This window comes from Mus musculus, chromosome 9 (assembly GCF_000001635.26).
Source record: "Mus musculus strain C57BL/6J chromosome 9, GRCm38.p6 C57BL/6J".
NCBI lineage: Eukaryota > Metazoa > Chordata > Mammalia > Rodentia > Muridae > Mus > Mus musculus.
In genome coordinates, this window is record NC_000075.6 from 96,063,741 (window position 1) to 96,185,636 (window position 121,896).

Sequence of the window (121,896 nt, forward strand, 5' to 3'; positions counted from 1 at the left end):
TTATGAAATGAGTTTTGTGCAACATTTGAGAGTGGTTCCTGGTCTCCTTTGGAAATGTATGACTAAGCAAGTATAGAATACATAAAACCTTATACTAGTAATACTAAGTAAAAAAAAAAAAAAAACCCTGGACCTCTTAGGAGAGTCACTGTGTGCAACATGCAGAAGCAGAAAGCTAGCGGAACTGCTGAGTTAAGGGTTAACCTGACTCTTCTGGCCACTGCCTGGCACCTTTGCCCATGTCATTTATCATTAGAGCTTCACAGGAAACTGCATGTAGCTGACCTTAGAGCCCTGAGCTCTGAAGTATAGTAAGTCAAAAGTTAAAATTTAAGTGTTGGTAAGTTCGCAATTATTAATTTGGCCATGAGCCTGGAAATAGGGAAATCTTGAAACTTTGGGGAACAATCATAATTCTTAATTCTCTGTGAGATGTGGTCATTCTGTTTTGGGGGGAGGGGAATTCGAGACAGGGTTTCTTTATATAGCCCTGGCTGCCCTGGAACTCACTCTGTAGACCAGGCTGACCTCGAATTTAGAAATCCACCTGCCTCTGCCTCCCAAGTGCTGGGATTAAAGGCATGTGCCACCACTGCCCGGCCAAGTTGTGGTCATTTTTTTTTTAATCTGGTAATGATTATACAATGTCTCTTTTTGTACCTACTTTTTGAGTAGTAGCAATAAAAGACTGGGGCAAGAAAAAAGTGGAGAAAGAACACACAGAGGAGTGTGTGAGTGCGAGAAAGGGGTGAAAGAGCGAGCACAAACTCCAGCCTCAAGAGTGCATACTCTCAAGCTTCAAGCAAGAGACAGAGACAGAGACAGAGACAGAGACAGAGACAGAGACACCTCAAGTCTAGAAATATGCCTGTCTGCTTGTACTGGAAAAGTTGTCTTGTGTTTTCTTACTCACCTTCCAGATATCCCAGCTTCCAGTTGAGAAACCCAGATCCTGTGTTGTGTGTCCTGTGTGTGTCAGGCTGGACCCCTGACACTCCAACAAGGCCATACCTCCTATCAGTGCCAGTCCCTAGGCCAAGCATATTCAAACCATCACAACTTCCTTAAGGCCATTAAAGTAAAGCAAGTTTTTTTTTTCTCTCTCTCTCTCTCCCTCCCTCCCTTTCTCCCTCCTTCCTGACCAGAAATGTCATTGTGTATTTCTACACTTATCTGTAGCAAATAATACACTTACAGGCCCACAAGTCATCTTTGATTCTGCCTTAGTCTATTCATTGGACCAGAAGTTGTGTCTTAATGAAGGCTTACTCTTATTTTTGAACCATTGGAGTAGTCCATGATTTTCCCTCCCTCCTGTCTTGAGCAACTCCAAGGAGTTCAGGAGGAGAGGACTGACTACCAAAATGTGTCTTCTGGCCTACACACAACATATATACAGGTGCACTCTCGAGCGTGCACACACACACACACACACACACACACACACACACACACACACACACAATTTTAAAAATTTAGACAGAGTCTCACTATATAGTCCTAGGTGGCCTAGAACTTACTATGTAGATCAAGGTGGCTGTCGACTCATAGACATGCACCTGTGTTTGTGTCCCAAGTGCTGAGATTAAAGGTGTGCACTACTATGACCAGCTAAAACATGTAGCCCATGCTGGCCTCCTGCCTCTGCCTTTTCTACTGGCATGCACTACCATGAAGCGATGGTTCTGATGCTAAGGTCCTGTTCCTCAATTGGTTCTTGATCTATCAGTAAAGAAGCCATGGGCCAATTGCTGGGTCGAAGGAATAGGTGGGACTTGTGTGTCCCTGGAGGAACAGAGACAAACATAAGGATGGGAAAGAGTTCTCCAGGCTTCTGATGGAGAAAAGTTGACCAGCAATGAGAAATCTAAAAGTGGAGTGGCCACACAGGTGGTCAGGGGAGTTTAGCAACTAAAGTTCAGGCAGGTGGGAGGTGCAGAGCTAAGAGTATTGATAAGGGCATGCTTTTCCAGGCAAGAGATAGTACTACCAAGCAATTGTGCCAAGAAGGCAAGTTGAAATTGAACAACTGTGTATCTATATCTTTTATCCATGAATTCAAGGGAAGCTGGGTAGGGGCTGGTAGGGTGCCCCAATCCTGGAGTTTAGTCAGGTAGTGACTACCACAACAGACAATATAATTTTAAAAATTATGGAAATAAAAATAGCAGTTAGAAATCCTGACTACAGAACAAGTATGTGTGTTTGGTTGTTTGATGGAGTCTTTTGAGACAGGATCTCTCTGTGTTGCCCTGGATGTCCTGGAACTCTTTGTAAACCAAGCTGGCCTCAAACTCATGGATATCTTCCTGCCTCTGCTTCCCAAATGCTGAGGTTAAAGGTGGGTGTGTACCACCACCACCATCTAGCCAAGTGGTTTTTATGAGCTGTCAGCTAACACTACTCAGGAAAGGTGCTTTTCTTACCATGTTTTATTGATAATACTCAGGACGGGGAAGTGATTTAGCCTAAGGATACACAGATGTTGCCTAAGGATACACAGATGTTGAGCAAGAAAGGCAGATTCCAAGTCGCCACAATTCCAAAGCCAACTGCCCTATCACCATATAGACTGTCTGTGCCCTAGTGTAGAGGACCAGAGGAATCTAAATCCCAGGCCTGGCCCTGCTGCTTCCTGGCTCAGAGCTCATCAGGAAGACTTCATTGCCAATCATAGTGTCTTTCAAATTTTTTAAGTGATAAAATATTTTTAAAGTATGACTGAAGGAATCACTCTATTAGATGAAGTAAATCGAAACCTAGCTGACTTGGAGGCAGAGCATCGACCCAGCTCTCATACTGGCTTGCACTGATATAACCTTGGGGAATGGACTCCATACAGTTTTCATAGCCATAGCTCTCCCCATTGTTATGTAAACACGGACGTTCTTTCTGTGTCCTACAAAATGTTTGTTAAATATTTTATTTCTGTCTTCCAGCCTAGACACCCCTACACTACATACTGGGTTGCAGCTCTCCATACTCACTGCAGTTTGCTGTTTTCCAATCCCTACTGAGGTTGGGATTCTCGGATCAGGACCTTCACCCCTTTCAGCCATAGCTTTCCATGTGTCTTTCTTTGATGGACAGGGAGATTCCATGTCTATGCCATATAAAAGATATTTTTTTAATAAAAGAATTTTTGCTTTCACTGCTTTTTCTGTCTTCAACAACCTACTTTTTTTGTTTTTATTTCCTTACTGATAGCTTTAAGCTGAATTTACTTTTCCTATAGAGACGAATGGTATTGGCATAAAAACGGACACGATAATCAATGGAATCAAATAGAAGACACAGACATAAATCCACACACCTTTAGACACCTGATTTTTGATAAAGGAGCCAGAAATACACACTGTAAAAAAAAAAAAAAAAGACAGCATTTTAAAGGGGGTTGATCTAACTGAATGTAGAAGAATTCACACCTATCCATATTGATCACCCCACACAAAACTCAAGTCCTATTTGATCAAAGACCTCAACATAAAACCAGATACACTGAATCTGCTAGAAAAGAAAGTGGGGAATGGCCTTGAACATGTTGGCACAAGAGACAACTTTCTGAACAGAACACAGCACAGGCACTAAAATCAACAATTAATAAATGTGACACCATGAAACTGAAAAGCTTCTACAAGGCAAAGGACACTGTCAGAAGGACAACACAGCAGCCTACAGATTGGGAAAACATTTTTACAAACTCCACTTCCAATATAGGACTAATATCCAAAATATATAATGAACTCAAGAAACTGGCTATCAAAACAAAACAAAAACAAAAACAAATAATCTAATTTTAAAGTGGGTTACAGATATAAACAGAATTCTCAATAGTTGAATCTGAAAAGGCCAAAATACTTAAAAGAAATGTTCAACATTCTTAGGGAAATGCCAATCAAAACTACTTTGAGATTGTAGTGGTCTGACCCGCCACCTCCCAGAACAGCTGTAGCCATTCTGTTCCATGCCTGCCAGCTGTTTCATATTGTTTCTGTAATATGCCTGGTAGTCACTGACACCGAGAAGTGACTTAGCTCAAGGGCATGATGACCATATTTCCTGTTTTGTTCTGTGTGCTCTGCTGAATGTTTCTCTCTCTCTCTCTCTCTCTCTCTCTCTCTCCTCTCCTCTCCTCTCTCTCTCTCTCTCTCTCTCTCTCTCTCTCTCTCTCTCTCTCTCTCTCTCTCCAGTCCAAAGGTTTATTTATTTATTATATGTAAGTACACTGTAGCTGTCTTCAGACACACCAGAAGAGAGCATCAGATCTCTTTACAGATGGTTGTGAACCACCATGTGGTTGCTTGGATTTGAACTCAGGACTTTAAAAAGAGCAGTCAGTGCTCTTAACCACTGAGCCCTCTCTCCAGCCCATTCTGAATGCTCTGATGAGGTTTGATAATCTTAAGAAATTCCACAAAGCTTTACATAGTACCCATCAAATCAAAGGTCAATATGAACTATTATGTCTAAAAGATCTTGAATCAGCGCTGACCACTGGAAAGCCCTTCCTGCACCTTCCTAGGAGCTCACTGTGGCTTTTGTGGCTGACACTGAAGAATGCTACTAATAAGCCCAAAAGTTATGATTATAATACTCATGCTCTGTTATCTCGATGTTCTGAAATTCCCTTGCTCACCATTCATCCACCCCACCCCTTACCTTACTCAGGACCAACTTAAAGGTTTGCTGATAAGACTTTGCCTAGTAAACCAGCTGCTCCCCTCCTTGCCCTTTAAAGTTTTGAACCTGATTTTTCCTATAAAAAGCCTACCCTGAGAGATGGCGAGTACCACAACTAGGCTTCCCGGTCCTTTTTGCAGTCCTGAAGAGTCAGTATCAGGGTGTACATTCAATAAATGATTCTTGCTTAACTGAGATCAGTGTTTGTTTGATTTGATTCCTGAACTCCAACACAGATTCCATCTTACACGGGTCAGATGGCTAATATCAATAACACAAGTGAAGCTCACACTGGCCAGAGTATGGAACAAGAGGAACACTCCTTCACTGCTGGTAGAAGGACAGTCACTGTGGAAATTAATGTGGTGGTTCCTAAGAGAACTGGGAATTGATCTACCTAAGACCCAACTATACTACTCTTGGGAAGAAGACTGCTTCATCCTATTACAAGGCTGCACACATGCTCAGCCATGTTCATTGTGACTTTAATCATAATAACCAGAAACCGGAAACAACCTAGATGGCCCTCAACAGAAGAATGGATAGACAAAATATGGTACTTTACACAATGGAGTGCTACTCTACTGTTTTAAAAATGTTGTTGCTGGGGTGGTGGTGGCCCACACTTTTAATCCCAGCACTCAGGAGCCAGAGGCAGACCAATCTCTATGATTCTGAGGCCAGCAGAGTCTACAGAGTGAGTGCCAGGACATACAAGACTACACAAAGAAACTTTGCCTCAAAAAACAAAACAACAACAACAAAGACATTATGAAATTTGTAGGCAAATGGATGAATCTAGAAAAAATCATCCTGAGTGAGGTAACCCAGACCCAGAAAAACAAAAATGCAATGTACTCATGAGTGGAGATTAGCCAGAAGTAAAGATAACCAAGTGACAGTCTGTACAGAGGTTGGATAAAGAGGAGGAGTCTAGGGGGTATGTATGGTTCTCCCTGGAAAGGCGAAATAGATTTGCTTTTTGTAGGTGGACTTGGGGTAGTGGGGTAGTAGGGACAGCAAGAGGAGGGTATATGAGAGTGAGATGGGACTGGGGGATGAAAGGGGAGAGTCCCAAGAGAGAAAGCTGGAATTGAGGTGGGGTTGCGCATTTGAGGAGTGGTGTGGAAACCTAGCTCAACACAAACGTCCTGGAATCTAGGAAGGCAGCTCTAATAAGGTGTCCTAATAAGGGTGGATACGAAGTCTCAACTGGCCATCTCTTGTAGCCAGGCAAAGCTTTCCAGTGGAGGGACTGGGTTGCATTCGATTGAGTTGTTGGACAAGGGGGTCCTGTGGAAATCCCCAAACAACCCAGAATGATGCGAGAACAAATAGTTGCTCTCTGCAAACTGACAGTGGGGCTCCCTTGCTGAGACAACACCCACGCACGCACTCATTGAGCATGGAGCAGCGGAGCTGTGGCCTACATGGAGCCTTCACCCCTATGTTCCTTGGTGTAGGAAGATACCCTGCAGGCTACTGAAGAGGGATACAGACACCAACCCAGCCACAGAACCTTCGAATACAACTGTCCTGCCTGCAGGGCATGTTGGGCAGTAGTGTCATAGAACTTGTGGGAGTAGCCAACCAATGTCTGATATGACTTAAGGCCCACTTCTTGAGAGGGAACCCTTGCCCAACATTGCTTGGGCAACCAAGAACCAGAGACTAGATAATCCAGAAACCTAGGGTAAACCTAAACATAATTGGTCTAAAAAAAAAAATCAGTACAATGATTCCTAATGATCTCCTGCTCTACCTGTAGATCAGTGCCTCATCCAGTCACCATCAGAGAGGCTTCCTCCAGCAGCCGATGGGAACAGGTGCAGAGATCCACAGCCAGACACTATTCAGGAAGAAAGTCTAAATTGATCCCTCCCCTCAGAGCTCAGAGAATCCCAAGAAAGGGGAGGCAAAAAGACTGTACAAGACAGAGAGGATGAAGGAATCAGAAGAACAAGTCCTCTGAATGAACTAAGGGAGACACACATGAGCGCACAGAGACCGAAGCACCAAGTACAAAGCCTTTGCACCAGGCCCTCTGCATGTATGTCATAGCATTAGCTTAGGATGCTTATGGGAGTCCTGACTGTGAGAATGAGTGAGTCTCTGGCTCTTGTGCTGCTCTTGGGACTCTCTTCTGTTGGGTTGCAGTGTCCAAGTTTAACAGAAAAGTTTTTGCTTTATCTTGCTATTTTATCTTGTTGTGTTTGGGTGTTATCTCTTAAAAGCCTGTTCTTTTCTAATGAGAGACAGCAACAGAATAGACTCGTGGGTGGGGAGGGGGTAGAGAGGGACTGAGGGGAGTAGAGGGTAGAGGGAGGGAAACAATTAGGATGTATTGTATGGGAAAAGAATCTATTTTCAGAGAGGGGAGTCCTGGATGTCCTGATTACAAGGCATCCTGAATACAAGCCATTAGGTTCAACTGAAATTTAAATCTTAAAATCCGATCATAAGAGCTTAGCTCTTTGTAATGAGAGATGTTAAATACAGTGAGGAAGTGGTGAGCCTCCTCAATTAAACCCATTCGTCTTTGAAAATAATTTGTTAAAAGTCAGTTAAACTACAAAGGACCTAATTGTAGTATCTCTTTTAAATTAATGGGTAAGGTCACCACAAGTCCTACCTCAACAGTTTTCTAGCTTCATCAGCAACTATATCAACACCTGTTGGATATCACAGTGAACCGAGAATGGGGGTTAATGTTTCAAGGGTATTCCACACTTGTAAAGGCCCAAGGAGCAGGAGATTATGGAAACTTGAGTTAGTGAACACTAATGCATTTGGCCCAGCCAGGACTTAGTTTAAGTGGAAATTTCCCAATAAGTAGAACTATAAATACATTTGTTGTGAGACAGGGTCCCATACTACATGGCTCTGGACTGGCCTCAAACTCGGAGAGTTCCTGAATGCTGAGTTTAAAGGTACACCCAACTGAAATTTATCTTTAGAAGGTACAAAATATGTCTAGGCTAAAATTCATTGAGTTTGTAATGGAATAGTAAGACTTTCCTGTGCAGTTTTTCTTTTTTGGACAGAGCCCTATATATCCCCAGGTCTGGCCCCAGGCTTGCTATGGCTAAGAATGACCCTGGGCTTCTGATGGTCTTCCCTCCATCTCTGCCACTCTGTGATTACAGGCATGTGCCATCTTTCTGGGCTTGTGGTCACATCCAGGGCCTTATGCACACTAGGCAACTCTGCATTCACAGCCTACTTACAACATTCACAGTGACCTATAGACTTGTTAACCTCATTGATTTATCTCATGTGTGTGCACACACACCAAGGTACATGTGGAGGTCAGAGAATAACATTCCGGAGTCCCCTCTTTCCTTCCACCATATAGAGTCCAGCAATTGAACTTGGGTTATCAGCCTTGGCAGCAAGTGCCTTTACCCTCTGAGCTATCTCACTGGTGCATAGGTTTGTTGGTGAGGTGTTGTTGTTGTTGTTGTTGTTGTTGTTAAGAGATCTTTTTAGAGATGCAAACTTGTACAACCACTCTAGAAGTCAATCTGGCTGTTTCTCAGTTAATTAGAAATAGTTCTACCTGAAGACCCAGCTATACCCAAAGGGTGCTCCACCATCCTACAAGGACACTTGCTCAACTATGTTCATAGTAGCTTTATTCATAATAGCCAGAAACTGGAAACAACCCAGAGATGCTTCTTAACCAAAGAATGGATATAGAAAATGTGGTTCATTTACACAATGGAATACTATTCAAGTATTTAAAACAAGGATATCGTGAATTTTGCAGGCAAATGAATGGAACTAGAAAATATCATTCTGAGTAACCCAGACCCAAGAGGACATGCTTGGTATGTACTCACTCATATTAACCATAAAGTGCAGGATACCCACACTACACGCCACAGACCCAAAGAAGCTAAACAAGAAGGAAGACCCAAGCAAGGATGCTCAAATCTCACTTAGGAGGAATAAAATAATCATAGGAAGCAGATGGGGGGAGGGAACTGGATGAGATAAGGGGGGGAGGGGAATGGGGTTTTGGGATTAGGTGTGGGGAGAGACAGGAGAGAGGGCTAAAGTGCCAGGAGAGTGGATAGAGATCTGAGGCAGGTAGGGGCAAGGGGTGGGGAGACATCTCAAGGATGTGCCAGAGACCTGGGGTGGAGGAGGCTTCCAAGAGCCTTTGGGGGTGACTTTAGCTGAGACTCATAGCAGTGGAACCTGAAAAGGCCAACTCCTGTGGCCAGGCAGAACCAACCGTGGAGAGATATAAACACCAACCTACCCACAAAACTTTCACCCAAAATATGTCCTGTCTACAAGAAATGCAGGGACAAAGATGGAGGAGAGACTGAGGGGATGGCTAACCAATAATCAGCCCAACTTGAGACCCATCCCATGGGCAAGCACCAAACCCTGACACAGTTAATGATACTCAGTTATGCTTGCAGACAGGAGTCTATTCTGGCTGTCCTGTGAAAGGCTTCACCCAGCATCTGACTAAAACAGATGCAGAGACTCACAGTCAAACACTGGATGGACTTAGGGAGTCTTATGGGAAAGCTGGGGCAAGGATTGAGGGCCCCGAGGGGGATAGGAAGACCAACAGAGTCAAGTAAGGTGCTCAGACTCATGAGGGCTCTTAGAGACTGAACCACCAACAAAAGAGCACACATGGCAGACTGGACCTAAGTCCCCAGCACATATGTATCAGATGTACAGCTCCTTCTTCATGTGGGTCCCCCAACAACTGGAGTGGGAGCTGTCCCTAAAGCTGTTGCCTGTCTGTGGTATCAGTTCCCTGGCTGGGCTGCCTTGTCTGGCCTCAGTGGGAGAGGATGCATCTAGTCTTGCATTGACTTGATGTGCCAGGGGGAGGGTATACTAGGGGGAGGGTTCTTCACCCACTCAGAGGAGAAGGGAGGGAAGATTGGGGAGGCACCATGTGAGAGGAGGACTGGGAAGGGATACAGCAATCGGGATGTAAAGTGAATGAACAAATAAATAGATGAAAAAATAAAAATAAATAAAAAGAGATCTTTTAAACAAACAAACAAACCCAGTGTCTCCTTTTGAGGCCAAGCTGGTGTCGACATCATAGCAACCATCCTGACTCAGTACTGGGATTGCAGGAATGAGCACAATGCCCAGCTTAAGGAAAATAAATGCACACAGTGACCAGTCTCTGAGATAAGAAACCAGGGAGTGTACCCACATGCATGAAAAAACATGAAAGAAATAAATAAAATTTAAAAAAGAAAAAATCTTTGGGAGCTGGTGAGATGGCTCAGTGGTTAAGAGCGCCGACTGCTCTTCCGAAGGTCCTGAGTTCAAATCCCAGCAACCACATGGTGGCTCACAACCATCCGTAACAGAATCTGATGCCCTCTTCTGGAGTGTCTGAAGACAGCTACAGTGTACTTACATATAATAAACAAACAAACAAACAAACAAACCTTTTTTTAAAAAAAGAAAGAAACTAGGGAAGCATAAGGGGACTTCTGTCTTATTGCAGCATGCATCTTTGGCAATCAGGATACATTGGCTTCATTTAACACTTGATAATTGGCCTGGGAGAAGTTTATGGTGACCAACTTAGGTTACCTGATGAAGCCAAACTTTGATTATAAACCTGGCATCGTCAACCTGGGCATCGGCTTCTGGGGGATGTCAGCTCCATTTTTTTTCTTTGTTGTTTATTTTTGGTGCTGAGGATTGAACACAGGGTTTTCCCAGTGCTGGGCAAGTGTGGTACCACTGAGCCAGGCCCCCAAACTCCAGGCCAATTAAGAGCTTGCTGTGTAGGTTTGAGAGATGGGGATGGTTGTAAAATGGTTTAAACTCAGATTATTACATCCTTTCTGGTCTAGTCTACAAACATTTCTTTCACCACAGCTGTGTGTCTGATGGTGGTGACACAATGATGGTTGGTCTGAGTCCCCAGCTTCAGGACAGCTCTCTGAGGAAAGTGTTGGCAGCATAAGGTTAATAGGGCTTAAGCTGACATAGCTACAGATGCATTTGAAAGGGCATGGGGGCGAAGCAAGATTAATCAAGTCTGTCAGGAAAGTCATCAAAATAAAGATGGAAGGGAGGGAGGAAATAGGAAAATGAATTTCACCCCCGTGTTCATTATCAACGTCTAATCCCAAGCAGGAAAGGTTTTGTGGTAGACATCTGTACCCTGGGCATGAGGGCTACTGGGAAAGCATGGATCGAAGTAAGACTTGAACCTGGATCATGCTGTGACTGATGTACGCTGCATCCTTAAACTTTATCAGTTCTTTAACTACACCCCCAAATCCAATGAGGAATTAGAATAAGGTCAAATGTCAAATGATGCTAATTACCATCTCTTTGTTCTCCTTGATTCCAAATTAGGTATATAATATTTCACCGATTTGTGTGTGTGTGTGTGTGTTTGATACACACAAAGGTGTGTGGGAAACACACATGGAGACCAGAGGAGGATGTGTTCTGAACTGCCTGCCATTCTTCAGCCTTATTCCTGCAGACAGTCTCTCACTGAACCTGGAGCTTAGTGCTGGGTTACAGGCACACATGGCTAAGCCCAGCTTTTCCCATGCATGCTGAGGACATGAACTCCAGTTCTCATACTTGTGAAGGAAGTCTTCTTACCACTTAGCCATTTCCTCAGCCCCGCCTCCTTAATGGATTAGTGTTCAGGTCAGTTACACGGACCATCACTCTGAATTTAACCAGTCACTTTCTTGGGATTGCAGTTGGGTTACATACTTAGGTAGTTACATAGAATCTGAGCTTGGGAATAAGCAGATATCACAAACAGTGGCAGGTAAGATATGGTAGAGATACATTCTTATAGCAGTTTAAGGAGGAAACACCAACACCCTTTAACATTTGACAAAGGAGGGGCTGAGCTGAATCCCAACTTCTACCCATGAGTGCTGCACTCTAGATGAAATAAATAGATATGGAGCAAGGTATAGCTCACCCACCATCTCAACACTCAAGAAATTTGGCAGGAGTGCTATGAGTTTGAGACCAGCCTGGGCTATATAGTGAGTCCTCGGCCAACCTAGCCTACAAAGAGAAATCATGTCTCAGAAGAAAGAGAAAAGGAAGGAGGGGAGAAGAAAGGAAGGAGAGAGAAGGAGAGGGAGGTTAATGTTTAACAACAGGGCCCAGTAGGATGGTTCGGGTAAAGGCTCTTGCCACCAAGCTTGATAACTTGAGTTTGATCCCTGTGATTCACAAGGTGGGAGGAGAGAACTGACTTCTGAAAGCCATGCACTGGCCTTCGCAAGTGTACCACAGTGATCTTTGGGCTGTACAGATAAGTACACACAGAGACAGATAAAATAAATATAAGTGTAATAAAAAAATTTAAGAGATGAAGGAAAATTACACACACACACAGGCACCTAGAAGACTAGTGCATAATATCAAGAAAGACACATTCTGAGCCCTGAGCATCCGGCAGCAGGTGTGAATGGAGAAAATCAACTCCTCACTGTGGACAGTTACCTGCAGAGCTCCCTCAGGCCTTCCAACAGATTTCTTTTCTTTTCCCTTCTTTTCTTTTCTCCCTTTCTTCCTTTCTTCCTCTCTCTCTCTCCCTCTCTTTCTTTCTTTCTTTCTTTCTTTCTTTCTTTCTTTCTTTCTTTCTTTTTAGTATAGAATAGAGTTTATTCAGGGCATGGGGAAGGGAGTTGAGAGGGTAGTAGAGACAGAGAAAGGCAGAGAGAGAGAGAAAATAGAGGAGTAGTGGAATAGAGGCTGGCCATGAGTACCTGGAGAGAGGGGGTGGGGAGGGGAGGAAGGGGGAGAGGACAGAATGGGAGCAAGAAGGCAAGAGCAAGAGCCCCAACAGATCATTCTCAGACTCTCCTTTTAAGTCTATGCATTTGTACAGGAGGTGGCCTTGGAAGCTAGACATAGCATTGCCATCTGGGTGAGAGAAGGTGAGTTTCTCAATAATTAGAAGAAAGATAAAGTCCTCCTCAGGGCAAAGATAAGACACTTTTGCCCTTAGCCTCTTTTTAAAATTTGGGTTTGGATGGCCATCCTCTGTAACCAGGCAAGGCCTCAAGTGGAGGGATTGGGACACCAACCCAACCACAATACTTCCTATGTACAGTTTGTCCTTCCCGAAGGGTGTGCTGGGACTGGAGCCTAGCGAAATTGTCATCAGAGAGACTTCATCCAGCAACTGACGGGAGGAGATGCAGAGTCCCACAGCCAAATGGTAGGTAGAGCTTGGAGAGTCCTGTGGAGGAGGGGGAGGAAGGTTAGGAGGAGACACAGGGATCCAGGACACACAAGCACAGCCACAGAATCAACAGCCTAGCACTCAGGTAGGCCCAACAGAGATCAGGGAGCCTGGATGGATCTGAGCTAGGTCCTGGTTGTGTAGCTTGGTGTGCTTGTGGGATTCCTAACAGTGGGAGCAGGGACTGTCTCTGGCTCTTTTGACCGCCTTGGGACCCTTCTCATCCTACTGGGTTGCATCATCCAACCTTGATTGAATGCTATGTGTCTGGTCTTACTGTAGCTTGTTATGTTGTATTTGGCTGATGTCCCTGAGGTGCCTGCTCTTTTCCGAGGGAAGAGCAGGAGGGCATAACTCTCAGGGTGGGAGGGGAAAGAGGTGGGGAGAGACTGGGGAAGGGGAAACTACAGTTGGGATATAATATATGAAAGAAGAATAATAAAAAGGACAAAAAAATTATCAGGGAACTTAGGAGTTAGTCCAAACTGACTTGATCAATCAATGGGACCACTGTCTTGGGCCCAGCCAATACTGGGATGAAGCAGTCAAGTCTCAGCTTTATCCAGAGCTCAGATAATGTGGCCAAGACATAAATTCTTTTCTCAATCTCTCAACTCTACTTTCTTGGGGAGGGGGGATTGTCCATTGTCAAGAGACATGGATGCTTTTCTCTATATCACACCTTTGCTTTTCTAGAGTGGGTTCCAATTTCAAGGTGTGTTCCCCCTTTAGAAGAATCAGGAGGGCGGGGCTGGAGAGACGGCTCAGCGGTTGAAAATACCAGTTTCTCTTCCAGAGCTCCTGAGTTCAATTCCCAGCAAGCACATGGTGGCTCACAACCATCTGTAATGGGATCTGATGCCCTCTTCTGGTGTGTGCTACAGTATACTCATCTCATATACAATAAATGAAGAAAAGAAGAAGAAGAAGAAGAAGAAGAAGAAGAAGAAGAAGAAGAAGAAGAAGAAGAAGAAGAAGAAAGAAGGAGGAGAAAGGAGGAGGAAGGAGGAGGAAGGAGGAGGAAGGAGGAGAAGGAGGAGAAGGAGAGAAGGAGGAGGAAGGAGGAGAAGGAGGAGAAGGAGGAAGAAGGAGGAGAAGGAAAATCGGCGGGAAGGAGGAGGAGAAGGAGGAGAAGGAGGAGAGAGAGGAGAAGGAGGAGAAGGAGGAGAAGGAGGAGAAGGAGGAGAAGGAGGAGAAGGAGGAGAAGGAGAAGAAGAAGGAGAAGGAGAAGAAGAAGAAGAAGAAGAAGAAGAAGAAGAAGAAGAAGAAGAAGAAGAAGAAGAAAGAAGAGCTGCTAACATCTCTATTCTATGTTCGGTTCAGATGTACCACTTATCCTGAGAAAAAAGAGATTTTTGCTCCTAAAAATTAACCCAAGGACTCCTTCTTCTTCTTCTTCTTCTTCTTCTTTTTGTTTTGTTTTGTTTTGTTTTGTTTTGTTTTGTTTTGTTTTTCGAGACAGGGTTTCTCTGTATAGTCCTGGCTGATCCTGGGACTCACTCAGTACTGCCTCCCGAGTGCTGGGATTAAAGGCGTGCACCACCACGCCCAGCTCCAAGGACTCCTTCTGTCGCTCTCTGTGGAGAGTTTTATCTGTCTATCCACAAGTTCCATTGCATGGCCATCTGTGGTGTTAGGTGCATAGTTTTCAAAGAACTGCTCTATAACTTGGCCTGGCGTCAATCCCAACAATACATACCTGACAATATTTTTTTTAATAATATACCTCCCCAGCCTCCCCCAAAATATTTGGGCTTGGAGCTGGAGAGATGGCTCAATGGCTAGGGTCACAGTCAAAAAATGCCAGATTTGGGCTCTGCCAGACACGTGTTTGTAGCTCTAGTTCTTAAAAGGCTGAGGTGAGGGGATGGCTCAGAGGTTAAGAGCATTGACTGCTCTTCTGAAGGTCCTGAGTTCAAATCCCAGCAACCACATGGTGGCTTACAACCATCCGTAATGAGATCTGGCGCCCTCTTCTGGTGTGTCTGAAGATAGCTACAGTGTACCTATATGTAGTAAATAAATTTAAAAAAAAAAAAAAAAAAGGCTGAGGCGAGGGGAATCATCTCAATGAAGAAGATGAGGCCAGACTTGGAAGACATAAATAAAATGAATGAGAGGATTTGGGGTTTCCCAGGCTCGTGTGTGTGTGTGTGTGTGTGTGTGTGTGTGTGTCCGCTGTGACACCAACCCCTGCGCTGAAGCTTGCCCGTCCTGCCGGGCCCAAGTGCACTTGGCCTTGTCTCCTTGGTGGCTAGCTAGACGAAAGTGCAGCAAGCTGATCCAGTAGCCACAGCTGTCACTGACACTCAGGGACCGATGGGAACTGGGTCACCCGCCAACTTGACTCCTCTCTGTGGTGAGGCCCTTGAGCTGAGAAGTCAATATAGAAACTCCCCTGAGGCAGGGGAGACCTTTGAGGAACAAACATGAACTTGTACAGGGATGTTGACACAATCCACAGCGTGAGCAATTTCTATGGAGAACCCCATGAAAGGTCATTTCACGGTGTGGAAAAAAGATAAAGCCTGGGCCAGTGAGAGGACTCGGTGAGCTACCAAGCACTTGCGATGGAATGAAGTGGCCGGAGTTTCTTCTCTGGAAACAACAAAGTGGAAGGAGAGAACCCAATCTCCACAGGCTCTTTTCTAAGTATTCTCCACATGCTCACACAAGTTCTGTTGTACATGCACACACACACACACACACACACACACACACACACACATGCTCACACAAGTTCTGTTGTACATGCACACACACACACACACACACACACACACATGCTCACACAAGTTCTGTTGTACATGCACACACACACACACACACACACACACATGCTCACACAAGTTCTGTTGTACATGCACACACACACACACACACACACACATGCTCACACAAGTTCTGTTGTACATGCACACACACACACACACACATGCTCACACAAGTTCTGTTGTACATGCACACACACACACACACACACATGCTCACACAAGTTCTGTTGTACATGCACACACCACACACACACACACACACACATGCTCACACAAGTTCTGTTGTACATGCACACACACACACACACACACACACACACATGCTCACACAAGTTCTGTTGTACATGCACACACACACACACACACACACACACACATGCTCACACAAGTTCTGTTGTACATGCACACACACACACACACACACACATGCTCACACAAGTTCTGTTGTACATGCACACACACACACACACACACACACATGCTCACACAAGTTCTGTTGTACATGCACACACACACACACACACACACACATGCTCACACAAGTTCTGTTGTACATGCACACACACACACACACACACATGCTCACACAAGTTCTGTTGTACATGCACACACACACACACACACACACACACACATGCTCACACAAGTTCTGTTGTACATGCACACACACACACACACACATGCTCACACAAGTTCTGTTGTACATGCACACACCACACACACACACACACACACACACACACACATGCTCACACAAGTTCTGTTGTACATGCACACACACACACACATGCTCACACAAGTTCTGTTGTACATGCACACACCACACACACACACACACACACACACACACACACACACATGCTCACACAAGTTCTGTTGTACATGCACACACACACACACACACACACACACACATGCTCACACAAGTTCTGTTGTACATGCACACACACACACACACACACACACACACACAAATAAAAATAGCAAAACAGGAGAAAACATACTGCAGAGGGTAAAAACCCTCACTGAAAGCCAGAGGCAAGCATAGAACATGAGAAATTATGCTATTATTATGCTCAAAAATAACCAAACACAAGAAGCAAAGGAAAAACAAAAAACCACTCAACAGAAGACTAATGCAGAGTCATCAGAATCAAGAACGGGCTGAATCTGAGCTGAGGACGTGTTTCCGTGGTAGAGTGTGTGTCTAGTCTGCTCAAAGCCTCGGTTGGGTTGAATCCTAGCCTGGGGTAGAAACCGGGCACTGAGCATGATCAGAGAGAGACAGCAGCAACTCCAGCAGTTAGAGATGGAAGCAAAGTGAATCAAGGCCAGCCTGAGCTACACCAGAACCTGTCTTAAAGGAAAGAAGAAGAGGAAGAAGGAAGAGGAGGAGGAATTAGAAGAGAAAACAGATACAGAGATACGGGTGATGGTAGCCCAGGGTTCAGTGCACAGTACTGCATCAAGATGTCTAAAGTATAGACATTGTAAGACTTACTTAGGTCAGAAACACAGCTTCAAAGAGAATAGATTGAAAATGAGTCGAAGAGGTTACCCACAATGCACCACAAAACAGTAAATACAATAAACATAGGGGATCTATGGGGAATATTTAGAGGACAGAAGAGAAGTCAGGTGTGATCCTGACCCTGAGTCAAATCCCATATACAGGAAGGAAAGAAGGAAGGAAGGAAGGAAGGAAGGAAGGAAGGAAGGAAGGAAGGAAGGAAGGAAGGAAGGAAAGAAGGAAGGAAAGAAGGAAGGAAGGAAGGAAGGAAGGAAGGAAGGAAGGAAGGAAGGAAGGAAGGAAGGAAGGAAGAAGGGGAGGGCAGAGGAAGAGAGGAGAGGGAAAGTACATTTACTCACTTATGCAAATGAAAGACAAACCAAAAATTGATTTGATGAATCAGCTGTGCTAGCTCTCACTTATTAGTCCAAGCATTTGGGAAAAGGTTCATTAAAATAAAATGGCCAATGAGAAAGCTCAACAGGTAAAGGGATCTGCTGCCAAGCCCGATGACCCATGCTCAAACTTTTACAGTCACATTATAGAATGGGCACACATGCTTGCACACAGAGAGAATAGGTAGGTAGGTAGGTAGGTAGATAGAGATTAGAGACACACAGAGAGATAGCACTTGGGAGGCAGGGAAGGCAGAGCAGGCAGAGCTCTGTGAGTTTGAGGCCAGCCTGGTCTACATAGTGAGTTCCAGGACAGCCAGAGCTATATAATGAGACCCTGCTTGGGGGAGCCTGGGTGTACTTTGTCTAAAGAAGATCTAACTCCAGTTCTGCACAAACTTTTTCACAAGATAGAAGTAGAAGGTATTCTACCCAACTCATTTTATGAAGCCACTATTACTCTGATACCTAAACCACAGAAAGATCCAACAAAGATAGAGAACTTCAGACCAATTTCTCTTATGAACATCGATGCAAAAATCCTTAATAAAATTCTCGCTAACCGAATCCAAGAACACATTAAAGCAATCATCCATCCTGACCAAGTAGGTTTTATTCCAGGGATGCAGGGATGGTTTAATATACGAAAATCCATCAATGTAATCCATTATATAAACAAACTCAAAGACAAAAACCACATGATCATCTCGTTAGATGCAGAAAAAGCATTTGACAAGATCCAACACCCATTCATGATAAAAGTTCTGGAAAGATCAGGAATTCAAGGCCAATACCTAAACATGATAAAAGCAATCTACAGCAAACCAGTAGCCAACATCAAAGTAAATGGAGAGAAGCTGGAAGCAATCCCACTAAAATCAGGGACTAGACAAGGCTGCCCACTTTCTCCCTACCTTTTCAACATAGTACTTGAAGTATTAGCCAGAGCAATTCGACAACAAAAGGAGATCAAGGGGATACAAATTGGAAAAGAGGAAGTCAAAATATCACTTTTTGCAGATGATATGATAGTATATATAAGTGACCCTAAAAATTCCAACAGAGAACTCCTAAACCTGATAAACAGCTTCGGTGAAGTAGCTGGATATAAAATTAACTCAAACAAGTCAATGGCCTTTCTCTACACAAAGAATAAACAGGCTGAGAAAGAAATTAGGGAAACAACACCCTTCTCAATAGCCACAAATAATATAAAATATCTCGGCGTGACTCTAACGAAGGAAGTGAAAGATCTGTATGATAAAAACTTCAAGTCCCTGAAGAAAGAAATTAAAGAAGATCTCAGAAGATGGAAAGATCTCCCATGCTCATGGATTGGCAGGACCAACATTGTAAAAATGGCTATCTTGCCAAAAGCAATCTACAGATTCAATGCAATCCCCATTAAAATTCCAACTCAATTCTTCAACGAATTAGAAGGAGCAATTTGCAAATTCATCTGGAATAACAAAAAACCGAGGATAGCAAAAACTCTTCTCAAGGATAAAAGAACCTCTGGTGGAATCACCATGCCTGACCTAAAGCTTTACTACAGAGCAATTGTGATAAAAACTGCATGGTACTGGTATAGAGACAGACAAGTGGACCAATGGAATAGAATTGAAGACCCAGAAATGAACCCACACACCTATGGTCACTTGATCTTCGACAAGGGAGCCAAAACCATCCAGTGGAAGAAAGACAGCATTTTCAACAATTGGTGCTGGCACAACTGGTTGTTATCATGTAGAAGAATGCGAATCGATCCATACTTATCTCCTTGTACTAAGGTCAAATCTAAGTGGATCAAGGAACTTCACATAAAACCAGAGACACTGAAACTTATAGAGGAGAAAGTGGGGAAAAGCCTTGAAGATATGGGCACAGGGGAAAAATTCCTGAACAGAACAGCAATGGCTTGTGCTGTAAGATCGAGAATTGACAAATGGGACCTAATGAAACTCCAAAGTTTCTGCAAGGCAAAAGACACTGTCTATAAGACAAAAAGACCACCAACAGACTGGGAAAGGATCTTTACCTATCCTAAATCAGATAGGGGACTAATATCCAACATATATAAAGAACTCAAGAAGGTGGACCTCAGAAAATCAAATAACCCCCTTAAAAAATGGGGCTCAGAACTGAACAAAGAATTCTCACCTGAGGAATACCGAATGGCAGAGAAGCACCTGAAAAAATGTTCAACATCCTTAATCATCAGGGAAATGCAAATCAAAACAACCCTGAGATTCCACCTCACACCAGTGAGAATGGCTAAGATCAAAAATTCAGGTGACAGCAGATGCTGGCGAGGATGTGGAGAAAGAGGAACACTCCTCCATTGTTGGTGGGATTGCAGGCTTGTACAACCACTCTGGAAATCAGTCTGGCGGTTCCTCAGAAAATTGGACATAGTACTACCGGAGGATCCAGCAATACCTCTCCTGGGCATATATCCAGAAGAAGCCCCAACTGGTAAGAAGGACACATGCTCCACTATGTTCATAGCAGCCTTATTTATAATAGCCAGAAACTGGAAAGAACCCAGATGCCCCTCAACAGAGGAATGGATACAGAAAATGTGGTACATCTACACAATGGAGTACTACTCAGCTATTAAAAAGAATGAATTTATGAAATTCCTAGCCAAATGGATGGACCTGGAGAGCATCATCCTGAGTGAGGTAACACAATCACAAAGGAACTCACACAATATGTACTCACTGATAAGTGGATACTAGCCCAAAACCTAGGATACCCACGATATAAGATACAATTTCCTAAACACATGAAACTCAAGAAAAATGAAGACTGAAGTGTGGACACTATGCCCCTCCTTAGAAGTGGGAACAAAACACCCATGGAAGGAGTTACAGAAACAAAGTTTGGAGCTGAGATGAAAGGATGGACCATGTAGAGACTGCCATATCCAGGGATCCACCCCATAATCAGCATCCAAACGCTGACACCATTGCATATACTAGCAAGATTTTATCGAAAGGACCCAGATGTAGCTGTCTCTTGTGAGACTATCCCGGGGCCTAGCAAACACAGAAGTGGATGCTCACAGTCAGCTAATGGATGGATCACAGGGCTCCCAATGGAGGAGCTAGAGAAAGTATCCAAGGAGCTAAAGGGATCTTCAACCCTATAGGTGGAACAACATTATGAACTAACCAGTACCCCTGAGCTCTTGACTCTAGCTGCATATGTATCAAAAGATGGCCTAGTCGGCCATCACTGGAAAGAGAGGCCCATTGGACACGCAGACTTTGTGTGCCCCGGTACAGGGGAACGCCAGGGCCAAAGGGGGGGAGTGGGTGGGTAGGGGAGTGGGGGTGGGTGGGTAAGGGGGACTTTTGGTATAGCATTGGAAATGTAAATGAGCTAAATACCTAATAAAAAATGGAAAAAAAAAAAAAAAAAAAAAAAAAAAAAAAAAGAAGAAGAGACCTGCCAGGTGTCGAGTGCACACATGCAATCCAAGCACTCGGCAGGCAGAGGGAGGCAAGAAGATTGTTGTAAACTCAAGGGCAGTCTGAGCTACCTAGTGGGTAAAACTTGTGGTGGGCAGTTTTAAAAAATAAGATAAACTAGCAAGGAGGGAGGAAGGGAGGGAAATAGTGGAAATGGGTAGGATAGGAGGGTCAGGGTCAGATGAAGAGGAAAGAACAAATGAAAACAAGATGAATTGTGCTTCCCGTGCACACCTTTGTTTATAATTATGCTTATCTAAAAGATATGATGTTTATGCATTCCAAAATATGCAAATGAATAAAACCTACAAGCCTAAGGGTAAGCCTAAAATGAAATTCAAACAAAAAGATTTTTCTTTATGTATTTTTGTTTTTACTTTATTATTTTATTTATTTTTGTTGTTTGTCTCTGGATAGGATCTCTTATGAAGCTCTGGCTGACCTGGACCTTGCTATGCAGACCAGCTGGTCTCATAGCTGCACTGAGCCTCCTGCCTCTGCCTCTCAAGTGCTAGCATGATTGCTAAGTACATGATTCCCCAAGTCCTATTTCAGCCCCATGCTCTAACCAACTGAGTAAGACACCTGGCAATCGATCCTAATTCAAATGAGTACGGCAAGCACATCCCTAGAGACAAAGAGTTACAGCAAAGAACATTTGACCCTCCGCCATCAGGTCAGACCAATATTGGCCTTCAGCTAGTAGACTTTGATTTCACACAAACACAGAGTAGAAGTTTTGGAACTAATTTATTTGCATTCTGAGATCAATTGAATGAGTAAATACACAAGTCTCAGCAGCGGGACTTCTCGCTGGCAAAGAAGGGAGTTACGGATATGGGAAAAGAAAAGGTGAGAGAGACTCTCATTCAAGGAATCAAAACTGGAAATCTCAGTATAAACCGGACCTTGAAAGCAGGCCAGGCTGGGGAGATGGCTTAGTGTTCTAAGTTCTTGCTATTCTTCTTGAAGATCCAAGGCTGGTTCCACACTCCCATGTCAGGTGGCTGACTACTGCCTGTGAGCCATCTTTGCCATCTTTGTGGGGGGGTTGGGGGGGGCTGACACACATATCCAAATACTGAGAACAAGAGAACACTCACACAAACACACTAATAAAAAGAAAATCTTTAAAAGACAGAAAAAGACAGGTGGGCCCAGAGGGATTGCTCAGTAAGACTCTGATGCCTGCTGACTTGAGTTGATCCCTTGAACCCACACAACCAACAGGGGACAACCAATCTCAGTTGTCCTTGGACCACTTGTACCAAGGCCTAGCTTGTCCATACACACCATACGCATTACACATGAGAGGCAGGGAAAGAGTTTTAATAAAAATATGGTTAGAGAGCTAAAGAGAGAGCTCATTTCTTGAAGAGGACCTTGGTTCAGTTCCAAGGATCCATATCAGGTAGCTCACAGCCGCCTGTCACTTCAGCTCCAGATCTGACACACCTGTCCCCTGTGGGCAGCACACTCATGTGCACGTGGCTTGAAAAAAATAATAAAAGCGAATCCTTTTAAAAATAGATGACTAGATAGATAAAAATGCAAGCAGGTCTGGAAATATCCATATATGTGAGTGACAGGACCTAGAAGAAGCTCTGCTCAGGAGGCCATATCATAGCTAGAGCATAGACGGCTTTCAACACCCAGCCACACTTAAAGGCCTCAGCTTCCTTCCTTTTTCCTTCCTTCCTCCTTCTTTCTCATACTTCCTACCTTCCTTCCTTCCTTCCTTCTCTGATTCCTTCCTTTCTTCATTTCTTTTCTTCTCAAAGGTTTCCTGAGTAAGTGGCTGCTTCCAGAACTTGGGTAGGGGATGAAGGTGCTTCCAGATTAGGAAATGCACATAGAATCAGAGTGTCATAGAAAAAACAAAAGGGTGGAAGAGGCTCTTGCATTACCATTAGGACACAGGCAGCTGGCAGCTGTGGTCCTCGGACTATCATAATCTGAGACAGATGAAAATTGGGGAACTACAGATTAGTCAGCAGGCAAGTCTGTGGGACATTTTCTGGATTAAGGATTGATGTGAGAGAGACTAGCTGGCTGTGGATTAGCACTCCTGGGCAGCTCTGGTCAGGTAGGCCAAGCCATGGGAGGGAGTCAGCAAGCAGCATCCCTCGATGGCCTTCAGTTCCTGCTTCTAGGCTTCTGCTCTGGTTTCCCTCCATGATGGACTGTGATATGGATGTGTGAGCCGAAAGCTGAATAAATGCAGCTCCCTTTCCTCCACAGGCTGCTTTGGTCAGGTGTCTTTATCACAGTGATGGAAAGTAATGGGACACTAAGACTGCTGAAAAGAACACAGTGTTACCCGGGGCATTATCCCAGCCCAAAGTGTGTGACTGGGGTATACGTATGCAGTAACACCAGACAAGCCCCTAAAAGAAGGACAGTTTACAAGGTACCTGCCTCCCATCCTTTAATGTCATTATCAAGAAAGAAAGAGAGAAAGAAAGGAAGAAGATGAAAGAAAGAAAGAAAGAAAGAAAGAAAGAAAGAAAGGAAGGAAGGAAGGAAGGAAGGAAGGAAGGAAGGAAGGAAGGAAGAAAGAAAGAAAGAAAGAAAGAAAGAAAGAAAGAAAGAAAGAGGGGGACAAGGAGGCAAGTGAGCTGAAAATAACACTCAGTGGTAGGATGGTAGGATGTTCCTTACGTGGAAGCTTTAGTCCCCAACACTGAAAAGAAAAACAAGAAATAGATGAAGGGGGGAGGGGAGGGAAGGTCTTCTCAGCAGGGCAACACACACCTAATACCTGCACTCCAGAATTATCATGGGTTTTGGGCCAACTTTAACTATTGATACCATGTATAAATAAATAAAGTCAATGTAGCCAAAGACAAAGATTAGTAAGTGGATGCAGGGCATGTGGACTGTGACCTGGAATTTTCTTTTCCTGTAAGGGAAACTCTACAGCTGGTTAAATATGAGTGCATTCTCTAGATCAGCTCACAGCATGGTGCACAACAATTACGTAAGAGAATAAGTTTGTTTTTAGAAAAATTCAAGTCAAGTAGTAACTAATTTTCAATGGCTCAGAGTAAAATACGGGCAGTTAGTGCTGGGAACACAACATTGGCAGGAGGAGTATTTGCACATCACATGGGACTCCCTGGCTTCCATCCCCAGCACTCATTAGTGGACTGGTTAGCACCTGCTTGAGATTTGGCAGGTGCAGGGAGAGGATCAGCAGTTCAAGATCATCCCTGGCTACATAGTGAGCCCCATATCAGGCTACATGAGACCCTGTCTCAAAAAGAAAAAATATGCACATATAAAATGAAAAGATCAAGTGTATGTGGCAATGTTAAGGTGCTACATCCACTCCAGTAGTGACTCGCGTGACAGGCCTAGAAGCCTGGAAGCAGTCCCAAGGCAAAGAGTTTCATGGAAACTTAGGCTCCTGGAACCTTGGCATTCTCATAGCACATATGCTCCAAACCTGTCCCCACGTTAGTCTGGTGTATGGATCCGTGTGCTCTCCCTCAATATTGTTTTATTATAAGTGCCTTTAAGGATTGATTTTGACATATAGCTAAGTTAGATTAGCCTCCACCAGTGTTCCAAGGTCCTAGGAAATCCTTGAGCCCGACCCTCAGCTTGGAATTCAGTAAGAATGTTACCTATTCAGTAACATTCAAATTTACCTCTAATAGAGATGGTGAAAATAATCAGGCATTACAATTTACTTGAATAGAGCTAGAAAGCTCAGAGCTAGTCTACATAGTAATTACTTAGAACAATAGCCGAGTCACGCCCATACACAGGAATACACACTGGCCTAGGAAATAGGTGGGTTGTGGTAGTGTTATTCAGGAAAGGGTTAGTAGACTGGGACTCCCCTGGTGCAGGTTTTTCACTAGTCACAAAGGAATAGCATTATCCGGTATTAACTAAAGGACCCCTAGTGGTAGGTTTAACAATAGACTAGCATTGCTTCAGACCACTCACCTGGCTCCTGTGTTTAGCTGATCTTAATTAAGGGTTGTTCCTATTCTCAGTTGTAAACACAGCCTGGCTCCCACCATCTTTTTATGTATGCATTTTCTTTGTTTTGTGTAAAGAACCATTATGGATGTACCTTGGCAGATGTATTCCCCTAGCCTTCTTGTTTTTCTTCTGTATGATAAGATCAGTGCTTGCTTTTGAGAAATTACATTCAGATACACACTCTCTCTGTGTTCATGTCTGTTTGGCATCCACTCCAACTCCTTGCTCGCCTGTAACTGGAATCCTGATTTCTCCCTCGGATTGAGGGGGTCCACCTGAGGCCAGTCCACGGCATTAAGGTCTGAGGGGTAGGGAGAGGTCATATGGAAGGTTTTCCTGTTATCCTGTAACTTTTCTGTAACCTTGAGATTATGCCAAAAGATTAAAAATTAAAATTAAAATAGCTAGAGCTGCTGAGATGGCTCATTTACTGCCTATCTTAATGTACTGGCTGGTTCTGTGACAACCTGATACAAGCCAGAGTCATCAGAGAGGAAGGAGCCTCTGTTGAGGAAATGCCTCCATGAGCTCCAGCTAAAGGCATTTTCTCACTTAGTGATTAGTGGGGGAGGGCACAGTCCATTGTGGTGGTGCTATCTCTGCGCTGGTGGATCTGGGTTCTATAAGAAAGCAGGTTGAGGCTCTCTCCCCCTCTCTTGTCCCTCCCCCCCTCCCTCTTTCCTCTTCTCTCCCTCCTCCTCTCCTCCTCTCCCCTTCCCTCCTCCTCTTCCTCTTCTCTTTTATTTTTGCTTGCATGCTGTCTTAATCATGGTTTCTATTCCTGCACAAACATCATGACCAAGAAGCAAGTTGGGGAGGAAAGGGTTTATTCGGCTTATACTTCCACATTGCTGTTCATCACCAAGGAAGTCAGGACTGGAACTCAAGCAGGTCAGGATGCAGGAGCTGATGCAGAAGCCATGGAGGGATCTTCCTTACTGGCTTGCTTCCCCTGGCTTGCTCAGCCTGCTCTCTTATAGAACCTAAGACTACCAGCCCAGAGATGGTCCCACCCACAAAGGGCCTTTGCCCTTGATCACTAATTGAGAAAATGCCTTACAGTTGGATCTCATGGAGGCATTTCCTCAATTGAAGCTCCTTTCTCTGTGATAACTCCAACTGTATCAAGTTGACACAAAACTAGCCAGTACACATGCCCTCCCCCCTCCCCCATGGTGACTACTCTATCCTCAATCCTTGGGGCCCATGAACTCACCCAAGAGCAGCTTCTCACTAAACCTGCCTTTAATATGTGTGTGTGTGTGTGTGTGTGTGTGTGTGTGTGTGTGTGTGTGTGTGAGAGAGAGAGAGAGAGAGAGAGAGAGAGAGAGAGAGAGAATGAGCACAGATTAAGCAAGCTATGCAAAACAAACCAACAAACATCCTCCTCCATGGTCTCAGCATCAGGTACTGGCTCTAGAATCCAGCCCCACTTGAGTTAGTTACTGTCCTGATGGTTTCCAATGATGAGCCTTGATCTGATAGGATAAGCCAAATAAACCCTTTTCTCCCCAACTTACTTTTTGGTCCTGGTGTTTTCATAGCAGCAATAGAAACCCTAAGACACCCGAGAACCAGAACTCCATCCAGGGACCATTCCAGGAGAAAATTGACTCCTCAAAGTTGTTCTCTGACCTCCACATGTGTGCAATGGTGCTCACCTGCACATGCGTGCACACATATTAATCAATTAGTTAATTAGTCAATTAAAAATATAGTTGGCTGTATTACCTAGGGTTCTCTAGAAGAACAGGACCAGTGGAATATATAATAAACCATTGAAGAGGGGAGTCAAGTACCATGACACATGCCTGTAACCGTAGCACTTGGGAGGGAGAAGCAAGAGGATCAGAAGTTCAAGGACATCTTTAGCTGGAGAGTAAGTTTGACCCGGAAGCTAGCCTGGGCTTCATGAGACATCCCAAAACATCAGAATTATAAAGGACTTTAATTGGCTTCACTTCATGATCAGGGACTGGAGAGCCCACACAGGGGTCACATGAACACTGGAGAGATAGTCCAGGAACTGCTCAATCCAGAAAGCCAGGGGCCTCACATCCCCGGGAGGTAGCCCTGGTCCAAAGCTGAGGACTCAGAGAGTCTCTGGAGACTCATGGCTACGAGTCTACTTTGGAGAGTGGAAGAAGCAAGATGGCTGCTGTTGGCAGCAACAGACACGGGAGGAAGATTCGTGTGCTTAGCCCTTCCTTTCTCATCTACTTTTGATCCCCCCTTCCCCTCCTCTTCCTCCTTCTCTTCTTCCTCATTCTTCTTCTTCTTCCTGATACTCACTACGTAGCCCTGGCTGGCCTGAAGCTTGATACGTAGACCAGGCTAGCTGCAAACAGGGAAATCTCCCTGCCTCTACCTAGTGCTTATAATTAGATTGTTAAAGGTGTGTACTCTCGGGTTTATATCTTCTTAATGAATTGATCCTTTTGCCTTACAAAATGTCCCTCTTTGTCGCTAACAAAATTTTCATTTCAAAAATTTTATTTCTAGGATAATGGGGCAGCCATTTGTGGTGATCGTTGGCATACTGTATCTTTTTCCAGCCTTTTACTTTCAGTCAGTCAGTGTACTTAAATTTAAATTGCATCTTTGAGCCACTGTGATGGCTCACAAATTACAATCCTGACACTAAACACTGATGCAGCAAGATCACTGTAAGTCCAAGGCTATCCTGGGGCTACACAGTGAGTTCCAGACTAGTCTGAGCTAGTGTAAGAACCCGTCTCATTAAAAATAAAAAACTGGGGGAAAAAAAAGGAGTTCTTCAATGACCCCCCCCCTTTTGGGATTTTTTTATCTAGCTTAAGCTGTCTTCAAACTCACAATCCTATCTCTTTCCCTCCCTTTCTTTTTCTTCCTTATTTCTTTGATGTTGTTATTGTTTGTTTGTTTGTTTGTTTGTTTGTTTGTTTGAGACAGGGTCTCCCTACATAGCCCTGGCTGGCCTGACACTAACTGTGTAGACAAAACTGACCTTAACAGATCCACCCGCTTCTGCTTGCTGTTACTGGACTAAAGGTATGCGCCACCACTCCCGGCTGCTATCAGTTTTTTGGCACAGGATTGAATATAGCCCAGGCCAGCCTCAAACTTGTTAGTAGCCTTAGATGTTTTTAAACCCCTACTGAGTTCATTATCCTGCCCCAGCCTCCCAGCCCCACCAAGGATTTTTTTTTTAATAAATGGAAAATAGGAAACGATTTGTGCCACTGCGTGTAACATCCTTATCTCGGGTTGTTTTGTGCTTCCAAGGATTCCTTGTCTTTGAAGTTGAACATGTTTATTCTGATGCGCCTGTTCATGGATCGTTGGGGTGACCTTTATTCACAATGTATTATGGCATGTCTCTGTATTTTCAATTGTTAATTCTGTGCTGGCAGAGAACTAAGTGCTTGCATGGTTTTGGTATTCTCATTTCTCTGGCCCGGGTTTTCTGTTTGTAAATGCTTGTCCTTCCACACCTGCCCAAAAGATAAAGGTCAGGCAACCCTCATTGCCTAAAGGCAATCCTAAGAGATTGGTTATAATAAAGATCTGACAGCCAATATCTGGGTGCAGGAAGTATGGGGGTGGGTAGAACTTCTGGACAGGCAAAGGCGAGGAGAGACTCATGCCAAGGCAGGAGAATTAAAGGAGAAAGGAGTGGGGGTGGGGACAAAAGGAGTAGAACAGAGCTGTAAGCAGGTAGTGAAAACCATGTCTTGTGTCTTTTTTTTTTTTTTTTTTTAACTGTGAGGGGTTGGCAAAAGCCCTACAATAATGGATTTCTTTGCAGTTTAACCTGTTGAGAGTCCATTGAGTTGCTGGTATTGAAAGACCCACAACATGAGGACTCCCCCACGTTCTGACTCAGGAGAGGCGACACCCCAAAATCACCCACAAGAAACGGTCTTGTTGCAAACTGCAAGAGGATTTTTATTCAAGAGTGCTCTTGGGCCCACGGCCATACACCACACAGGGGTAGAGGACCATGGCGCGCCGAGTAGCTGAGTAAGGGGGTATTTAAAGGAAGAAACCACAACTCAAGGAGGTGGGAGGTTGTTGGAAAATACCAAAAATACCAGTTAAGAGTCACAAGGAAGTGCAAAGTTACAAGAGTCACGAGGAATACCTGGTAATTGTGAGGGTTATTTCTCAAAACAGTTTCTAAGAGCCCCTAACAAAAGCACATTTGCATAGCGGGTTCCGGCAATGGTCAGGGTGACTTTCTTTGAATGAGCACTCTTTGAACCCAGGAAGCGGGTGGGTAGAGGAATGCCGCTATCTGTTTTATGATTAGCATACTTTTACAAAAGGCCACATTCCCAAGCCTGGGCCTAAAGGCCTAGAATTCTGTTTTTACTTTGTTATCCTTTTATTATATACAGGCTAATATTTTTCAGCAACCATGAGAAGTAAGCAGCCACTGCTCCTTTGAGTATCTGGTCTCTTCACTTCTCTGCTCTGTTTCCTAACATTGTTATTGGGTTTGAACAGAGGTCCTCGGCTGGGTCTTAAGATGCTAGGCAAGTGATCTCTACCATTAAGCTGTGTCCCCAGCCTCCTCTCTTACCTCTCTGCTCCTCTCTGCCTCCACTGGAGCAGAACTGGGTGGAAGGACCAGCTATCAGATAGTGGTTTACTGATTTACATAAAGCACTGTTTGTACTGCAGACTTGTCAAGCATGACTCCACTTGCTCTGAAGCAGAGTAACCTGCAAAATTATCTGTCTGCCTATCTATGTATGTATGTATCTATGTATGTATGTATGTATGTATGTATGTATGTATGTATCTATCTATCTATCTATCTATCTATCTATCTATCTATCTATCTATCTTTGCGACAGGGAGTTTTAAGACAGGGCTTCTCCATGTAGCCCTGGCTGGCCTGGAACTCTCTTTTTAGACCAGGCTGGCCTCAAACTCACAGAGATCCACCTGCCTCTGCCTCTAGTGCTGGGAATACAGGTGTGGTACTACCTACGGGTATAATGGGTCATTTTAACAACCTGCTGCCTGCAACATCATACACTTTTGTGCTGTGCTCGGTGGCATCCTGTGGGTATTTGGAGCTCTTCATTAGTTTTCATTTCTTTTCCTCCTTGGCCTTTGGGTTACACGATTGTCATTGATTTCTCTTTACATTCACTAATTGTTTTCATTTTCGAGTTCAAAATCTTTGAACTACTTAAAAAGGAAACAAACAAAAAACAATGAATAAATGAATATTAAAACAAAAACAAAAACAAAAAACAAAACAAGAAACCAAGAACTTAAAATTTGTAGCCCTGAATGGGCTGGAATTAAGTATATAGGTCAGGCTGACAGTCTCAAGACCTCAAGAGATCTTCCTGCCTCCACCTCCCAAGCACTGAGATTAAAGGCATGCACCACCACACCTGGCTTGATTTACTTTTTGAACTACATTGATTTAAACTACTGGTTTTACTCATGTCAGTGAATTTTTCATTTCAAAGTTTCAACTCCAGCCCCTTTGTATGGTTCTTTTTTATATTTTCTATTTTATTGAACTTCTTTACTTGGTGGGACATTTCACTCATGTTTATTAAGGCTGCTTTAAAGTCTTTTTCTTCTCAGTACAACCTCTGACAACTGTTTCTGTCACCTGATTTCTCACAATAGATACATCACAGTCTCTTCATGCCTTGAAGATGACAAACCAGACCAGTGCCAGGGGGCAGCAACTGCTGCAAAGCCCTGGTGGAGCTGTGGGAGTCAAGTTCAAGAGTCCAGCTTCGAGGTAAAAGACTGAACCTTGTCCTCAGAGGTTCAGCAAATGGGTCAGGTCAGGATGGGCAAGAAGGTGGACTGGAAAGCAGTAATGTGCACTGTCTCAGTAATGAGGACCAAGCTGAGTTGGGGAGTCCTTGGTCCCTGGTGCACACAGCAGGTGTGAAATGGTGAGTTGGTGTCCAGCCATGCCAACACTGTGTTAGGTGTCCATCACAGTTAGGGGTCCAAATGAGAGAGTTATTGCCTTTTCTTGTACTGGTGTTTTGGGAGCCTGATGTGATTTTAATATGCCATGTGCTCCTATAGTCTCAATTCACCCAATAAATGTATACAGTGGCTCCCTTCCTATTCCAAGGGATAAGTCATTGGTCAGTCTGTGATGGGTGCTGCCTGTCATCCAGTGAAGTTTATGATCCACCCAGGGGACTGCAGGTTATTCTGCTCAGAATAGAGTCTCCTTGGGCAGCGCACAATCAGAAAAGACATTAGAAACATTAGAGTAGGATGGAGCTTGCTCTCCACACAAAGTACCCGGGTGGCAGAAGTCTGAAGGACTATTCCTTAAGTGGGAAGTGGCACATGCCTGCAATCCCCCTACCTCAGGAAAAAAATTGACTTCTTCAAAGGGGGCATGAGCTTGGTTGAAATTATGGCCCCTAAAGCCTTTTGTTTTGTTTTGAGATCTCTGGTAACCCAGGCTAGCCTTGAACTCCTGATCTCCTGCTCCCTCCTACCAAGTGCTAGAGTTATCTGCATTCACCTCAGCCAAGCCTCCAAGGTAGACAAACCTAATGGTATATACTGTTATTGAAACTGCCAAACCTTGTAGATTTCTTGCTATTCAGGACATTCTGACGGCTGTGGCAAGACACATGGTTATCTGTTTCTGGCCTGGTGCCAACACACCACACTTTCAGAGGATCTTCCTTCTCTAATCTCCTGGAAACAAGGGGCCAATAGTTTAACTTGCACTTTGTTGCTATTGTGGTTGAGACATCACCAGGCTGGCCTCCAACTCATCACCATACAGCTACAGAGCACCCTAAATCTCTGATCTTCTTGCTTCTTTCTGCCTCCCCAAATGCTGGGACTACAGATGCTTTCAGGCATGCCCCTATTTACCATAAATAACTATGGAAATCACAGTAAACACTTGCATATAAATGGAATAAGACCTCTTTGTATTTAATCAGAAGTATCTTTAATCTCAGCACTTGGAGAGAGTGGGAAGAGGAATGATAAATCCTAGCTCAGCCAGATCTTGTGTCTCAAGAACCAGTCTGGTTCCATTTTATTCTTGGGAGCCATTTTGGGTCTGTAGCTTTGTTAAATTTCTGCTTACTATAAAATTTGAATTTCTGTTTCTTAGAGTTGAGCTGCACCCATCCCATAACCATGAAATGTTCTGTAACAAATGCTCCAGGAAGATTTCCTTAACTGCTTTGTAAAATCCTGTCTGTTTGTTCTTTAACTATGCTTGCTGGCAAAACCTTCCATCCTATGTTTTGTACTGTAAAAGGAGCCTGAGGAACTGGTTCAGTGTTGGTCTTATAAACCACACTAAAGGGGAAGACAGTCGACAGTTTGGGTCTGATGTGCACACAAATAAAGCTTGCTTTAATTTGGCCATAATTTGGATCAGTGGTATTTCTCCTCATGTCTGGGGGATTAACAGTATCCATCCTATAAATGTCTCTTTTATTTCCTCTGATGAAGGGATGAGATGAGAGCCATACCCAAGCTGTGTGAATATATCTCTGTTCTAACTATCCCTAGAACTAGGCCTGGAAGCTTCTAGCCTCTGCATAATCCAATCTTCTATACTGACTGATTCAATCTGCCTTCTCTCGGCTTCTGCCTGAATTGCTCTGGTTGGCCTCATACTAACTTGGCCATCTGTTCTAACCTTCCACCTTTTCTGGAGAAAGAGTGTTCACAAAATATGATACCAATGATGAACCATAAGAATAACAATACCAAATTTCTGATAGTACTCAGCTCTCTGTTGGTACAGAATTAACAATAGAATATACAGGGACACAGCCGGGAGGTGGTGGCACATGCCTTTAATCCCAGCACTTGGGAGGCAGAGGCAGGCGGATTTCTGAGTTCAAGGCCAGCCTGGTCTACAGAGTGAGTTCCAGAACAGCCAGGGCTATACAGAGAAACCCTTTCTCGAAAAACCAAAGGGGGAAAAAAAGAGAATACACAGAGACACAGTGTACCTCAACATCTCCCCTCCCAAAAGCAATGAAAAGGTGAAGGAGATAGTTCAGTCAAGTCTGAAGTTTGAACCAAGAACATCCTTTCTTCAAAAAGTCAAGCATGGTGGTACACACTTCACAGTCAGGTGCCTGAGGCTCACTTGTCCTGCTCCAGGTTTGTGTGGATGCCCCTGGTGCTGTTTGTATTTTTGTCAGAGACCATCCCAGGAGAAAGCAAGCCCTTCACAATCTCCCATCCTGACAAGCCAAATGGCCTGGTGCTAGGAGCTGGTTATCATTCCCTCCTCCCTGTTCCCTTCCTGGCACCTGAGGCTGTAAAAGCTGAATTATAGTCCCCTCTTCCCTATCTCTTCCTGAACTCCCATGCCATCCAAGGGCATGAGTTACACCTGAGCCCGGCCTGATATCCCAAGGCTGTTAAGAAGGATCTATGTTCCAGAGATAAGATGCAGAGTGCCCGCCACCTGGAGCCTGACTTCAGCCCTCATGTCAGCAGATGCCCACCTCTTTGTTCTTTGTTAAATTCCCCCTCGACCCCTCCCTATTCCCTGCGATGTATGCTTTAAAACAAGGCATCTCAGCATAATAAACGGAGACTTTGATAGACACCCTTCTTGGTTTTTGCTTCTCCTTCCCTTCCTCCCATTTTCTTCGAGGTTTGCAGTCCCCCTCGCACCCACGAATAACTGAATCCCGCGGGTCGGGATAAGTGGTGCCCTACGTGATGGCGAGATTCGGAGCATATTTCCTTCCAGTGGAGGTTCCAGAGAAGTTCGTCACAACCCCAAGAATTTAAAAGTAGTGAAGGACTGCTTCCACTGCTCACAGAAGAAAGAGAAGTCCTTGGTGAGTTAATTCATCTCCACTCCAGGAAATAGGATATAAGCTATCTAAAGAGGCAGCCTTTATTAAAGGCTTAAAGATAGCTCTCAGGGAAAGAGGAGTTAGTTAAATAGAAAGATTTGATAAACTTTTTTATTTTCATAGACCAGGTATGTCCATGGTTTATTATAGATGGAGTAAAGATACACTGTAAAAATGGCAAAAGGTAGGTAGAGATTTAAATGATAAACTAGCTAATGAGGGTCCCGATGTGGTCCCTGTAACCGTCTTTTCTTATTGAGGAGTAACTATCAGAAGCAGCCACTGTGCCTCCTCTCCCTTCTCTGGCAGAATTCCCAGAAGAAGGAGATAAAGAATTAGAGTCTGAACATGAGAGAGAAAAAATAAATTTCAGAAAAGCAGTTATCCCCTGTTTGGGACCTTTTAGCAAAAAAGAGGGAAAATGAAAATAAGCTATTTCAGAGCTCTCCTGGGGACAGAAGGAAAATGGGAGACGTCCTGCTTCCTCTCTGGCTCCTATGGAGATATTCTTAGTTCTGGTTAGGATGTCTGGGTCCCTTTGAGACATCAAGTTCTATTCCCTGTCTGTCTATTGTCTGTTTTTGGTGCACCAAATTGTCCATATGTCTGTCTATTTATGTTTGCTTTTGTTTTGTTGTTTGAATGACTGGTGTTCTGAGTTTCATGTTGAAAAATATAAATGGTTAAAACTTTATCTGCTGGCTGTCCATCCTTTGATTTAGTTTAACTTGTTTAAAAAGCAGTCTCAATTTGCACAGCAGAAACAGATAACTGTGGCTGGGAGTCAAGTATATCTGGAAGAGCCCTGCTGACAGCCGATTGCAAACGGGGCTCTTAAAGGGGCAGGCAGCCTTTTGCTTGTAACAGAAAGTTAGCTTAAAATTAGGAAATCAGGGTTGGAGTCATTCTAAACAATATGAACCCAGGAAAACAGGTCTTTAAAGATACTTCAAAATAGGGATAATCTTTGGTCCAGGACTCTGGCAGAATGTTCAGATTGAGAAAAGTTTGCATTTGGGTTGACGCTGAGCTCGAAGGGAAGCAGCCTGAGCGAGGCTTGTGTGGCACTTCTTTTGTCTCACAAACGGTGACTAGGGAAACCTGGGACTTCAGAGCTCCCTCCCTTCCTTTTAGCTAAAAGAGCCTTGTTGCAGACCTAGCCAGATGTTGTTCTAAATAAATTTTAAATTCAAAGTTTATAAAAGGTCAATCAGGCTGTGGAATTTATCAGGGCATTGCAATTTGACTTGCCTATTTTATATAAAGTTATAGTGTACAGAGTTTGCTTATATGTATAAGTGTCTGTTCCTTATTCCAAACAGCCATTAATTTGGTTATTACAGAATATTGATGTTTGATTTATTGCATACCATCATTTTAAATAAAATTGATAATCATTATCCTAAGATAAGTTAAAAATTGTTTTTATACATGCTTCTATATGTTCTATAAATTCATTCATGCATGCATGCATCCCATTTACTGTGTTTAAAAACAGCCCTTCTATGGGAGAAAAGTATATGTGAATTGGATCACACACTTATTCTTTTGAGTTCCCTCCTGTTTCAGCACAGATAATTACATTGTGTGCTGTAGATGGAGTTTTAAAATGTTGAACAATCAAAAAGAAGAATACACAAGGACACAATGTACCTCAACATCTCCCCTCCCAAAAGCAATGAAAAGGTGAAGGAGATAGCTCAGTCAAGTCTGAAGTTTAAACCAAAAACGTCCTTCCTTCAAAAAGTCAAGCATGGTGGTACATACTTCACAGTCAGGTGCCTGAGGCTCACTTGTCCTGCTCCAGGTTTGTGTGGATGGATATATGTTGATGCTAATTATGTTTCCCCAAGAGGGGCTGCCTGGGACAAGGAGTGGATCGCATACTCAGGTGACTTCTTGTGAACCTTTCCCTAATGGATAAAGATTTCAAGGAAGTGGGCGAGAAGGCAGAACTTCTGGGTCAGAAAAAGGGACAGTGGAAGAGGAGAGTTGGCTGTTGGATGGGAGATGATGAGGCCAAAATGTAGGCTCCTGGTTCAGTTGGCAGATCCATTGGCATCTGCCACCTGAGGATTTAACTTAGAATGGCTTACAAATTAGGATGCTAGTTGCTGGGCCCAATGATTGGGCTGCCTGTTGATTCTAAACTAAGTTTGTGTGGTGTTTTCCTTCACTGGGTGACTCAACTGAGTTTCAGAGAGAAAGGTACAGCAGCAAAGCATGGGTTTGCAAGAAGTGCACCCCCAAAAGGCTGTGAGAATTTGGAGCATGGGGCTGGCGTAGTAGCAACCTTCCAGTGGGAACTTAGAGAGCTGGGTGGAGAGATTTCAGAGTTCCGGATCAGAGAGTCTCCATGAAATGAGAACTGGCCAGCCTGCCCGCCAGTGAGTGCCTTGCTGACATACCGTGGACTGCTTTTTAATATTTCATGCTACACAGGTTAGAAAAAGACCTTGTCTCAAAAGAATAGTTGCTTTAGTTACTTTTCAATTGCTATGAAGAGATTCCTTGCCACAACTTCTAGAAGAATTTATTGGGGCTTAAAGTTTCAAAGGGTGAGTCCATAACCATCATGGCAGCTACCGTGGCAGGAAGCAGGCAGGCGTGGAACTAGTGCAATGGCTGAGAACTTACATCTGCTTCACAGACACTAGCTAGAGAGAGCATGATGTGGGCTTTTGAAGCCTCAAAGCCCTGTGCCTAAAACCCTCAGAGACACACCTTCTCCAACAAGGCCACTCCTTCCCAAACAGTTCCACTAGCTGAAACCAAGTATTCAAATATATGAGCCTATAAGAACGATTCTCATTCAAACCACCACAACAGCAGGTGATTCATGAGGAGCAAAACTTGATGAAAAAAAAGAGATAATGTATCTAAAGAAGGAATTTTTTTTTTTAAAGAAGGGATATTTTTAAGTGAGGATCACAGACTTTACAAAAATTAAAGAAAACATCATTTGGTAGGTATGATAGCTTCCAACCCATAACCACAGTTCACAGGGGGTAGGCAGACAGGCAGATCTCTATGAGTTCAAAGCCAGCCTGATCTACATAGTGATGGGCCAGGCTAGCCAGGGCTACATAGTGAGATCTGTCTCAGATAAATCAAAAGAGAAACATCAGACATAACTGAGCCTTGTTATTCTTGGAGTCCAGGTTTATAAACTATTCCACCAGCTTAGATATGTTGATAACCCTAAACAACACTTGCAGAGCACATTTTGGTCTTAAGCTACTTGGTGAGTTCTTGGGCCTCTGTGGCTCTGTGCAGAACGGTGAAGCCTTGGGCCACCCAAACATTCAACCTTCATCTGACTTTAGTTCTTATCCTATAAACATGTTTCCCCTTCTGTTGCAGTAAATCTCCAACCCAAATAAGCCCAGGCAATGAAAACACAACTCAATATGAATATATGTTGTGCGCCTCGATTGGGCAGATCTACCACTATACCATCATCTTACCCATATAAGAGGCTCCTTAGAACTTGTGGCTTCTCCAGGCCAGGTGCTTCTGCTCTGTTTTCCCTCCTCCTCCTCCTCCTCCTCCTCCTCCTCCTCCTCCTCCTCCTCCTCCTCCTCCTCCTCCTTCTCTTCCTCCTCCTCCTCTTCCTCCTCCTCTTCCTCCTCCTTCTCCTCCATTGTCCTCTCTCCCTCTCTCTCTTTCTCTCCCAAAACCTTCAGCTCCATCTTCCCCTCTTTCTCCACCCAATCACTGGCTCTAGCCTTTATTTTATACATTAACGTGGGAAGCAGGTTTATAGGAAATCGCCTGAGTGCTGACTCATTCCTTGTTCGAAGCCACTCACAGGAAAACGGAATTAACATTAAATATAATTAGCCCAGGGCTATCTGCAGCACCCTTCCGATATTAGTTATTGTTTTCATGATTTGTGTTGGTGGTTTTGATGTTTCCTAAACATAATCATGAATTTCTCACTATTATTCTTGGCTTAAGACTGTACTGGGCAGGAGAGATGGCTTACCAGGGAAAGGTTTGCTGCCAAGACTGATAACCAGGGTTTAATCCCTGAGACCCATGTAGTGGAAAGAACCAGTTCCCACAAGACACTCTTTGTCCTCCACACATGCAGTGACAGGTGCATGCCTCTCCCCCAGTAAATAAATAAATAAATAAATAAATAAATAATGTGAAGCAAAGGTTGCTGCTTCTAAGGCAGTTCTTGCCTATAATCCTGATACTTGAGTGGATTAGGAAGGCCAGGAGTCACTCTTGGATGCATAGCAAGTCCAAGCCAATGGGGGGGCTGTGTAAGATCCTGTCTTAAAACAACCAAAAAGCTGGACAGTGGTGGCTCATGCCTTTAATCCCAGCACTTGGGAGGCAGGGGCAGGTGGATTTCTGAGTTTGAGGCCAGCCTGGTCTACAGAGTGAGTTCCAGGACAGCCAGAGCTACACAGAGAAACTCTGTCTGGGAAAAAAAAAAACAAAAAACAAAAACAAAACAAACAAACAAAACCAAAGCAGGGAATGAGAAAGGGAATGTGTAAGAAAGGGAATGTGTTCACTAGACAAACCACAATGAAGGTGCTATAAGCTATCATTATGATTTGCCTTTAAACAGAAGCACACACAAATAAGGTGAGGAATTGTTTTCGAGATAAAAATGTGACCAAAGGCTTGCAGGAACCTCATCTCATTTCTTCTCAGAGGAACGATCCAGTACTTGCTAATACAGTCTTAGCAGCAACTGTTGTATTTATTTTATGGAGATGTGCTACCACATGTAGCTTTATGGTTGTAAGACCCCAACTTAATGTGTTTCTTAGACCCCTAAAGGAAGCCCAGCATGGAGTTATTTGTTCTTTCTGACCCACCCAGGTGCCTGACCCATCGTGTAAGGGACCAAGAAAGTTTACTCAACTTTCCCAGTCTTTGTGATCTAATCCTCCCCTCACTTTCCATGAGAGATGAGCTGTAATTCACCATCCCCATTTTTACGATAGTTACTCAACTTCCTCAGTCTTTGTGATCTATCCTTCCCTCACTTTATGGTTCATTCTTTAAAAACCCTCAACTGCAACTGCTGGGGATCGATATCCTCTGCCCCTGTGCTGAGCTCGGTCTCAGCATGCTGATTCCTGATTAAACCTCATGCAATATTGCATCAAGAACAGTTTCTCTCGAGTTATTGGGGCGTCAGCTCATCCAAGGACTTGAGTGAGGGTCTCCCCAAAACAGGGGTCTTTCAGGGACCGCAGCCCAGGGCTTCAGGCAAATGAAAAATGTTCTGCCTGTCCTTTCCCAGGCCCTTGGTTTTGTTCAGTGAGACAAAGTCTCACTCTTCCCCAGGTTGGCAACACAGTGATTGTGGCAATTGTTTTGCTTAGGCTTCCCACCTGCTGGGTCACTAACAGCCACACCTGGTTTAACAGACTTTACAAGTAACGATTTGCAGTAGTTTCTTTTGTTCTGGACCCTGTCTGCACGTGGGTGCAAGCAAGCATGTGTGTGTGTGTGTTTGTGTGTGTGTGTGTGTGTGTGTGTGTGTGCGCGCGCGCGTGTGTGTTTCACATGTGTTTGCCCTTGTGTGTGGAGACCAGAACTCAACTCAGCATCATTCTTCAGATGTATTTTCTTTACTGAGACTGGTGTCTTTGACTGGCCTGAAGCTAGCTAGCCAGCAAGTCCATGGCTTTACCTGCCCCTCAAGCACTGGTATTACACATTACAGCTCTTTTTAAACAGTAGCTCTAGGAATGAAACACAGGCTCTTGTGGTTGTAAGGCAAGCAGCACTTTACCAACTCAGCTACCTGCCCGGTCCCTCCACTTGTTTTTTGTTTTGTTTTTGTTTGTTTTATGTGCATTGGTATTCTGCCTTTATGTGTCTGTGTGAGAGTGTCAAAACCCCTGGAACTGGAGTAACAGATAGTTGTGAGCTGCCATGTGGGTGCTGGGAACTGAATCTGGGTCCTCTGGAAGAGCAGCCAGTGTGCTTAACCTTAGAGCCATCTCTCCAGCCCCACCTCCATTTGTTTTAAAGACCCTGGCTGGCCTGTACTTATTATGTACATAAGGCTAGCTTCAAATTTGCTGCCCTCTTTCCACCTCTGCCTCTTGACTACTACGATTACAGGTATACACCACCATACCTAGCATTTCCTTTCAGTTAAAGTCTATCCTCCTGTGTTTGTTTTGAAACGTAGTCTCTTGTAACTTACGCTTCCCTGCCTCTGCCTCCCAAGTGCTGGGCTTACAAGTGTGCACTTGGGCAGAGAGTTCCTTTTCCTGCACGTTCTCATCAGCAGGTTAACACCACATCAGACAGAGTCTCATTGTCCTTTGACATACATTTCCTTACATTGAATTAATACACTGTTAGAATTTTTATATGAAATGTTTCTCCAAGATTCATGTTTTGAACACTTTATCCTCAGCAAGGACCATGTGGGTTCTGGAAATTTTGGGAGGTGAAGCCTCATTAGAGGAAAGACTCACTGGAAGGAAGCAGGTCCCGGGTACCTTCTTTTTGCCTTTTCTCTGTTTCCTGGTACCCAGATGTGACCTTCTCTCCTTCACCAGGCTGTCTATATTAGGCAGGGTTCTCCTGAAAACCAGAACAGATGGATTGTATGTAAACTATAAAGGGATTTAATTAGAATGGATTACAACCCACAGGGCTGTATAGTCCAACATCATCCACGCACACGCTGTAGAGGCTGGGAAGCCAGTAGCTGTTCAGTCCGCAAAGCTCGGGGCCTCCACAGTCTCAGTCTGGCTGTGGAGGCCAGGAGGGGTCTTGGAGAATCATGTGTCCTCTCTCAGTTCCTGGTGGAAAGCTGAAGAAATTGCACTCTGCTGTCAAGGAAGGATTCACGAACTCACCAGCCACCAGCAAAGGCAGGATGAGCAACAGGCTTTTTCTTGGGACTTCTTTTTATGTCCATCAGAAGGTGCTGCCAACTCTGTGGGAGGGTCTTTCTTCACCCTTCATATAAGCTTCTGAGAATGCCCTCACAGACCTGCCCACAGGCACGCCTCTTGGTTGATTCTGAGTCCTGCCAAGCTGACAATCAGGACTAGCTATCACACTCTTGATTAGCTCCTACTTCTGAACCTATGAGACAAAATTAGTATTTCCTTTTTCTCCCAGGTATCCTATCAAAGCAGTGAGAAATGTTATTAACGTACCTGCTGCATCTCACAAATATGTAGCCGGCCAGGTGTGGTGGTCCACACCTACCAGCCCAGAACGTGGGAGGCAGAGGATTGCTGGGTTGCAGAGTGTATTAGTCAGGGTTCTCTAGAGTCACAGAACTTATGGATAGTCTCTAAATAGTAAAGGAATTTATTGATGACTTACAGTCGGCAGCCGAATTCCCAACAATTGTTCAGTCGCAGCTGTGAATGGAAGTCCAAGGATCTAGCAGTTACTCAGTCTCACGCAGCAAGCAGGCAAAGGAGCAAGAGCAAGAGCTAGACTCCCTTCTTCCAATGTCCTTATATTGTCTCCAGCAAAAGGTGTAGCCCAGATTAAAGGTGTGTTCCACCACACCTTTAATCCCAGATGAAAGGCATAGCCCAGATTAAAGGTGTGTTCCTTAACTCGGAGATTCAATCTTCTGGAATCCATAGCCACTATGGCTCAAGATCTTCAAACCAAGATCCAGATAAGGATCTCCAAGCCTCCAGATAAGGGTCACTGGTGAGCCTTCCAATTCCGGATTGTAGTTCATTCCAAATATTGTCAAGTTGACAACCAGGAATAGCCACTACAATCCACCCCTTGTCAACTTGACACAAATAATATCTCATGTTCACATGAAACAATAACAAGGTTGTAAATACGCCTAACATGATATAACTATCCCTCGTACAATCGCAAACGCATTAGTAAATTTACAATGGGCATTCATATTACTTTATAATCCTCGTTTCTGCAACTGGTTACGTGGCCTTAATTGGTATTTATAACTACCTTCCTCTACTACCCATTCTGTATTTCCTTCACCTTCAGCCAGCACCTCAGCAGGTCTTGGCTCTTTTCCTGGAGGATTAACCCATACCTTCATTCCTGATGGGTCTGCGTCCTTTGTCATCCTGCTTGGATTAGGCTGTTGTAGTTTCCCATTGACTTTAATCACAGGACATGGTAGTACTAAGAGACGCCCTAAGGGATCTCCTGCACTCCAGACATAATCTTGCTTACCACCATTGTGAAGAGGTAATCCAATTTCCCCATGGTAATCTGGATCTATCACCCCTCCTAACACTGTTATTCCTTTTTTAGCCTGTTGGTTTAAGGGCATTAGAAGCCCAAAATGACCAGGGGGAAGTCTGAGCTTCCAGTTCAATGAAATGTTTGTTGTAGCTCCTGGTAGGAGCACTCCCCTCTCTGGAGCCAAAACTTCTAAGCCAGCAGAACCTAGAGTTATGGGGACAGGAAGCAAAAATTTTCCTAGAGGGTCACTAGGAGTGATAGTAAGTGGAACTATTCCGTTTTCCACCCCTTGATTCCTGGACCCATGAATCCTGGCTATGGGTGAAACTGTACCATATATCGAGCGCTGATTCAAAGCATATACTGCCTTCTGAAGAACTCTGCCCCAGCCTTCCAAGCTGTTACCACCTAATTGGCGCTGTAACTGCGTCTTCAAAAGGCCATTCCATCTTTCTATCAGCCCAGCTGCTTCAGGATGATGGGGAATGTGGTAAGACCAGTGAATTCCATGATCGTGAGCCCACTGTCGTACTTCTCTGGCTGTGAAATGAGTTCCTTGGTCAGAAGCAATACTGTGTGGAATACCATGACGATAGATGAGGCATTCTGTCAGTCCGTGAATGGTGGTTTTAGCAGAGGCATTACGTGCAGGAAAGGCAAATCCATAACCAGAATAAGTATCTACTCCAGTAAGAACAAAACGCTGTCCTTTCCACGAAGGAAGTGGTCCAATGTAGTCAACCTGCCACCAGGTTGCTGGCTGGTCACCTCGAGGAATGGTGCCATATCTGGGGCTCAGTGTTGGTTTCTGCTGTTGGCAGATCTGGCAATCAGCAGCAGCTGTAGCCAGGTCAGCTTTGGTGAGTGGAAGCCCGTGTTGCTGAGCCCAAGCATAACCTCCATCTCGACCACCATGGCCACTTTGTTCATGTGCCCATTGAGCAATGACAGGGATGGCTGGGGAGAGAGGCTGACTGTCCACAGAACGGGTCATCTTATCCACTTGATTATTGAACTCCTCCTCGGCTGAAGTCACCTTTTGGTGAGCATTTACATGGGACACAAATATCTTCACATCCTTTGCCCATTTGGAGAGATCTATCCACATACTTCTTCCCCAGATGTCTTTCTCACCAATTTTCCAATTGTGATCTTTCCAAGTGCCTGACCATCCAGCCAATCCATTGGCTACAGCCCATGAGTCAGTGAATAATCGTACATCTGGCCATTTCTTCTTGCAAACAAACTGTAATACCATGTGTACTGCCCTAAGTTCTGCCCACTGTGAAGATTTCCCTTCACCTGTGTCTTTCAAGGTTGTCCCAGAAAGGGGTTGTAATGCTGCAGCTGTCCACTTCTGGGTGGTGCCTGCATAACGTGCAGAGCCATCAGTAAACCAGGCTCTAGTCTTCTCCTCTTCGGTCAGTTGATCATAGGGAACACCCCATGAGGCTATAGGCGCATGCTTGGCAGCAGATGGCATTGTAACAGGAGTAGAAACCATAGGCATTTGAGCAACTTCTTCATGTAACTTGCTTGTGCCTTCAGGACCTGCTCTGGCCCGATCACGTATATACCACTTCCATTTGATAATAGACTGCTGCTGTGCGCGTCCCACTTTATGACTTGCAGGGTCTGATAGTACCCAGCTCATGATGGGTAGTTCAGGTCGCATAGTAACTTGGTGTCCTATTGTCAAACGTTCAGTTTCCACTAAGGCCCAATAGCAGGCCAAGAGCTGTTTTTCAAAGGGAGAATAGTTGTCTGCAGATGATGGTAGAGCTTTGCTCCAAAATCCCAAAGGCCTTTTCTGTGATTCACCTACAGGGGCCTGCCAGAGGCTCCAAACAGCATCTCTATCAGCCACAGACACCTCAAGTACCATCGGATCTGCTGGGTCATATGGTCCAAGTGGTAGAGCAGCCTGCACAGCAGCCTGGACCTGTTGAAGGGCCTTCTCCTGTTCCAGGCCCCACACAAAGCTAGCAGCTTTCCGAGTCACTTGGTAAATAGGCCTAAGTAACACACCCAAGTGAGGGATGTGTTGTCTCCAGAATCCAAATAGACCCACTAAACGTTGTGCTTCTTTCTTGGTTGTAGGAGGGGCCAGGTGCAATAACTTATCTTTCACCTTAGAAGGAATATCTCTGCATGCCCCACACCACTGGACTCCTAAGAATTTCACTGAGGTAGATGGTCCTTGAATTTTGGTTGGATTTATTTCCCATCCTCTGATACGCATATGTGTTACCAATGAGTCCAAAGTGGTTGCTACTTCCTGCTCACTTGGTCCAATCAGCATAATGTCATCAATATAGTGCACCAATGTGATATTTTGTGGAAGATCCAAACGATCAAGATCCCTTCTAACTAAATTATGACACAGGGCAGGAGAGTTAATATATCCTTGAGGCAAAACTGTGAAGGTATACTGTTGGCCTTGCCAACTGAAAGCAAATTGCTTCTGGTGGTCCTTATGGACAGGTACTGAGAAGAAGGCATTTGCCAGATCAATAGCCGCATACCAGGTGCCAGGAGATGTGTTAATTTGCTCAAGTAAGGAAACTACATCTGGTACAGCAGCTGCAATTGGAGTTACTACCTGATTTAGTTTTCGGTAATCAACTGTCATTCTCCATGATCCATCTGTTTTCTGCACTGGCCAGATAGGAGAGTTAAATGGAGATGTGGTGGGAACCACCACCCCTGCATCTTTCAAGTCCTTGATAGTGGCAGTAATTTCTGCAATTCCTCCAGGAATACGATACTGTTTTTGATTCACTATTTTCTTTGGCAGAGGCAACTCTAAAGGCTTCCATTTGGCCTTTCCAACCATAATAGCCCTCACTCTACAGTTCAGGGAACCAATATGAGAATTCTGCCAATTTCTGAGTATATCTATCCCAATTATACATTCTGGAACTGGGGAAATCACCACAGGATGTGTCCGGGGACCTACTGGACCTACTGTGAGTCGGACATCAGTCAAAACTCCATTAATCACCTGCCCTCCATAAGCCCCTACTTTAACTGGAGGGCCACAATGTTTCTTGGGATCCCCTGGGATCAGTGTCAACTCAGAACCAGTATCCAGCAGACCCCGAAAAGTCTGATTATTTCCTTTTCCCCAGTGTACAGTTACCCTTGTAAAAGGCCGTAGGTCCCTCTGGGGAAGAACTGGAGAAAGGGTAACAGCAAAACCTTTGGGTGTCTTATCAAGATCCTTCCTCAGCGGAACCTGGCCACCCCTTCATTCAAGGGGTTCTGGATCTGCAAACTGTCTCAAGTCTGGAAATTGATTCACTGGCCGAGATTGCTGTTTACCACGATCTAATGTAGCCTTTCTTTCATTTGGCTGTTTACCACGATCTAATGTAGCCTTTTTTTCATTTGTTTGAAAATTTTTCTGCTTATACAGATCAAACAAATATGCAGTAGGCTTCCTATGTATTTCATTCCTGGAAACACCATGATTGGTTAGCCAGTACCAAAGGTCCAACCGAGTCATGCCATTATAAATTTCACCTCTCCTGTGCTGACCATTACTGGGTACGTTATTATAAACATTCTTTTGTCTATGCTGTCCATTATAATAACTAGAATCACCTTGTCTCCGGCGATTCAATGCTGCCACCTGGCCCTTGTTACCTCGGAATCCAACTAAACCCAGTGAATTTAATTCATCTAATTGAGCAGAAGCATCTCCAATGCTAAGATCTGGCACAAGGAAAAGGGAAAGAACAAAACCCTTCAAATGTGCTGGTGCCCCTCTCACCAATTTGCGTCTTATAGAGCTGGTGAAAGGCATATCTTCTGGACCTTCCCATTGTGGACAATTATGCTTTACACAATATATCCACTCTAGCATTGCAATTTCTCTAAGTCTTAAAATCCCTTCATCAACACTAAGCCACGGAATATCAGGCATCTCCAAGTCATTTCCAGTAGGCCATCTTTTGATAAACACCTCAGCCAACCATTCAAACAAACTTTTGACACCTTTTTTAACTATGCGAGCTTCCGTATTAAACCTAGAATCTCTACTCAGAGGACCCATGTCAATAAACTCAGCCTGCTCTAGTTTTATGTTCCTTCCACCCTTATCCCACACCCTTAAAATCCATTCCCACACATATTCACCAGGTTTCTGCTTGAATGAATTAGCAAACTCATTAAGCTCCTTAGTAGTGTAGCGAATTTCCTCATGGACTACACTTTCTACCTCCCCTCTAGGAGCCTGTTTTGCTTTGAGTCTGGTTACAGGTCTAGAAGAAACTATTGGTGGGCCGTGAGCAGACTCAGTAGTGAAAGTCATTGCTGGTTTATCAGACTCTGCAAAATTAATTTCCTCATGTGGGGAAGGCATTATTTCAAGGGGTGGGGCTGAGGGTACTACTTCCTCAGGTGGGGCAAACCCTTGAGAATCTGAAGATTCAAAATTCTCAGCTTCAACATGGTCTTCCCACACATCCCCGTCCCATGTTGTAGGATCCCATTCTTTGCCAATTAGAGCCCTTACTTTAACTGTCGACACACTCTGAGGCTGAGACTTGAATTTTCGCTGTAGTTCAGCCAACCTTACAATGAGAGTTTCTGTTTGATTTTCTGCAACTTGAGCTCTATTGCTACAAGAGAGAAGATTCTCCTCAAGGACACACTTAGCAACTTTTAGATCGTTTACTTGTGTCTGGAGCCTTTCGATTTTATCACACAACTCCTTCCTTTCATTCATCATTTTTTCCACAGATGCTAAGAGCAGCCAGCCAGTAAAATCATTTTCCGATTTTCTCCCCATCTTGTAGAAAGCTTTGTGCACTGAATCACCTAATTCATTAAGAAAATCAAGGTCATTAGCTTCTTTAAGTTCGGAATATAGTTTCAACCATGGGTCTTCAAAATTCTCTGAGCTCCCAGGAGGGAGAGAATCTGGAGAGGTTTCAATAGTTGAAAGTGCTGGTGGATCAACAAGCCAATTCCAGTATTTTAAAAGATTCATCCTTGTACTTCTGTTACTCTAGAACCACTCCTGGTACCAACTTCTGTATTAGTCAGGGTTCTCTAGAGTCACAGAACTTATGGATAGTCTCTAAATAGTAAAGGAATTTATTGATGACTTACAGTCGGCAGCCGAATTCCCAACAATTGTTCAGTCGCAGCTGTGAATGGAAGTCCAAGGATCTAGCAGTTACTCAGTCTCACGCAGCAAGCAGGCAAAGGAGCAAGAGCAAGAGCTAGACTCCCTTCTTCCAATGTCCTTATATTGTCTCCAGCAAAAGGTGTAGCCCAGATTAAAGGTGTGTTCCACCACACCTTTAATCCCAGATGAAAGGCATAGCCCAGATTAAAGGTGTGTTCCTTAACTCGGAGATTCAATCTTCTGGAATCCATAGCCACTATGGCTCAAGATCTTCAAACCAAGATCCAGATAAGGATCTCCAAGCCTCCAGATAAGGGTCACTGGTGAGCCTTCCAATTCCGGATTGTAGTTCATTCCAAATATTGTCAAGTTGACAACCAGGAATAGCCACTACACAGAGTGAGCCCCTGAATCAAAAACAAGAACAATCAACCAAAGCTGAACGGTCAAAATAACAATCATCTTGCCTGGCAGTTGGCAACACACACATTTAATCTCAGCACTCAGGAGTCAGAGTCAGGTGGATCTATCTCTGTGAGTTCGAGGCCAGCCTGGTCTCCAGAGTAAGCTCAAAGATAGCCAGGGCTACACAGAGAACCCCTGTCTTGAAAAGCCATAATAAACTGTCATCATCATCGTCAATATCATGTTTACAATAGCTTGAAAGTCATCTGGAAACTGCAGCATTTCCAGATGGGCTTGATCCACAACGATTGAGACCAGGGCTAAGTTAAATATGAGGAAGGAATCATCTTTTGTGCTCACTGTAAAGCACTGTGCAGGGGAGGCCCAGTGAGAGGGAAAGAAATCACAAGTGTGCCTGCTGAAATGACAAGGAAAGGTACTCAGAGCCAGGTCTCACAGAGATCACATTCCACCACGGTGGTCACCAATGTCACTGAAGCTCCATCTCAGACCCGAGGGCTCCGCTCAACTGACTTCTGCTTCAACTCCAGCATAAGCGTCTTATCTGGCCTAGTGGTCTAGACGTCAAATACCACTATTTTTATTGTTAGGGTTTTTAAAAATTATTTTAAAATGTTTCTTTTACTTTTGTGTGTATAAGTGTCTTGTCTGTGTACCATGTGTGTGCCTGAGGCCCAGTCCCAGCAGAGGTCTGGTGAGGGCACTGGACCCCTAGGAACTGAAGATATGGACAGTTGTGAGCCATCGCGTGGCTGCTGGGAACCCAGCCCAGGAACTGCCAGAGCAGCCAGTGCTCTTCTCTGCTGACCCTCTCTGCAGCACCCTCGTTACTTTACATCATTCGCTTCATTTCTCTCTCTTTTCATCTGATTTTCCCCAGGGGTTCCAAGTGTTTCAGTCCAAGGAAGGGCTCTCAACTTTGTGGCTGAGCAGAGAAGAGGAAAGGGCTTCTCTCAAGCGAAGACCCCCGAGTGTTCGTAAGCTTAAGAAGCTGGTTCATAGAGCTGTGTATTATGTGGCTTCTCTCCCACAACTTGATACAGGTAAGTCAGCGGATGAAGAGATTGCCTGTCATTTAATACACTTCAGGAGGGAAGGGTTTAAGAGCCGAGCTGCTCCTGTTTTTGACACTGGATGCGTCTCAGGAGCCTTGAGATGGATAGGTGTGCTGCTGTGACTTTAGTTTCCCTTAGATTAGAGGGTTCACTGTTGAAGTCTCCCCAAAGATCAATCCAGGAAAGACGACAATGTCTCCAGGGTTGTGGAGGTTCCTGATAGACTAAAAACTTGTAGCTATTCAAGTTTCTCTCAAGACTGAAAACCATTCCCAATGTTGGCTTCCACTTACTCTTATCTGGGTGACAGGTCAAGCTGGACTTCTTACCTCTGGAAATAGAGGAGGTTTTAGGGTTCCCAGAGAATTACTGAAGAGAGAGAAATCCTGTTTCCATCACTTATGGCCTGAGCATTCCTTGTTGCAGCAAGGCAGTGACCCACTGTTAGGTTCTGAAAGACTTAAACACAGGCCCCACTGCAGTGATTGGGATGGCTTCTGTCTGACCCAGTGTCAGGGACTCGGTCCAAATTCCTGGAGCATTGTGGGTGTTTGGTACACTGAGTTGTAACTGTGGGTATTCCGAAAGAGGATAGAGTATAAAAGGTGACCATGGTGAAGCAAGAGCCAGGAGAGCAGCCAAGCCCAGAAGCGGAGAAGGAGCAGCCAGGCTGGATGAAGGTTAAAGCCATCAGGTGGTGACAAATCAATGAAGCAGTTGTCTCTAGCTCAAGGTGAACACCTGTAATCCCTACTGAAAGGGCTGAGGCAAGTGGATCATGAGTCTGAGCCTAGGCTGGGATACACAGTAAGTCACTGTCACAGAACTGAGAGGAAAGGGAAAATCAACAACAGAAAATAGAGTAGGAGGAAGAGGAGGAAAGCAAGCAAGCTGACCTGCTATCCCACTAGCCAAGGGCATCCTAAGGTCTCCAAGGCCTTGGCCTATATGCTCTCTTTCCTAAGGGCAGGGCGGGGAGGGGAGGTCCCAGCTTGTTACTTCATCTTAAAATTTCCAATTCCCCTTTGAATTTTGATCCTTTTGTTTCCAGACAGGGTGAAGGACCCAGGCTGCAGGTTTGAAGTTCTTTGTTCTAATTTCTTCTGACTCCACTGCTCTCAGGAAAAAATGGGCTAGACTTCAGTGAACAGGTGTGAGGTCTGGGAAGGGGCCTACAGAGTCACCCTATCCAGAAGGCAGCAGGACTCAGCTCCATCCTGTTTCCATCACTTATGGCCTGAGCATTCCTTGTTGCAGCAAGGCAGTGACCCACTGTTAGGTTCTGAAAGACTTAAACACAGGCCCCACTGCAGTGATTGGGATGGCTTCTGTCTGAGAGAACAGCCTCGGCCTCAGTGGGCATCAGAGGAGCTTCCGATGGGTTCTGCAACTCCGGGAGGACTGTTGACTACCACTTGGGCATGCAGAGAGGGAGTTCAGGCTTCAGAGAAGGGATTTCAAAGCGCTAAATAAGGAAAAAGGTTGAAGATTTTGTGGAACCCTAAGCTTGTACAATTTGAAAAATCTACTTTCTAGAAAACAGCTTACCCAAGGACTTCAATTTTTAAATGCTGTAAAACAAGTTCTGGAGAACTTACTGGGCTCTTAACTAGGCCTCAGAAGAAGACTAGGGACCTATTGCCTGAGCTTCAAGCCAGTGGTTTGACACTCATGCACTTAGTCTGCACCTGCGTCAGGCTTCTCCTGCAAGTTGGCTAAGAGTGTGCCTGTGGTTGTATAACCCCATTAAGATGAAGACAGGGAAGGCTCAGCATCCTGTGTGTCTTGTGGCCAAGCCAAGCAGAAGGTGCGGTATGAGATGGACATGAACACACTAATTTGATGTTTCATTTCGTCACTGAATATTCTCTGTGCCTCAGAGGCCAATACACAAAGAAACAAACAAATAGACTGAGACCCAGGTCCTTCCCTCAAGGAGGTCATTGCTTAGAAGCAGTAATTATCCCTAAACAATGTGTAGCTAAAACATTCAACAGAGATCACTAGAAGGACATGCATCTTCTTTAGACAAGTGTACCGAGAAAGCTAAAACCCCAGCACATGTGCAGGAGCAGACTTGGAAGACGGGAATGCATGAGAGCCTTGGAACTCTGGGAGGAGTTGGGCATCAACTGGCCCAGCTTGTTTTAGACCATGTTCCAAGAAATCCCTCTGTCCTGGGAAAGCAGGGGTCAATAAAGAAGAGACAATAACAGATCCCTTGAAGGAAGAAGACCATCAAGACCTCTTGGCTCAGATCTGAAGCATCGCCCATTTCTCTGTGGAATATGAAGGAATGGTGACCTTCTGACTTAGCTCTGGGATGTGTGTCCCAAGTTCCTTTGGAGTGTGGGAGGCAGGTACATGAGTTCTAACTCTGGGCCTGTGGTAAGAGGATAAAGTGTAAGGAGTGATACTGGTGGGGAAAGAGCCTGGGAGAACAGCCAAGCCTGGGATCTGAGAAGGGGCAGCTGGGCCAGATGCAAGGTCACGGCAGAGGTTATTTGGAAGTCACTGAGCCCCATGTGCTGCAGGGATTTTCCACTATGGGCATAGCAGGGTGAGAAGTGCTGGCTGAGAATGATGCACCTGGGAGACACACAGGATCTTTCATGTCTCCACGCCTCTTCAGGCAGCAGTCTGCCCTCTGAAGGTAGTGGTTGCTTTTAAAATGAGTCCTCTATGTTTAAGTTCCCTGACAATCAATATCTGAACTTGGGGGGGGGGGCAAAATGTTAATTGTAGCTGTGCACAGAGGTGCCTGCCAATAACACCAGCACTTGGGAGGTACAAGTAGGAGGAACAAGAGTGCAAAGTGGCCGGGTGTGGTGGTGCATGCCTTTAATCCCAGCACTTGGGAGGCAGAGATAGACGGATTTCTGAGTTCGAGGCCAGCCTGGTCTACAGAGTGAGTTCCAGGACACCCAGGGCTATACAGAGAAACCCTGTCTCGAAAAAACAACAAAACAAAACAAAACAAAACAAAACAAAAACAAGAGTGCAAAGTGATCCCTGGCAAGGTGGTCACTTCAAGGCTAGCCTGAGTTACATGAGACCCTCTAACCCTGTTTCTTAGTGTCTATTGCTATGAAGAGACACCATGACCAAGGATAAACTCATAAAATGATACATTTAATGGGGACTGGCTTACAGTTTCAGAGGTTTAGTCCATTGTCAGTATGGTTGGCATGCAGGCAGACATGGTGCCGGAGAAGTCGCTGAGAGTTCTATATCAGGATCCATAGGGAACAGGAAGAAACGCTTGGCCTGGCATGAGCTTTTGAAACTCCACAGCCCACTCCCAGTGACACACTTCCTCCAACAAGGCCAAGCCCCCTAACCCTTCTCAAGTAGTGCCACCCCAATTACTAAGCCTTCTGAGCCTATGGGGTTTTTATGTTTGTTTTTTATATTTTTTAGACAAGGTGACAGATCCCTGGCTGACCTGGACTTGCTTTGTAGACCAGAATGGCCTCAAAGTCAAGAGATTAGACTGCCTCTGTCTGCACAGTGCTGGGATTAATTAATAATGCTCAGAAATGAGGGCCATACTTATTCAAACCACGACACCCCGACTCAGAAAACCAAACCAAACCAACCAAAACAAACTGTTCTCCTATAAGAATCTACAGGCTCTTTCTGTTGCTCTTGGTTACCCACTATAACTAGATGGAAAGACTCTTGATGAAAAAAAAATGTATACTGTAGTGTAGGTTTCAAGCTAGACTGATCTGAGAACTTCCTCCCTGCCAGTTAGCTCTCATAGTGATGGGAGGAAGGAGCTTTTCAGACTGCTGGAGGAGAAAAAAAATCATCAATGGTATAACCTCACAGTGAACTCTGAATGCTACAGCACCAAGATGCTAGGCAAGACCAAATGGTAAAAGTGTGGCATGAAGGTTATGGAGGTAGCCACCTGCTGATTGGATTTGTGGCCTGCATCACAGGAAGGCATTCATGTGTGACATTATAAATCTGGGCCAAAAAGCTCATGGCTGTGGAAATCATACAGCCTAGAGGGGAACCTATGACTGTTGTTTTGCTAAATGCTCATGTTCTCAGACTGCCCTCCAAGTGTTTATATTTATACACAGAGACTAATGTTGCTTTCAGTTTTGGCCAGGCAAGCTTCTTTATGTAGTGGGCAGCAGTCAAAGCAGGATCATAAACTAGTTTTTTTGTTTTTTTTTGTGTGTTGTTTTTTGTTGTTGTTTGTTTTGTTTTTGGAGACAGGGTTTCTCTGTATAGCTCTGGCTGTCCTGGAACTCACTCTGTAGACCAGGCTGGCCTTGAATTCAGAAATCTGCCTGCCTCTTCCTCCCCAGTCCTGGGATTAAAGGCGTGCTCCACCACGCCCGGCTGTTTTTTTGTTTTTTTTTTTAAACTGAAAAGTGACTGTTGTGCTCAGCCCTTTCTCCCCAGGCTCAGGTACTCCATGAAAAAGAGCAGCAGAAACAATGCAGGAGTGTGAGGATTGGGAGAACAGGTAGGCGTGCTGTGAAATGCTGCCTCTTGGACCTGGCATGGCTTTTGCCCCTATGACCTCACTGCGGCTGGCGATTGACTTGCACAACATCAAGTTAATAGTCCAGCGGCAGCACTAATTGGATTGGACCCACTGGGTTGGGGAGGGCAGTGGGGACATGTTTCAAGGTGTCCAGGGGAAGTAGGAAGGGAAGATTGAGGGTGAATACGACCAAGATAAATTGTTGGAGGTGGAGAGTTGGCTCAGAGGCTAAGAGTCCTTATTGCCTGTGCAGAGGTCCTGGGTTCTATTCCCAGCACTCCCATGGCAGTTGACAACCATCTATAACTCCAGTCCCAGAGGCTTTGATGCCCTCGTCTGACCTCCCAGAGCACCAGGCACACATGTGATGTACATATATACATACAGGCAAAACATTCATACACTTAAGAATGTTTTAAAAGATACATTGTATGTATTTATGAGGTTAACAAAGAATAAATGATATTCTAAAAAACAAACAAACAAGCAAAAAAACAAGTTTTCTTCAGGTGACAGCATTTGTCAAGGTTTCAAATTTGTTTGAAATTGGAAAACTGTGCTTGACCTGTTGGCGCATTGCTATAATTCCAATGTGAGGCGAAGTCAGGAGGAGTGGCTTGAGTTCTAGGCCAGCCTCTGGTACACTCAGACTCTGTCTCAAGAGAAATAAAACAAAAATGAGAAACTTTTTAAAAACTCTAGACTAAGTATTTTTTAAGATCTGCTCTTTCACACTTTAGAAACTGCTGATGTTTGACCTTACGAAAATGATCACAAAGTCGCAGAGTATAAAACCCCCAAGAAATACCTCTGTGAGAAGTACACCAACTGTTAACACTGCCTACACTGAACTTTTCTTAGTTGTAAGCAGGGAAACTAATGGCTAACTGTATGAATAAGCTTGACTAGGTTACTTGTACATTGCTGTGGGAGGTGTAGTTTAGATGTGATTGACATTTAAATCTGTATCCCCAGTAAAGATATCACACACACACACACACACACACACACACACACACACACATGACTGAGCTTCCCCCGATTAGTTGAACACCAGGCAAGCTTTGGAAAAGGGCAAAGGCAAGCTTCGGGAAGGAGGAAATCAAAACTGTAAGCATGGAAGTGTGCCTTCTTTTCCAGGCTGCCAGCAGGCCCTACAAGTTTCTAAGCTTGCCTGGACCTACAACCAATTCTTTAAAGTTTCTTTCCCTCAGGAACTGGGAGAGATAGCTCCGTAGGTAATGTGCTTGCCAGTCAAACATGAGGACCAGAGTTTGGTGCCTATTCACGACAAGAGCATATAGAATCCTAGGGAGCCTTTGGTCCTAGTAAGAGATTGCCTTGAGGAACAAGGTCAAACTTCAGTTGTGGCTCTCAGGTTCTGGCTCTGCCTTCCCTCTGGTATTTGTACAGTTTCAGTTTCTCAAGAGAATCGGACAGCATAGGACTATTAGTCATGCATACAACGCTGGAAAGTCTCTCTCTCTCTCTCTTTCTCTCTCTCTCACACACACACACATTCATGCATGACCAATTGGTCACCAACGATATAGGGCAGACCTGTGCCAGATGGTGCAAATAGGCATTGCTGTGTAGAGACAGACTATTAAGAGAAGCCACAAACAAACAAAAATAAATATGGTGTTCACAGTCAAGCTTCAAGTGACAACCCAAATCCAACTTGGCAAATCTCTGGGAAGCAAGTAGGCTAACAGAGTAATATAAACAAGAAAATATTCCTTTAAGCTGATAAGCTACCCACAAAACATTCTCACGAAATTTAAACTTTGTGTCGCGGCAAAGGCCCTTTAGTGCCATACAAAACTTGGACATCTATTCATCGTTGTGTAATACATGCAAGCTTTTCTGGGAAGACTTCATGAGGAACCTCCTATACTTTTGAATGTCTTCCCACGGACTGGAAAGATGGCTCACTGGTTAAGAGCACTAGTTGCTCTTGCTGAAGACCGGGGTTTGGTTATCATTGCCTACATGGAAGCTTGCAATCGTCGGAGGTCCTCTTCTGACTTCTACATGCATCAGGCACATGTGGCTCACACACATAAATACAGGCAAAAAACTAAGTGAACATGAAAAAAAGTTTAAAATTTTTTCATCTCACTTGATTTTTCCTAACAGATATTCGTAAAAAAGTAATCTGGGCTAGAAGGGAACTAAAAAGTTTCAAAGTAACGGTCGCTGAACGGTGACATCCAGTACAGCGCTGCGGTAAACGCCATCTTTGCCAAATTCCCACGAGCTGCTCGGCGCGCTGCCCTGACGTCACGGTGCTAGGGGCGGAGCGTGGGGTAGCAAGGCTTCCCGAAGGGGCTGAACGAGGCGGGGCGGGGTCTTGTGAAGGGGCGGAGCCTAACTCGTCGAGGGGCGGGACAGGGCGCGGTGTAGGAGGGGCGGGGCCGCGAGCTCTCCGCCCGGGGTCTGGCGTTTATAGCTCCGCGCTGGCCGGCCCGTGGCGACTGCAGTGTTCGGGGTCGCGATGTCAGGGCAGCAGGAGCGTGCAGAGCGGCAGCGAGAGGAACTGAGCGCGTCGGCCTCGCCGCCCTCCCGCTTCGTGCTGGGGCTGGACGTGGGCAGCACGGTGATCCGCTGCCACGTCTATGACCAGACGGCGCGAGTGCGAGGCTCCAGCGCGCAGAAGGTGACTAGGCGCGGCGGGAGGGTCTCGGGATCTGACTGCACCCTAGCTCTTCCTGCACCTCTGGGGGGCTCGGGCCGGCGTGGCCCGGTGTCTGTCTCTCGCTTCCTGTCCCGCGGGACTCAGCGCTCTAGCTTTACCTGGGTGGAACCGAGGTGACTCTCGGGGCAGCGCGGGCAGATTGTGTATATGTGGACAGAAGGTGGTTAGTGATTTGCGTGGTTTTTCTGCACTTCCTCGTCGACCTTTTATGCCTTTTAGCTCTTCAGATTTTGATGGAATATAAAACTGTGGGTTTTTTTTTTTCGGTTGTGTTATTTAAACAATTCGTTGCATTTATTATTTGTGTATCTGTGTGTGCTCGCGTGCTATATGGCACACATTTAGGAGTCAGAGGACAACTTTCTTGGGCATCGGTTTTCTCCTTCCACCATGTTGGCCCGGTCCCTAGGATTGAACTCAGGTCTTCAGGCTTGGCAGAAGTACTTTTACCGCCAAGCCACCTTACTGGTTGCGTTCGTAAAAGTGCTAGGTCCTCACATTAACATTTAACTTCCATGGATATTGGAGACACTGAGCACATTTTGAAAGCTTTGTTATCCTTATTTCTTTCCATCTTTGAGAATTCATTAAAAAGTATCTTCTGGCTTGAGAAGCCTGCCAAAGCATTGGTTGGTCTTTGTTAGCAAAGCCTTAAACCTCAGATGATACTAGTTAACAGCCAACCCCCATTTTAATAAAGCGCTAATTTCTATACAGTGGTCAATGCAGTTGATTGAGTGTAGTGTTCTTATTTACTCCTTTAAATACTAGCATTTTCTAATGTTTAAAATATTAGCGAAGGGATATGAGAGCCATTTAACTTCTTCCTTACAGCACTGGGCTCCCCCCTTTTTTCCCTGTGCTATCCTACATCGACTAGGGTAAAAGTTAAGTAGTGACTGCCTTAAGAATTTACTTTGAGGAAATAGACTAGACGTTCCCTTCAGGGATCTGAGCTAGGAGGTGAGTTGCAGCAACTGCGCTGCTCGCTCTCTCTCTGGCCAGCTGTGTCGGAACACTGCCCACCCACTCAGTCCATCCCTGTCCCAACCTTTAAGGACAGGTCTAAGGCACATACTGAGCTCTTGTCGTATTGCAAGTCTTTATCACAAACACAACGATACTTCTTAGTTTTTCTTACAATTCTAGTCACAAAGTACTTTTGCTGAAACGGTGCATTTTAAATTTTTTTTTTTTAATTAAGGAATGAGAGTTTGGTTCAGGAAGGAGATGGCTCAGCAGGTAAAGAGGACTTCCCAGTCCTCCCTCCTAAGCTTGGATCCCTGAGATGGACAGGGAGAAAGGAGAGCATAGGTTGCCCTCTGTCCTCGGCACTTTAAACTGGCACAAGTGTGCTCCCTACCCTGAAGTAAATATGAAATTTGATAAATTTTTAAGAAGTTGGTAGGCAATACAGCTGCATAGTTGTTGCACAATTTAAGGAAATTTGATTTTTAGAAAGTATTGGGGTTTGGTGGTACATACCTTTAATTCCAGGGCCTGGGAGATAGAGGCAGATGGGTCTCTGAGTTCAAGGCCAGCCTGCCTGGTCTACCGATGGAGCTCTGGCTATGTAAAGAACTGTGGAGACGATGCCTGGGAACTGATGGGAAGAACACTGTCTTTGGGATGCTAAGCATGGTCTTAAACCGTGATAGCTGATGTCAGAACTTAAGGGTGTGCTTCTGGGCAGATAACTACATACAAAAATAAGTTATAGTGGTTTTTGTTTGTGTTTGTGTATTTGTGGTCTTAAGATCTCTCTCTGTATCCAAGGCTGGTCTGGAACTCTCTCTGTAGCATAGGCTAGGTTGGAAATAGGTATCTGCCCACCCCATCCCATCCCTGCTGAGACACCACTAGTCTTTGCTTATGTGGCCATTTAAAAAAATAATTTTATGTCTGTTGTCTCTAGTGATAAAACATGGGGTCTTTCTTTGGCCAACTTTCTAGAAACTTAATCGTGCATCAGATTGTTAGTCCAAGCACACTGGCCTGGCATGTGCAGTGCCCTGGGCGTTACTTCCAACCAACAAAAAGATAAGGAGGCGCCTTCTGAGGCTGTGCTGCAGAGAGCTGAATTCATTAAGAATAAGGTCTTGCTAGTCTACACTGTCGTTTAGCACTTTAGGACTTCATGGGTGGAGAGTAAATGATGAGAGTAAATGCCGGCCTAGTGGTGCACATCTTTACTCCTCGCGCTTGGAGGGCAGAGGCAGTCAGATCTCTGTGAGTTTGAGGCTAGCCTGTTCTTCATAGCAGATTCCAGGGCAAACCAGGGCTGCACAATGAGACTCTGTCTCAGAATCAAAATAATTAAAATGCTAGGAATTCAGTTTACTTCATGGGTTCTGGATGTAGCCTTCTCAGTGGAAGTTACACCCCTTCTTGTATAATGGAAAGATTGTTCATAAAAACCTAAAATCTTAGTGTAGGAGGATTTGATTCATATAGCCAAACAAGGCACATGGAAAGGAAATAAAAAGGGAAAAAGAGACCGTCCTTTGGGTATGTGAGCAGGACGGGCTTCCATTATCTTTAAGTTAAAATTTAAATCCAAACGTGAAACTTTGCATTCGGTTTGTAGGAAGCTGCTCAAGACTCCAGTTATTTTTTTTCCCATTTTTTGTGGTGATGCTGGTTCTATCACAAACACACACACACACACACACACACACACACACACACTCTCACACACACACACACACACATGATTCTGCACATCCTCAACCTTTGTAACTTTAATCCCTCCACCCCCATGGTGCCATTGAGATGTAAGGGTACTTTGCCACCAAGCCTGGTGACCTGAGATCAATTCCTGGGACCCAGGTGCTTGAAGGAGGGAACTGACTCATCCAGGTTGACCTCTGACCTTCTCACGTGCTCTGTGCCAGGTATCTGCACACACAAAATACTAAGACAGTCTTTATAGTGGACAGTTAAATGTTATTGTTAAGTGTTAGAATGCGTGGCCCATATCTGAAGCCCTCACAATGTGTATTGATGTGATTGTTTTGGAAACTGGAGAAAACTCATCGTGTTCTTTCCCAGAAGGACGTCGTGCTACTATGAAAACCATAAAATGTGATGGTGGGAAGAACAGGATAGAAAGGCTCAGCACAGAGGCATCAAGGCCTCCAGCATTGGCAAGCTGTGTTCACTCTTGAAAAAACAGGCTCTGGCTTTTAATCAACTGAAGATGCTTTCTTCTTGACTTTCACTGTTTTCTTCTGTTTTGGCTTAGTCCTCTTCTGTTGGGGGCACATTTCTCACGTTACATGGTTAGGGTTTCCAGTGGTTTGAGCTTGTTCCCAGGGATTAACTGTTAGAATCTTAGACAGCCAGGGTGGTGTTTCCTGGAGCTATAGAATCTGTAAGAGGTGGGTTCTAGGGAGAGATCGTAGGGGATTAGGTGCTTCCTTGTTTTGCACCCAAGAGATGTGGTAACTGCAGGAACACTGCCTTCCTGCTCTCTGCTCCTGTCTCTTCCTCCTACTTCCTCATTCCTCCTCCCTCTCCTCTCTCCTTCCTTCTTCCTCCTCTTCCCCCCTCCTGTCCCTGTCTGTTCATCCTCTCTCCACCCCCCTCCCCACTCCCCCAATTCTTGTGACTTCAAACTCTTGGCAATACTTGTCCAAGACTCCCAAGTGTTCGAATCATAGAGGTGTGCCACCATGCATGGTGGCTATTTCTTGTGTGTGTTTGGGGCACATAATGTTTCCTTCCACCATGATATGATGCAGCCAAGGGAGGCCTTGCTGAACTAAGGGCCCGGGGTGTGTGTGTGTGTGTGTGTGCGTGCGTGTGCGTGTGTGCGTGTGTGCGCGTGCGTGCTGTGATTCTGAACTATCAACCTCCAAAACTGAACTATAAAAACCTCTGCTGTGGGCTGGAGAGATGGCACAGTGGTTAAGAGCACTGGCTGCTCCTCCAAAGGTCCTGAGTTCAAGTCCCAGAAACCACATGGTGGCTCACAACCATCTGTAATGGCATCTGATGCCCTCTTCTGGTATGCAGGTGTACATGCAGATAGAGCACTCACATACATAAAATAAATAAAGATCTTAAAAAACAAACAAAAAACAAAACTGGCCAGGCATGGTGGCGCATGCCTTTAATCCCAGCACTTGGGAGGCAGAGGCAGGCGGATTTCTGAGTTCGAGGCCAGCCTGGTCTACAAAGTGAGTTCCAGGACAGCCGGGGCTATACAGAGAAACACTGTCTCAAAAAAACAAAAAAATAAAAAAAATAAAAAAAATAAAAAAAAATAAAAAAACCAAAACTGGTGAAAATGGACATGGCATGCGCTGTCCAGCAGTGTAGGCGACATAATCTGAAGTCCACCATTAGGTCTAAGGGCTTGGAGGTTTGAAGCAAGGATACCTACATGAAGTTGTTTTGAGAGAGAGAATTTGTTGCAGTTGAAACATTCTAGCATAATTAGAAAAGCCTGGCAAAGTTGATGGAAGGGAAGTAGATGTTGTTAAACTTGCTTCCTAGGGGCACAGGGGAGACTAGCAGACGTCAAACCCATCACCTTGTAACACACCAGGCTTTTCAGGTCTCATCTTGACCACTTCCTCCATGTTGGACAGTTTCTTCAAATGGTACTTCTGGTGGGCTTCCTGCTCATCTTTCAGTATCTAAAGCACTGATCTCTGGCTGTTATTTGTAAGATCAGCCTCTCCAGAGAGTGAACCTAGCACCTGCTGCCGGTTAAGGAGAAGCAGCAGTGTGGTAAGGGGCTTCGGGGAGCCTCACATAGACTTTACCCCTTTCCAGGGCCCAGCCAGCCTAGAACCTCTGCTCTCTGCTATGGGCTCTTCTCAGAGTCTGAGTGACTAGCACACACCCCCTTCATCTCTGCAGTGCCTGTAAAGTCGGAGGCACTCACAGAGGCTGAGGGAAAGAAATCGGGGAGACACCTTCAGTGGGCGCTCCTTTCTGAGGAGAGGTAATCTGACTCAGGTCTCATTCTAAGGAAGTGAAGTGGGGTGAAGGGGGTGAACTAATCCACGCGGGGCGTTGTCTTCTGTGTAAAGCTTTCCCACCTGCCCATTCTTAGCTCACATTAACAACATTTGTTAAATCCACTCTGATCCTCTTTGCTCCTTCTCTTTGTTCTCATTCTGATGCCTTTGGAAATAGGGTCTGTTTGTAATCCAAGCTGCCCTGGAACTCAAAACAGACCTCCCGAGTGCCCGGATGACAGACAGGTGTGTGGCCCATACCTGCTTATCTTTATTTTTGTCGATTTTCTTTTATCGGAGTCTTGAAAAATATCGGGGATAAATATATTTGTTTAAGCCATCAGTTAAATTTTAATCTGTAGGCTCTTAAAAACATTTTCAAAGTTAATTTTAAGATTTTCATTTATGTGTCTGTATCCTTGTGTGTGAGAATGCACGGCCCATGCACGCCAGTGCCCGAAGAGTCTAGAAGAGGGCCTCAGATTCTCAGGAGTTGGACTTGAACATGGCTGTGAGCTGCCTGACGTGGGTTCTGGGAACATCTATAGGAGATTAACCCCAAAACTCCTTCACACACTGTGACCTTATTGGCTTCCCACCAGTACCTCACTGAGTGTAACCACCTGTCTCTTCTCCGTATATAGTTTTGTCTTCTGAAGACATCATATAAAAGCTGAGTGAGGGACTGGGGGTATAGCTCAGAGGATATTGTGCTTGCCGTACAAGCGTGAGAACTGGAGTTTGGACCACCAGCACCCGTGTTTATATTAGGTGGGCATGACAGCCCACCCATGATCCCAGTGCTTGGGTGGGGGAGACGGAGGGTCCTGCCACTAACTGCCTAGCTAGACTAGTCGAGTAGACAAACCCCAGATCCAAGTAGGAGACTCTCCCTCGATGTCCTTCTTGCATAATTAGTGTTAACCGCCTACCTCACAGGATCTAGGACCGTCCAAGAATATGCCACTGGCCCTGGTCCTGAGGGGTATCTCGATTAGGTTAAAGGTTGCGGAAGCACCGTCTTAACTGTAGATGGGACCGGTCCCTGGTCAGGGGACCCTGGCCTGTACACAATGGGGAGTGTAAGCAGAACACTGATCTCTGTTCCTGAGTGTGGGTGCAGTGTGACCAGCTGCTTGAAGCTCCAGCCACCTTGGCTCGTCCAGCATCATGGACCGTGCCCTTGAACTGGAGGCCAGAAGAAAGCCTTTGTCTTTTAAGTTGCCTTAAATTTAGAGAAGGGAAGCAGCTCCTGTGTAGCTGGGACAGGTCCCCAGAAAGGGTGACCCTTCTGTTAGTTTTTTATCAGGGCATTTTACAATGGCGAGAGGCAAAGGAGGAAGGATCTACATGTGCACACATGTGCAAATACACATGTGCACACGTGTGCACCTGCACACAAGTTGGATATGACAGTGCATGCTTTAACCATGGGGGCTGAGGCAGGAGGGGCAACACGAGGTGTCACTCTGCAGCCTGCCACCCTCGCAATGTGCCACGGTAAACATTTCTTTCTATTGGGATTAAAAGGAAAGAGAACAACGGAGAAAGACATGTCCTATCTATACAGTAAGACCTGTCAGGGCCGAGTTATTCAGCTGATAGCCTTTTGAGATTTGCTCAGGCTGTGTGTATCCACAGCTCATTCCTGGTTTGATGGTTTGTTTTCTGTCTGTTCTCTGGGGTGGGTGTGTTGGCGTATGTGGCAGATGAGTGTTTATCTTTTTTTTTTTTTAAAGACATAAACTCATCATGTAGCCCTGACTGGCCTAGAACTCACTATGTAGACCAGGCTGCCCTCACAGAGGTCCTCCTGACACTGCTTTCTGAGTGCTAGGATTAAAGGTGCCATTATGCCTGGAAAGGGATGTGTATTTTAGTAAGAATTTGCTGAGCAAGGGCTGTGGGCACACACCTGTAGTCCTACACTTGGATAGCTGAGGCAGGAGAATTACTAGTTCAACGTCATCTTAGGTTAAGCAGAGAGTTTGGGCCCAGCCTGAACTACGTGTGAGACCCTGTCTCAAAACAGGTCAAAGCACATCACAGCACCAGCAGCGCCCACCCCACGCCCCAAACCCAGGCCTTTTCTTGATCGGCTGTACCAATTTGCGTTCTTACTAGCAGTTCATGGAGACCCAGTTGTTCTGCCTATCCGTCAGTATCCGTAATTGTTTGGCTTATGTGTTTATTCATATTTACTACTTTCTTTTTTTCTTTCTTTCTTTCTTTCTTTCTTTCTTTCTTTCTTTCTTTCTTTCTTTCTTTCTTTCTGTGTGTGTGTTGGCTCAGTGCCGTAGCGCTCATGTAGATGCCAGAGGGGCAGCTTCATGACTGTAGTTCTCTTTATACTTTTATATGAGGCCTGGGAATGGGGCTTAGGCACCTTCTGCTCAGCCACCTGGCCAGTGACCAGCTTATTACTATTATTATTATTATTAATCTGTATTTATCTACAATTAGTGGTAACACATAGGTCTTGTTTTTTAAAATACTGTTTTAGAGTTTTAAATTTTTAACTCATGTGTATGGGTCTTTTACCTGCATGTATATCTGTGTACCATGTGTGTGCAGTGCCCATGGGGACCAGAAGGGTGGATGTCAGATCCCCTGGAACTGGAAGATGGATGTGGGCTACCATGTGGCTGCTGGGAATTGAGTCCCGGTCAACTGTGTAGCTAGTGCTCTTTACTGCTGAGCACCTTCCAGTCCCAACTGGTTTCTTTCTTTTTCTTTATTTTGTTTGTTCGTTTGTATTTATTTATTTAAAAATTTGGGGCAGGGCCTTCTTAAGGAGCCCTGGCTGTCCCATAACTCCCAGATGTAAACCAAGTTGGCTTTGAACTCACAGAGATCCTCCTGCCTCTGTCTTCCCAGTGCTGGGATTGAAGACATGCACCACCACGAGTTTATTTACCATCCATCTCCTTTTCTTGGCAAGTGCTTGTTTTGCTGCTTTGCGCGTCTTTTTAATTTATTTTTGGTCTTGTTTTGTGCGTTTTTAATTGGGTTGTTTATTTGCTTGTTGTGCCTTCTTTCTATATTTGGAATCCAGGTCTTGTGCTGGTAGTCATCCGCGGCTATTTTCTACTAATGTGCCCTTTATAATTTAATTCTCTTTTCTTTCTTCCCTCTCCCTGCCCTTCCCTCTCTCCCCTTTCCTGTCCTCTCCTTCCCTCCCCCTCCCCTTCCCTCTTCTTTCCTCCCCCTTCTTTCTCCTCTCTCTCTCCTCTTTTTCTTTCCCTTCCCTCCTCTGATTTTATGACACGGGATGGTCTTGAACTATCCTTGCCTTTGGGAGTCTTCCTGCTTTTGCCTCCCAATTACTAAGATTATGGCCTGTGCACCTCCCACGCCGGGAACACTCATTTTCTTAAGAGCCCTCTTGCCTTTTGTTCGTCTGTTTGTTTGTTCATTTGTTTACTTAGTTTTTTTAAGGAAAGATCTCCCTGTGTGGTCCAGGCTCATCTACAGCTCTTGATCCTTTTGCCTCTGCCTCCCACCTGCTGGGATCACAAGTGTGTGGCACTGCTTGGCTCTAGTTCTAAATTTCACATATGTGCTTGTGTGTGCACCATCAAGTGGCCAGGCAGGGAACTGGGCAGTGATCTGTCCCTTTGTGCTCCTAGGCTTTTAGTTTGCTTTTCAGGAACACATCCCGACCAGTGCAGCTTCTGTGTGAACCCAGGATCAATCCACAACCTCCTGGGCGATAGGCCTCCCTAGTCATCTTTTTTTTCTTTCTTTTCTTTCTTTCTTTTTTTTTTTTTTTTTTCAATTGCTGTTGATTTTGAGACAGGGTTTTGCTGTATAGCCTAGGGTGGCCTGGAACTCACAATGTAGCTGAGACAGTTGCTACTCTCCTGCTGTTTCGGCTTCTGGGGTACACTGGCATAGCTGTGTGCTATTTTGTTTGTTTCTTTGTTTGTTTGTTTTACACAATTATGTTTTTGTTTTTTGTGGGTGTTTTGTTTTGTTTTTTTGAGACAGGGTTTCTCTGTGTAGCCCCTAGCTGTCTTGGAACTTTCTCTGAAGATCAGGGTGGCCTCACAGAGGTCTGCCTACCTCTGCCCCCAAGTGCTGGGATTAAAGGCAGGTGCCACCAATTACAAAACATCTCCATTGTAGAAATAAATGTAAAGCTAAAATAAAATGTAAGCCCTCTATAGACACCTGAATGCTGCTGTGTTGGTGGATAGCTTTTATTTCAGGGTTGGGTGGGGAACAAACCCACGGTTTTGTACACACCCGGCTCTCTTTTCAAACAGTAAGGATTAATTACATGCAACCATGTTACTTATTTTAACCAGTATTTTAAGATGCCAGTATTATCAGCTTTGTCTAATGCCATTCTCACTAAATTTTGTTTTCATGAATAGGTAGAAAATGTTTACCCTCAACCTGGCTGGGTTGAAATCGATCCTGATTCTCTCTGGGCTCAGTTTGTTGCCGTAATAAAAGATGCTGTCAAAGGTAATGGTTTACAAAGAGACTGTCGTCCACAGTGGACTTCTTCCTGATGAATTTTCCACGGATTTTGAGGATTACTAAATTTATAATACATACACTAAATGTATATAATATATATGACCTTTTATATATCATATATATCACTTATATATGATATATAGAAATATATATTTATAAATATGAATAAATAATAGACATACAAACATATTTTTAAATGTCACACACCAATTGTATTTGAGATCAGTTTAAGCTGCTTAGGAGACTCTGCCTTAAAAAAAGAAAAATAAGAGGGTCAAGTTATTAAGAGCACTTGCTGTGACTTTAGAGGAACCAGTCTGGCTTCTGAGCACCAACATCTACTGGTTTACCACAGCTTGTACCTCCAGCTTCAGGAATCCAATGCCTCCTTCTAGCCTCTGCAGGTGACACATATATACATGTTCTGTTTGTTTGTTTGTTTGTTTTGTTTTTGTTTTTTGAGACAGGGTCTCAGTATGTTAACTCTGTTGTCATGGAACTCACTCTGTAGACCAGACTAGCTTAGAACTAAGAGATCAACCTGCCTCTGTCTCACGAGTGCTGAGATTAAAGATGTCAGCCACCACTGACAGCCTCATAGTTTTTAAGTAGAAAAAAAAAAAGCTGGGTTTAGTGTAATAAGAAAATTGCAAATTTAGGGGCGGGGACTGGGTTGCTTTTCCCTTTTGTCTTTTGAGGTTTTACCATTTCAGAATTTCTTTTATGAATTGTAAGAATAAAGAGTTGGTGGATAGTTCAGAGATAGAACATATGCTTAGCACAGTGCCCTGCTTGTAGTCTTCAGGTTTTGTTTGTTTGTTTGCTGGTTTGTTTTGTTTTTTTAAAGCCAAAGACTGTACTGTGAACATGTGTCTATTCCTCATAGTTAGGGTTGTCAGTGATGTTACCAACTCTGACCAAAAAAGCAACTTGGGAAGAAAGAGTTATTTCATCTTACAGCTTAGACGTCGATCAGTCATCACTCATGGATGCCAGGGCAGGAACTCCAGGCAGGAACTGGAGCAGAGGCCTTGGAGCGAGCAGTACCGCTTACTGGCTTGCTTCTGTTGGCTTGTTCATCTTGCCTTAAACACCCAGCACACTTGGCCAGGCATAGCACTACCACAGAGGACTGGATCCTTCCACATGAGTCATTAGTCAAGGAAATATCCCACAGGCTTGTCTACCGACAAATCTGATGGAGGCATTTTCTCAGTTGAGAGTCTTTCTTCTTAGGTGACGCTAACTTGAGTTAAATCAACAGACTAACCAGTGCAATAGAGAAGCATAGGTTTGCTTTGTTTGTGATTCTCAGCAAACGTCCCCGGCTGGGTTCTTTGGCCAATTGTGCCTAAATACTACAAGATGATCTCACAGGACAGGGACACTTGCTGTGTGACTAAGAAGAGTCCTTATACCACTCAGGAAATATACAGTAAAGCCACTTCCAGAAAGGCAGTGGTGGCGCACGCCTTTAATCCCAGCTACCCCGGAGGCAGAGGCAGGCAGATACCTAAGAGTTTGAGGCCAGCCTGGTCTACAGAGGGAGTTTCAGGACAGCCAGGGCTATACAGAGAAATCCTGTCTTTAAAAAACAAAAAAGAGACCAAACCCTACTTCCCAGGATTCTCTTACCTTTATTTTAAAGAACTTTATTTTCGGTCTAGAATATGAGCTCATGTGACATTTATATAGCTGCCAGTCTGTCTGTCCATCTAGAGCTTGCTCTTTTTTTAATATTTATTTATTTATTTATTTATTTATTTATTTATTTATTTATTATATGTAAGTACACTGTAGCTGTCTTCAGACACTCCAGAAGAGAGCATCAGATTTCGTTACAGATGGCTGTGAGTTACTGGGACTTGAACTCAGGACCTTTGGAAGAGCAGTCAGCGCTCTTAACCACTGAGCCATCTCACCAGCCCCCGAGCTTGCTCTTTTTGAGATTGATAGTTAAATTTAAAAAAAAATTAAAAATATTTATTTATTTTATGTATATGAGAATACTGTCACTGTTTTCAGACACACCAGAAGAGGGCGTCAGATCCCATTACAGGTGTCAGCCACCATGTGGTTGCTGGGAATTGAACTCAGGACCTCTGGAAGAACAGTCAGTGCTCTTAACCACTGAGCCATTTCTCCAGTACCCTTAAGATTTCTTTTTTAAAGATTTCTTTTTCTTTTCTTTGCATACCTTCCTGTATATCTGTCCACCCTGGCTGTGCCTGGTGCTTGTGGAAGCCAGAAGAGGACAGCGTTCTCTGTGGAACTGAAGCTAGAGATTCCAGTTGTAAGCCTCTGTGTGGGTGCTGGGAATTGAACTCTGGTCCTCTGAAGAACAGCTGTGTTGCTAACCGCTGAGCCAGCTCTCCAGCTCTTTTTTTATTGACCCTTTTCAACAGTCCAGCTCAGTAGACTGTTTCTTATTTTGGGTTGTCTTATTCTTCCTGATTAGAGTTAGGTTAAACATTTTTTGGAAGAAATATCAATCTGGGAGGTGACACATTTTTCTCTGTCCTCACATGAATTGATTTTAAAAGAATATTACAGGCTGAGTGTGGTGATATGCCATGGGATGCCAACACGTAGGAGGCTAAGGCAAGAGAATTGAGGCCAGCTAGCACTGCATTAATGAAACCTAGTTGCAAAGAAAGAAAGTGGTTTATATGGAAGTGGTTTATAATGTTCGTTATAAAAACAACACATTTTGCCGGGTGTGGTAGCACACGCCTTTAATCCCAGCACTTGGGAGGCAGAGACAGGTGGATTTCTGAGTTCAAGGCCAGCCTGGACTACAGAGTGAGTTCCAGAACAACCAGGGCTACACAGAGAAACCCTGTCTCTAAAAAACCAAAAAAAAAAAAAAAATCCCACCACATTTCTAACTCAGGAGGCCGATAGATCTCTGTGAGTTCAAGGCCATCCTGGTCTACATCATGTATTCCAGGTCAGCCGGTGCTACATAGTGAGATCTAGTCTAAAAACAAAACAAGACCAAAAAAACCCACATTTTTTTATTTTAGGAAATTTGGTTGAAAAAGCTCATGCTTTGGTCTTACCCTATACTTATTGATTGTTTACCCAGCATGCTCGAGGCCCTGGGTCCTATTCCCAGTAGCACGAAAGCAAAACAGAAATTGAAAAACTGCTCTGAGCATAAAAGCACATGTCACGTGGAAGCCTGTGACCTGAGTTTGATCTCTGGAACCCCTGAGAAGGCTGAAGGAGAGAACTGAATGCACATGTGTACCATGTGTCGTCCCCCCCCCCCCCCCCCCCCGTCATATAGCACAGTGACAACAGCTTAGTGGGTAAGGGTGCTTCCTACCTACTCTTCCAGAGGACCCGAGTTCGGTTCATAGCACCCATGTTCGATGGCTTAAGACGGCCTGTAACTCAAGCCCTGTGGGTGCCGGATCCCTCTCCTTCTCTGGCCTCCTCAGGCACCTGCTCACATGTGGTGTACACACACACACACACACACACAGAGGAATAAAAATAAATCTTTACAAAGTAACAAGAACCAAACTCCTTAATGTCAGCTTAGTGGAGGGCCCATGCCTGTCCTTCCAACAGTCAGACTGGTGGAGCAAGAGGATTGCTGCAGGGCTAAATAATGAGATTGGGGCCAGCCTGGGCTACAGAGTGAGCTTTATCTCAGAAAAGCAAAACAAACAAAAACAAGCTCATGTTTTTATTTCTATACTTGACATCTGTTTGAGTTGAAAAATATGTTCTCAAATTCAGTCATTATACTAATTTCCGTGGAGATTTTAATTCACCATCACCAGGCAGCTTCTATTATAATTGGTTATTGGCTAAATTAAGATCTAGGTTTTTAGTATTATTAGGAAAAAAATTAGTGTGATTGATATTTGGGTTTTTTATTTTTTGTTTTTTATATTTATTTATTTTTATCTTATTTTATTGGCATTGGTGATTTGCCTGCATGTGTGGAGGCTGTTGGATCCCCTGCAAACTGGAGTTACAGATGTAAGCTGCCTTGTGGGTACTAGAAACTGTACCCAGGTCCTCTGGGAGAACACCCAGTGCTTTTAACCGTTGAGCCGTCTCTCCAGCCCCACCCCATTTTAAGTTTTAAAAGGGCAGTTTTTGTTATTACTAGAGTATCTTTTTTTCTTTTAAATATACATAATGCAAAATTATCTTAGTTCTGATAACAGGACTCAGACATTGTTGTCAGAGGTTCTATGCTATGTTTACACAGTTAAACGTCACTGGGTTTTAAACATGCCTTATCTGTCTTTACCTTCAGCTGCAGGGGTGCAGATGAATCAAATTGTCGGTCTTGGCATATCAACACAGAGAGCCACTTTCATTACATGGAACAAGTAAGTGTTTTGTGTGGCCTACACTGCCTCAGGGATTGGCTGCTGGGGGAACCTGTCTGGGGAGTTTTCATTTGTGAAGAAAGACAGTTGTGTTTGGCTAAGAGATTTAAATGGGTCTCCTTTTAGCTCATAGATACACTTTGCTCATCATTTGTGCTTAAAATAATGAGAAAGAAGCCAGGCATAGCTCCTACTTCAGTACTATGCATAGTGCAATTAAAACCACGCTGTAGGGATGGAGAAATGGCTCAGAGGTTTAAGAGCACTGTCTGCTCTTCCAGAGGTCCTGAGTTCAATTCCCAGCAACCACATGGTGGCTCACAAGCCATCTCTCCAGCCCAAGAGATTTATCCTTAAAAAAACAAAAACCAACCAAACAAACAAAACCACAGGAATGGAGACAGCAGAGTGGTGTACAGCTATAGTTCCAGCACTTGGGAAGCTGAGGCAGGAGGATTGTTTGAGCAGAGTCTGAGGGCAGCCTGGTCAACACTGTGAGTTCCCATTTCAAAAGAAAACTTGAAATAAGAGATGGCTGTTTTCTTCAAAGTTCCCTATCTTGTCTTGTGGTAGCACAAAGGTCTCAGAAACTTGCCCTATACTTAGAGTCAGGGGTCCTAACAAAGCATGAGAGTAGAATTTATGTTCTTATTGCTCGTATTAGTGTGTATCTTCACAGCATCTGAGTATGTGTGTGCTGTAGACAGTCGCAGCAGCACCAGCTGCAGCTGCCAAGCTGATCGCCTTTGCTCTTCCAACTTTCATTATCTGGGCAAGAGACCAGGGAGGAAACCGAAGCTTAGAGAATAGGTTGGGGGACTGGAGAGATGGCTTAGAGGTTAAGAGCACTAGAACTTATCCTGAAGTTCTGAGTTCAATTCCTAGTAACCACGTGGTGGCTTACAAGCCATCTACAGTGAGATCTGATGCCCTCTTCTGGTGTACAGGCACACATATAGGCAGAACACTGTATACATGCTACAGAAATAAATTGAACTCTTGGGAAAAAAAAGAAAATAGTAGGTTGTTTAAGGTCGCTCAGGGACTAGAGCTGGGATTACAAACTATCTTTTTGTTATTTGTACCCCAACCCCACTCCCCTGTTTGTGGCTTTGTACCCACTGGCCAGCTCCCTGGTGGGGTAGTTTTGTTTGAGATAAGCGTTCACTAACTAGCTCAGATTGCCCTCAGGTAATCCTCTTGCCTCCTGGACTGTGAGATTGCAGGTATTAGCCAGTGCGTTCGGTTTTGCTTTTTCTGACCATGGTGAAGCCCTGTCTTCACAGCCATAGAAACTGATTTTCCTCACGGTACTAACATCAAGAAGTTTAAAAGTTTGAACTTCGTGCTTTCTCCTTGACTTCCCAAAGGCCCCCTCAAAGCCAGGAAGCTCGGTGTTGATGGTTTTCAGTCCTTCATGTTTTTTACCTATTCTTTTGAGCTAAACCCTCTTTTTTTCTTCATGTTTCATCCACGGCACACTTAGCTTGCTTTCTGCAGTGATTATTCATGGTATTTCCTCCATTTTTGCTGCTTTTGAAAACTCACCACTTGTTTGTTTCTTCAGTCGCTGAGTCTCCCGGGGAGATTTCGCCAGCCAACTCCAGATCAGGGTGTGTGCCAATTAGCAGTGTAGATATGAGTCATAAACCGGGAGGGATCACTCAGTAACGTTGAACTTCTCAGGCACTGGGCTCTCTCTGCTGCTTTAGGAACTGAATGCGAAGCTGATGTCACAGCGGCCCTGGGGGATTTATATTCTCCATTGCAGGATGTGTAAACTGCCCTCTTCCTAGCAAAGCAGCTCTTTCACTGGAATATGTTTTGTGTTAATGGTTATTACTGATTGCTTTTGACACCAAGTATGTTAAGAGCCACAGAATAAAGTGTCACTAGGATTGAAGGCAGTTTGTTTATGATACTGCCAGTCATGTTCCTCTATGTTCTCTGCTTTTAAAGAGCTCAAACTGACCTACTTCAATGCTAGATGAGTTTTGGAGTACATGCCTCTACGTAGGATCGACTTCTTGATTGTTGAGTTAGCCTCATTTTCATCTTGTGGTTTTTATCCCCCCCTCCCCTCTTTAGCTGTTCAACCCTTCAGCTGCTGTGCTGTGCCTGCCTTAGAGCCTTTGAACACATAAGAGTCATTCTGTCAGAGCGCCTGTGCTTCCTCAGAGCCAATCCTATTGTCATTTCTCACCACAGCCTTTCTTTCCTCCCCACAGGCAGGCTGTCCCTAATCGACCCCTGTATTTCTCCTTCATGAGCCTTGTGCCTGTTGTCTGTAAGCCACGGAGTGATTATTTCTTTGAGTGCCATGGTAAAAGTATACTCACCAGAGCAATGATGCCTGTATTCTGTTCGCTGCTCTGGCTCCGGCTTCTAGAACAATCCTTCATAAATGTTTGCTGGAGTCCATGGAGGACTGAGCAGGGGTCCAGGCTACTCAGGGGCACTAGTACGGTGATAGCATTAGCAATTAAAGATAGTTACACTGACAGAGAAAAAGAACTGCTCAGAAAGAAGTTCTGGAGCGTGCAATTAATTCACAGTTCAGGTTCAATCCTCTGCATTGTAAAATAGAAAGGAGGAGGGGGATCAAGGAGGGAGGAGAAGAGGGGAGGGGGGAGGGGAGGGGAGGGGAGGGGAGAAGAGAAGAGAAGAGAAGAGAAGAGAAGAGAAGAGAAGAGAAGAGAAGAGAAGAGAAGAGAAAAATATTAGTATATATATGGAGGTGACTTGCAGGAGCCTCAAAAGAAAAGGGTTGTCATCTCTTCTTCCTCCTCCTTCTCTTCCTCATCCTTCTCCTCCTCTTCTTCTTCCTCCCCCTCTTCCTCCTCCTCTTCCTCTCCATTTCTTTTTTTTTTTTTTAATTTATTTATTTATATGTAAGTACACTGTTGCTGTCTTCAGACACTCCAGAAGAGGGAGTCAGATCTCGTTACGGATGGTTGTGAGCCACCATGTGGTTGCTGGGATTTGAACTCCGGACCTTCGGAAGAGCAGTCGGGTGCTCTTACCCACTGAGCCATCTCACCAGCCCCTCCTCTCCATTTCTTATGTTTGTACTGTTATTGTAGTATTGACCCAGAGTTTGATAGATTATTCTTTGCTTTGTCTTGTTCTTTTGATGAAAAAGGTGTAGTCTAGGTGAGCCATTAACTGATCTTCTTGCCTACTCAGTGTTCCTACTTGATTTTGCCACCACGGCTGGGAGATTGAGTAATTGATTAATTAGTTAATTAGAGATAAGGTCTCACTTTCTCCCAGGTAGACCAGGTTCGTGTTGCACTCATTGCAAGCTTCCTGCTTTAAGCTTCTAAATGCTGAGATTATAGGCAGGTACCACCTGCTGTGCCATCTCCCTGGCCCTGGGGTTTTCTTTATTGGATACATCTTGGTAATCATATTAGATAGCCAATTCTAAGGTTTCCAGAAGTGGCGAGGTGGAGGACACTGTAGAGCTGCTGGGGTCAGAGGTTTGTTTATGATTAGATCAGGCTGACCATGTAGAAAGGGGAACCATTGGCTTTGTTTGCTTATTTTTGAGACAGAATCTTACTATATATCCCTAGATGGCCTGGAGTTCACTGTGTAGACCAGGCTGGGCTGGAACTCAGGGAAATTCATCTGCCTCTGCCTCTGCCTCTGCCTCTGCCTCTGCCTCTGCAGTGCTGGGATAAAAGCATGTGCTACCAGGTCAGGCCCATTGGCTTTTCAAAACATAGAGCATGTCTCAAGGGCCTCGGCAGTAATTTTGTTACTGCACGCGTACATGTTACATTGTTTCAAAGGGATAGTGGTTTCGTGTACATGTTACATTGTTTCAAAGGGATAGTCGGTTTGGGGTAGGATCTATTCAAAATCTGATTCTACATGCTACAAAATATTTCTAAGGGTTTTGTTTTGTTTTGTTTTGGGGGGTGGGGGGGGGAGTGCCACTCTCTGTTCCAGGCTGGCCTGAAACTCATGGCAGTCCTCCTGCATCAGCCTCTCAAGTGCTGAATAAGCCACGGCCCAGTTAATGTTACATAATTGGTATGTGCTGTGTTATGAGAACCAAAGAGAATGCAAGAATAAGTTCCATTTAGTTGATTGTAGTTTGAAATTTCTTTTTTTATTTGTTTTCTCTTCTGGTAGATCTTTTTTTTTCCCCCTGTGCTAGGACTGAGCCTGGACCTTACACATTCTAAGTGTCCCATCAATGCCTCTAACCCTCTGTGGCTGGCCTTCGATGTAGTGTCTGATTTGTACTTTCCTATTCCCATCTTTCTTAGGAAAACAGGCCATCATTTTCACAACTTCATTAGCTGGCAAGACCTAAGGGCAGCTGAACTTGTAAAGTCCTGGAATAATTCTCTCATAATGAAGGTAATTTTTTTAATCAAATGGGTTTTTTTCTTTTTCTTTTTTTAAGATTTATTTTATTTATGAGTACACTGTAGCGATTTTCAGACACACCAGAAGAGGATGTTGGATCCCATTACAGATGGTTGTGAGCCACCATGTGGTTGCTGGGAATTGAACTCAGGAACTCTGGAAGAGCAGTCAGTGCTCTTAACTGCTGAGCCATCTCTCTAGCCCAATTGTTTGTTTGTTTATTTGTTTTTCTATAAATGTCTCTTAACTTCAGATTTAATTGTAGAGTCTCCTACCCTTTAAGTTTTAGGACATTAAGACAAAGAGCCAGTCAGTGAAATGTAGGAGTAGCCTACCCAAAGCATTGGTGGTAGATTTAAATGCTTTTCTACTTACTGACCCTTGGGGAGGCTGGAGGGAATTTGGGGTAGACCTGTGCTTCACGTGCTCAAGAGATCTCTTACTTCTGCCTGGGGAAAGGAAAAGGATGTAGCCGGCATGGTTTGAGGTGCCCAAACTGCGTCATCCTTTCTTAGAAAGCGTGTGGCTACTGGCATAGCTAGCTAGCTGACTTCTGCAGCTCTTCACACTACCTGGTGCATTGTAGGCTACCGGAAAGGATAGTGAGAATGCGAACCAACCATGAGGACAGCAGTAACAGCGCATTAGCTGTAAGTGAGCCCAGGCTACCAAGGGCATGCACGCAGTTACTGGGGAAAAGGCGAAGCTCCTCAGATAGGGCGCAGCCTGGGGCGTTTGCTGTCACTGGTACTCAGTGTTCTAAGTGTTGCTGATGGTGACTTTTTTGTTTTTGTTTTTGTTTTTTTGTTTTTTTATCTGTAATGACTGTAGTAATCAGTTTATTACACAGATGAATCATTCATGAATGTACAAGCTCCAGAGGAGCAACAGGGTCTTAAATATACACACGGATTTCCATCAAATACATCTCCACCCTTACATCGAAATAGGCCTAAAGCAGTTAAAAACATAAGAAAAATAAGAGCTATTAGCTATGTACTAACTGAGAAACCACATACAAACCAAAGATTATGGAAAGGGGCTAAAAGGAGGAAGGCTGAAAGGGCAGGGAGATGTTTTTGTTTTTTTGAGACGGTGTTACGCACTGTGTAACCCTGGCTGTCCAGGAGCTGGCTCTGTAGATCTGGCTGGCCTCAAGCTCTGAGATCTGCCTGCCTCTGCCTCCTGAGTGCTGGGGTTAAAGGTGTGTGCCAAAAACTGATCAGATGTTGATTTCTAATGCCTTGTGACTGAATGCCTTCTCGGCTACTGTAGGGCTCTGAACTGGCGCAAGGGGTGCATCTGGGGAATGACAGACAGATGGCTCTTCACGCCCACGTGACGTTGTGTTGGTACTGGGGAATCGGAACTTCAGCCCTCGGGTGTGCACAGGCACCTTCATCTCTGAGCCATTTCCTGTTTGTTTGCTTTCACACAGGGTCTCCACGATAGCGCCTGACCTAGAGCTCAGTATGGAGCCCAGGCTGACTTTGAACTTGTGGTCCTGCCTGTCTCCTGAGTGCTGAGGTTGGCCTGTGTACCACTATACCTGACTTCATGTCGTGTTTTTACTTGTTTCTATTTGATGTCTATGAGTATCTTGTCTGCATGTGTACATGTGTATCACATGTGTGCCCAATGCCCACAGATTGTTGCAGGAAATTTTTTAAAAAAAGAACTGGCACCGTCCTGCCCTTGTGCCTCTGCCCCAGTGGCCGGGTGGCCACACACTAGCAAGTAATGGCCGACCTGTTTTTATCTCATGGAGACTCTGACTCTGAACTCCAAAATCTCTTCACCTAGCTGGCTAAGTTCCCACTGGCGAGTCTCTACCATGCCAGCCCTGTGCTTCAAATCCTCCACGGCCTTTGTGGTGCACATCAGGCAAACTCACACTTTGCTGCCATACCTTTCTCTCTGGAACCCAGAAGAGCAGCCGTGTGAGAGAAAACACAACACAAACTCAGTTCAGAGACAATGGTGACTCAATCTCTGGGCGCAACAACTAAAACTTAATCCTGTAAACCTTACTAAAATCTGATTCCTCCAGTGGTGAATCCTTGCAGATCTGCCATGATACCAGGAAACTCTAGCAGCTATATCTTACCCACATGCCGTCCCCATTCCAAAAAAGCCTAACTCTCTCCTGCTCCCTCTCTTCCTCTGCCCAACCCCGAAGTCCCACCTACTTCTCCCAGTGGGTGGCTCCTTTGTACATAAGGGGATTGGTTCACAAGAAGTCACCTGAGTACTTTTGACTCCTTCCTTGTCGGAAGCCCCGCCCAAGAGAGTGGAATTAGCATACAAACAGCACCAGGCCCATCCACAACAGATGTCAGAAGAGGGTGTTGGATCCCCTAGAGCTGGAGTTTCAGAAGGTTGAGAGCCACCACGTGGGTGCTTTAACTGAACCCAGGGGCTCTGCAAGAGCAGCAAGTGTTCTTAATCACTGAGATGCCTCTCTAACCTCTGTTTTTGTTCTGTAAGAAACGGATTAAGCTGGACATAGTGGTGCACATCATTAATCCTAGTGTGGGGGAAGCAGAAACAGGTGGACCTGAACTCCATAAGTTCAATGCCAGCCAGGACTACATAGTTATACCCTGTCTTGAAAAGGGGAGGGGGTCGAGAAAGAAAACCCAAGTGCCCTTAAATGTATTTCCTTAAAGATCTCTTTTGTTTTTAAAACAGCTATTGCATGGGGCCACCCGAGTCCTTCATTTCTTCAGTAGAAGTAAAGTAATGCTAACGGTCAGCCGCTTCAATTTCAGCACCCAGCATGCCACCTTAAGATTGACCTGGATTTTACAAAACCTATCTGAGGTAAGAGAAGATTGTGTGTGTGGAGAGGGGATCATGACTGTGGGGAAGAAAAATTTAAAGAGTAAGAACAATAATCCAGCCTTTTGGGGAAGTGACCAGTACTCCTGGGCTAGAAGACAGAGTTTTCAATTGGTTCCTGTGTTTAAAGTCTTTGTGTTATGTCATAACACAAAAAAGATTGACAGTAAGTTTGAAGCTAACCTGGGCTACATCCAGGAGCTCTAACGATGTCTAACGATGAGATGACATTCTTATGTATGCTAGATAGGTACCCAACATTTTGGGTGACTCAGGCATGCTGGGGGCGGGGTGGGGTGGGGGGGCGGTGCTGAACTTGAGTTAGGCTCAGGTAAAAGCAAAGGTGACAGGCTCTGCAAAGCCGGCGCCTCTTTTTGATTGCAGGCCAGTTTTAGGGAGTGTGGCACAACCGTGGCTTGCTTCATGGGGATTACTTTAGTTCCCTGCCAAAAGCCACGCCTCCAAGATTTGGAGCCTGAGCACTCTTAACTTGGAGCAGTCCGGGCTCCTGCTCCAGCAGCTTATCTCTGTCATCCTCCCTGGCTCCTGAGAAGCTGTTCTCTTAAAGGTCTTACCTGTGCTTCTAGTTGTCAGGACAGATAGCTGCCCTGTGATAACAACCCTGATGGATCAGTGAAGACCTCAATACCTGATCCTCCTGCTTCCACCTCCAAGCTGCTGGGGTTATAGGTATGCACCACTGTACCCTGATCATTTTTCTGATGTACGCCCCATGATTTAAATCATCTTTGGCATATGAAAAACCTTGTGTGCTGTTGCTGTATGCTCACTCTGGCAGCACGCTTACTAACGCTGGAACGGTCGGAGAAGATCAGGGAGCCCCGGCATAAATTCCACAGTGAATTTAGGAAGCACCCCAGTTTTCCTTTCAAACTGTATGTTGAACAAATTTTAGAATTAAAAAAAAATTGACTCAAGAATGCTAAATAAGCCGGGCATGGTGGCGCACGCCTTTACTCCCAGCACTTGGGAGGCAGAGACAGGTGGATTTCTGAGTTTGAGGCCAGCCTGGCCTACAAAGTGAGTTCCAGGACAGCCAGGGCTACACAGAGAAACCCTGTCTCGAAAAACAAAAACAAAAACAAAACAAAACAAAAAAGAATGCTAAATAAGATATTACTGAAAGCCAGGTGTGATAGTGCATACCTTTAGTCCCAGCACTTGAGAGGCAGAGGCATCTCTGTGAGTTCAAGGCCGGCCTGGTCTACAAAGGGAGTTCCAAGATAGCCAAGGCTATTACATAGAGAAACTCTGTCTTGGAAAAATAAATAAATAAATAAATAAATAAGCAAACAAATATTTAGCTTCTAGCCTCTGTGTACAATGTGCAGGTGACTGACTGGGTGTGTACCAATGCATATACCACACGGAGTAAATATAAATAATAAGTGTGAATGCCTATGAGTGTGTGGATGTCCAGGAGAGATGCAGTGACTGAGATAATAGCCATGTGGGAGATACCCTTAGTGCCCCGTGGCATGAGGTCGAGCCGGGGTGGAAAGACAGGCTGAGCAGATAAGGACAAATGAGGCAAGCCATGTCTCAGGAAATTATTATTTTCTGTCTCTCTAGAATTCCAACTTTTGTATTATCAGATTTAAAGAAGCTTTGGCCTTTCCCTCCCTTGGGCATGCTTTTGGTTTGGTGTTGGTGCTGTGTTGAGTAGCTACTCTGTGGTCTTCCGACTGTGTGGTCTGTGCCACAACTGCTCAGCTGCTATAGCTGGAGCAAATAAACCTAGCTGAGTCCACTCAAACTGTATTATAGATTCTAATATTTGATTTTTAGAGAGTTTTTGTTATAAAAATATCTGAGGGTTTTCCTTTCGATATCACAATATAAATTCTTCACTAATTTTAAACCAACAATCTTGAGGTTCTAGAGACTGTCAGGGTTGCCATGGCAACTGTCCGAGGTTTTGTTCAGCTGCTGAGATAAAACACCCTGACAAATACAAGTGAAGGGTTTATTGCAGCTACGGTGCCAGGTTCCAGTCCACTGAAGCAGAGAAGTCACAGTGGCAGGAGTTTGACAGAGCTGGCCACACGGCATCCTTAGTCAGGCACAGAGAACGGGATATATGGTGCTCACCAGTACTTAGCCCGCTTTCTCTCTAGCTTTGATTGATTGATTGATTGATGAGACAGGGTTTCTCTATGTAACCCTGGCTGTCTTGGAGTTCTTTATAAAGACCAGGATGTCCTAGAAATCACAAGAGATCCACCTGCCCCCACCCCAAGTGCTGGGATTAAAGGTATGTGCCACCATGCCTGGCACTTTCTCTGTGTTTGTAGATGGAACCAAAGGCAGGGAATGGCAGAGCCCTCTCTAAGGTTCAGTCTTTCTACATCAATGAGGATAAGCAAGACATTTCCCCCACAGATGATTCTGGATCGTGTCAAGTAGACTATTAAAACTATCACACCAACTATTAGCTGTTAGAATATTTGGGTAAACTTTTCAAATTATAACAACCGTACCTTAGATAAACGTGCCTCATTGTCTGTGATACTGCCATTTTTCGAAGCTTCATTTAAATTTTTAGCCATTAAAAAAAGTGGAGGAATCGGAGAGCTGGCTCAGTGATCAAATGGACTTCCTGCTCTTGCAGAGGGCCTGGGTTCAGTTCCCATCGCCCACGCCACACACCACACACCACAACAGCACCGCACAACCCACGGTAATCTCTCATCCTGGTAATCCAACACTCTCTTCTGGCCTCCACAGGTAGATAGCAGGCACATAAGTGGTGCACATACACACATTCAAGCAACTAAGCATCCGTCTACATAAAATAAAAATAGAACTTTAAAAATAGAATAGAGCTGGAGATGGAACTCAGATTGTTAAATGTTTGCTTAGCTTGACCAAGCACTGGGTTCAGTCACCAGCTGCACACAAAAGGGAGTTGGGAAGAGTCGGGGAACAGGGATGTAATCTTGTGTGGAACACCACAAAAACAAAACAAATGGTAATTACCATTTTGATCAAAGAACTAATACTCAGGTTTGGGCCCTCCGCCCACCTAGAGTCAGGCAAGCATACAGAGTTTATATAGAGAGGATCTGTATCGCTCTCCACATTGCCTGGAAGTTACACATCCCCTGTATGCTGCAATCATCAGGAAAGGGGAAGAAGGTGAATGCCCTATAAAAAACTGCCTTAGCAAAATGATGATGCAAACACAAGCTAACAGGATTAGTCTTCTTTCTGTTGCTTTCCTGAGAACCTATTTAGTGCCCGAGCAAGTCCATTTGAACGGGTGCATGGAAACCTTTTGTATTGGGAACTTTACCACTGCCCAAACAGCTGTGTATGTGACTGTGTGTGTGTGTGTGTGTGTGTGTGTGTGTGTGTGTGTGTGTATGTGCGCGTGCGCGCCTGCCTATGTGTGTGTCTGTGTGTGTATCTGTGTATTGTGTATGTATGAGTGTGTGTGTGTCTCCACATGTGGGTACCTGTGGAGGCCAGAAAAGCAAGTTAGATTCCATAGGAGTTTCAGGTGGTTGTGAGGGACTACCTCAGAAATGCCTGATGCAGCTGCTTCAGGAAGTTCTTGCTTTTCTTTTCTTTCTTTCTTCTTTTTTTGTTTTTTCAAGACAGGGTTTCTCTGTATAGCCCTGGCTGTCCTGGAACTCACTTTGTAGACCAGGCTGGCCTCAAACTTAGAAATCCTGTCTCTGCCTCCCAAGTGCTGAGATTAAAGGCGTGTGCCACCACGCCCAGCTCTTTTTTTTTTTTTTTTTAAGATTTATTTATTTTATATATGTAAGTGCATTGTTGTTGTCTTCAGACACACCAGAAGAGGGCATCAGATCCCGTTACAGATGGTTGTAAGCCACCATGTGGTTGCTGGAAATTGAACTCAGGACATCTGGTAGTGCTCTTAACCACTGAGCCATCTCTCCAGCCCCCAAGAAGTTCTTTTAACCATGGAATAATCTCTCTCCCCTTCTCCCCTCCTCAGTTTTTAAGGTTAAAAACTGTTTCTGTGAGAATTTCAGACATGAGTACTAACTACATTTAAATTATTTCTACCCCTCCCTCTCCACCCTCTGACTCCTCTCTTGTCTTTTTCACTCCCTTTCAAATTCATGACCTGTTCTTTAATCATGATTAATAAATACATAGGTATATATATGTATATAAATAAAACAGGCTAAATCCACATATACACACACTGTGGGATTGGATAACCTATTAGGAGCTCATGCCCAGAGAATTCAGATTTTTCTTCTCTCAACAGCCAGCACCTATAGGGCTTCATCAGGCATGTGGTACTGTGAGATTTCCCCCATCCCTGTTGGCTTATAATGGTGCAGATATGATCATGCTGCTCTTCCTTTGGCCACCATGTTGTTGTGGTTTCATGGGTGCAGCTGCCCTGACATAGATAGAAGATACTATTGTGCAATAGATGGCTCAGTCCCCTGGCTCCTTAAGTCTCCCCATCCCCTCTTCCACAACACAGGTAGGGGTTGTGTTGTGTGTCAGAGGGGGTTTCACACCCACAGTCAGGGTTGTATTGTAAGTGTATCAAATGGTGTTTTACATTCCTCAGTCCATTGTTCTCTGTATATTTTGACTAGGTAAGGGGGCATAACACTTTTAAAAAATAGGCAGTCTTTGGATTTAACTCTTAAGCCATAGTATGATATTAATTCTTTAGCTTGTATGGTATATTTGCATATTTAAACTAAAATATATACATATATATGCTTTGCTTTTTTAAATTAAAAATGTAAAGTTTTTAAACTAAAGTTTTCAGTGAAGCACAGAGTGAATAGGAAGAACTCCTTCCTAAGTCCCATTCACTAAGAATTAAGATCTTTTGGAATGTATTCTACAAATGATCTTTCTAGGTATATTTCTCAGTATTGCAGTGTATCTGTATTTTTGTGTGTGTGTGTTCCTGATATTGAAGTCAGTTGTAGTTGACTAAAACGTTCTTCTGATTTCAAGGTGAAAAGGGCAGTTGAAGAAGACAATTGTTGCTTTGGGACGATTGATACCTGGCTGTTATACAAGCTCACGAAAGGTAAAGTCGACATCACAGACCTGTTCCAATGAATCCAAGTAAGACTGAGGGCCCAGTGTTGCTTAAGAGAGAATCGTAGTTACGTCCACCCCGGTTTTTTTCTTTCCATGTTCCAAACACTGCTGTTTGCCACACCGGTGAGACTACATGTCGCAATAAAGCTAGAAACAGCACCCCCATGTATGACGGTGAAAGAGGCAGAATAAGAAGACACAGACTTAATTCCAAAGAGCTTAAGAAACCTACAAAGGAAATGAGAGGAAAGTCAGAAAGGGGTGGGGACAAACATGGGGCGCACAGAGGCCGAGCACAGCTTGGGCCCCACCGCTCCCTGTGGGGTAGGGGAGCAGCACTGTGTACCCCCCTTCACTGAGTCATACTGGGGACTGGGCCTTCGATAGCTGGCTGCTTAAGAAAACCCCCAGATAAACTGAAGGAGCTAGGCAAGCTAACACAGGAACACAGCACCATGCTAACATAGCGTGACTCCTTCAGAAGACCAGACACAGGGTAAAGTGAGATTTCAGGCTGATTGGTAAAACATCATGGGTGACACAAGGGGAATACAAACAAGCAGATTAGTTAAATTCAGGGCCCGAAGGGAAGGTCAGCATTGTAAAAGAAAACATCAGCCATCTGATGACCGCAACTGTCCGGGAGAGTTCAGCAAGAAGATTGATATTCGGAACAACAGGTAGAAATGTTGGAAATGGAAAACAGTGAATCAAATGAAAAACACAGTGGAGAATTTCACCAATACGCTTGACCTGCTAAAAGGAGAAATAAAAGGGCAGGAGAGCCATACCCATGAAGTGCTGCATCCAGACACCAAGAAGAGAGAAAAGGGACAGGTGTGACCACAGTGTCCAAAAGACGCTAACATGTGTTTGAATTATAATGCTGTGTTTTAGCATCGTGTAAGCATCCAAGTGATACAAGAGACAAGCAAACACCAAAGAGAATGATGGGTCAGTGACATTATAGCAGAGAGTTTCCCAAAGCAAGAATAATGGATAGCCAATAGAAGGGGCACTTAGAATCTCAAATAGATATTACCACAGAGGAACCTTTGATGAAAGTCAAAATGCCAAGGCAAAGAGCAGAGGACACTGAGAGCTGCAAGGAGAACATGCCAACTCATGTACAGAAGCAGAAACATCGGAAAGACATCAAATCACCTGCCAACAACCAACGTGGAACCATACTTCCAAGCCCTGGGAGTAATGGCTGCCAACTGAGAGCAAACCGCCCAGCAAAGCCGTCTTTTACATTTGAGAGAGAAACAAGGGTGTTCGTTGCCAGGCGCAGGCAGTTCTTGACTCTCAAGCCAGCGATGCAGAGGATGCATCAAGGAGTACTGTACACAGAAAAGGAAGGAAGTCTCAATCATAAGAATACAGGAAGTGGGGGCTGGAGAGATGGCTCAGTGGGTAAAAGCACCGACTGTTCTTCCAAAGGTCCTGAGTTCAAATCCCAGCAACCACATGGTGGCTCACAACCATCTGTAACGAGATCTAATGCCCTTTTCTGGAGTGTCTGAAGACAGCTACAATGTACTTACATATAATAAATAAATAAATCTTTAAAAAAAAAAAGAATACAGGAACGGATAAATTTTGTGAGCTGAGGAGAGCAGGAGGGGATCTATCATGGAGTAGTAAACCAGCAAGGCCTAATCCTAATAGGGCAGAAAGAAGAGAAGGAGAGTGTGGCCAACTAGAAAATGACCAGGAATGTTGTAGTCAGCGCCGTGTCGGCAAAGGACAAGCTGCTGGAGAAGTTCCCTCTCCTTCCACTGCGTGGGACTGGGGGTCGGGGTGGGGGTTGTTGGGACACAGATTGCAAGGAGTGGTGGTGGGCACCTTTACGAGCCATCTCAGCCCGCAGTGACATTCTTCATAGGACTAGAAGACAACGAGCAATCCTAGCTGGATTTGGTGCTGCACTTCTGAAGCAGAGGCCAGGTGGATCTTTGTGAGTTCATCACCAGCCTGGTCTACAGGGCGAGTTCTAACCCAGCTAGAGCTACACAGTGAGAGGCTGTCGCAAAACAAAAATAAAAAGAATGCCTTTAACTGGAAGGCAGGGACAGGCGGTTTACATAGCAAGCTCTGGGACACCCAGGACTACATAAAGAAACCTTGTCTCCAAAGAACAAAACGGATTGTTTGGGTCTGGAGAGATGGCTGGGTAGCTAAGAATATTCGTTCTTGCTTTTCCAGAGCACCTGTGTTTGGTTCTCAGCACCTATACCAGGTGACTCACAGTCTGGAAACCCAGCTCCAGGGCTCCCACGCCCTCTTCTGGCTTTTATGGGCACCTGCATACATGTGCACAGACACATACAGATAAAAAGAAATCTTTTTTGGAAAAAATGGATCTTAGCATAAGATGAAACTAAAACTTCTAGAAAATGACATAGGCAAAATGCATCAGGTTATGTTATTGGCAGAGACTTTCTGGAAAGTCTATTAGCACTGGACTTATCTCAATAATCGGTAGACAGGATTGCTTGAAATTAAAAACTTCTGCACAGCAAAGGAAACAGTTGCTTACATGAAGAAACAACCTATAGAGCAGGGAAAATAATCTAACACAGCCGCCCCCACGGCACCCTAAAAATGGCTAATAATTACTTTTTAAAGTTTTAAGTATGTTAATCCTGAGGGAAATACAAATTGAAACTACTTTGAATTCCATCTCACCCAGATCAGAATGGCTGTCATCAAGAAAATAAAGGAAGCCAGGTATGGTGGCTCAGGCTTTCAATCCCTCATTTGGGGGGCAGAGGCAGGTGAATCTCTGTGAGTTCCAGGCTAGCCTTATCTACATAGCAACAGGGCAACAGAGAGAGACCTGGTCTTAAAGCACATTAGAGAGAAGACAAATGACAGCTGGTGCTAGGGATGCCTAGGAAGAGGAGCCCGATTCACCGCTGTCGCTGGGAGCGGAAGCTTGTGTGGTCATGATGGAAATCAGTATGGAGGCTTCTCAACAAGTGAAAAGAGAATTCCCATGTGACCTGGCTCTACCACTCCAGCGTATAACTAGGGGATTATAAGCATGCCACAGAGATACCTACACATCCATGTTTACTGCTGTACTATTTATGCAGCCAAGAGGAGAAACCAGCCTAGAAGTTCACCAATGCATGAATCAATAACAAGAAAATGTGGCACATTCACAAAGTGCAGTTCTATTCAGCTCTAAAAGCAATGAATGGAGAGTCATGACAGGAGAATGAATGGAACTGGAAATCACGTGAAGTGAGACAACCAAGACTTCGAAGAAAAGATACCACATTATATCTCATTTGCAGAACCTATGTTTGAGTCTGTCTGTCTATCTGTCTGTGTCTGTGTCTGTGTTGCTGAGTCTGTGGCATTAAACCAGAGGATCATGAGAGAGAATTTAGAGATTTTAAGGGATGGGAACAGGGTGCTGGAATACATGTACCATGAAGTCAAATGTGCAGTGTGTCTGGGGGAAGGAGAGAAGTTAGACCAGACATGAGGAAAAAGGGGAGAGGCAACTCAGAACAAAGTATAATAACATAGGAAAATGCCATAACGAAATGCATTGCTGTGTGTGCTGACTTTAAAAAGGGGAGGGGGACTGGAGAAGTGGATCAGCTGTTAATTGCTAAACACCCTCATGTTAGTTCACAAGCATGTCTGACTCCAGTTCCAGGGAATCCACTGCCCTCTTCTGACTCCCAGGGGCGCCAGGCACATATGTGGTACACAGACATACATGCAGACCAAACACTAATACACATAAAATGAAGTGAATAAATGTAACTTTAAAATTTGAAAGAATAAAATAATGATAACACTGTGCTTGGATATACTTCAGGGTGTGTGTGTGTGAGGATGCCACCTAGCATTTGGACACACCTCTTCCTTTAAAACTCATGATCTAAGGTTTTATCTGTAAAGTTGCTTTTGTAAGGTTCAAGGACTTGTAAGATAGCTTAGCCGATCACGGTGTCTACTGCCAAGCATGATGGCCTGACTTTAGTCCCGAGAACCCACATGGTCATGAGAGCTGACTATTGAAAATTGTCCTCTGGCCCCCACATGCAGACAGTGGTATGTAAGGGGCGGGATCAGAGGGCTCAACAGGTAGAGGCACCTGCTGCCAAGCCTGCCCACCAGACCTGATCCCTGGGACCCACGAGGTGGAAAGAGAGCACAGACCCTCTAATTGGCATGTGTGTGCTGTGATAAAACACACGCACACAAACACATACAGAATTGTAGTTTTGAAATTTTTAAATAAAATTCCAATCAAAATAAAACACTATAAAGGTTTATAAAGATTAGATGGGTTTTTTCCTGGAAACTTGACTGTTGCAAACATCCATTTTAGGGTGAATTTGAAGATAGACACAGGTCTAGATTATAAACCGAGGTTGGGAGATTTATATTTCCTGATAATAAATGTGTTATTTCTCCTGCAAATCCAGGTTCTTCCTACGCCACGGATTATTCAAATGCCAGCACCACTGGATTTTTTGATCCCTATGCGGTAAAGACTTTTCTCTTTTTTTGAATCACCCACTTTTCTGTATTGCGGGCTAGATTCTTCTTTAACTGACTGTAGTTGAGAGCCCTTGTCTTGAAATGTGGGTAGAGGTGTGAGGCCGGTGAGCTTGCATATCCTGACGCTGTATTCTCATGCATAGATGCGCTGGAGCAGGCTCATAACCACCATGGTCTCCATCCCACTGTCTATCCTGCCTCCTGTGAAGGATACCAGGTAACTAACTGAGCATCGGAAGCACGCTGCACAGCTGCCTTCCAAGTCCTTTTGCTTTGCTGGGAAAGGGAGTTTTGTTTTTGTTTTTGTTTTTTTTTGTTTTTTTTTTTTTACATGCTTCTGCATCTATTCTATAACTTTATGGGCTACGCGAAAAGCAGTTTGCCGGATTTTAGGGTGAGTGCGTCCAGAGCTACAACTAACTCTTTCATCGATCTCATTTGAAGCTATAATTTTGGATCAGTGGATGAGAAGATATTTGGCGTGCCTATACCAGTTGTTGCCTTGGTAAGTAGAAGGCATTGGGGTGGGGGTGTAAGAGCTAAATAATTGGATAGTTGGGGCGAGCTTTCAGAGAAACAGAAGGTCTTTAGTAGAATAATGCCTGAGCCAGGGGTGGTGGCTCCCAGCTTTACTCCCAGTAGTCACTCAAGGGCACAGGCAGGCAGGTTTTGTGAGTTTGAGGCCAGCCTGATCTACACAGCAAGTTCCAAGGCTGCCAGAGCCACACAGGTAGGCCCTACTGTTCTTAGTGTTAGTGTTAAAGCATTTGCCACCAGGTACAAGGCCCTGGGCTCAATATCAGCACTAAAGAAGAAACACACATTCTGCCTGGTATCTCTTTTACTTTCTTTTAAGTTAAAAGGGTCGTGTATATAATGAGAAGCATTTCCTATATAAGGAAACTGTGGCATTTTCTAAAGATGCTGTGTTCTGAGTAAAAGAACACATCTGTAGATGCTTGATTTGAAAAACAGCAAGGGGTCACTGCTGCTTATATTTCATCAGAAATAGTTTATATTTCACCAGAAAATCAGTAACTGGGCAGTTGATACTGGAGGATAAAGTTGTAGCTAGATGTTATAAAATCCTTAGCTTGCTGGTGTGAATAGAATAATTGCTAGGGTCTGCTTCCTTTTAGATTTATGTTTACTTTATGTGTTTGGATGCTTTGCCTGCATGTATATACATCACCATGTGTGAGCAGAACCCAGAAGAGAACGTTTGATCTCCCGACACTAGAGTAACAGATGGTTGTGAGCTGCTGCGTGGGTGCTGGGAATCGAACCTGGGTCCTTCGCAGGAGCAGCAAATGCTTCTAACTCTGAGCCACTCCACAACTCCCGGGTTTGGTTTCTAAGGTTTCTCTTACTGCTGGACTTTAGCTCTCTGGCCAGAGGAGAGAGTACAGAGTGAGAAACCCTCAGGATGCCAGCCGTGCTGGAAACCCTCACCACCTGTCCCCAGATGAACTCTCCACATTAGCCAGGGAGTCAGAATGGGAGGGGGTATATTTACTTATAAATAACAGGTACATCTTATTATGTAGCTTAAGTTGGCCTTGAATCTCTGTGTAGGCCAGGCTGGCCTCAACCTCAAAGCAGTCCTTCTGCCTTGGTCTCTAAAGTGCTTCCATGCCCAGGCGGTATCATCATCACCACCATCATCAGCATCAGCATCATCACCATCATCACCATCATTTAAAGCAGGCTCCTGTTATTAGTCCAGGCTTGCCTCTGACTTAAGATCCTCCTGTCAGGGTCTCTGATGCTGAGGTTATGTGTTCAGCTATGTAGTAACATGAGTTTTATCTTTTATTTTACCTTTTAAATATTTATCACTGTGTGTGTGTGTGTGTGTGTGTGTGTGTGTGTGTGTGTGTGTGTGTGTTTGGGTGTGCGCATGCACCATGTGTACCATGGCATGCATGCGGAGGTCAGAGGACAACTTCCGGGAGTTGCTTCTCTCTTTCTACCATCTGGAGGTCCAAAGATCAGACTCAGGGTGTCATGTCCAGCAGCAGCTCTGTTTATCTGCTGAGACATTTTGCCAGCCCTAGCTTCATTTTATTTCTTTGTTTAATATACTGCTGGTGACCATGACCACATATAGATAAGGCAAATGCTCTATAGTGTGTGCTTAATGGTCCTCACCACTCAGGAGGCTGAGGCGAGAGAGGAGGTCTAGGCTACCCTGGGAAACATGGCAACCCATCTCTAAAAAGAATTGAAATGGAGTTGGGGTGTAACTCAGTGTGGAGTGCTCACCAGTGGACCTGAGGCTTTAGGGTTGATTTCCAGCATGTAGAACATTAAGTATCATTATGTGTGTTTATATATAGCCATGGTAACAAAATTATAATCTTCTAAAGCAATAAACACGTTTAAGACTTTTAATTTTATTTGTTCTACCTCTGTCACTCTTAGTAAAAGAAATTTGTGACTTCAGGTCCTGACAAAGGATGATGAGACCTCTAAGGTGAAACGAAAAAGCCCACTGTTTCAGTGCCGTTCTTCTACTGACACTTCTAAAACTGTTCACGTTTATAAAAGCCATGAACTAGAGTGGTATCAGAAGCCCTTGGACAAGTCACTTGCCTGCAGTGCTGGCCCTGAGAGACCCTTGGACTGTGCAACTGTTGTCTTTGGGGTTCATTTTTAACTTAAGGAAATGGCAAAAGAGCAAGTGAACTATGTAATCACGAGAATCGTGCAAATGGGGGATGGACTGTGTGTAATGAAGCAAGCCAGGGTACAGTGTGTTTCTGACAGTCTGACTGACACCTCGGCAGGTTGGTGACCAGCAGTCGGCCATGTTTGGAGAGTGCTGCTTCGAGACGGGAGATGTGAAGCTAACCATGGGAACTGGAACATTTTTGGATATCAATACTGGAAAAAACCTTCAGCATGTTAATGGAGGTAAATAATCTTGTTAGTTAGATAAAATTACATTCATGTTTGTTTGCGATGTATATCAATACCAAGCCCCCATTTCATGGTGAGGGTATTCTTTCATATGTTTTATTATTAGAGAAAATTAATCCCCATTGCCTTTAATTAATTAATTAAAGGAATTATATTAGCAGCATTAAAAATAAAGATGTTGCCAGATGGTGGTGGTGCACATCTTTAATCCTAGTACTCAGGAGGAGGCAGAGGCAGGCAGGTCCCCTTGAGCTGAAAGTCAGCCTGTTCTACAGAGCAAGTTCCGAGACTATACAGAAATATGTCTTTGGAAAAATCCAACCCAAAAAAACAAAACCCAAATATATTAATACAGCAAATTAACAGATGGATTTGGCTATTTTGGCCAGCTTTCCATATATTTATTTGTATTACATATTATATTTGTTTAACATTTACTATTAGAGTCTAAATCTCTCTTTTTCCCTCATATATATTTATTTATTTTGGTGTGCTGCTGCTGGGACTCAAACCCAGGGCCTTAGCATGTTAGGCAAGCAAGTATTATACGCCTTGAAGTACAACCATGATTTATTTTTTCTGTGCATTAGAAACTTTGGGGGAGTAGTAATTGCCAACCAATGATCGATACATATTTAGGACCTTTTTAGTTTTTTGAGAGCGAGTCTCATGTAGCGCCATCTGGCCTTGAACTTGCTATATAGACAAAGATGGCCTGGAGCTGCTGGTTCCCCGGGGCTAGGGTTATAGGTTTTGCCACCATGCCTGGTTTATATGGTGCTGGCAATAGAACCAGGGATTCATGTGAGCGGGACAGGCACTCTTCCAACTGAGCTTTGTCTCTGTAGCCCTGGCTATCCTGGAACTTGCTCCAATAGACCAGGCTACCCTTGAACTCACAGAGATCCACCTGCATTTGCCTCCTGAGTACTGGGATCAGAGGCGTGTAGCACCACTGCCCGGCATCCTCAGCATTTTCAAAGATGCATTTAAAATCCGTTTTCCTGCCTTTGCTCTGCAGCCTTATCCCTTTCTCCGGGCTGGAGAGTCAGACCTAGAAAAGGGGATGCCTGTATTCCACTGTCCTGACTTAGGGCTCTGCATAGAGGCCACAAATAAACACAACAGTGCTTATTTAGTGCTCTGGCTACGTAATCTCTAGTAGCCTTTACTTTGCAATTAAAATACTTATTGCCATGTGTCTAGAGACATGGATGTACCTGTGGCTACTAAAACCTAATAGCTCAGTGGTAGCTATCTCCCTGGCATGCACCAGGCCTTCAGTTCAATTCCTACTTCCCCAAACCAAGACCAGCCATCCAACAGCAAAACCAACAAGAACAACAATGCCCTTCTTATGTGTTCCCATAGATGTGAAATCTTATATTGTCTTTGAAAAAATTAAATTGAGAACTCTGTTAACATTTTATGGATTGGCGCATTGTATTACCGCAAGAAACATTCGGTTTTCCACACAGTACAAAAGTTCTTTAGAATGCATGCATATTTCTTTTCTTTTATTAATTATTTTCATTATTTACATTTCAAATGTTGTCCTTCTTCCCAGTCTGTCTGTCTGTCTGTCTGTCTTTCTTTTTTTTTTTTTTTTTTTTTTTTTTTTTTTGGTTTTTGGTTTTTCGAGACAGGGTTTCTCTGTGTAGCCCTGTCTGTCCTGGAACTCACTTTGTAGACCAGGCTGGCCTCGAACTCAGAAATCAGCCTGCCTCTGCCTCCCGAGTGCTGGGATTAAAGGCATGCGCCACCTCCGCCTGGCTCAGTCTTTCTTTTTTAATTCCATTTTGTTTAAAGTACATTTTAAATGTAGTTTTCTCATTTAGTACAAGTTGTCTAATTAAAAAAAAAAGGAACAACAAAAACAGAGACCTGCCCTTTACTCGCCTTGTACACACTGGATGCTGGGCTCTGTGGAGTTTCCTTTATGAGTGAATTCGGTTACACACAGCTGCTCTCTAAGGTGGGCCTCTTTTCACTTGCAGAAGTGCAGGCTGAAGGTCCGGAAACGGTAAGATCTCACCTAGTTCAAGCTGGGATTTGAATTCCCACAGTCTTATTAGTGCTTAAGCAATTTGTGGTTATTTATATGCATGGTGGTTGCTGCACTGAGTTGTGTATTTTGTTATATGACTTCAATTATTCATTTGTATATTTACTTTCTAAGGCTTTTATCCACTAATTGGATGGAAGATTGGGCAAGAACTTGTATGTTTAGCTGAAGGCAATGCAGGAGACACGGGCACCGCCATAATGTGGGCTCAAAAATTAGGTAAGTCGCCTTTAAACAAAATCCACAGGCCGGGCTTGAATTCAAATTTGCTACATGGTTTTAGATCAATAGTCAATGAATGGACCATTCATCTTGAGACATTAAGGTAAAATGATATGTACTAGGAGAAATGTAGAATATTCTTTTAAAAAAATATTGGGTTGGTAAAGGTTAAGTGTTAGGACTACTGGGCAGGGGTGGCACAAGCCTTTAATCCCAGCACTTGGGAGGCAGAGGCAGGTGGATTTCTGAGTTCAAGGCCAGCTTGGTCTACAGAGTGAGTTCCAGGACAGACAGGGCTACACAGAGAAACCCTGTCTCGGAAAACAAAAACAAAAACTCTTACATGCGTTCTCGCGACCGGCCAGGAAGAACGCAACAAACCGGAATCTTCTGCGGCAAAAGCTTTATTGCTTACATCTTCAGGAGCAAGAGAGCAAGAGCTTTATTGCTTACATCTTCAGGAGCCAGAGAGCAAGAGCGCAAGAGAGCAAGAGCTCTATTGCTTACATCTTTAGGAGCCAGAGCGCAAGAGCGCAAGAGCGCAACAGCGAGGGCAAGAGCGCAAGAGCTTTATTGCTTACATCTTCAGGAGCAAGAAGCAAGAGCCAGAGCAAGAGCTCTACTGCTTACATCTTTAGGAGCCAGAGCACAAGAGCGCAAGAGAGCAAGAGTGCAAGAGCAAGAGAGAGAATGGCAAAACCCCGTCCCTTTTAACGAGAATTATTCTCCGCCTAGGACGTGTCACTCCCTGATTGGCTGCAGCCCATCGGCCGAGTTGTCGTCACGGGGAAGGCAGAGCACATGGGGTGGAGAACTACCCTTGGCACATGCGCAGATTATTTGTTTACCACTTAGAACACAGGATGTCAGCGCCATCTTGCAACCGTGAATGTGAGGGCGGCTTCCCACAAAAAACAAAAAAGTATTAGCTCTAGGGATCACAAAAAAGGAAAGAAAAGAAAGAGAGAGAGAAAGAGAGGGAGAGAGAGAGGGAGGGAGGGAGGGAGGGAGGGAGGGAGGGAGGGAGGGAATAAGCTATAGACATACACACTTTTAATCCTAGCACTTGGGAAGTAGAGTTTGAATTCTCCTGAGTTGCAAAACAGGTTCAAGACCAGCATGACCTATATAGTAAGATCTAGTCTTCAAAGGAAGAAGGGTAGAAAGGTAAATTTGAATATATAGAAAACCAGAATGTATAGGAATAGCTAGGCTACAAGCAAAATACAGAGACAAAGGGATAAGAACTGTTAGTAGCAGCCAGGCGTAGTGGTCCATACCTTTAAATCCAGCACTTGGAAGACAGAGGTAGGTGGATCTCTCTGAGTTCAAGGCCATCCTGGTCTATCTACATAGTGAATTCCAGAACAGCCAGGGCTACATAGTGAGCCCATGTCTTGAAAAACAAACAAGGGCTGGTGAGATGGCTCAGTTGGTAAGAGCACCTGACTGCTCTTCCGAAGGTCCGGAGTTCAAATCCCAGCAACCACATGGTGGCTCAAAACCATCTGTAACGAGATCTGACTCCCTCTTCTGGAGTGTCTGAAGACAGCTACAGTGTACTTACATATAATAAATAAATAAATCTTTAAAAAAACAAACAAACAAACAAATAAACAAACAAAAGGAGCCATTTGTAGCAGATAGCAAGAAGATTAGTAAATGGACAAGAAACAAGCCAGCTTGCTTATTTTATTTATATGTTTTTAAGACAGGGTTTCTCTGTGTAGCCCTGGTTGTCCTGGAACTAACTTTGTAGATCAGGCTGCCCCTGACCTCAGCTGATCACCTGCCTCTGCCTCCCAAGTGCTGGCAGATTAAAGATGCGTGCTTGCTGCCACCGCCCGGCTCCTGGGCATGTTTTTAAAATCACATTTTCTCTATTTTGTGTGTATATGTAGGAAAGAAGTGGAGGTCAGAGGACAATTCAAGGAATTCAAGGGAGCTGGGGCTCAATTGCACTCTCTGTCTCTGTCTGTCTGTCTCCCCCACCCCACCCCACCCCCCCAACACCACCCTGGGGAATCAAGCTGAGATTGTTAGGCTCAGCAGCAGCCTAACCCCGCTGAGGTTCTCCCACCCCTGGGGAATCAGATCTCACTAATAGCATAATGGTCCTGAGGATTGAACTCATGTCATCAAAAGCTTGGTGACAGGTGAGCCATTATGCCAGTCTCTGTTTTTGCCTTTTGGCCATTACGAATAACAAACAACAATATTATAACTCATATTTCTTACACAAAATGTGAAGTCTATAGCTGTCTTAGTCTGCTTTTTCTCGCTGTAACAACACGCTGTGGGAAGGAAAGAGTATCAGTTAGCTTGTCCATCCCAGGTCACAGTCCATTGAGGGGACCCAAGGCAGGAACTGAGGCAGAGACCACGGAGGAATGCTGGTTTCTAGCTTGCTCCTCACCACGTATTCAGCCTGAGTTCTTATACAACTCAGGACAATCTCTGCCTCGGGGTGGCACCATCACAGTGTGAGCTGGGCCTTCCCACATCCATCATTAATGTAGAAAATGCCCTGAGCCTTGCCTCTAAGCAATATGATAGAGAGATTTGCTCAGTAAGGTTCCTCCTCCCAGATAACTCTAACTTGTATCAGATGATTGACAAAAGAGCAACCAGCACAGTACCAGGCTATTTAAGATGGCCGTGATTATCATTCGTAAAAGTATGGTGTGGGGTGTGACTTTAAATTTTACTGATTTGAATTAAGCTGATTTATTTAATGGAAAAAAAAAGTTCTGTTGGCAGAAAACACCACCTCTCAGAGGGTGATGCCGGAGGGTGATGTCGAGTGATTTGTTTTCCCGTTATTCCTCTTCCCTGGGACTAAACTCTCTCGGCTTTGCACAGGCTGGGCAGTCACTCTACTGGAAGCATATTCCTGCCTGCCCACCTCTGTGAGCCTGCACCCTGCGTGGTGAGCATATTGTTTGGGCCTTGGTTGAGGCAATGGGAAGAGAAAGGAAAGGGAGAGAGACCCCAGCTGAAGCACATTGTCGTTTTAGAGCAGAGGAGAGACTGTTCGAGGAGAGGAGCAGGGTGCAGGGCCCTAAGAATTTTATAGCTCAGAAAAGGGGACTTTTGTGGTGGAAAATTACATCAGCAAATCTGTTCTTTGTAGACTCGGGGCCAAGGCAGAAATGTTCTTTTTTTTCTGATGTTCTTATCTTTGTCCTTGTCAGAGTCTCCCAGCTCCTAACTTCCTGCAGATGTTTTCACTGTGCTGTTGGTTGGCTTTTCTTTTTTTTTTTTTTTTTTTGGTCAGGCAAGCGTTTCTCATCTGCTCTGAGGCCCTTTGTTTTTAGATCATTAACCCTTACTTACAGTTATTTATCAAGGAAAAAAAAATTTATTTCAGCACTCTGTATCACTAAAGTGTCCCTTCTTAAGTGCGGGTCCTTTAACACCCTTGCCTTGTATCGTGTAGCATTAAGACCCTAGAAGGGCCGGGCGGTGGTGGTGCACACCTTTAATCCCCGCACTTGGGAGGCAGAGGCAGGCGGATTTCTGAGTTCATTGCCGGCCTGGTCTACAAAGTGAGTTCCAGGACAGCCAGGGCTATACAGAGAAACCCTGTCTCGGGGAAAAAAAAAAAAAAGAACAAAAACAAAAAACCCTAGAAGGGCCAGTGAGATGGCTCAGGGGCAAAGGCCCCATTGCCAAGCCTGATGATATCCTGACACCCTGGACCCTGTGTGATGGAAGGACAGAGCTGAGTCATGCACAATGTCCTTTGACCCCCACAACGAGCACTGTAGCCACCATGCCCCTACTCCCAATAAATACAATTAAAAAGTTGTCAGACCCACAGGAAACTCCATTTCCTCAAATACCAAAAGGCAGAAGGGGCAGATGGCTGCCTGTGATGCGGGTTAGCATCCCAAAGCTCAGCTGGACTCCAGGCTCCCTCAGTGTACCCAGTACCCATTTCTTTTCTTTGTTTTTTCAAAAATAATTTTTATTAGATATTTTCATTTACATTTCAAATGCTATCCCGAAAGTTCACTATACCCTCCCCCCCCCCCACCCTGCTCCCCAACCCACCCACTCCTGCTTCCTAGCCCTGGCATTTCCCTGTACTGGGGCATATAAGCTTCACAAGACCAAGGGCCTCTCCTCCCATTGATGGCTGACTCGGCCATCTTCTGCTACATATGCAGCTAGAGACACGAGCTCTGGAGGTACTGGTTAGTTCATATTGTTGTTCCTCCTATAGGGTTGCAGACCCCTTTAGCTCCTTGGGTACTTTCTCTAGCTCCTCCATTAGGGGCCCTGTGTTCCATCCAATAGATGACTGTGAGCACCCACTTCTGTATTTGCCAGGCACTGGCATAGCCTCACATGAGAGAGCTGACTGTCAGGGTCCTCTCAGCAAAATCTTGCTGGCATATGCAGTAATGTCTGGGTTTGGTGGCTGATTATGGGATGGATTCCCGGGCAGTCTCTTGATGGTCTTTCCTTCAGTCTCAGCTCCAAGCTTTGTCTCTGTAACTCCTTCCATGGGTATTTTGTTCCCCATTCTAAGAAGGAATGAAGTATCCCCACTTTGGTCTTCCTTCTTCTTGAGTTTCATGTGTTTTGCATTTCAAAGTCCATGCTAGCATCCTAGCCCTCTCACCTTCTCCCCTGGGTTAAAGCCCCCAGCTTATGGGGCTTCTGTCCCCTCAGCGACTCATTCTCCTAGCCCTGATATTTCAGCTCTGCTCTCTCTGTCCTCCCCCTGCTCCCCCCCCCCCCCTGGTCGCTTCCCCCCCCTTCTCTCTCCCCTCCCCCTGCTCTCCCTGGTGTCGCTCCATTCCTGCTTCCCTCACCACAGGTCCAGACTGCTGATGTCTTTATCTCCCTGCTCTAGACAATTCCCAATGCTTCTGGCTGTTCTACATCTACATTAAAAACCTTCCCCTTAGCCATACAAAAAGAAAGTCTGGGAACTGGAGACAGGGCTCAGTGGCTAAGAACACTAGCTGCAAGGTTAAAAAAAATATTTTTGAAGTTTTAGAAAGCTTGGTGGTGCACCCTGTTAATTCCAGCACTTGGGAGGCATAGGCAGGCAGATCTCTCTGACAGTTCCAGGCCAGCCTGGTCTACAGTGCTGAATTCCAGGATAGCCAGGGATATGTGGAAAAATTCTGTGTAAAAATAAAAACCAAAAAAAAAACAGTCAACCAAAAAACCCACCACCACCAACAAAACCCTTCCAGATGATCAGAAATAAAAATAATATAGTTTACATATTTCTTCTCTTTTTAGTTAATGCTTTTCAGTTTTACCCCCATAGAGATAAGAAGAAAAACCCAGAATCCTGAATTTCACATTCATTGAATCCCAAGTTCCATGTGACACCACATTGCCTGTTCCAGAATATTTGCTGGTCAGCTGGGCTGGGGCTGTTCCTGTTCAGAGAGAAACTTCTCACAGAGAGCTGACCTTGAAAGGCCCCAAAGACTCCTAGCTCAGATTGGAGACAGGCCCTGCCTGAGGCCAGAACCGCCCCTGCGCAGAAAATGCAACAATTGTTTCAACTAGAGAAGGAGGGGGTCAGTTGAAGATTTACCTTTCAGTTTCAGCCCCGCTGTGGCTAATTCTTGCTCCCTTTGCCTGAAATGTGCATAAAAGTAAACATTTATTTGAATGTATCCCTCTCTGAGAACTTATGAGTAAGTTGAAAAAAAAATCCTAAACTGTATTCTGGAAACAGACTTGTCCGACTGAGCAGCCCTACCCTTCTCCCAGGCTCTAACCAGGCCATAGATCTTCACTGCCTCCTCCCACCTTCTCTAAACAGGAGGGAAAACTCAGAGCAGGTGATGAAGTCTCACAAGCACACACACACACACGCACACGAGCATGCATGCATGCATGCACACACGCCCCCACTCAGACATGCACAAACACACACACACATGCACTCAGACATGCATACACCTGTGCAGCCTTGGCAGGGTGATCCCCACAGGTTCTGGGATAGCCAGGGCTACATAGAGACCCTGTTATCTATCTTTATTTCAAGTTTCTGTCTTCCTTTTCGCAGTTCTCCGCAAGCCTTTCTGTACTTTCTGCTTTGCTCCCCTGCCACCCCTTCTTCAATGTCTTTATTATCTCAGTCTTAGGAACATTTCACATCTGTAAACCTCATTCTTCAGTTCTAAGTGAGTGGCCAGGGTGTGCCTGGAGCTGCATGTTGGTTGGCACAGGTGACACTCCTGCCCTCTTGGAAGTCCCAGGCTCCAAGAAAGACTTGCATTAATTGTCTGGAATACTATCGAGGGTGCAGTGGTGTGTGTCTTTAGGCATAGCTACCGGAGACAGGAGACTTGCTTTACCTTAGAGGTTCTTTGAGGCTAGCCTAGGTAACATAGCAGTACCTCGTCCTAAGAAAGTCTAAGTCCATCAGGTGAGATGGTACCCACCATCAGATCGGCTCCCTGGAGGGAGGACTCACTATCCTGGGCTACATAATGAGCACCAGACTTGACAGCAGGAAGACCCTGTCTATGACAACAATAGGTAAACTGATGGGCTGGGGATATTATTGTACCACGTTAGAGTGTCCCAAGCATGTTTAAGGCTCGGAGGTTAACCTTCTGCAATAGTTACCTTCCTTCCTAAGTATTTACAAATATTTATTTTATACACATGTCGGAGCTAACTGTTAAGTAGACACAGCAGCAGAAGCGAAGGTTTTCTACAGGAGGGTCAGAAGGCTTCTTTAAAAGTGGTTAGGCTAGCCTGCTCTCAGGAGGCAGAGGCAGGTACATCTCTTGAGTTCAAGGCCAGCCTGGTCTACAGAGAGAGTTCTAGGAAAGCCACACAGAAAAACTCTTGTCTCAGAAACAACGTGGTTGAACTGGATGCTGAATAAAGGATTATGATGCTCCGTCAGGTGAGGAAGGCCTTTGGCTGAGGAGTGGTCCACACACTGAGGACCAGTGTGCAAGGACAGCAGGGGAAAGCATGCCCGAATACACTGGTGGCAGTTCTCGGCTCCACCGCCCTCAGCTGACAAAGGTCAGGGGACATTTTCCTTAGTAGGATCACTCTTAATTGCTTGTCGTGGTTGTGCCTGCCTGCCCCAAGCAATCCCCAGTAGACTGCTTTGTAAGGACACATTCCAGACTGTTTACTTGAAGTAAATGGCTCTGGCTTCTTCCCAGGAGAGATGCAGCGTGCCTCATTAGAGGAGTTGATTTTGTATATGCCTGTGATCTCAGCACATGAGAAGGTGAGGAAAGGTTGCTGTGAGTTCCAGGTCAGCCTGGGTCTCAGTCACACTGTCCTCTAGCTGGGTTTCTGTGGCTGTGATAAAACATGGACCAATACCAGCCTGCAGGGTTAACCTGGCTCACACATCAGGTTGCAGTCAGTCATTGAGGGCAGGTGGGAAGGAACCATGGAGGAAACTGGCCTGTGCCCCATGGCTCCCTCGGCTTACCTGCTTATACAACCCAGGATCCCGCCCACATGTTACATAAAGAAAATGCCCCACAGGCAAGCGCACAGACCAGTCTGATGGAGGCTGACCTTAAACTGAGGTTCCCCTCCCAGATGAGTCTCCTTGTTTCTGTAAGACTATGGCGGGCCCTAGCTTACTGCTGACCCCCTGAGTAAACCATGAAGATCTGAGAATCGATGCAAAAAGCAAGAGGAATTTATTGTCCCAGTGCACTGGGGTCATCCCAGACCCAAAGGAGAGGCGGTGACCCCCAGTGGCCTGTTCTGCGTGGTTTTATATGGCTTCCAGGGGTGGAATAGAGCATCAGCAACTAGGCACAATATGATTGGTGGAACAGTGCGCCCTTTAAACTGATTGGTCTTTAGGGAATGAGGTAGCAGGAGCTTACTCAGCCTCTCTCTTCTGGCCTATGTGCTCTCTGACCTGTCTCTTTTAGGAGAGGAGGGGTCCAGTGGAACTTTTCAAAGGCTGAGCTGACCTCTTCATGTCAAGTTGACAAAAACTAACTAGCAGAGAGATACCCTGACTAAAAATAGATAAGTAAATAAACATTTGTTTAGCTTTTTATTTATTTACTTTTTATGTAAATAAATTGTGTGGCTTTTGCTGGCTTGAAATTCACATTCCTCTTACCTCAACCTCTTGATTCCTGAGAGATTAGTCATGCACCACCATGCCTAGATTATTTTACTGTTTAAATGTGAAGCCTTATCATGGTTCCTCCTCAACAGAGTTATGTAAGCAGGTCATTCACTCTGTCTCCCCTTGCCTTGTGATAATGACCTTACAACTATTGCGTCCCGCTCGACCGGCAAGAAAGACGCAACAAACCAGAATCTTCCGCGGCAAGAGCTTTATTGCTTGCTTCTCAGGAAGATCCCGAACCGGGAAAATGGCGCTGCTTTTATAACCCGCAGCGTGACGTTTCAGCACCTGATATGGCGTGACAGCTTCCGATTCGTTGCTTGCCCATCACCCCACTATTACACCCCGAGAATAGGAGTGACTAGGAGTGAATTCACTCTCGCACCTGCGTACAAGGCTTGTTTACTAGTTAGGCACAGTGGAGGCCCGCGCCATCTTATAATGGCGATTGCTCGCCGCACACACGGCTCTCCTCAGAGATTACTGGCGGCACGCACGCGATTGCTCGAAGCACGTACCGGCTCTCCACATACAACCACACCCACCACACCCCCCCCACAATATCAGACTTGGACCCAAACAGCCCTACTCCCAGTGGAACTTTGCTGGGCTCTCTATTTTATAAACTTACATGTCAGTTGGTAACAAATGTTCTTAATGCTCTCCCATTGGAGATTGTGGGGGGTTGGTTTTCTTCTGCAGTTTAGTGGTACTAGCTTTAGAGTTCTGGAACAATAGTCTCTTTTCTTTCATAATTTAAATGATGTGGTTCAGCCGGGCGTGGTGGCGCACATCTTTAATCCCAGCACTGGGGAGGCAGAGGCAGGCGGATTTCTGAGTTCGAGGCCAGCCTGGTCTACAAAGTGAGTTCCAGGACAGCCAGGACTACACAGAGAAACCCTGTCTCGAAAAACCAAAATAAATAAATGAATGAATGAATGATGTGGTTCTGGGCTGCAGTGTAGCTTCGAGGCAGAGCAGTTGCCTGGCACCAGACCCTGGGCTTAACTCCCAGTGCTGCATAGATAGATAGATAGATAGATAGATAGATAGATAGATAGATAGTGCAAAGATGGATGGATGGGTGGATAGATGGGTAGATAGATAGATGGATGGATGGATAGGTGAATGGTTGGATGGATGAAACTGTGCCATTGTTCAGAGTTTCTTGTGAGAAATGCCCAGGCCACCATCACTGAAGTGTTTGTTCCTCAATAGTAATTTGGCTGTGGTTTGTTTTTTTTTCTGTTGATGCAGGATCCCTTGTATACAGGCTGTCCTGGAACTACCTAGGTAGTGGAGGATGGCCTTGAACTTCTGGTCCTCTGTTTCCATCTCCCAAGTGCTGGGATTACAAGCCTGCACCACCGTGCCTGGGTTATGTGGCGCTGGGGATAGAGTCCAGGGTTTCAGGAGTGTTGGCAAGCTTCCTACCAGCTGAGCCACATTCGTGGGCCCCCAATTTTGTTTTTCCTTTGTTTTTAGTTTTTGGCTTTTAGCTCTGTTGCAGTGTGTCTAAGCATGTATTTCTCTTTGGAATATGTTGAGATTTTTTTATTTGTTTGGAGGGCCTCCGCATCCCTCTCTTCCATCCTTCCTTTCTTTCTCCTTTGCTCCCCTCCATTTTCCTCTCCACCACCACCCCCTTCCTTCTTCTCTCCTTCCTGAGGTAGGTCTCAATCTGTAGCTCAGCTTCCGGCATTCTTTCTGTCTCAGCCTCTCTGCTGCCAAGATCGCATGCATGCACCATTATACTCGAGCGGTGTTATTTGTTGATCATTTTTAACTAGCATATCAGTTATAGAAGCTTGGGATGTAGTTGGACAATAGAGTGTCTTCCTAGTAGTAAGGCTCTGGGTTAGACCCACAACTCCTCAAAAACATCATAAAGATCATATGTATTAGCAGGGCCTGGTGACATATATCAGTAATCCTGATTCTTGGGAGTTCAAGGCCATCCCTGAGTATAGAGGGCTAGAGACCAGCTTAGGCTACGTGAGACCCCATCTATAAATATAAAGAAGCCTTCTGTCTTAAAACGGTGCTGTGTGTGTTTCAGTTCATGTGCTGAGGCCTGTAACATTTGCTCCAGGGACACATATCTGTCACCTCAAACACTTGACACTTATTTATGGTCCAGCTTCTGCACTATGGCCCTGGTACAGTTTTCTGCACTTATCCTACTGAGCAATAGCTTTTGATTTGGGGTGCTAGGGGTTCAATCCAGGGCCTTGTACATGAACCCCTGAATGTATAGGGGTTTTTTCTTTCTTTTACTGTTGGAGTTTAAAGTAACTTATTTTTCAAGGAGTGGTTTCTCTGACCTTTACTCTACTTCTGTGGCTCAAACAAGAGGACCCCGCCGTCGTATTTTCCCATAGACCCGGGAACTCTGTTTCTTGTCTGCTTCTTCAGTTCTTTTCCTCGTGCTCAGGGTAACTTCTGTCATGCTGTCTCCAGTTTTTCCAGTTTCTCCTGTTGTTTCCATTTCTTTTGAGTCAATCCAAATGAGTTCATATTTTTATTATACTTTTTGTTTCTAAAGTCCTCAGTCAGCTGTCTTCATATATTCTATTTTCTTTTTTTTTTAATTGAGAAAGGATTTTTTTAAGATTTATTTATTTATGTATATGAGTAAACATTGCTCTCTTTAGACACACCAGAAGAGGGCATCAGACCTCCCATCACAGATGGTTTTGAGCCACCATGTGGTTGCTGGGAATTAAACTCAGGACCTCTGGAAGAACAGTCAGTACTCTTAAGCACTGAGCCATCTCTGCAGCCCCAAAGGATTTTTGTTAAATATTTATTTTTATTTTATGTGTATGCTTGCAACATATACTTGGGCCCCTCAGTAGCCAGAAAAAGGCATCAGATCCCCTTGAGCTGGAATTATAGCCAGTTGTGAGCTGTCATGTGGGAGCTGGGAATTGAACCCGCATCCACCAGAAAAGCAGCCAGTGGGGTGTTTGTTTATTTGTTTGTTTTGTTTGTTTGTTGATTTTTCAAGACAGGGTTTCTCTGTCTAGTGGTGGCTGTCCTGAAACTCACTTTGTAGGTCAGGCTGACTTCTGATTCAAAAAGATCTGCATATATCCCTGTGCTGGGGGATTAAAGGCGCCTGTCACCACCCCCTGCCGCAGCCACTGCTCTTAGTGCAGCTCTGTCCCTCCTCTGTTCCTTTGCTAGGCTCCTGCCTTTGGTTTTAAGTCTGAGAAGCAGACCGTGGCTGTTTGTTGTTTTCAAGTTTTTCTCTGATCTTAATGTCTGAGGTATCTTGGGCTTTATAAATACCTATTCTCTTGCAAAGGATTAAGAAAATTAACCAATTTTAAGGTGTTTCTGACATTAGGCTATTTATGAGACTCCTGTTTAAATCCTCTGGGGAATTTTGATATTGTAAGTTTTTCTTTCTTATATTAATGTCTTATTTATTTTCTGCTTACGAATGCTTTGCCTGTGCCCACAGAGGTCAGAAGAGGGTGTTAGAACCGGAATGAGTGGGAAGCGCCATGTTATCTGGGAACTGAACCCAGGTCACCTACAAGAGCAAAAAGTGCTTTCAACCACTGAGCCATCCCAGCTGCCCCTTAAGTTGTTCTTGTAGGCAGTCCATTAGGATGGGCTGAGAAGGCAAACGCCCCACTGCCCTTGGGTTGTTTCCATTGTCCTTTCTGTTTTCCAAGCTTTTGCTCTGCTGTTTGGCTCTGTCACTCAGTAGTGCCACCTGGTGGCCAGTCTTGGAAGTGTTCTGCCTAGAGAGTCGTTCAGTGATTGGTTTATCTGTGCTCACATCTTCTTTGTTTGGGCAGTCTTTGAAAAAGATCATTACAAGGTAATGATCTTGAATGCCGCTTTTCAGGGGTCCCCCTGATAGTTTGGCAGGGGCTGCGCCCTGGTGTCCTGGCTATGCAGTGTGCATTAGTCTCTGCTGAACACGTTCCTTCTGTCTGCATGGCAGAGGAGAGAGGGAGGGAGGGAGGAAGGAAGCCTTTTCCATGTGCCCTTGACCTGACATTGTTTTCCCTACTGTTTTTCCCTTTGAAATTTTGAAAATATTTTTTCTCTTGTAATCTATCCTGAATACAGTTTCCCCTTGAATGAAAACACTGAGGACATGAGCGCTCCTAGGTATGGGTTAAGAAGGTTTATTGTAGATAAATGGAAGAGTGCAGCCAGAGGCATCTAAAAGGGTCCAGATTGAACCTGGCCTTGAGATGAGAGAGGTAGGGGGAGGAGGAGATAAGAGAAGAGGGGGCAGAGCAAGATGAGTCACAGACCTGGGGGGGGGGTAGAGACTGTGCAGCCAAGATGGCTGGAGGAAGGGCAATGACACCAGGGGCTGGAGAGTTGAGAGTAGGAGCGGCAGGTGCTGAGGTGCCAGGCCTCTATCACAGGGATGGACTGAGGGAGGCTGGCAGCCAGAGTCCTCAGCCATTTGTCGGGGTTTGAGAACCAAAACCTCTCCCTTTCCGCTTTCCATCTCCTCTCCTCCTGTCCTATCTATCCCCTTTCTCTCCTTAGAAAACACTCAGCAGGGCAGTGGTGGCTCACACCTTTAATCCCAGCCTTTGGGAAGCAGAGGCCAGCCAGTATCCTCTACAGATTGAGTTCCAGGACAGGTAGGAATACAACAGAGAAATCTTGTCTTTTAAAAAAAAAACATTTAAAAAAAAAAAAGAAAGAAAAAAAAAGGAAAGAAAAGAAAAAAGAAAATGGTTTTCTAAGAGATAATAAAGTATAAAAACAAAAGTTCCATATTAAAATTGGACAAGACGTGGCTGGTGAGGTGGCTCAGCGGGTAAGAGCACCCGACTGCTCTTCCGAAGGTCCTGAGTTCAAATCCCAGCAACCACATGGTGGCTCACAACCATCCGTAACAAGATCTGACTCCCTCTTCTGGAGTGTCTGAAGACAGCTACAGTGTACTTACATATAATAAATAAATAAATCTTTAAAAAAAATTGGACAAGACAAACAGAAGGAATAATCTAAAAGAAGGCATAAGAATCAGAAACCCACTTGTTGGGGCACTCAGGAATCCCATTAAAAGCACTAAACTGAAAGCTGGGATTAATGTACTTAGCTAGATGCCTAGCTTTGATCTTGCATGTCTTATCTTGATTATAAAAATTAAACATGATTTTTATTTTTGTTTTGGATACAAGTTGTTGGTAGCCAAGATTTTCCTCAAAACTACTCCATAGTTGAAGCTGGCCTTGAACTCCTGAGTCCCTTGTCTTTGCCTCCTAAATGCTAGGATTATAGGCATGCATCTCTATGCCCAGCTACTAGATATGTGTTTCTTCCACTTATTTATTTACTGTATGTGTGCAAGAATTCTCGCATGCCACAGTTTGTGGTGGAGGTTAGAGGATACATTGGGAGAGTTAGTTCTACTGTGTAGATTTTGGGATCAAATTCAAGTCATTAGACTTGGTAGCAAGTGCCTTTATTTTGCAGGATATTTGATCACATGGTGAACCCTGAGATTGTTATTTACTGGAAAAACCTGTTTCTAGTTGGGGTATGACTCAGTCCTTAGAATACACCTTTAATCCCAAACAGTGAAGGTAAAGTTAGTTTGTAGAAGAAAGCACCCATGTTTGAAAGTGATGCCAAATTGAGTGGCAGACAGAGTGATGAGTCAGAGAAAGATTTGGCAGGATAGGATCTGCCCGAGTCACAAGAAGGGAGAGGAAAGGGAAGATACTTAAGGGAGCAGGGCAAAGAGAGAAGAGGAGATAGTTTTACCAGGAGAGTGTCACAGAGTCAGGTTGAAGAGAGAATAAGCGAGACATAAGACAGAAGGACTGAGAACGACGGAAGACAGAAGGACTGAGACCGACGGAAGGAAGACAGAGAATGAGAAGGACCCAGAAGATTAGAACAAATGGCCAAAGTTAGTATGAAACCAAACAAAACAATCAGTCAGAGGCCCAGAGAGAAGCCAGATTGAATCAGTCAGCATAAGAAGAGTTTTGAGCCAGAACAGCCCAGTTGACCATCCAGCCAGAGCTCAGAAAGAACAAGAAGGGGTGAGCTTATTCAGCAGTAAGCCTGAGAGGCTGAAAACATCCTGGGTCTAGATAAGATTGAACGGAGGCTACAAGCTTCCAGGACTGGGCCTGGGTTAGCAGAGGGAGGCAGGAGAGGACAGCTGTATCAAGAGAATAAAGTGACTTTTATACCTTCACCTGCTAAATCATTTCACTGCCCCTGACTTCTGTTTAAAGGCAGATTTGGGGGAGTTGAGAGGGTTGAGAAAGGGTCTCCTGTACCCTGGGCTGACCTTGAACTTGAATTTGCCCTGCAACTGAGAATGACCCGGACTCCCCTGCTTCCATCCCAAGTGAACTTAGTTAAACATGTGACTATGAAATACTAGAGGAATTTCGATTTGCCATCTGGACATTTTGACCAAATGAATGAAACCTAATGGATCTGATACCTGTCATATTGAGTAAAATTGGTAGGTATTATGTTATTAACCTTGTGCAGTGTAGCAGGATACTATCCCACCTAGCTGCAAAGTCAGCCGCAAATCATCATCATTAACTCGAGTTGCCTATCTTTAAGCAGCTCTTCTTAGGTGACAGACCTAGTAGTAAGACAAAGCTGCTTCAGTTGAGACATGAAATGGCAGCACTGTCTGCTTGACTGGGGGCTGAGGTGTTTTTACCTGAACTCTGCCATTTTCTCATTCAAAAGTCACTTCAGACTGCCTTCACTGGAGCTCAGTTGGTAGAGTACTTACCGAAAGTGCACAAACCCCTGAATCCAATCCCCAGAATGGCATAAGTTGAGTATGGCAGTGCATGCCTGTAATCCCAGCAGTGGAGAGGTAGAAGCAGGAAGTCAGCATCCTTGGTGACCCAGAAAGTCCGAGGCTAGCCTGGGCTACATGAAACTCTATGTATCTCAGTACAAGCAAACAAACAACCTAAAGTCCTGTATAATGACACATGGCTGAATCCCAGGACAAGGGGAATAGGAGCAGGAAGAGTAACCATTCAAGACCATCCTTGGCAACATGCTGTTTTAGGGCAACCTGGGCTACATGAGACCCTGTTTAAAAAGAAAACAAAAGGCCACCTTGTGCACAAAGGATCAAACTCAGGGCTTTATAGCTAACTGACCAATAAAAAGTCCTTAACCTAGTAAATAGGGAAGTGGGGCCTCAGGTTGCCATGGAAACCTCCAAACTAACTGCCGGTGAAAACCATAGGTAATACTGCCAGCCAAAGGAGAGTCAAGTTCTGTTGGTTGCTTTTGAGACGGGATCTTACTGCCTAGCCCAGGCTAGGCTTGAACTTACCTGTGGTGGTTCTCCTGCCTCAGCTTTCTAGGTGCTGAGATTACCGGGATGAATCACTCTATATGATGTAATATAGTAAGAATAATGTATTACAACAAAAACAACAGCAAGAACAAAAACCCAAAAAAACAAAATGGCACAAATGGACTCTTCTTCAACTTACCCAGGTATCTTTAAGGAGTGAGACCTGCTACGTATAGAGCTTATTTAGGAGGCTCTTCAGGGCGGTCTCCCTTGTCCACGCCTTTGCTGTAAGCTCTTGCACAGTCAGGACAGAATGCCTGTTTTAAATGAAGAAAGAGCCCTTACTTATCTTCTGGCCCTAATTTGTGGGGACCCTCCGCGTACTGGTTGTGTACTGTGATTCTGTTTGCCCCTCCCCCAGCCCCTGCTTTTTTTTTTTTAATTAGGTATTTTCCTCGTTTACATTTTCAATGCTATCCCAAAGGTCCCCCATACCCACCCCCCCAATCCCCTACCCACCCACTCCCCCTTAGGGTTTCGTTATTGTCCCTGTGTTTGTTTTTGCAGATCTCTTCACAGACGCTGCTGAGACTGAAAAAATGGCCCTGAGCCTGGAAGATTCTGAAGGGGTTTACTTTGTTCCGTCGTTTAGTGGATTACAGGTATTCTTTTAAGAAGTTAATAGCATCAGTGAACAATTTCTCCTCCAGCCGTGTCCCAAGTTACATGGCTGTGACTCTTACCTTGGCGGCAGTATCACAGTAGGACTTACAATTGATCAGGTTTGTCATAGAGCTTTTAATATGACCTAGGCTTGTGTTATAAGACAGGCCAAGTTGTTGAGCAGTGTGTACCAGCAAATGGGCATCCTTTGCTTAGGGAAAGTATACTGTTAAGAACTGGAAAAAAGGATGTCACTGGCCATGGCTGTCCATGCCTTTAATCCTAACACCAGCACTTTGGAGGCAGAGGCAGGAAGACCTCTGTAGATTCAAGGCATCTTAAGACTACATGGAGAGACCCTGTCTCAAAAACAAGCAAACCGCCCCCCCCCCCAAAAAAAAAGAGAGAGAGAAAGAAAAAATAAAGAAAAGATGATGTAATGTCACACATACATAGTTAATTATATATTCTGAAGTGTATCTGTAGGTGTCATTAGCTTTTTCCAAAAATTAACTCTTCTTTCTAACTACTATGATAGAGTTCTGCTTACTTTGATCAGAAGTAGGTCCGGTAAATGGCCTGACCTTGAAATACTCAAGTTAGTAATCTTTAATTAATAGAGTTGTGCTTACCTCTGCTCTAACTTAGAATGCTGTCACAAAGACTTAAGGAAAGTTTTGGGGCGTAGAATTAAGAACAACATTAATTTGGGGGACAGCGTCTGCTATCCCTTCAGCCTCACATAGAGAGTGGAGTAAAGGCGCTGTGGCTAAGAGCCTTTGCTGCTCTTCCAGAGGACTCAGGTTTGATTGCCAGCAGCCATGGTGGGCAGGTCACAATCACCTAGGACTTCAGCTCCAAGGGATAGAATGCCCTCTTTTGGCTTCTAAAAAAGTTAGGTCTGGAAGAATCCAGTCTCATGCTCCCAGAAATAAGACTCAGAGTCAAAATATATTTATTTACAAATGCCTTGATCATATAGCTAGGCTCTTCTCTGACCGGCTCATAACTTAAAATAACCCACCTATTCTAATCTACATTCTACCACATGGCTGGTTGCCTGTGCTCAGGCACCATGCGTCTGTCTCCGCACGTCTTCCTGGGTACATCTCCCCCTGGCACTATTCCAGAATCCTTTCTGCCTCCCAGATGTTCCACCTCCTATTTCCTGCCTAAGCTATAAGCCATCAGATTTTTGTTGACAGGTGCCACATCTATACAGACACAAGAAATTCCCTCTACAGGCTTCCGTGGATACCTCTGGATAGACAGACGACAGACAGGCAGACAGACAGACACACTCAATATAAGTAAAAGTCATATCTTTAAAAGACTACTTCTTAAAAATAAAAATATCCATCTTGTAAATAAATTTTTTCCCAAGGCCGAGGAAGTAGAGTGTAGCTCTATTGAGTGTTGGTCTAGGATGCATTAAGATCTGAATTTATCTCCAGTATCACACATTGTAGGGCACAAGGTCATCCTTGACTACATAGAGAATTGGAGGCCAACTTGTGCTATGTGGGACCCTGTCTTTAAAAAAGAAAATATTCACCACCACCACCACTACCCCATTTGTCCCATATTTAGATAAAATCTGAAATTGTAGAGTTTGCTAATATAACATAGAAACTAGTGTGTGTGTGTGTGTGTGTGTGTGTATGTGGGGGGATCAATAGCATATCATATTTTCACATCAATGTTTTAAAATAGCCTTATTGTTTTAATATACATGTTATATGACAGAGTTTTCAGGGGAGATACAACACACACATACATATTCACAACAGAAAGGGAACCAACCAAAAGTGGACAGCTTAATAACAACACAGTACAAACTTGGTGAACCAGTATGTTTTATTGGGGTTACTAACGGTAGTACAGGTGTCTAACAAGGGCAAAGATAACTCAAAAAAAAAAATAAATAGAAAGAGAAGAGAAGAGAAGAGAAGAGAAGAGAAGAGAAGAGAAGAGAAGAGAAGAGAAGAGAAAACGTGGCCCTATAAAGCAGCCCCGTCACCCAAAAGGTGACTCCTGAAAGTCTGGACCTCTGCACAGCCTGCAGGTCTGGGAAATCTTAGTAATTGCCCGGAGTCTCCTCCCTTAGGAGCTGTTTCCTCCTTAAAGACTTGCCAAGTTCTACTCTCCAGGCAGGTGACATTTCCTGAGCCCACAGCCCTCCCTCCTAGAAGGAATGTTTCACTTTAAAGGAAACTGATATGCAACAATGTACCATTCTCCTGTCTGCTGTATGATATGGGGCAGGTTCCTGAGGGTCTTCTGAGACTGAGTTAGCATATCAAGGCTGTAACAATCTTGGTCCAGCAACAGCTACAAAAGTAGGATTTGGTTAGCTCACTGCTGATGCTTTCTGAAAAAGAAAAAAAAAAACAAACAAACAAAAAAACGTGCTCGGGGATTTTATAGTGACTTTTGACACCGCTCTTTAGCTTCGCATCACCTCACACACCTCCAAAGTAATACAAAGTATACAATTTAGTAGAGGAGTCAGCTTGCTGCTCTTCCAGAGGTCCCAAGTTCCCTTCCCAGTTCTCAATGGTCTGTATTGTGACCTTGTGGGATGCTTCAGGGGATCTAGCACCCCCTTCTGACTTTCACAGGTACACAGACACGAGGCATACACCTACAAAACCATGGGCTGCACATAAAAATTAAACAACATTTAAAAAACGTCAACACGATGGCTGAAGCCTGAGGTGGAAACCGGGTCAGGGGTTTAAGACTGGCTTTGCATACATAGTGAATTCGAGACCAGGTATGAGAACCCTATCAAAAAACAACGGCTGAGTATGTTGGCACACATCTTTAGTCCTGGCTTTGGAAGACAGAAGGCAGGTTAATTTCTGTAAGTTTGAGGACAGCCTGGTCTATATAATGAGTTCTAGACCAGTTGAGGCTACATGATAAGACCTCGACTCAAAAAAAAAAAAAAAGTTATCTTTTGCCAGGTGTCACATGCTTTTATAATCCCAGCATGTGGGAGGTAGGAGGGTCGTCTCAAGTTTGAGGACATCTCTTTGGACTGTAATTTAAATTGTTTAATAAGCATTCTGCTATCAAGCCTGTAGATGTCATTTAGAACATAAATGATGTTATTTTATCTCTTACTTTAGGCTCCATTAAATGACCCCTGTGCCTGTGCCTCTTTTATGGGTTTGAAGCACTCCACTAATAAATACCATCTTGTCCGAGCAATATTGGAGTCAATAGCTTTCAGGTAAAGCCCGTCAGGACTCCCTCTGTCACCTTCAGACTTTGTCAATTCCTTTATAGATTTGCTGCCAAACTGAAATTTTCTGTTGGGCAGGATTATCATGCTGCTGCTGCTGATGTTAGTGGAAGGGTTCTATTTAAATTATGTATATGTTCTTAACTTCTGAGCCTTCTCTCTAGCTCTTGAGGGATTAGTTTGGTTTGGTTTGGTTTTGGTTTTGAGCGAGGGTATCATTGTGCTCTGGCTGGCCTGAAACTCAACTTTGTAGCCCAGGCTGGCTTCAGAATCCTGGTGAATCTCTTCCTTAGCCTCCTAGTACTGAAATTACAGGTGTGAACGACTTAATTTGATAAAATGAAAGAGAAGCTTCTCTTAATTTTATTTTAAGATGTTTATTTTATTACTTATTATTTGTATATGTGCGTGGGTAGGGATGTTTCTGCACCACCGTGCACGTGTGGAGCCAAAAGGCAACGCTGTGAGCTCAGCTCTTCCCTTCCACTGTTACGAGGCTTCTAGAGACCCAGCTGAGGTCCCCAGGCCTGGTGTCGAGCATAATCAACCTTGCTAACCCTCTGAATTTTAATTAAACATATGCCTTCCACTTAATAGGCATGTACGTGTTTTAAATTTTTATTTTATTTAAAAATGTAGATTTTGTTTTATGTACATCATGTCTTGCCTGCGTCTATGACATACGTCCCTGGTGCCTACAGGAGACAGAAGAGGGTGTTGGGTCTCCTGGAACCAGACTTACAGACTGTTCTGAGCGTCTGTTTGGGTGCTGAGAATTGAACCCAGGTCTCTTGAAAGAGTAGCAAGTGCTCTTAACCACTGAGCCATCTCTCCGATCTGTATCTATGGAGACTGGAAAGCTGGCTCAGTGGTTAGGAGCACGGGTTACTTTGCAGAGGACCCAGGTTTGGTTCCCAGCACCCACATGGCAGCTGGCAACCATCTCTAACTCCAGTCCCAGGGGCTCTGGTGTCCTCTTCTGGCTCTCACGGGACTTCAGCCATGTTGTGCATATACACACACCAAAGGCAGAACACCCACACACTTAGAATAAGTAAATCTTCAAAGATAACTTAATTGCGATGTATAAGGAGTGTGTATTGGCACTTTAATATTTGTTTGAGTGTGTCATAGTAAAGGGTACTGATTAAATAGATAATAACCACTTGAAATAGACTGACAATAAGTTAAGCCCTAATTGTAAAATAGATATTACACTATCGTGCAGGAAGATGGAAAACACAAGGCCCCAGGGTTTTGTAGCTGAGCATAGACTAGGTGCTGTCCACTTGGCCAGTGTTTCTTTTGCATCTTTTATTGAGTCAAGTCAATACAAATAGTTCTACTTTTTTTTTTAAACATCAGACTGAAATACAGAGTTGTGACCAGAATGGGCTCTCAGTCGTTACCTTGTCTTTCACTAGGAACAAACAGTTGTACGACATGCTGCAGAGAGAAATCCAGATTCCCGTCACGAACATCCGGTATGTAAGCTTTGTTTCTGACAGGTCCAGTTAAGGAGCTGCAGGCCAATCAGCCTGATGGGTTAGCTCAGTGGTTGGACATTTCCCTGGGTTTGAGCCCTACGGCCACAAAACGGTCAAGCTAGACACTAAAAGAAGGGGCTGTTATTTCTTTTCATTTTTAACATGACTTCCAAAGCTTATGCCTAGCTCTTCGGCAATAACATTGTTGGTCATAGCAATTTGGAGAGGAAAATGCTAGCTTTAGATTTATGAGAATATAGCACAATGTGAAACCTCAGGGGACCTGGTCAAGTGTGTTTGCTATATATACAAATCATTAACATTGTATCATTGTGTGGTGAGGCATTCGGCTGTTTTACCTTCCTTTATATACAAATGAGCTCTTCTGGTGGCTTTAGTTTATCTTGTCATAATCTTGAGCTTAGTGACAAACCAAATGACAGATGCCAATACAGAGACCTGAATAAAGAGCAGAATTTATCTGGGAGAAGGAAGTCAGGGTCTTCTGTTGGATGCCAACTACTGAGCCCACCAGACTCCAGCAGAGAGCGCAGAGCCCGGGCCACACTAGTGGCCCTAGTTAAACTCAGTGGGTCGCAAAACAGGACGAATAGACACAAACATGAGAAAAAAGATTTGTAGGGAGGGATGGATAGGCAGAGATGGTGGGGAGGTGGGAGATGAGGAGGGGTGGAAATAGTATGAATTATGTCGATGTGTGAAATTCTCAAAGAACAAACTAAGAATAAAAGGAAAAGTATTTCAAGATTACTCAGTAAGATCCTATAACCGAGCCATGGTGCTTACTCGCAGCACTTGGGAGGCAGGGGCAGGAGACTTGGAACCTCTTCAACTAGGGAGTCCTGGACAACCCGGGCTTCATGAGATCTTTGTGGTTTTGTTTCTGTTGTAAAGATCTCATCCTATGTTCAGCGCCAAGTGATATCATTTTGAAACTAAAAATAGAAGCATAGCCGGGTTGAGGTGGCAGCTCAGTGGTCAAGGCCTGCTTAGCACCCACAAAGCTCTGGCTCAACGTCCAGCACTCTCCCCCAAAAAGTTAGCTTTGTAAAGTCTAGTTTGTGGCTGTCTAAGAGTAACTCACTTCGACTCCTGCTTCCCACAGGGCAGATGGAGGCGTGTGTAACAACGCTTTCGTCATGCAGATGACTTCAGACCTGATAAATGAGAAGATAGACAGACCTGCCCACTTCGACATGTCCTGCTTGGGGGCAGCCTCTCTGGCTGGCCTCGCTGTTGGTATGTATGTGTGGATTTTATCAAAAGGAGCCCTTCCTTGTGAGCTTATCCCCAGTCACAAAATGGCAGAGAGCCTCTGGAAAGTTTGTCTACATGGGTGTTCATACATAGACTTCTGACTCACCAGTCACCCTCTGACCTCTGTTAGAAGCCTAACTTCCATCCTAACTTTACAAGAAAGACTGTGAAGTAGGGACATTTTAGTGACAGCTACTTAAGTCTCTAGCAAGGGATGGGTCTGGGATGAACTTTCTCAGTGTACGATATGACAGGAAAGAACTGTTATACAGATGGTGGTCAGGGAGACCACTGAGGAATGGAAGTCTGCATTGTTACCCCTTGGAATGGATGGCCCAAGGAAGAGTGAGAATGTAGAACTAGAGAGCAGGCTGAGGACCAAGAGTGAAAAGTGACTAAGAAATGTTAGTGGTAAGAGCAAATTCTAGCCAACCCAGCCCAACAGGGTTCTCACTGGATACAGGCCAGGGTTATGGGAGAGCCATTGCGGATGAACCTGGAGACCTGGAAGTTGAACCATAGTTGAGAAGAGATCAGATGCATTGGTGGGTTTGCCACTAGACCTGGTTTATTTGTTTTTTTAGAAATCAACGAATTTAGAAAATTGCTGGTCAGGGATGGTGCACACCTTTAGTTCTAGCACTCAGGAGGCAGAGGCAGAGACAGGTGGATCTCTTGAGTTTAAGGCCAGCCTGGTGTACAGAGTGAGTTCCAGGTCAGGGCTACACAGAGAAACCCTGTCTTGAAAAACCAAAAGAAAAAGAGAGAGAGAGAGAGAGAGAGAGAGAGAGAGAGAGAAAATCAGCCATTCTTCTGCTTGCATCAGCCATTAAGCACCTACAAGATACTCGGAGCTGGGAGTTGTGTGATCAAACAGATGCCTGTTGTATGTGAAGCTCTCTGTTCAACCCTAATATAAAGAAAAAAGTGTTATAAATACTATTCAAAAATAAAACTAAGAGTTAAAAAGCAAAAAAAAAAAAAAAAAAAAAAAAAAAGAAAGCTTTTTGAGACAGGGTTTCTCTGTGTAGTCCTGGCTGTCCTGGAACTCAATCTGTAGACCAGGCTAACCTGGAACTCACAGAAATCCACCTGTCTCTGCCTCCTGAGTGCTGAGATTCAAGATGTTGACCACCACCACTCAGTGCAAGATATTTTTTGAAATCCTAGTGTATCGATTCCCTGAGGAATATTTATTTGGTCATGTATATACTTTCAAAGCAGCAAGTGTCCCGGACTGCGTTTTAACATATGAGTTGCTCTCCTTGCCGCAACAGTCACACACTGATGGAGACATTTTACGAACCCGTTCTTTGCCTTAAATTTTGAGATTTTTTTTTTCATCTGTAGGATTTTGGGCGGACAAGGAAGAGCTCCAGAAGCTGAGGCAAAGCGAGATGGTTTTCAAGCCTCAGAAGAAGTGGCAGGAATACGAGGTGAATATGGAAAACTGGGTAAAAGCGGTGAAGCGCTCCATGAATTGGTATAACAAGACGTAGCCCCGAGGAGCCAAGGAAAACCTGCAGGCCGGGGGACAGGATGTGCCGGTGGGGGCTGCACAGGGGTCACCGTGTGACTGTGGCCGAGAGGAAAAGATTCGAAACAAGCCTTGCAGGCTGAAAGAAGAAGCCAGGCTCTTTTAAACAAAACAAAACAAAACAAAACAACCTCACATACAAAAAAAAATACTTCTTATTTTTTAAATTCAAATCATAGTGAAATTTTTAGGCAGCAAGACCTCAAAATTGAGTCTTCTTTCTTCTGGCGATTTCCAAAGGACACTGTCCACTTCTAACTGCATTTCAGATACTTGTGAGTCCTCTTTTTTTATACAGGGAGAATGGCACATACTTCATAGTCATTGTTTACCCTAATGGTTCCGGGTCACATTTTGTTAAAAATGATGAAATGTTTTCTTAAATTTGAAATCAAGAGGGCTCTTTGAAACCCACATAGCTAAAACGAAGAGGTAGTTGAGAGGACGTTTTATATATAAAGCCATAATTGTCAAGTGTCATATCCTCAGATAAGCTCTGACGTCACTCTTCAGTGACCTCCTTAGTCAGCGCACGCGTTCCTTTGTCATGCATAAAGACACGGCCTTAATTCTTCTGCACAACCTGAGCTGTTTCGTTGTTTTCATTGAGGCACAGTGTCACCACGTAGCCCAGGCTAGCCTGAAACATGACCTTCTTCCTCATCTCTCAGATTCTAAGATTATAGGCGGGCACCATCGTGCCTGGGTGGGCACTCAGCATACATTGAGGAACGCATCTCAGTGGACTGAAAGGGATGTTGAGGCTGGGCATGGTGGCAAATATGGGGACTTTCGAGGCTGCGGCCAGGGGAGCTTGAGCTTGGAGCCTGTCCAGACGATGCAGTGAAGTCCAGGCAATCTGGGTGACACAGTGAGGCCTTGTCTTTGAAAATATCTCATTTGTTTGAGAGAAGATCCTGTTTAGCCCATGCCAGTTTCTAACTCTTGAACCCCCAACTTTAGTCTCTAGAGTTGTGTGTCACATTCTATTTTTATAAAATGCAAGCAGTTAATGTAAACCTTTCTTCCTGGCTCTTTATCTTTCTTGACTTGTTGAAATGCTCGCATAAATGTCCCCTTTTTAAAAAGTGCCTACTTCACAGAGTTTAATTATTGTTAGTTTTGTTTGTTTGTTTGTTTGTTTGTTTTGGCAACCGAGTCTCATTATGTAGCTCAGGCTAGCCTAAAACTCCCGAACCTCTTGACTTAGTCTCCTGAGGTGCCAGGTTTGTTGGCGCTTACTCTGACATCACAGTTTATGTTGAAGCACCCCAGCTTATCAGTAACTTAAGAATTGCCTTTCTGGGTTACTTGATGTGACTTTTGGTATTTGTCCTGCTCACCTCTGAGGGATAGCAGAGGCTGGCAGATCAGGTGATGGAATGTGTCTTGGTGACAATGGCTGTAAACCAGTCAGCCACTAAGCAGCAGTCCCCTGTTAGGAAACTTCGTGGCTGGAAGCAGGTGGAGGAGTCAGTAGAGAGAGGCCTCAGACTGGGTATAAAATTGTCCTGGGGTGGTTGGCAGTGCTCCAGCCTCTTTTACTAAACTCTGTTGCCTCTCACGTCATGGAGATTTGGATTTTCTTGAGGTACATGAACTTGCCCCCATCTGGTCCATATCCCATAAAAGTGCTACTGTTCTAGAACTATCTACTACATAATTACCTCACTAAAGGAGCAACTCTTAAGAGGGAATGTTATATTTCTGTCATATGTTCATTTGGGAGTCAGTTATTCTAGAATAACAGGTACATTGTGTTTTTTTGCAAATTATTTTCTTGGGCTCCCAGTGTCTTCAATTGTTAAAAATGTTTCTTAATGGCAACATTATAGCAAACATGTAGCTTCGTTTATTCTATTAACTTTTGGAGACAAGCCAACAAGATGTCTCAGCAGGTAAAAGCACTTGTTACACAGGCTTACCAGCCTGAGTTAAATCCCCAGAAGGAACGTGTGTCCAGGTAGAGGAAGAAAACTGACTCCAGAGTTTTCTTATGACTTCCACGTGTACATGGTGCTGTGCACACTTCCTCCATAATAATACTACAAAGTCTAAAAGGCTTGGAAAGGTCTTTGTTAGAGGTGCATTTGTTTACTGTAGCAAACCAGATCTTAGGTAGAAAATATCTTTTTCTTTCTCTTCTGCAGCATCGTTGCAGGTTTCCCATAAATCTTGTGAGAACTGCTTTATGTGGAGGTTTTTACAGGTTCTGCTGATAGGTTCCTAGGATGTAACTCGGTCCCTTTGTATCAGGAGAGACTAAACTGTGATGTTAACTATGAACGGTCTCTTTGCCGTTCCTTCCCTACACTCTTCCTAACTGACAGCTGTGCAGTCAGGGATAAATGCCCTTCAGATACTGTGAAAAACACCTAATGTGTCATCTGGATTGAAACATCGACTTTCTTTCTTCCTCCGTGGCTCTGGATGCTACTCTTTTCCTTTTTTCATTTCTGGCCATATTTTAATGACAGGGCTTAGTGATGCTTGTAATCATTAAGTAAAATCAGAAATGTTATGTCATTTGCTTTTGAGGTCGCAGGAACAGTTGTTAATCAAAAACAGTTGAAGAATATTGTCCCTTCATCTGCCTCTTGAAAATAATTTCTAATATGCTAATATTTCTCAGCATATTTTCTCTTCCTTTTGTAAATCTACCAGGCATTTTAAGAGGACTCCAGCAAACTCAGAAAGGACAGTGTTCCTGTCTTAACGTGGCACTAACTGCATTATCTATGACTTACTGATCTTCGAGTCTCTTGTATTCATCAGTGGTATGGTTTCTCAGTGTCAGCATTGATCTTTGTTTTGTTTTTATGACAGGGTCTCAATGTGTAGCCCTGGCTGTCCTGGAACTCACTGTGTAGACCAGGTTGCCTCCTCATTCACAGAACTCCGCCTGCCTCTGCCTCCTGAGTTCTGGGGTTAAAGGTGTGCACCACCACACCTTGCAACATTGACATTTTGAACTGCATCTGACTTTGCTTTGGGATGCTATGCTGGACACAGTGGGATGCTTGGCAGTATCCCTGACCTCCACTGTTCAGCATTCCCCTGGGTTTTATGGCCCCAAATGCCTGCCAACATTGGCCATCCTGGGAGGCAAAAATCATTGTCATTTGAGAACCACTGATGCAGGCTGTTAGAATAAACATGAGGATTTGGTGAATATAGTCACATTCCCAATAGTCTATGCACTGTTTTCTCCTGGGAAATGAATTCTTAACAGTGAAAAAGTAGAGAGTATCCTAAAGTGCGGTTTCGGTTTTGCTCGGTAATGAAGAAAAAGTGTTGGTTGGTTGTGTCCCTTACCCATCACCTCTGAAGATGGATCAAACCTACAGCCTTGAGCCTGATAGTCAACTATTCCACTACTGAGCTACATCCCATCCCGTAAGTCTCTTGTAGTACTTATGTACCTCAGCTCTGCTCCTGTGTGTTCACAATTAGTGGACATTTGGCCTCACGATATGACGGTTATATTCTGTAGACCATCTGTTCCTACCCCTGCACTTCTGAGACAGGGCCCAGGTTGGTCTGGAACTCATGGCAGTATTCCTGCCTCAGCCTCCTGGGTGCTGAGATCACAGGCATGAATCACCATGCCTGGCTTTGCTTCAGTTTTATCTCTGAACAAGGAAAGGACTACCACTGTCCCAAAGCTTCACTCGATGCTTCCTGAAGCCAAAGCCACGTTTGCTCCCCACAGAACTTAACACTGTGCCTTCCTGTCTGTGGGTGGATTTTTACTTCACATTTATCTTTGATCTTACATTTATTGGTAGTATCTTATACTTGTCTAAAAGGAAGATATCTACAGCTAGGGGTGTGATGTTTATTGTTTAAAAAAAAAAAGGTTACATGTCTGTATATTTCGAGTATATTTTTGTAGAGATATACATCCATAGATACACATGGTATAAGCTGGTCTGGGAATTCACCCCAGAGTCTGGTGCATGCTAAGCATGCCCAGCTACTTTGAACTTCTTAAGGTATACTTGAAACTTTCATCCACAGTTTTATATGTTAGACTGCAGCTAACTAGCCTTGTGTTGTGCCCAACACTTTGGTGCTATAGAAGAAACCTCATAAGTAGCCTCTTCATTAAGCAAACACCTATCTATACCAGGGACCAGTTTCTTTGTGTTGTGTGTGTGTGTTCTTTTGTTTTGTCTTTTAAGGTTTTTTGTTTGTTTGTTTTATTTTTTTTGAGAGAGTGTCTCACTATGTAGCTCTGACTATCCTGGAACTAGAGATCTGCCTGCCTCTGCCTCCCAAGTGCTGGTATTAAAGGTCTCCTCCCGGAGCTACTGGGCCTGGATTTGGGGACTGGTTATCAAGGTAAACTACAGCTCAAGAGGCTGGCAAGACTTTTTCAGTTCATAGAAATAATTGCTATGCCTCAGAGTCCTCCAACTTTGAGTCTACGGTCACCAAAACTAGTCTAAAGAAGGCTCGGATCAGCTCGAAGGAGTCTGGATCCCTTTGGGAAGCTTCGATTGTGCTTTTTCGAGTCAGGGCAAGAAGCTTCAGGCATACCCTGAACCTTTAAGATTCTCCTGATTGGGAATCCAAAGCCTGAAAGAGGCTTCACAATTAGGTAATTCTGAAGTCCTGTTCTTCTATTCTTACAGCCTCTTTGCCCTTTGCATTTTTTCCCCACGTCTAGATAGCTATGGGGATTGCTTAGGAAAAACTGATGTAGGAGCTCACATGGTTCATGGGTGGGGTGGCACGGTGCTTGTATAGTGAGCATAGTGCCCTAGGTTTGTCCCCAGAGGTACAAGTCAGAAAGAAACGATCAAGAACCACACTCAGAGTGGCTGTTCCATTTTATGTTTCTGCCCTCCATTCCTGTGTGAGTGGTCCAGTCTCTCCATGTTCTCTCACCAGCATTCAGTGATGTTAAATACTATTTCATGTGCTTTCTGCCATCTGCTTGCCCTCATCTTTTACATCTTTGTTCTTGTCTTTGTCAGTTTGTCAATTAGATTGTTTACTAAACGAGCCATATCTTTTAGTAAAGTTTTAAAAATAATATCTGACTTCAGAAGTCAGGAAATAGGACTTTTCAAATCATTTAAGTCAGAATTTTAAAGCATCTTGAACATTGTCTTACAGTGTGCCCAACAGAAGGGCATTTACTTCTGGGCTCATTACACAGTGTGAGGCTCATGCTGTGAAAAGAACAAAAACAAGGTTTCTACGGCAACTTTACTTAAGATTTCCTGTAGTGTGTCCGGAGACATACTTTATATATAGCAATTATCATGTTTCTAACTGTGCAATGGTATGATTTATGTAAAGATTCAAAATGATTTTGTGGAAAATTAATTAGCAAAGATGGATAAGTGTAGATTTGAATTCTTATGTATCAGTAATTTATGATCTTATTTCTCTGTTATTGTGAATGTTGGTTTTATTAAAGAGTTATTGAAACTGTCATAAACCATTTTATAGGTCTTTAATAAAATTAAAGATGAAATCAGCAATAGAAATACTTTTCATATGCATATTTAAAAAAAAAACATTCTTTTTTGTGTGTTTGTTTTGTTGGTTTTTTTTTTTTTTTCTTTCAAGATAGGATGTCTCTGTGTAGCCCTGGCTGTCCTGGAACTTGTTCTATAGACCAGGTTGGCCTCGAACTCAAAAAGATCCGCCTGCCTCTGTCTCCTGAGTGTCGGAACCAAAGGCATGCATCACCACCCCATGACCTGTTTAAGACATTCCATTATTATTATTATTTTAACTTTTTATTGACTCTGTGCGTTTCACCTCATGCACCCCAGGCTGGCTCATCTCCCCATCCTTCATATCCACCCTGCACCCTGGCAGCCTCCCCCTCATAAGACACATACAAATAACATAAATCAAAGCATGAAAAAACTTTCTCGTGGTGGAAGCTGTAGTGTGTCACAGTCTATCCCTCTGTCCACATGTCTTCACTTGGAAATAGTCATTGCAATGAGTCATCGGTCTGACCCGAGATCTCTGGCTTCTGTGACACCATCAATATGGTATCTTCATGGAAACTCCTCCTGGTTATCCTGTTGCTGCCTTCAACCATGGAGATCCTGTAGCCTTGGATCGGCTGGAGTGCCCCTTCACATGTACCCACTGTTAGCAGATGATGCAGATTTGGGGGTGGGTCAAATCACAGCCCTGAATCAAGATCTGAGTAGCAGCCCAGCCTAGTCAATGTGCAGGCTCTCCCTTATCTGCACCACCAGGGTGAGCTCTCCAGCACTGCCTGGCTAGGCCACCCAGTGCCACCATCCGCAGGATGCAGGGTCATCTCTCCCTGTCTCATCCCCCTGGAGCAGGCTCACTAGCACCCATGCCTGTTTAAAACACTAAGTAGCCTAGATTAACCTCAGATCTCCTAAGTACCTGAGGATGACCTTGAACTCCCTATCCTGTCTCCATCTCCCCGGGCCCAGGATTACAGGCGTGTGTCATCACACCTGGCTTTTTAAACTTATCCAGAGAGTGAAAGTCAGGCTCTCAGGCTTGCATGGCAAGCTCT

General features: G+C 44.4%; 1 protein-coding gene across 5 annotated transcripts; it reads left to right on the forward strand.

The window, feature by feature from the left end:
* The first annotated feature begins 55,603 nt into the window (after positions 1 to 55,603).
* On the forward strand, positions 55,604 to 120,887 carry Gk5 (glycerol kinase 5 (putative)). Of its 5 annotated transcripts, NM_177352.5 has the most exons (17): positions 55,689 to 55,872; positions 65,261 to 65,354; positions 69,649 to 69,724; positions 74,005 to 74,098; positions 76,799 to 76,930; positions 81,932 to 82,007; positions 86,476 to 86,537; positions 86,695 to 86,768; positions 86,996 to 87,056; positions 89,341 to 89,467; positions 91,653 to 91,757; positions 107,720 to 107,814; positions 110,950 to 111,053; positions 112,490 to 112,549; positions 113,679 to 113,812; positions 115,181 to 115,266; positions 118,032 to 120,887. In NM_177352.5, the coding sequence occupies exons 1-17, from the start codon at positions 55,711 to 55,713 to the stop codon at positions 118,038 to 118,040; spliced, it is 1,551 nt and encodes a 516-aa protein (NP_796326.1). In that variant the 5' UTR covers positions 55,689 to 55,710; the 3' UTR covers positions 118,041 to 120,887. The 5 variants fall into 5 exon arrangements, with proteins under 5 accessions (XP_006511196.1, NP_796326.1, NP_001355808.1 ...); NM_001368879.1 differs by having other exon boundaries at positions 115,181 to 120,887; XM_006511132.3 differs by lacking the exon at positions 65,261 to 65,354 and having other exon boundaries at positions 55,692 to 55,872; positions 115,181 to 120,862.
* Positions 120,888 to 121,896: the final 1,009 nt, after the last annotated feature.

Excerpts from the sequence above, each read along its gene's own strand:
- Gk5 (NM_001368879.1), top strand. The coding sequence starts at position 55,711 with ATGTCAGGGCAGCAGGAGCGTGCAGAGCGGCAGCGAGAGGAACTGAGC. Across the intron at positions 55,873-65,260 it reads GAGGCTCCAGCGCGCAGAAG|GTAGAAAATGTTTACCCTCA; the intron begins GTGACTAGGCGC and ends TTTCATGAATAG. Across the intron at positions 89,468-91,652 it reads CCTTCAGCATGTTAATGGAG|GCTTTTATCCACTAATTGGA; the intron begins GTAAATAATCTT and ends TTACTTTCTAAG.